This window comes from Parus major, chromosome 1 (genome assembly GCF_001522545.3).
Source record: "Parus major isolate Abel chromosome 1, Parus_major1.1, whole genome shotgun sequence".
Classification (NCBI taxonomy): domain Eukaryota; kingdom Metazoa; phylum Chordata; class Aves; order Passeriformes; family Paridae; genus Parus; species Parus major.
This window is the reverse complement of record NC_031768.1, coordinates 85,620,808-85,755,232: the sequence shown is the minus strand read 5'-3', so window position 1 is coordinate 85,755,232 and position 134,425 is coordinate 85,620,808. Positions and strand designations below refer to the sequence as shown.

General features: G+C 45.2%; 7 protein-coding genes and 1 long non-coding RNA gene across 11 annotated transcripts; 4 read left to right on the top strand and 4 right to left on the bottom strand.

Annotated features, from left to right (window-relative positions):
* Positions 1-7,223: 7,223 nt before the first annotated feature.
* Positions 7,224-18,246, top strand: LOC107211943 (solute carrier family 2, facilitated glucose transporter member 3). Its single transcript, XM_015644559.3, has 10 exons — positions 7,224-7,359; positions 10,236-10,331; positions 11,662-11,822; positions 12,102-12,342; positions 12,516-12,678; positions 13,317-13,504; positions 13,894-13,998; positions 14,415-14,516; positions 14,755-14,958; positions 15,463-18,246. Exons 1-10 carry the CDS (start codon positions 7,345-7,347, stop codon positions 15,649-15,651), a joined length of 1,464 nt encoding a protein of 487 aa, XP_015500045.1. The 5' UTR covers positions 7,224-7,344; the 3' UTR covers positions 15,652-18,246.
* An 18,618-nt stretch (positions 18,247-36,864) lies between these two features.
* LOC107203854 (homeobox protein NANOG-like) lies at positions 36,865-44,383 on the top strand. Its single transcript, XM_015626394.3, has 4 exons — positions 36,865-37,704; positions 40,817-41,091; positions 42,394-42,483; positions 42,908-44,383. Exons 1-4 carry the CDS (start codon positions 37,527-37,529, stop codon positions 43,268-43,270), a joined length of 906 nt encoding a protein of 301 aa, XP_015481880.1. The 5' UTR covers positions 36,865-37,526; the 3' UTR covers positions 43,271-44,383.
* Positions 44,384-48,492: 4,109 nt separating this feature from the next.
* On the bottom strand, positions 48,493-51,552 carry LOC107211083 (homeobox protein NANOG-like). Its single transcript, XM_033513209.1, has 4 exons — positions 51,320-51,552; positions 50,697-50,971; positions 49,878-49,967; positions 48,493-49,506 (listed from the first exon to the last, which is right to left on the bottom strand). The coding sequence occupies exons 1-4, from the start codon at positions 51,513-51,515 to the stop codon at positions 49,090-49,092; spliced, it is 978 nt and encodes a 325-aa protein (XP_033369100.1). The 5' UTR covers positions 51,516-51,552; the 3' UTR covers positions 48,493-49,089.
* A 22,655-nt stretch (positions 51,553-74,207) lies between these two features.
* Positions 74,208-76,941, bottom strand: LOC117244856. Its single transcript, XR_004498692.1, has 2 exons — positions 76,273-76,941; positions 74,208-75,778 (listed from the first exon to the last, which is right to left on the bottom strand). It is a non-coding gene; the product is annotated as an uncharacterized LOC117244856 (long non-coding RNA).
* Positions 76,024-84,627, top strand: LOC107213017 (C->U-editing enzyme APOBEC-1-like). 2 transcript variants are annotated; one of them, XM_015647017.3, is made up of 4 exons: positions 76,028-76,226; positions 79,837-80,231; positions 80,781-80,896; positions 82,436-84,627. In XM_015647017.3, exons 1-4 carry the CDS (start codon positions 76,204-76,206, stop codon positions 82,448-82,450), a joined length of 549 nt encoding a protein of 182 aa, XP_015502503.1. In that variant the 5' UTR covers positions 76,028-76,203; the 3' UTR covers positions 82,451-84,627. The 2 variants fall into 2 exon arrangements, with proteins under 2 accessions (XP_015502510.1, XP_015502503.1); XM_015647024.3 differs by lacking the exon at positions 80,781-80,896 and having other exon boundaries at positions 76,024-76,226.
* Positions 84,628-91,337: 6,710 nt separating this feature from the next.
* LOC107201522 (C->U-editing enzyme APOBEC-1-like) lies at positions 91,338-98,023 on the top strand. Of its 3 annotated transcripts, none has more exons than XR_001520256.2 (5): positions 91,338-91,588; positions 92,977-93,004; positions 93,389-93,777; positions 94,925-95,298; positions 97,420-97,509. XR_001520256.2 is itself a non-coding variant. In XM_015621135.3 (5 exons), the coding sequence occupies exons 1-5, from the start codon at positions 91,516-91,518 to the stop codon at positions 97,444-97,446; spliced, it is 645 nt and encodes a 214-aa protein (XP_015476621.1). In that variant the 5' UTR covers positions 91,344-91,515; the 3' UTR covers positions 97,447-97,564. The 3 variants fall into 3 exon arrangements, 2 of the variants coding, with proteins under 2 accessions (XP_015476621.1, XP_015476542.1); XM_015621135.3 differs by having other exon boundaries at positions 91,344-91,588; positions 94,925-95,052; positions 97,420-97,564; XM_015621056.3 differs by lacking the exon at positions 94,925-95,298 and having other exon boundaries at positions 91,346-91,588; positions 97,420-98,023.
* Positions 98,024-101,344: 3,321 nt separating this feature from the next.
* On the bottom strand, positions 101,345-107,973 carry AICDA (activation induced cytidine deaminase). Its single transcript, XM_015645767.2, has 5 exons — positions 107,659-107,973; positions 104,237-104,384; positions 103,514-103,784; positions 103,218-103,333; positions 101,345-102,935 (listed from the first exon to the last, which is right to left on the bottom strand). The coding sequence occupies exons 1-5, from the start codon at positions 107,664-107,666 to the stop codon at positions 102,882-102,884; spliced, it is 597 nt and encodes a 198-aa protein (XP_015501253.1). The 5' UTR covers positions 107,667-107,973; the 3' UTR covers positions 101,345-102,881.
* A 6,744-nt stretch (positions 107,974-114,717) lies between these two features.
* On the bottom strand, positions 114,718-129,241 carry MFAP5 (microfibril associated protein 5). Its single transcript, XM_015645800.3, has 9 exons — positions 128,706-129,241; positions 128,257-128,319; positions 125,484-125,531; positions 124,308-124,334; positions 122,760-122,795; positions 121,950-121,985; positions 121,149-121,236; positions 120,206-120,279; positions 114,718-119,628 (listed from the first exon to the last, which is right to left on the bottom strand). The coding sequence occupies exons 2-9, from the start codon at positions 128,315-128,317 to the stop codon at positions 119,510-119,512; spliced, it is 489 nt and encodes a 162-aa protein (XP_015501286.1). The 5' UTR covers positions 128,318-128,319; positions 128,706-129,241; the 3' UTR covers positions 114,718-119,509.
* Between the last annotated feature and the right edge of the window lie 5,184 nt (positions 129,242-134,425).

Sequence of the window (134,425 nt, the reverse complement as noted above, 5' to 3'; positions counted from 1 at the left end):
ATGGGATGGGATGGGATGGGATGGGATGGGATGGGATGGGATGGGATGGGATGGGATGGGATGGGATGATGAAGCTGCATGCTGGAATCCCTTTCAGGTGGTTGACCCTGATGGCAACAGAGAGCAGGACTGGCTGCATAAAGCAGCTCTCCCTGAAGACGGGTTTAATCTCATTTTAGCTCATCTGGTCTGCCTGGATCTCAGCACAGGAGCGGTGTGCAGGGTTTTGGAACACATTTCCCATAGCTCCGTTTTTTGACCTGCATGGGCTGCTCCCTGTGCTTGTGGTGACTGAGCAGCAAGCAAGGGGTGCTGTGCTTGTGGGGAGAGAGAAGCACTGCCCCGGGGCAGCTCAGAGCATCTCCTGCTGGGAGAGGAATGATAAACCCCGGCGCTAGTCTGGTTTAGCCATTGTTAGCCCGCATAGGGATAGGGGGAGGCTCAGGTCCCGCTGAGTGTTTACAGCTAATTTCAGATTACAGTAGTGAGGGGAGTAGAGAAGGGTTAGCCAGGGGCTTTGTTCTTTTCCTGGGAATCCTGCTGCTGTAATTACTTGTGATTTTAGCCATTTTCACAGTCTCTGTTCCCCTCCGCCCGAGGCTACAATCCTTCCCTCTGTTGCTGGAAAATGTAGTGTGATTCGGGTCAGGTACCTGGGAGCAGAACATGGTGAGAAATGCCTCCAGAAGTGGTGTTTGTGAATCCGCAGCTCTGCTCATGCCCGGTGTGTCTGTGTTCTTATGTCGGAGCTGCTGTGTCAAGATCCGTGTGCTAGTGTGTGTGTTTGCTGGGGCGTGTGTAGGTCTAGTGGGTGGGTTCAGCTCTGCACACTGTGTCTGTGTGCTGGCCCTGTGTGCAGTTTTCTCTCACTAATGCTGGGGTGTGAGAAATATGCCTAAATGGGGACGTGAGATAAGGCAGCTCACCCTGATGAAACACCTGCACTCCGTGCCATGGGTGCAGGCCCAGACTGGCTCCGCGGGCCAGCAGGCAGCATTCCCCAGCACCCATTCCACTGGTGCTGGATTGACCAGGCTGGGCATAAAATGTGAGGAAGCCTATGCTTTGTGATCGGTATCTGTGTGACCGAAACACTGCAGCTGGTTAAGCAGCTAGAGCACATTGTTGAGCTGCATTCATCAAACTTCTCATCATCCTTCCCTCAGGCTGGCACTGTGCCCTGCACGTACCAAAAGAGAGTTTCTTAGGTCTTCCAGAAAAAAAAAAAAAAAAAAGTTTCCCACCCTCCTTAACAAATAACATTTTACCAGCTGAATATAGTAATTTCTTGACCAATATGAAGTAAAGATTGGTTTTGTGAAGACTTAGCACAAACAACCCAGTCCTTATGCATGTACTGCTCAGCCCTTGGGGAAAGAAAGGAAGGGGGCTCTGATGAGTGGCAACCCTAATTCCCTCTATCCCATACCTTCTGTTCCTCTCCAGACCTCCTCATGAACTGACCTCAAGTCCAACCACTCTCCTGAACTGGGTTTATCTTCCTATAGTACTTTGCTAGGGAATTCCCTTTGTAATTTCACATCTTGGTACATTTTTTTTTTTTTCTCTGCTTATGCTAATGGACTTTAAGTGAGCTTCTTTAGCCAGGTTGGTTTCTTACATTACCCTTCAAATTTAGCTTCTTGATCAGGGTGGAGAAAAACAGTTTAATGCAGTAGCTGATACAGAAAAAACCCATACCACGTACATTTTGGCCAAAGCCTCTTGCTCTTGCAGCCCTGCAGCCTCCTGATAGCTCATCCTGGAGCTCACATCACAGCTCTGCTGCTGTCTCCACCATCCCAGATGCTGCAGCATCCCAGGTCTTGGCTGGGACATGGGCTTTGGGACAGTTTCAGTTGTAGTTCACCTGTATGTTCCAGAGGAAAGGAGTCAAAAACAGAGAGATCATAAGACAATTGCTTGTGGTAAAAAAAAAAAACCAACAACTATATTTATAATATTCTTTGTGAGTCACATGCATATACTTAATTATTGCTATTCTGAGATACAAAGCAGTGTTAGAATAAAATCAGATAAGTAAATAGTGCAAGAAAAGGCAAATGTACAGATATATAGCTCCTCTCTTTGCTGGAAAGCCTGGTTTCACGAGGCAACATCAAACAGGAAAAAAAGCAGGCTTGTAGCTTAGATGCTGGCCAGGAGTCTTTTTCCAGTCACAACAAAAGAAAAGGACTAGGCTAGGCTTGAAGTGTTAGAGGAAATGGGACTAGGAAACCTTAGAGGACGCTCAGAGAGTTGTCACGTTTTTCACATAGCACCAGGATAGAATTTGCAAGGGGATGCTGGCTTCCTCTCCAGCACTGGGTTTCTGCAGAACTATTCATTCTTTTAATAAGGTTAGTTCCTCTTTGGGAATCATTGTTAATGCATTAAATATTGGTTTCCGCTGACCTTTTTTTTTTTTTTTTTTTTTTTTTTACAATGGATACTTCTCCTTTTGAAAGCAATAGTGAAAGTATTAAAACTTCAGTTTACTTCAGATTAACCAGCCAGCTTAATGACTGAAGTTTTCAGACAGTAGCTTCACCCTACACTGCACCGTGGCTGAGGGCAGAATTTAAAGGTGGCTTTGATTTACTGCCGTGGTCTCTCCAGTGCTACATCTGTGCTTCTTCAGATGGGTGATTTTGCAGCTTCCTCCTCTACCTCTCTGTCTGTTCATCTTTTCTGACTATTTACAAGTTATCCTTTTTCCTCTGATATTTTGCTGCTGCCTTTTCCTTCCTTATCTCTTCTATCCCTCTGCCTTGCCCTTCTAAGCTGCTTTAGTATTTTCTTTCTTCACCTCATTATGTCTTTTTGGTTTTGCCTTCTGTCTCTCCATTGGTTCTTTTCTCACTCGCTTAACCTCCTGTTGTTTACAGGCCAACCTACATCCCACCCATCATCTTGTTTCTCTCTTTTATCTTTCCTCCTTTTCTTCCTCCCCCTCCTCCTAACCTCCTCTCAACAATAAAAGTTACTCATGGCTTGAGGGGGAAGCATCTGGCCCATGCTGGCTCTCATTCTCTCTCCTTTGTTCTGAATGCCCTTTTGTTATAAACACAACAAACAGAAAAGCACAAAATCAGCTCTCAAGGCAAACACTGCATAATAATCCTCCTTGTCCCTGCTCCTCTTATCTCTGAAGAATTTGTTCTCCAGGCAAAATAAGAAGAAACAAGAGATAGGATTCCCCAGATTTGGAGGCGAAAGAGGGACTGGAAAGAGCTTCATCACGTGGGGCAGCACCACTGAACTGCAGCTTGGGGCAGATTCAATAAAGTTGGTGAAATACAGTTTGCCAGGAGTTTGGACAGCAATGTGATGATCCTGTGCTTGATCAATCCCTGTTGATCAGTCTGTGCTCCCATTAGGTTGTAGAGGCATCTACAAAACCAAAAACGTTAGGTTGTTTTTTTTTTAGTACCTACTTTTTGGCACCTTCTCCTCATTTGTGCTTTGAGCCAAGGCCTTGTTTATATGGAATGTGTTTGCCAGAGAACTGTACCTGCTGGACCTCCACTAATGCTCTCAAAAAGCCACAGCAAGGTGCTTCTGTGGGGACACATGCCAGCTCCAGTCCCTGAGAAAAATTAAAATAAGAACAGGCTTGCCCATTGTTGGAGCTCTTGCTTAATGTTAGATAGGGATTCTCTGATTAAACCAGCTTTCCTCAGAAAATGTAAGCTCCCTGGAAGTGAAATGCTAGTTGGCATGCACTAGTTTAGACATGCAAGTGTTGTCAAAGCTAAAAAGGAAAAAGCTTGTTAAGCAAAAGAAGAGCCTTTCCCAATCCCCATAGCTCATAGTGGTTAGGATACCGGTGTTTAATGTGGGGCAGCCAGCACCATATTCTACCTGGGACCGGTTCTGCCTGGCCCTTCCCCAAGCAACCTCAGGTCTGGCTCCTCCATCCTAGCACAGCTACTGCACTTTGCATAGTATACAAATATTATATTCACAAAAAGACCAGATGAATAGTTTTGGTGCAGTATCAGATAGCTCTGTTAAAGAGGTGTTAAGGTACTTCCCCCACCAGCAGATCTTCAGAAGAATTAGCCGTGATGTGGGAGGTAGGTGTGTGTCCTGGGACAGAAACAAAACTGGTATTTAGGAGGAGCAGGCTGTGAAGCAAACGTCAAATCTAAATATTTGAGCATCGGCACACAGGGGTGAAACTCACTGAAATGGGTATTTTCCCGCACATTCTCTAGGGAAATTCGGGCTTCAGTGATGCATTTTGAGCTTGAGAAAGAAACAGTCATTCTTATTGTTTACTTCTCCAGCTCTGTTAAATGAAGACGTGCTACCCATGATGTTCTGCATTATGTGTTAGAGATTTAATTTTCAGCTAAACTTTTATTGCTTCTAAATTGGACCAGTAGCTATGTATGTATTTAATCTAATCTTGAAGTTTGGATTGCTCAGCATTTGCAACAGACTTATGTGGGCTAAGAATAAACAACGAATGAGGACATTTCAGAAGACTGCAGTCCAAAGATTGTCTCTGAAATGTGAATATGCTTAAAGCCTCCACAAATATGGCAACTTCTCACACTAACAAGTAAATTAATATTTCCAGAGCTAATGCCAGAGTTTGGGACAGCAGGATGATCAGACTCAACATGGAGTTGCTGTGCTTGCAAACAAATGGAAAATAAGCTAGGAAAAAGAAAAATGTGAGCCAGAATTATTCGAAGTGTTTGGGAACTAGGCTGGACAGAGGTGAGGCTGACCCAGCTGCTTGCTCCCAGCAGCAGGAATGACCCTGTATCCCCTGTAGGCACGTGCATAAACCCACACACAAACCCTGCACAGGCACAGGGGTGCAGGGCTGTCTCAGAGAGCTCCACAGACCCACGGTGCAGTTACACAAACAGCACCACTGACCTCACAGGAGGAGCAGGACGGAGCTCCAGCAGCGGGGAATAAACGTGAAAATAGGATAAGATATATATGTATAAATATGATATGATCCTTCCAAGGAGCTGGGCTCAGACAGTCTGACCACAGAGACAGGTCTCTCTGGTGCTGGCACAAGGCTGCAGCCCAGCTCCTGTTGCTAGTACACACACACATGGAGGTGTGTGGTGGATGGCCAGGACAATCCTGCTCCCCCCAGGAGCCAGCCTGGCATGGCCTCACCCTTAGAGACAAACAGACACCAGTGGTACTCACCCCTACAGAGAGCACCTCAGAGCTAAAAATAGGATTTCATAACGAGATAGGGCAAACTGTGCTAATCAAGTGCAGGATAAGGCTGGATGCTTTTGCTGGTCAGCCAAGATTTTTCATGCAGTTGTCCCTTCTTTCCCCATATCTCTCCCTTTCCCCTCTTTGTTTCCTACCCTAAACATCCCATAGTAAGTCTCGTGCAATCCCAAAATGCTTTTCCCGTGCATCCTGTAAGGTGTCGGTGGCCCTGTACACAGCACCTCGCTCTTTCACAGTTTGAAAGGTGCTCCAGCTTTGCCTTTGTGATGAATTTCACATCTGGGCTGATGGCTCTCCTGAGCTGCTGGCCCAGGCAGGGTGTCCTTAATCCGGGTTGTCACCTGGCTTTGTGTCCCTGTTTTCCTCCGGGTGTATGAAAATGGACCCTTTGATGTGCTGATGGATCTCATGAGGGGCCGGAGGGTAGCTGAGGCAGAGTGTTAGCTGGGGCCATCCTTCTGTCATTGTCTCTCTGTGCTTCTCTGCGGGTGAAGAGGCCCTTTTGTCACACAGCCGAAGAAGGAGGACTGTGCAGGCATCCCGTGCCCTTCCACCCTTTCTGCTGGCAATAATATTTTAACAACACATAGAATAGCCATAAGATATTTATCAAATAAATAAAACACATGAACACCCCATGAGGGTATTTATCACTCGCCCTCATAAATGCCATAAAATAAACAAGTATTTCTGGGAGTGAGTGAAGGAAAGCTTTGACCTGTTAATTTCCAGTTATGTGTGGCCAGGTGACAACACAGATAAACAGCAGAATCTAATTTAAAATGTGATTCTTCCAGTTCCCCACAATTTGACAGCAAAGTGGTGTCTGGTCTCAAGGTATTTTTCCTGAAAATAAAAAACAGGGTAAGTCAGCTTATTTTCCCACTGTCCTTGCCCCCAGCCCTCAGCTGCTGCTGTTTTCTGAAGTCAAAGTCCTTGACAGATTCTTAATTCAGTGAAGACTTTTACTGTTTGACAGCATTGTTGCTTGATTCAAAGCACAGCTCTTCATTATTCTCCTGGAAGAGTTTGGCAATTGTTTGGCCTCAAGGATGGACAGTAAATGTGAAGCACAGCAGCATTTGATTAAATTATAGACTCATCAAATGGTTTGAGTTGGAGAGGACCTTAAAAATAATTTTGCTTCAATCTCCCCGCCTCGGGCTGTGACAGTTTTGACTTTTTTCTCAAAGCCATATCCAACCTGGCCTTATGCAATTCCAGGAATGGGGGATCCCAAATTTCTCTGGACAATCTCTGCCAGTGCCCTATCACCCTCACAGTAAAGAGTTTCCTCCTATTATCTAATCTAACCTGCCCTCTTGTCATTTTGAAGCCATTCCACCATGTCCTGTCATTACATGCCCTTGCAAGGAAGAAGTCTGGGACTAGATCCAGCTTCAGCTTTGCCCCTTAGAGTCTAGCATCGTATGAAAAATACATTTTTGGCAACCAGACAAACAAAAAAATCCCCGAAACGCAGCTACCCAGAACCGTACTTCATCCACAGATGTGCAAGCACCCGCAGAGCAGAGCACTCGACTTCAGGCCACTGCCCGTGTTGTGTGGCTGCCTTTGCACCGTCACTGCTCGCCTTGCTTACAGGCCGAATAATAATGACATTTATTTTTATATACAACAAATAATAAATGAAGACGTCGCTTTACGCCACGCAGCCGCTGCCGGCGCAACCCGCCCCAAGCACCGAGTGTGCCATTAGCCAGCGCTTCGCGCCTGGCACCCGAGCTGTGGCGGCTCCTTGTGCGGTCCCCGCGGAGCGGAGAGCGGAGCCGCCTCTCCGCCCGCGCCGCTCCATCACCGCCCGGCGGCCCCGCACGCAGATCCCCGTCACGGAAGGGCGTGAGCTCCGGGGGAAGCCGGCTGATTGCTGTGTTTTGGCGCTCGGCAGCATCCCAGCCCCGCCCCTCCGCAGCCTCTGCCCTCCGTCTCCCCTCCCATGGCTGAGCCCATAAATGGGCGGGCGGGCGCGGGCGGAGGCGTGCGCGGGGCGGGCTCGCGGCACTCTCGGGCGTGGGCGGGCGCGGAGCCGCCGCCTCTCGCGGGTTCCGTTAGGTGCGGACGGGCGGCCGTTCGCTGCCAGTCGTGCTCCGGGCGCCTCCAACGATGGACACCAAGAAGGTAGGGAGGCGATCGCCGGCTCCTCGTCGCCTTCCTCCCCAGCCCCGCCGCGGCCGCCGCTCGGGTGCCCCCGGGCGCTTCGGGGGAGGGATGCGGTCGCGACCGGCGTTCGCCCGCGGGTCGCGGTGGGGATGGGTGCGGTGGTGGCGGCAGGGCCGCTGCTCGCCTCTCGCCGGTGCGTGGGTGGGGGGGACCGCGCAGTTCGGGAGAGGTTGTGGCAGGTCGCGAGATTGATTTTGGGTTGGTGCGCGTGGCCTGATGATGCACATGATGCTGCCCGCGTTGTAGGATATTGATCACGAGGTTTGTTTCGCTAGCGGCGCCGCACTTGGTTTGTCCCAGGGTTTAGGATGCTAAGCGGGGGATTGACGTGAAAGGCGTTTTTTTGGGTGGCGGTAGTGTGACTTACAGAATCACTTTTACATTTCAAGAAGGCGGCAGAGCATGCAGAGCATGTCCTTCCTTTCCTTCTCATATGCAGAGCAGGGGACATTTGTGGGTATCTGCCCGTCTGCAGCTGCGAGTGAGGTGTGCGGCAGCGGAGTGAGCTCATGACTGCGTGTGGTTGAACGTACTTAGGGAGACAGCAAATACCCACCCGAACCTGGTGTGGGATGCCGGGGAATTGCACGGGAACAGCCAGAACGGGAGAAGGCCGGGGCTCTCATCGCCATATTGATGGGAGATAAGGGCAGCGTGAGAGGATGAGGCAGGGGAAAGGAGAGCGTCTGGTCAAGGTCGTTCAGAGAAGCGCGGAGACGCCGCTCCTGCCGGGCACAACAAGTTGTAGAGTTCTGGGGTTCGAGGCAGTGAAGGAGGGGAGCCGGTGAGGAGCATCTCCTGGGAAATGAATGCTGCCGACTCCTGTGGTCGGAGGGAGGGGTGGTGGTTTGAATTCCATGCTGGTGTACAGACCTCAGCCTTGAGCCTTTAGATAGAGAGTGGGTGTAGCTGTGCTATTTCTGAGCTCCCTGTTTGCCTTTTGGGAAGCGAGGCACTTGCAGCATTAACAAATGATCCATACATTAGATCACAGTCTGGCTCACTGGAGGGGATGGGTCACGCCATGTGATGTTTAGGTGGTGGGAGGCTGGGTAAGAGATGAATAGCAGGAAACAGCCAGAAGAAGGAAGCATGAAGGAGCATAGAACAACTGCAGATTACTTATGTACCATATAAGTGAGGGGTGCCCACAAAGCAGGGACTTTGTGGTCCCCATAGCACCCAAAAGGAAAAGGCCAGCTGTGGGTCCCTACAAGCCATGACAAAGCAAAGTCCGGGGGGAAAGGTGCTCTTGTGTGAACCATGTGGAGAGCTGGGGTTTGTCTGCACCTTTGCAATACCTGCTGGCTAGAGATGACCTAGCCTGGAGTCCTAAAACTGCTTAGATATTGTAATGCATTTCTGCAGGCATCCACATGCTTTGAAAGACCTGTGTCCTTGTGGTTCTGTGCCAAATTTCCTTGAGATAAAAATGAGGAGAACGGTCACAAGGTGCCAGGGAAAATGCCTGGACTGCCTAGGGGTATGTTCAGGTGTGAACGCTACCTCCGTGCTCATCTTCCCTCTGTCCACTTTGTTTCCACCACTGACCTGGGCAGGAGGACATTTGCATGATGTAGGTGGAGGAAACTGTGCCTGAGAGTTCTTTCCTCAATTTCTGTTTATTGAGGCCAAACTGGTTGTGTCTGAGGGTTGTGCAGGCCAGAAGCACATATGTGTTTGGCTTGAAAGCACTGACAGAAGGTTATTGTCAAAAACTTTGGGCAGTTTTGAGAGCCACTACTCCTAGAGCTGGGCTAGAAAGTGAGAGACTGGAAGAGCTGTGACAGTAGGCCCTACCAAGTAGTTTACTCTGCCAGGCTTAAGTACAATAATTAGAAAGTCTTGGAAAAGGAACTGTTAATATTTTTGGAAAAGCTTCCAAACCTCCTGAGACGAGGAGGAACACAATCTTTCCAAATTGTGCCAACTCAGGCAGTGGCTGCCTAAGTGCCAAGTCCTGAGTCACCTGCTCCCCCACACCTCCCTCACTCGGAGCTGGCTTAAATGCCACAAGCTTTAAAAATGAATAAAATGTCAGATGCTTTTCGCTGACACTTAAATTTCTCAATCTGTGGGACTTCTGAGGTTGGACCTTCAAGCTTTCCCTATGGCTCTGAGGGCTCAGTAGTTTTTATTTTAGTTTAATGGAGATTCAGGTATACTGAAACTTCAGGGAGTGTGCTTCATTTAAAATACCAACTATTGCCACAACTTAAAGAAAAATAGACGGGAAGCTTGGTAGCAACTGCTGCCACCTCTTGAGGCAGGCTGCTGTGCCAGTGCCCTGGGGCAGGGTTGGGAAGCTCTAGCCTGGGAAAAACAAGCCTGTTGCTGAAGAGAGTGTGTGTTGTAACTGTTATGCGTGAGTGCCAGTGTAGCTCGTGGGCAGATTTGAGACTCGATTTATGGGAACTTGTCAGCTGGCTCAGGGAAGAGTTAGACCCTTCTTTCATGACATGCCAGAGATCAGCAGAAGCCTCTGTAAAGCAGATCAACTCAAAATAACAGCCACTAATGCAGCCAGTGTATTCATTACTAATGAGCTGAGAATGGTTGCTGAAGGTCAGGAGATAATAAAGGGGAGGCCCTGACAAGCCCTCCTACTTGTAGCCACAGAACTTTTCCTGCTGTACAGTTGCATCTCCCTTTCCAGGGAGGGAGATCCAAGGGATGCTACTGGTTCTCACACTTGCTGGATAAAAGCCCATTCCCTGCCCTCAGAGCACTTGCACATGGCACCTTTGAGCTGCAGCTGCTGCTTATGCTGAAGAGAAACTCGGGTTGTGTAGAAAGCCAAATTAACTAAATATTTGTTCCCTCTCTTCCCACAGAAAATCACAGCACCTCTTATCTATGCTGTTTGCATTGCTGCTATCGGATCTCTCCAGTTTGGGTACAACACTGGTGTAATTAATGCACCTGAGAAGGTGAGAGGAAGAATGAGCAGGGGAGGTGGGATGAGTGAGGGGATGACTGGGAAAACAATGGAGTAGAAATGAGAGGGACTGCCTGCTAAGCAGCCAATCATTTGGTTTTGGTTTGTGAAACATTAGAGGCATTTAAAACCCCCTTTCAAATACAACATTGAACAGGAAGGACAAACTTTTGTGGAGGAAACTGTGCCTGAGAGTTCTTTCCTCAATTTCTGTTTATTGAGGCCAACAGAGGTTAATTCTCTTAATTAGGAGTACAGGAAGGGCAGGACTGCTCCATCTGCCATATGTGGTGTGTGGAGGAATGTGAGCTGCTTCAGTTTTGAGTCAGAATAAACCAACCATGGCAGAAGGAATGTAGAGGGCAGTGTGCAGAAAACAGTTAAGGGTTGGTAGGAATTACAGCTGCCCTAATTTAGTTTATTTCAAGTTTATTTTACTTGTTTATTCATTCCTTGTGTTAAGTATAGATTCAGTGCTTGTAAAAGGGTTGTGACTTGGATATTTGACCAAATCATTCCATGACTGTAGCCTAAGAAACAAGAGGTGAAGAAAATGAGAGATGTGGTTTTCATGTAACTTTAAGATGGTTCCTCTGTCAAGAACTGAGTCACGAATACCAACCACATCCACCCTGTCTCCGGGAAGAGATGTTCTCAACGGGATGGGGGATGGGGTCAGTCCTCCCTAGCTAATGTCCTGCTGCCATCTGCTGGGGGCAGACACTCTGTCCCCCCCCAGCCCATGCCAGAATATCCCTCACTAGCTAAGAGGATGCCTGGGAAATCAGCACTGAGGCCCTGTCACATCCCCCTGGGACAGCATCATATAAAAAAAAAGCATTTTTTTCAGGCTTATTTCAGTGAAGCTTTGTGTGTCTCCAGCTATTTCTATACCAGAAATCCTATCCCTGCTGTCAGTGTTTTGATATTGCCAGAAATGTTCCCATCCACTCACTGGTCATGTTTTCTTGTTCCCTTTCATTCCCAACTGTCTCCCGCCTCCTCCCAACAACCACCAGTGACTCACATCATCTGAAATATTCAGAAGATAAGCCTGTTTTCCTTAATAAATACTGCTGTCCTCTGGGTACCCTGCCTGCCCCTGCACTCAGTGGGGTACCCTCCTTCATCATACTGCCACTTTTCAGTGAAAGATCCTCCTTCTGTGCCCTCATCTTCCCCTTGTGGAACTTGTGGCTTTTTTGTGTCTCTCTCTGTTTTCATGGCAGCAGGAAGCAGAAGGAAGACAGTAGTCTCACCTCTCCCCAGTGTAAAATGCCTTCCTCTGGATTGTAACTCTCGCTCCCCGATTCCTCTTGCAGATCATTCGGAAGTTTTTCAACAAAACCCTGTCAGAAAGGAGTGGGAGTGCTGTCTCCCAAGAACTGCTCACCTCTCTATGGTCACTTTCTGTGGCCATCTTCTCAGTAGGAGGCATGATTGGCTCCTTCTCAGTCAGTCTGTTTGTAAACAGATTTGGCAGGTACGTTGGGAAGAGGGATGCCAGCTGTTGGAGAACTTTTCCCTTTACAAAGGAGTGATGGGATGAAGAGGGAAGAGGTGGGAAGAGATGTCTGGGGGGGAAGCAAGAATGTGTGGGCTGCAAAAAGCAGGCCAAGGCAGAAGCTGAATGGGAATTATTCCATTCTCTTCCCACCCCTGAGATGAGAAATCATGGGCAGGTTTACCTTTACCCCTCTCCTGATGATTTTTGGGCTGTATTGCCAGTTTAAGCTCAGTCTTGACATTTTTACCCTGGCAGGAGGAACTCTATGCTGTTGGTGAATGTCTTGGCCTTTACTGGTGGCCTTCTCATGGCCTTCTCTAAGGCAGCAAAGGCAGTGGAGATGTTGATTATCGGCCGCTTCGTCATTGGTACCTTCTGTGGCCTCTGCACCGGCTTTGTGCCCATGTACATCAGTGAGGTCTCACCCACCAGCGTCCGTGGAGCCTTCGGCACCCTCAACCAGCTGGGCATTGTTGTGGGCATCCTGGTGGCTCAGGTAGGCCTGGTACAACCTGATCCTGCCCTGGGGTGGGGGAAGGAGGGCTGGGGAAGGGCGAGGGGGGTTTTACTTGCCATCAGGTGCAGTGTGTGGATCCTGTCATACTGGGGTGGGGGTGAGGAACTGAAGTGTTTGAAGTTGCTCTTATTTCTCTTCTATTCTCGGTGTAGATCTTTGGACTGGAGGCAATCATGGGCACTGAAGGACTTTGGCCCATGCTTTTGGGGTTCACGGTCCTCCCAGCAATCGTGCAGTGCATAGGTCTGTTGTTCTGCCCTGAGAGCCCCCGTTTCCTATTGATCAACAAGATGGAGGAGGAGAAAGCCCAAGCAGGTAAGAACTCATCTCAAAGGGGCAGGGCAGTGTCCTGGCTCCCAGCCTGCACTGAACTGGAGTGGGAGGCCAGGACTGATTCTGGAGTCTGTGGTGGATTAGGGTGTGACTCCCGGAGGGCATCAGGCCTGGCCTACCTTCCCATCCCTTAGGTTGCCCCAGTGCCAGGAAGCATGAGAAACCTGGCATCCCAACAGAGGCGCCAGGTGGGGTGAAGATGTGAGGAGTGGCACCTAGCCTGGTGGGATTTAGCAGGACCAGCTGCTACTACTGTCATCTCCTCCTGAAAAGCAGGAAATAGGCTGGCATTTAACAGGGAGCTTGGAGGGCTGGGGTTGGCTCTGGCACGAGTGTGAACAGAATTTCAGGATCAAACATAAGCCTGGCGGTCAGTCAACGTGAGCAGGTTTCTGTGGCCTGGTTTCTGTGCTGATCACAGCACCCTGACCTCTGGGTTGAAAAGAATAACAAGGCTGCCAGCAGAGGCTTGGTCTTTCCCATGCAGCAGGCCTCAACACCAGCTGGAGGTGTTCAGTCCTCCTCCCGTGCCCTCCCCGCAATAGCAGGATGGGACACACACACCTCCTGTCCCCCCAGTGTGTGTCTCATACCTGACATCTTTGGATTCCTCCCTCCAGTTCTCCAGAAGCTCCGTGGAGATCGAGATGTGTCTCAAGACATCCAGGAGATGAAAGAAGAAAGTGCTAAAATGTCCCAAGAAAAGAAGGCAACTGTGCCAGAGCTCTTCCGCTCTCCAAACTACCGTCAAGCCATTATCATTGCCATCATGCTGCAACTCTCCCAGCAGCTCTCAGGAATCAATGCTGTGAGTTATTTTCCTGCCCTATCTTCTGGGCCTCTCTTACCTCTGGCTAGAGTTGCACTTGCTGCTGGTGTGGAAAGAGCTCTGAGTCCCAAATCCAAAGATTCACACATCTTTGTGCCTTGGCTGGAAGTCACTGTTTTGTCACCTGGTGAAGATGCTGTGATGGAAAGTGGATATTATGGTTTTCACTTTCCCCACATGCTTTCCCTGGCAAGACACTGCAGCTGTACACCAAGGGAATGAACATTGACTGGAAGCATGCTGTTCTATGGTGTGGAGTGCTGCTTGGGAACTCCCTGATAGCTGAGCAGGCTGTTAGGCAGAGGGTGAGGGACCTGTTCTCCAACATGGAATTGTGACTTGTGACCAACTTTCTTTTCTCTTCCCAGGTATTCTATTATTCTACAGGGATTTTTGAAAGAGCTGGTATCACACAGCCTATCTATGCCACCATTGGAGCCGGTGTGGTAAACACAGTCTTCACTGTGGTGTCGGTGAGTGGAACGGGGCTGTGTGTCTGCCTGGGCCCATCCCTGGCAGATGGAACTACAGACAAGTAGCCAGGCAGTGGCAAAGCACTGGGCTGTGCACTGACTGTAGGAGAGTGCATCAAAGGCATGGTGGGAGGAGAGATGGGCAGAAAGAGGTGGTGGTGTTACCCCAGATGAAAGAGAAGGTGGAGAAGGAGTGTATGTGAGGAAAAGAGTGATGAGAGAAAGCAGTAGCAAGAAACAGAGTGGAAGAACTTGTGCTGATAATGGAGCAGCCTGGTGACCTGTCCTGTGATCACCATGGTCTCTGAGGTGTACAAGCAGATAAGAGGTGCAGGAGATACTGAGCAAGGAAGTCTGTCCTGCTTTTGCTGCCAGAGTAATGGACTTTTTTTTTCCTTCTGCCTTCTCCTTTCCAGCTGTTCCTGGTGGAGCGTGCAGGGCGCCGGACTCTCCATTTAATTGGTTTGGCTGGCATGGCTGTGTGTGCTGCTATTATGACTGTAGCTTTAGCTCTAAAGGTGAGTGATCAGTGTTCTTGCCCAGGCTGACCCCAGCAGGAACCTATAAGAAAAGAAAATACATCTGCTTTGCTCTGCAGTGCTGCCCTATAGATGGGTAGGGCTGGGGCTACAGCCCAGTGTGCAGTGGAGAGAGCAATTTTATAACTCTGGGAACTTCTACAGCAGTCACAGTGCAGCTGAGAAAGTTGTGACACTGGAGATGGCATTGTGCTGATCCCATTTTGTTCCTCTGCAGGACATTGTGGACTGGATCAGATACATCAGCATTGTTGCCACTTTTGGCTTTGTGGCTCTCTTTGAGATTGGCCCTGGCCCTATCCCTTGGTTCATTGTGGCAGAGCTCTTCAGCCAGGGCCCACGACCTGCAGCCATGGCAGTGGCTGGTTGTTCCAATTGGACCTCTAATTTCTTGGTGGGAATGCTCTTCCCCTATGCAGAGGTAAGTCCTGGTCTATTAAGCACTGTGAGGGCACTGCAGCAGTGGAACAATGTCCAGAAAGGTGGTAGAACCTGCATCTTTGAAGACTTTGACATGTGACTATGTGATCTTTAATAACCCAACCCCTCCTGGAAATTGTCCTTGCTTTGAGAAGAGGGCTGGTGAGTCTTCCAGAGGTCTCTGAGTCAGTGTTATGATTGTTACTGGAGGCTGTTGCTCCCCTTATATTCTGCTGTCTTAACTGGTTGCAGCTTACAGCTATTTGGAAGGGCCATCTTAGCACATCAGGGCTTTTGCTTTAAAAGCATCAATTTTGGTCACCCTCAGGAAGATTAAAGACCTTTAGGAGACCATAGGAACATGATTGCAATTTTAAAAATGGTGTGATGAGAAAATGTACCTAAGGGCACTTTTGGAGAAAGGTGTTGGAATTTTCATCTGTGAACACAAATGACCATATATGCAATTTGAAAATAAAACCTTTTGTGTTTGTCCTCCCTGCAGAAACTATGTGGCTCCTATGTCTTCCTCATATTCCTTGTTTTCCTGGTCATCTTTTTTGTCTTCACCTTCTTCAAAGTGCCAGAGACCAAGGGCAGGACTTTTGAAGACATCTCCAGGGGCTTTGAAGGAAGAGGAAACGCTGCCTCATCACCCCAGAAGACCCCCATGGTGGAGCTGAACAGCAAATAAGCTGGCAAAGCAGCTGCCTAAGATCCGTGACACACCCATTCTTTAACTCGTTCATGCTTAAAGAGTCATTAAAGGAATGAGCAAAGAAAACCATGAGAACTGGGACGTTTTTCCCCTCCTCAATTGCTGCTATTTTCTTCTTTTCACCCACATGCTCACCCATTCTGCCAGGCTTGCCAGCATTAAGCAAATCTGATATGGGTGATCTGCCATTCTGGAAAGCACCTGGCACTTGCAAAAATAATCTCATCTTCCCTGCCACAAACATCAGGAGAACAGAGAAGAGCTGGCAATATTTTTACTTTTCTCACGTAAAATTGCGGTTTGGGGTTAACATACTTATGCACACAGTGACCATTATGTATTTGAACCTAATTACTATTTTTGTAGTGAGTTGAAGTGACCTGCTAAACAAGTCCCCAGCCCTTTGAGTCTACTCTGTGTGCGTGTGTATGGTGTAACACTGGAATTTAGCAAGCTTACCAAAAAGCAATCTTGCTTTTTCCTATCCAGTGTGCACTTTTTTTAGCCTCAGGAAAAAGGGGACCAAGTCACATGCATATTTTTTCCTGCTTTTATTTTTTTGTATAGACAGACTGAAAGCATACTTTTACTTCAGTTTATTTATTTGTATGTCACTTTGTAAATATTTATTTTTTTAATGGTGTACAAAAATGTACAGATAAAGAAATTGGAGAAGTTTAAGAGAAATAGCTATTCTAACAAGATGCTGTAGACTTGAGGTGCAATAAGACTGTAAAGGAGAAATGTGGTACTAAAAAGGAGATTGAGCATTTTAAGTGGTATGTACAGCAGAGCCAATTATGCACATCACCTTGAAGTTATTTGTGCCCTCTGGAAAGAAATTCAATGAGTTGTGAACTTGTGGGAAGAGGTTTGTTTCTGCACTAAAATCTCCGTTATTAGGGATTTTTGGTGGCTGTTTTAAATAATTGTTCTTAAGTGTTGATGAGAGTGCGATATTGCATCTTACAATGGCTGTTGTTGGATTATATTTTCAGACATGGCTGTAAGCATTCTGTGCATGATTGAGGGTGGTGATTGCAAACCAGAAGGTAATTTTTCCTGCTTTCTCTTAATTTTATTTCTTTTTGGCTTCTCTGTTCTAGTCTAGTACGTCATAAATTCTGAAATTTGCAGATTGTCACTTAAAGGAGTGCGAGGATAAAAATTATTTTTCAAAGCTGTATTTTCGTAGCAGTTGTTCCTATAAAAATTACAGAGGCATGTAGCATGACCCTTCTGGACACAGGCATGGTCAGTTGTGGTACATGTAAGTTCATCTAGGTACAGATGCAGGACTAGACACCAGAGCTACTGGAATTTGCTAGTTTAGCAGTGCAAAAGGTCTGTAGTGCTCAGTCCCCTGCTTGGTTGAAGGCCAGATGTTTTTTTTTTGCCCCATATATCCTCTCTCTGGAAGGTCTGCATGATGTTGTGGTGCTCACCAGTGTGCTTTGTAGATGTGTACAGCTCTGTAACAGTGCCTCTGTTCAAAGGGATGTGGCAGGCAGTAATTGTTCATCAGTAAATGTCAGTCTTCTTGCTCGTCATTCCTCTGGGCCACTGAGTTTGTTTGTCCCCCACTCCTGCTGCCGAGCTAGCACAGCTCAGGTCAGGCAGGAAAAAAGTAGCACGTAGGGTACACTTGCAGCCAAGGAGAGGCAGCTTTACTTCACTGCAGCATTCTGTGACAGGCTCCAGACCTGTGCCTGTCCAGACCTGCACAAAATATCTAAAGGTTGCACAGAGGTAGGTCCAGTTTAACCTCCTGCTCTTCTGAGATTGAGCTGCAGTTTTTGGACATGGTCAAAGTCAGGTCGACCTGCTGGAATTCATTACTGGATATCCTAGAAGAGAGGTAGGCCCACAGCTTCCAAGGTGGCACAAGGAAGAAAGGCTTAGAAAGGTTGGAATGACAGCAAGACTTTGGTAGCATGGATAGCCCAAGCTTTCTTGCCAACATAATGCTTCAGAGCAGGTTAGAGAAATTCCCGTTGATGTATATTCTGGGGGGTCTGTCTGACATCTTCAGTGACTAGTGATGACATTTTTACCTTCCCCAATGAGAAACAGTTGCAAAGATCAGTTAAATTTGCTACTGTTAAATGCTTCCTGTGAATTAATTTAAAATGCCCCAGCTTAGCACAATGTAATCATATTACATCCAGTTTTCCCTAGCTTTTTATCAGGCTTACATGCCAGATATTTATTCTTGGAAGCATTATATATGACTTCTCTCCCAATTTTGATATTTTGGCTCAGTTACATAGATTTCTGTGCCCTTCCTTTGACCCTCCAGCACATCCAAACATGATATTTCTATGTGGGTATCTGTGTTAGGAAATTCCCACCACAGCTGTGCATAAGAGCTTCCATATGTTGCATCAGATGTGTGTTGGCTTGGACCGAGATGTGTAGACCTTTCTCACATGGTATCTTTGTTATTTTTCTTTTTCTGTAATGGCATTGTGAATATTTCAGATGGATTTTATATGCTTATTAATGTGGTTGTTTCCTGGTTTTGAAATAAAAAAAATATGAAATAAATATCTGATTTGGATTTTACCTTTATCCTGTAGGTTTTCTTATTCTTTTATAAGGGACTGCACCCTGAAATGTCACCACCTTCTAACCTGCAACCTTTTTGGGTAGCTAATCACTCTGGATTTGCTGTTTTATCTTACTGGAAGTGGTCATTTCTCACAGCCTATATGCAAACCACCTATAATTCCCTTACTATTATTATGTAGCAATTTTTAAATGAAAAGATGTGCTTTGCTGGTTCTTGTTTGCCCAAATCCTCTTTGAGTGCAAATACTTTCCCAGTGTAACAGGAAGGGAGAGAAGTGGCTGGAGGTTATGAATCCTGCCCAGTGCTAAAGAACCTGAGACTTTTACCCCTGCTGTGTTCCCAGTGCATTCTTCACCTTCTCTGCCAGGAAGGAGAAGGACCCATTTCCCCTCTAGCTGATGCTTTATACCCTCTGTTTGGGATGTGACCTTCATGTCCTCCTGTGAGATCCTGCCCATGCACACTCATAGTGGATATTGGACAGGAGCAGGGGGATGGAGAAAGAACCCCACTGGCCCAGCAGCTGATCCCATAGCTCAGGGACTGCAGCATTCCTTGGACCACTCTCAGATCTCTGGGCTGCTCCTAAAAATATGTGAACAAAATATCCTTCAGTGGCAGAGGATGGAATGAAGTGAAAGGGGAAGGAAAAGGCAGACCCCAGAGTACCTTAGCCTTATTCCTGCTCTAATACAGCTCCAGAGTCCACAGGCTGCTGGAAGCCTAAACCAAGGAAAGAGTAGGGAACAATGTAAAGTCTGAAAAAGCTCAGCAGATCAGCAATCCCATGAAGACTTTCTGAAAACTGCTGTTGCTGGCTGCTGCGAGTTCCTAGCTCAATCCTGTGTTTTGCTAAGCTTGGTATGCAACTAGCCTTGGAGCTGGGAAGTGCCCTGGGCTAATCTGTCTTGGATTGTTTTTCAATTCTAGCTCAACTATAAAAATAAAGCCCAGCCATCCAAACTCATAAGCATATCCAGCTCAAACTTAACTCTTAACATTTCAGTTTTCTTTGTCAAAAGTGGAAGCAGAGAATAAAATCATTTGAGGCCAAAGCATGTGATTCACTGTCCCCTAAATTAACCTTTTGTGCAGCTTTCATGATAAACTTCAGATTAGGGAACAAGGCTTTGGTTTAGATGTGGTTACTTCTGAAGATCATAAGGAAGCTTTAAGAAGGGAATCTGTTTGCAATTATCTAGTTTGAATGCAATTAAATGGTTTGAGGATGGGCTGTTTTCAGCTGAAAGTGTTCATCACATCCAAGGGAGCATGTAGGCAGTTCTTGTGGCCACCACAGTACCTGACAGAAAGGAATCACTGGAGAGTTCTAGAATGAAACTACTGCGTCGACAGGAGAAAAACTCCAAGGGTCCCAAGTGCCACCTGGCACACCAAAGGTTTTTGCCTTTTTTACAGGCTGGAGCATGATAGAGTGTCACAGCGCCACTGCCAACATTTGTTGCTTTCTGCTCATGTTATTTCTGATGAATGTCTTTGCATGCCAGCCAAGAACAGCAGTTTATTTCTGTGAGAAGAACTGTGGGAAAAAAAAACTCCAGCAAACAACATTTTATTAGAGGTAGATTTCCTTGCTGCATGTCCAGTGCAAAAATCTTTTTATTTGATTTTATGTTCTGAAAAGAGGACACATTCTAGACACCTCAGTAGCTGTGGAGATACGGGGTAGCTTCTCCTTTGGAAAGGTATGTGGGTGAGAGCACAGGCAGGAGACTGCACTTAACTCCTAACAAAGTTACTAACCCCTACATTGAGGGCTACTCCAAGGAGTACTTGCTAGTTTGGTGGGATACTGTGCCATCACTGCTTCCATTGGAGAGGAAAGCAGGTGTGGACACACTGCCAATGTTGTTGTGATGGGCCACGATGGAGCAGCACCAGGAGGTGACTCACCACAACCTTTTCTTCCACTATACACATAATGAGAAAGGCCCTGCCAGCAGGACTTAAATCTAATGAACATTTTGTTGTGCAGAAAATTTATGTCTCTCCAGTTTTTTTTCAGACTTCCTGCAGATCAGACAAAGGACACAATTCTAACATTTTCTTCACTTTCAGAAGGACTCTGAAGACATGTGAGATGCTTGCTGGAAAACCTGAGGTCTGGTCTGTCACTTAGCCTGGCTCTGTTTTTACAATGTGAGTTACCAGACAAGAGACTGCTGGGAAAAGGCAGTACTTAGTCTGTCTTAGACAAGGAAAGAAATGGTTTTGTCTCCTAAAATATATATCGCAATGACAACTTAATTGGTGTTACTTGAAAGTATTCCATTTCTGGTGGAGGTAGGCTGTAACTTTTAAAACAATTCACATGCTGTGATAAATCTTGTTTCTACGCTATACCTCACTAAATTACACAGTGTTTACAAGAAGTGTCTCTTCCTTTTCTATAAGCTTCAGCAGGCCTGATAGACACATGACTGACCTGCTAAGTCTGTTTTCTGCTTGTGCAACCATTTTTTATTTAGCAAGAGGTCATATGGCTTTGTGTAAGGCAGTCATACTGGTGCACCAGTCACTGTGACATGCATTGTGGGACCACTGCAGATCCTGTTCTGAACCAGCAACTGGTTCACCCATGTAGTGATCAACCTGATCAAACAGTACCCTGTTCTTCCATCTCTGCTCTTTGTTTCTTCCTGCTTTTTAGTCTTCTCCATCATGCCTTCCATTAACAAATTTGATTCTCCACTACAAACAAACTCAGATGTTTACTGCTTCCTTTATATTCCCGTCACCAAGTGCCATTGTCACTCAGACTGCACATTATCTTGTTACATTAAATTCTTTGGCATCTGGACTAGTTTTATCTCCCCTTTGCTCTACTTATTTCTTGCAAAGTGCTCTCTCTGGTATGGATCAAGACCCACAGTGACAGTCTTAAATCTAATAACTCTGAGACCAGCATATGACTTAAAGAATCCTCAAGGTTTAGAGGAAAGCCACCAGAATAATTTTCCACTGAGGAAGGCATAAGGATGCAGAACCAGGAGAGGATGAAAGCTAGGAGCAGTGCTGAAGGTGTGGAGGGACATGGATGCAGCAGTGCAGCAGGAGAACGAGGGAAGAGAAAAAAAACAAAAAAAAATTCCCAAGATCTGGAAGGAAGATAAGATGTTTATAAGTATGAAAAGGTGGAACAGGGTATAAAAGAGAGGAATATGAACTTCAAAAGAAGCAGGTGAGAGATTGAGGAAGTGAAAGACCAAAGACAACCAAAGTATGGGCCCTTGACCTGCATGCAAAATAAAATGATGACAAATAGGACTTTAGCTGCTTATGAATTACAGGCAAGAGGTCATCGGTTCTTCAGGAAAAGAGAAATAGAGGTGTCACCTCCACCACATGTCCACAAGTATCTTTTTAGCTGAAACAAATAGCTATGTCAGAGTCACAGTGTTCCTTGCAGTGTGACCTCATCTCTTGGTCCACAAAGACTGGGTTCTGCTTGCTTGAAAAATGGCACTAAAAATGCTTCTTGAGAGCCACAGGCAGGTAAAACTGATGGGCATGCAAGATACACCTGGCTCAGCTGGACTGAAGGTCTCACAGTCACAAATCAGAAGCAGCCTGGCCATAAGCACAAAGCAGAGGTACCTTCCTACCTGTGTTAGGTAGTGCAAGACAAGATCCAAACAGAACCGGCCAAGGCCAATGTCAGCAAAGCCCAAAACCACTGCTGAAACCTGCAGGGGCTTATCCATCTCAGAAAACCTTATCTGCACAGAAATGTTGAGAGGAATACTTTTCAGCTTCCTTATTTCATGCCAGAGACAAAATTTTTGCGGAGTAATGGAGCAGCATCACACCACCTCCACGCTCTGACTTTTTCTGGTGCAAGACTGACATTCACGTTTGTCATTTGTAGTTCATAGGTAATGGTGTTGTAATGCTTTGGGCACACACATATACACAAAAAAGTTGAGAGCATTGTATAAGTGTAAGGTTTTGGTGTTTCCAAATACACACAAAAAAATTAAACCTAGCAAAACCAAAAAAAGAGGAAAAAAGTAGAAGTGAAGGGAGAGAAACATTTTTCCTTGTGACTGGAAAGTCCACTTCCTGACTGGCTGTGTATGTGAGAACAGAGCAGCCAAAGAAACAAACACCGGGGCTGACTAGAAATTAAGGTTTAGCAAAGATTTAGTGCACAATGTTGGCTCTTAAAAAGATAGTTTCAGGTTTTTTCTTTGACTGGAACTTAACCTTTTTATTTACAGGTATTGTTCTGCTGAAGGCACGGCAAAACAAACTAGTGGCACTTTAAAAATAGAGACTGAGGAAATCTAAAACTTATGGGAAGCCTTAAAGGAGTGAATTATGCAGAGAGGGTTGACAGGGAGGGAAGGATGGGACTCATGCCTGGAAATGCTGAGAGTTTTTAGGAGCCAGAACCAGCCACTGCAATTTGAACTGGGCAGGCTGGACACACCTCAGTTCCCTGGCAACCCTCTCTGGACTGGAGGCCAAAAGGGACACGGGAATGGTCCTAAATGCACTCATTTGGCACCAGATATGCAGTCACCAGGTGCCTTTGCTTGTGCTGGGCCCTGACAGGAGGGACACTGAGGAGGCCTAGCATGGCTCATCATCTCCTTATCCTGCCTGACTTGGAAGGGCAAGCTGAGGAAGGAGGGGCACAAAGGAAAGGGTTGATCTCTCCCTGATACTAATGCAAAGGACTGCAGGACTGGAAGATCTAGTGCCAGGTGACTGGAAGATCTGGATGGATCCAAAGGGGTTATACTGCTGCTGCTCCTGGACTCTCTGAACTGAGTGCTCCCAGAAAGTTTTTTGGAGCACAGCCATTAAAAACGTGTTTGAAGTGGCTTCCCACCAGCACTGCAAACCCCAGCTGAGTTTCATATTAGAGTCCAGGTCTTTCTTATGAGATAAAAACTTATCTGATGTGTGGTTTGTGGGTGCGAACACTTTGGTTGCACAGATAGTGTTGCTTGCTCAAGGTAGTACGGTGTTAAAAGTGCAGTTGGGATAGAAGGTATTTCTGTGATTAAGCCAGACTTCCTATCACTCCCAGTTTATAAAACATCATCTGAAATTATATCCCCCATGTCTGCCCCCTTGATTTACACTGAAACCTTCACAGATGTGAAACCCTCAGAACAGTTTTTATTGCCTTTCTTACAGAACTCTGGAGTCTGAGTGGCGATGAGGGACTGAACATGAGTGCTTAGCAGCTAGGCCTGTGCTTATTGTGAAGTGCTGTCTCTGTAAGGGAAGCTTATGAGGTGCAGGTGGTGGGTTTTTATGAGTGAATTGTGAGGCGGTGTTGACACTAGAGAAGAGTTTGTCATGACCCTACCCCATTTCCTTCTTTCTATTTGCCTATTAAAAGGCAAATATTCCTCCAAAATAATTCTGCCACCTGGTGTTTCCCATTCTAGCTTGATCACCCTAAAAATGGAAGACATAAGCTTCCTCTTTTCCATTTTTCTTGTCTGTGCCTGTAATGCCAGCTCCTCATTCCCAGGGGACTGGGAATGTGGCATTTCTCTGCAGTAAGGAGACAACAATGCCTTGTTCTCTGAAGCACCGTATCACACAAGGCAGGAAATGGACCAGTGTCTCCTGTGGGGTCTCATCTCCAGCCACTCCAGATTCATATTAACCTGCAGATACTGGCATGCTGCACTTCGCCATTCTACCTCACAGTGTCTGACCCAGCTCTCCCAGTATTGCTCTTGCCAGTTCCACACCCCAGTGCACAGAAAAATGCTAGGCAACCTGTATGGCCTGCTCTCTTAGCTCTTTCCCTCAGCACTGAAGCATCCTGTTGGCTGTCCCAGCATGGCCAGAGCAGTGACCATGTAGGCCCAGCAGCGTCTGCCTAGATAGGTGCACTGTTGGATAGCTTGTAAGGAATAACTCATAACCACTATGCATAAGCTGAAACTAGTGTGAAGAATTTCTTTCTCACTCTGTCTCTCTGGTTATGAATTTTCCATTGACATCTCCTCCACCTCTTGAAGGTGCCAAATATTTCATGGGCAAATGCATCTCTACAAATTACATGCTCAAGTAAAGCATTATTCAGTAGATGCAGAACATCAGCAGAACATCAGAAGTGTGTGGTAGTAATAGATGGGGGATGCTTCTTTTGTTTCCAGATATTGCTCATGAAAAGGGTGGAGGAAATTTGCTAAAATTTGATCAATTAATTATGACTTCGTATAGTCTGTCAAGCTTTTTCTCTGTCTCCAGAGCAACATTCAGTGCTACAGAATATTTTGTTGGAGGGCCAGTCTGTGTAGGTGCAACACTTACTCTTTCTGATGTGTTCTACCTTGTGTCAGGGTGTGAAGAACATGAGGGTTGCTCAGGCAGTCTTTGGGCAATGTCACAGGACACCAGCCTGGAGTTTAGAGGAGCTGCTGATGGTGTCATTCACAATCACTGGGATATTGTGCATCTTCCCAGTTCCCAGTGTGCTGAGTAGTGGTTTGCTGCCATCCCTCCCCTCCTTCCAGAGGAATATGCTGTGCCTACAGTGTAACTCCCATCAAAGCTCATCACATCAACCACTCTCCCCTAATCCATATCGCCAGTCCTTTCATTTCAAAAGGCAGTCAGCTTGTCCTTGGTAAGCCAGCATCACCCTTTCCAGACCACATTCTTGTCTTTGGCGTAGGGTGCCAAGAGGACACAGCACTGAGGTAAGGATGGCTAGTCTGGGGTTCACTGACTCATCCTGGCTGGTCTGTGCAGCTGAGTGCAACATTAGCATTTTTCCAGCTGCCAGGGATGACAGATGAAAGACTCCGGTCCCATAATCACATCAGGCAATTCTTTCAGCAGCTTCAGAAATGTCCTAGCACCCTTGAAGCATATTCTGTTCAATCTCATGCACTGTAATATATTCAACCTCCCTAAGTAGTATCAAGCCTGCTGCTGCCCTACTCCTTGCTATTCCTCGGTTCTAAAAACCATTATGATATGTTTGGAAATATGGGAGCAGGCTTTACTTCTACAGACTATAGCAAGGAAGGCTTTGAGTACTTCAGCCTCATCTAAAGCTGAGACATTCATCACTACTTTGTCTCCCCATTCCTCAGCAGACCTGTATTTTCCCTGGACTGGTTACTAGGATAGTTGCACAACTCATTTGTCACCCTATTTCATGCAAGTTTCTCCCCTTGAAAGGCTCTAAGGCCTTTCTGATTTTGTCCTTCTGTACCCAAGCAATGCTTCCATCCTCCTTCTCCATGGCCTTTTTTTCCAGCTCTTGCACACCTGCTTTTTGCACTTGAATTCATTGTAAAGCTCCTTCCTTAGTTAGGATGGTTTCATTCAAAATTACCAGACTTGCTCCACAAAACAAACAAACAAACAAACAAACAAACAAACAAACAACCCCCCCCAAAAAACTACAAAAATTGTTTGAAGATGCTGTCTTGCACAGTGTTGGCCAGGGCAAACAGTTGTGTTGTGCCACTGTCTTTTTACAATGCTCCAGTGGTGCAAAGCAGTGGAAGAGTGACTCATGGCACAACTGGAACTCTGGATTTCTGGCATGCAAATAGTTGCCTACCTTCCTTCTCTGGTGTTACATGAATTACATGTAACATGTGTTACAAGGAAGGCTGTCCATGCAGAAGGCCACTGCATTCCCAAAGCCCAGAGAGAACTTTCTCCCATCTCAGAGCAGTCAGCATGGCACTGGTGGATCAGGGCAAGATTGATCTGAAGGTGATGTTTAGGGAACTGAACAAGAGGAACCCAAGGAAGGATGGAATGGGTGAAGCACTGAGAGATGAATACAGCAGAAGATGTGGCAGAGACAGTGAGTGACTCTGGAATGGAGTCCTAGAGCTGTGAGGAAATGGTCCCTGTGGAGAGGCAGCCAGAAGGATTATCATATACCCAGAGCATTGGGTCTGGGCTGGCAGCATGTCTAGCAGTTAGAGCAGGAGACAGGAGGCAGCTGTGTGTGATGAGAAGTATGCAGTGAAGGGCAGTCAGATCTCTGAAGGCAAAGGTGGCGGAAAAGACATTTTATAGGAGAATCCTTGAAAGTGATGTGGCTAAGAGTGGAGCTGTTTGAAGTGAGGTGGAGTGGCCATCAGGTAGTTTTAGCTAACTATTTAGGTGTCTTGGTATGACCACTTTTTAGTCCTGGCATCATGACTGCAATGTGGGCTGGGAACAGGCAGCCATGAGGCAGAGGAGGTAAATAAACTCTAGCCTATATCCACCAAGAATGTGCAGCTCAGCACTTGCTGTCACCCAGCAGCCTTTGTCTTTTTGTCACTGTGCTCCCTCCAAAACAGCTCTTTCATGTCCATCCAAGAGTGTTCTGTGGGTACAGAGATGGCTGCCAAGCACACCGAGGTGGTGGGATTGAACAAAAAATGCTGGCAGCTTTGGAATAAGTGGCATGCTGAGGGCTATTCTTGTTTCAGCAGCTAGAAACGGGACTTGGTGTGCTCTGGGCCTCTGTCCTGCAGATGAAGCAGAGCTCAATAGCCACTGATGAGAAGGCTGGGAGAACACCAGTGCACTTGCAAAAATTTTGGATATGCAAGTTAAAAGCAGACAGGAATACTGCAAGACACAGGACATGTTTGGAGCATCTACTCACTTCTGACAGATCAGAGCTGAGAGGTAGGGAAAGACAGGAAAGGGAGGGGGATGGCAAGATAAGGAGAGGAAGGATGGCTGTACATTTTGGGTGCAGCAAGTTGTGCCAGTGTGCAATGTCTTCTCTGGGCTTTTGACCTGAGCAATCTTGTTGGAAGAAGGGACAATCAGGGTGAAAGTTGAGCAAACAGAACAGGGTAGATGACTTAGGTTTTATCACGGGGTGGTGCTTGGCAGGCGGGGTTCGAGCAGGAACTGCTGGCCGGGCTGTGTTTGCGCAAGAAGCGCCGGCTGCAGGCGGCAAGGCTGGCAGTGCCACCTCCTGGGCACAGCAGGGGCTTGGAGCAGCTCGCATCTCACTCTCCTGCTGACCGGCCGGGGGATCTTGGGCAAAACACTGCCCTGCCTTGCACCCGGATGTTTTCATTAGCAAAGGGATGCCCCCAGGGAAGGCGGCGAGCAGAGCTCATGCCCATCTGAGATGCTCACACTGCCAAAATAAAGTGCAGAGCTACCTACACTCGGGTTGACAGTCACCGCTGGAGGAGAGCAGGAAGGACAAATGTTGCCTCAATATTTCTTACCGAGTTTCTACACCCACGTGTGACATATTTATTAATTGTGGGTTTTTTTCTTTTTTAGTAGGGACCTGTCCTGGCGCTATCTCCAGCTGCATCACATCAGTTTCTTCAGCCATGGAGTTGCATCATAATGGCACAGAGATTGCACTTGATTTGGTAAATTCAGCACTGTCAAGTTCTAACAACCACAACGGGGGAGCTGGGTGTGGCGAAAGATGACGGGTGGCCTTTGAAAATTTCAATTAAGCACACCACAGGTATATCTTCTCTGGGTTATGAGAGCAACACATTTAAAATTGTATCTTAGATCCATGTAGACCAGATTGCAACTGCCCCACAGGATGTGAGCAATCAGCACCTTCCGAAAGTTACTCATATCCTGCAAAACAGAAAATAGAATGCAGAATTGTCTGCAAAATGATATTTTTCACATGAACCCAAAGAGAAACATGACCAAAACATGCATTTCACATAGACTATCAGCTGTTGGAATTTATTATCAGCTGCCATTCAGAACAACCTGCATAAAGGGCTCAGTGGAAACTGATAAAATGCACAGAACCTTTTAAGTGCCACAGGCAGGTAAAACTGATGGGCATGCAAGATACACCTGGCTCAGCTGGACTGAAGGTCTCACAGTCACAAATCAGAAGCAGCCTGGCCATAAGCACAAAGCAGAGGTACCTTCCTACCTGTGTTAGGTAGTGCAAGACAAGATCCAAACAGAACTGGCCAAGGCCAATGTCAGCAAAGCCCAAAACCACTGCTGAAGCCTGCAGGGGCTTGTCCATCTCAGAAAACTTATCCATGCAGAAACGTTGGGAGGAATACCTGCCAGTATATTTGCTTACCACGTGAAAGAGACAAAACTGTGGAGCAGCATCACACCACCTTTTGTGCTCCTCCTTTTTCTTATTCTGATGCAATGGTGATACTCACACTGATCATATGTAGTTCATAGGTAATGGTGGGTGTTGTAATGCTCTGGGCACACACACAAAAAAAAAAGTTAGAAGTCTCATATTAGTGCAAAGTTTTGGTGTTTCCAAGCACATTGTTTAGAGCCATCTTTTTCTGTGAGCATGGCTGATTTCTTTTTCCAAATGTAATTGGGAAAAAAAAAAAAAGAAAAGAAAAGAAAAAGAAAAATGAGGAAGAAAAAGAGTAGAAGGGATGAGAAACATTTTATTTTGTGAATGGAAAATCCACTTCCTGACTCACTGTGTGTGTGAGGACAGAGTAGCCAAAGCACAAACACAAGGGTTGATTAGAAATTAGGCTTTAGCAAAGATTTAGTGCACAGTGTTGGTTCTTAAAAAAATAGTTTCATTTTTTTTAAGTACCCTTGACTGGAACTTAACCTTTTTGTTAAGTAAACTGAGCAGAGAGAGCATGCTTTGTCCTGCTGAAGGCAGGATCAGGACACATTAGTGACACTTTAAAAATAGAGACCATGGAAATGTGAAGCTCCTGGGAAGCTGTGATGCACACTGGATGTGCAGAACGCTGGGTGCCTTGGCTTGTGCAGTGCCCTGACATGAGAGACACTGCAGAGACATCACACAGACTGCGGTTCCTCATCTCCTTATCATGCCTGACATGAAAGGGAAAGAAAGTGAAAGAGGGACCCAAGGGGAAGGGCTTGTAGTCTCCCTGGCACAGTGCAAAGGACTGCAGGACTGAAGTGCTGGGAAGCCAAAGCAATTGTACTGCTCCCAGTCTCTCTGAATCGAGTGCTTCCAGGAAGGTTTTGGAGCACGGCCATGCTGAGCACATGTGTGATGTGTGAGCTGTGGATGTGAGCACTCTGGTGGCACACACACTGCTTGATTCTTGCCAGTAGCGTAATGAAAAGGTACAGAGTGTCCACATGCCCAGCCTCATCTAGGGAGGCCTTCTGACAGCCTTGAACACAGCTTACAGATCTGCAAATTCCTTTCCTCTGCAGGGAAAGTAAAGGCAGAAGCTCTCAAAAGCTCTGATCATATGGCTATGCAACAAGCCCAGCTTCACAACAGACAGAGTCAAGGTTTTCACCCAGATCCCCTGAATGACCTAGTCCCTCCACAAAACTCTCAGTGGTCTGTGGACACAAAATTCCTGTGGAGCCTGTGGTTTGCCTCTGATGTACTTGGTGCCTTGCAGGAAGAGTGCGATGCAGCACTAAGGTCTCTTCCAGCAGTAGCCAGAGACCTGAGACTGCATGTTTGCATAAGGAAGCCTCTATTACTAAAGCTGAAAAGACTGAATGCTCCTTGCTCGCTGTCTTTGGGTGATTTGTCTACATCAGTGGCCCAGCTATCACAAAAAAGGGGCCAAAATGCCACAGAAATGGGTTAGCTGAAAGTATAGATGAAGACGGGCTTGCATTACCCAGCCATCTCTGGGTTCTCTCTTATACCTCAACAATTTTCTTGTGCCCCTGAGCACACTTGGTCCTTACTTCTACTATGTGGTACTTTCCCAAAAGAATATCATAATTTTATAAAAAAAATCTTTCCTGCTTTTTTTTTCATGCTGAGGTTTTCACAGGCCACCAACCCCAACCTCCCCCGTGCCTCCCCCCTCGTGTTGTCTTCCCAATGAGTTTAACATTACAGCTCCACAAGCTGATTACCTTTGGGCCATGAATTTCTTCCTAGCTCCTGCGGTGCCTCATTCCTGCTACAGCACAGTGCCCTGGGGGAAACAAAAGCTATGGAGTGCAGTCTCACTGGAGTGTGCTGACGCTGTGTTACGCTGTTTCCAGGCATGGAAATGTGCCTGGTTATGTGGCAATATGCTGGGAGCATGTGTTTCCCAGGTACCTCATAGTTACAAAGAGGCTCTGAATGTGTGTGTATTTATATATATGGCTGATGTTCACTCCCACACTCACAATTCTTGCAAAGCTTAGATTCATCTGCAATGTAGTTATCAGTAAACATCTTTTAGGGCAGCTGATAACTCATGGGGTAAATCGTGACATGCCGAAGCACAGGGCACTCTGAAGTACGAGTGCCATGCCACCACTCCACAAAACATGCATCTCCTTCCTTCCCACCCAAACCCCCAAACACCAAACCCCAGCCCAAGCCAGACTACAGCTCAGCAGCAATTGTGTGGCTCCTGGCGTGCACCTGAGCTACAGGCTTCAGAGATAAATGATCTTTCTGCAGAGTCAATGGTCTTGCTCCTCTTTTCCCTGCAGAGCTAATTCAGCTTTGTGAGGGAAGTAGACCCATTGACAACAGTTTATTAAGATCCAGTAATGATGTGACTAATGTCCCAGGAAAGCCTGCTGCAGGATCAGCTGACATAACCAACACTGATGAGGCAGAGGACCAGACCTAGCTTGGCCCTCCAGCTCATCTCTGTACAGGTGAGATGACTGAATAACTGGTGGAGCTGAAGTGACACACAACCTCATCTACTTTCATCAGAGTTCCCAGAATTTTGCCTTCCAGTTCAGCTCTTTCCACCTGTCCTCACCTGCTTAGTAGGAGGTAGGGCAACTTGAGTGGAACAGGCAGTGGGAATGCCTTCAGACAAGGCAGATCTCCCCCTGTGTGTAAACAGAGATTAGATTCACAGATTGCTGAGGAGCAGAGCGGCTGAGATGCTGCAGTTCTGGTTTGATACTTGCTTGGCAGAGAGAAGCTGGTTTATAACACTCCCGTGCCTGCTGCTCTTCCCTGCGGCTTATTTCCTCCTCCTCCCCACATTTTGCAGGGCATACAAAACAGAATGTGACCTTCTTTGTGTAATCTCACCATAGCTGTGGGCAGTACTAGTAGTGCCCTTTAGCTTTAAGCACAGGTTTTCTGCACTGACAAGCTGTTTCTGCTTAGCCAAGGAGTACCCAGTGCTGTACAATTACAGGCCCTTTCCTCAGACCAATGCAACCTCAGTCTGCCCATTCAAGAAAATAAGATTATTAGGATTTTTGTCAAGTGATTGAATGTCTGCAAAATAATATTCCTGTTGTTTGAATTTGGTATACCTCAGCTGGCAAACGTATATTTATTTTGCCTACCTTTTTTTTGTTGTTGTTTTTATTTCCTCCCATGCTGTGCTTTCTAGACATCTCCCTTTCAATACTTAACCTTTGGGATCCTTTCTCCTCAGGTGCATGACCGGCCCCCATTTTTTCTTCTTCCTCCCTGCCCAAGCAAGATAGGTTCCTTTTGCATCACTTCTTTGTTCTCTGTGGTATTTGCAACACCCTCCCAGCCTTGTATCACCTGTGAATTCCATTCCTCCTGGTTGTGTTTTCCCTGCCTTTTCAGCACCTAGAATGATGAAGCCTTTTGTGCTGCCGTTGCTGCAATTGAACCTGATACTTGAAAGGAGGAGAAAAGGTTGGAATAAACTGCTCTGATGATTCATCCCCGGGGCTGAAAGATTTGCTCCTTTGATATCTGTCCCTTGATCAGAGCTCTGCTATGTTATCTCTGTCTGGGGAGACTTAATTCCTGGCACATTTGGGCTGCTGGAATCCCAGATACCAGAGCCGGTGACTGGAAAAGGACTACATTCTTCTTCCAGCCTTAGATATGTCAAGGAATCTTCCAAGGTTTGATATTCCAAGGCCTATAACCCCCTTAAGGCAGCCTTTGTCTGCATTTAAGGCAATTGAGAAACCTCTAACTTTCTTCCCCCTTGCCAAAATCCATCCCCTGCTCTCTCTGTAACTTACACCCTTGCAGAGGTGTCCCAACAGTTTCTTTATGCCTTGTTCTGTGGGCAGCTTTCCCTACCAGATCACCCTCTACTTCTCTGCCACATCCTCACAAGATACTGAAGACCCTTTCACCATCCCTTTATGAGACTGTGCACTGAGCCACTGGTCGTAGAGCAAAATGAGTGAAAACCATGGAATGAGCATGGAAAACACATCTTGAGCCTAATCCAATTCAAATATCATGGTCAAAACTTAATATCAAAGTGCTCCCAGGTATTGACAACTGAACTGGCAGAGGAGCCATGGGGACCTGCAGTTTTCTAAATTAGACTTAAGTGGGAATTCTTTGGAAAATTTGCCTAGGAGCAAGTTTGGGGAATGTCACACAGGGACGACATCTCTGTAGGACCAGATGAGTTTTCCAGTGGTGAGGGAGTGTTTTCTCCATATGCACATTTAGATTAAAACGCTATGCATGACGCAAAATGGTTAAACATTATTTGAGATTTCAAGACTTCAGACAGCTTGGTGCTGTGGCACCAACCACCATAAAAAATCCTTGTAGCTTTTGTTAAAGAGAAGGGGTAACAGTTCAAGTACTAAAATAGAAGTAAGCATTAGAAAAAGCCTCCCCTCCTTTCTGGGAGAAAATATACCACAGATGACATTAACAGCAGTTAAGGATCTGTTATTGCAGGGGACTTAGACATGGTCGATCTAGGGTGTAGCCTTGCTGTAATTTTATATGCAAACTTATTTCTTCAAAGTGAAAACTAAAATAGATCAAAAAAGAAAACTCCACCTTCCATTTCTGATGCTGGACTCTCACATCTCTTTCAGTTGGCGGAACGTGCATGGCATGGACAGACACTGGGAAGTGGGAAATGCACAGCAGCATCAGGCTGGACAAGAATTAGCTGTATTTGCCATAACTTGTAGCCATACAGCCAGAGAACTTGCTTTGGCTAGTAACCACAGGTGCCTTTTAAACCTGAAGACAAGAGACAGAAGCTAGACTGGGCTTTGTGAAGGATATGTGAAAGCAGAAGAGTCTACTACATTCCAAGAGGTGTTGCAATGAGACTAAAAGTCTAGATGTGGTAACATTGTCCAGGCCTTCTATTCTGCCTACACTGATCACACCTTTTTTTGGAAGAATTGGAAGTAAAATCCTACAAGGGAGACCCAGGAGACTGTGGGACTTCTGGCAACACTGACAGATCATTTTTTCCAGTTCCATCTTCCTCTTGGCTTAAGTGTCAAACTATAATTCTCTTTGAGGGCCTGACTGTGTGAAGAACTCCAGGAAGGGTGTATGAGCAGAAAAATCCATCTCACAATAATGATCAACAGCTTGTCCTAAACTGCTTTGTTGGAAGCTAAGCCCATTGCCCATTCTTTTCTTGACTCTTAGATTTTTTTTTTCACTACACAGATAAAAAGAAAAAAATAAAGAGGAGGGGAGAGAGGAGGAGGATTTAAATGTATATGTATGTATATATATGTATATGTATGGGTGTGACACCAATTTTAATTTTTACCTTTCACTGATTTTGCTGAAAAATTTTGCACAGTAAAATAAGTTGGGCTTTTATTACTCTGAGTAATTTAAGAGAAGGGGCCCTCTGTTCCCTTCCTGCATGAACCAAAACCACTTAACATGTGAAGTTGTGTCCTAAATTACATTTACAGAAGGAAAAATTGAAGGCAGCTAGGAAATACTTATGAATGTTATTTAAGGTTTGCAGGCTTTCTAGACCCTCCCCCGGTATTTTTAGGTGTTACCATAGATCCCCTTACAACGTTCTGCCCTGAGGGGTCTTAACTTACTTTTTTTGTGGCTCTGGATGGCTGCTATGTACAACAAAGTACCAGTTCTGACCGGCCTTAGGCTGAGAACGGTGGAAAAAGAGCAGAGGAATCTTTTCTTTGTTTTTTCTTTTTATGATCACCCAAACGAAGTTTGGCTATATTCCCTCAATGAGAAGTTATTTTGCCCCTTTCAGAATTTTTCAGGCCAGTATGACACACCTAAAACACCCCAAAAGTAGCAGCACAGTTATGGTTTTTCAGAATAAATTCTCCTTTCCCCTGCTTCCTGTCAGTTCAGCAAAGCCATGTGTGTTAGCAGGGAAAAAAACCCTTTTCTTGTGCAGACTCGTTAAACATATTTACAAGGAGTTTGAGGTCATTGTGACACCAGGCAAGCACATGGATGTAAGGAGATTACAGAACAGTCCCACAGAAAGCAAAGAAAAAAATGTCGAAAATCAGAAGTCACCAAAATAAAAGTCTTCTGAGAAAAGCATGGTGCTTTAAGAGAGCACCATACTTTTGAACAAATTCAAGTTACAATTTAAGAATTTACATGCTGAACATAGTTAAAAGGGGAACAGAGTGGTAATGTTGCAATGGTTTAGCTACTTTGCTTCTTTAATCCTTCAAACTGCATTAGTTTTCCAGTTTTTTTTTCTCTTAAAATGTCTTTTGATTAAGCCATTTGTATCAACAGTGATCACAACAACCTTACAATTGTTTAAACAAAGCAGGTCATTAGTTTGAGGCTTCAAAAAAAAGGAGAAATATTATAAAACAGTACTATCAAAGACTTTTTCTTAAAACAACTGCATTAACAATCTCTGAATAATTAACCAAAACCATATTCAGCATTGTCAGATAACAGGGAGTATTTGGGGCCGGTCTGGAACAAAACAGCACCAAACCCTTGGTTTGATGCCAAGCCACATCTGTGCCGTGTGTTTTGTGGGAGACATAAGCTGCTGCCTCAGAGGTGCTGCTCTGAAACCACAGGGAGCGAGTCCCGAGGTTCCCTCTGCCCCTCTGTCCCCCTCCTGCCCCCAGGGAGGTGACTCCCTCCCTGCTGCCCACTCACTGGTCCAGCCAGGGGTGACACCACCCTCCTCCCCAGCTGCTGCCCAGAGGGACTTTGTAGTGCAAGTGACTACCCTGGTTTATTATGGCCTCTGGGCACTTTGTAGGAAAGATCCCAGACACCTTCAGAAAGCAGCTGAAATCAATGAGATCATGTGTGAGGTGCTCAGCCAGTGAAATTCCCGGCACAGACACCCACTGCCACCCACACCAGCACCCACACTCTGTTTTCTCCTAGGTCTTCAGGTTCAACAATATCCTAAAAGAGATGCTGATACCTCCCAGGTCTGCTACCTTGGTTTCACATCCTAACTGCACCTGAGGCCATGAAAATTTGAACACCAGTATATGGTAAGAGGCCAGGCATGAGTAAGAAGGAGAGCACAACATTCTCCTTGACTGGTGGCACTGGGGCTGCCCAGTGGGGTGCCAAGTTCTGTACAACTCATGTAACTGGTGCTTAATTAGCTAAGGCTTGAGGGCAGATGTGAGGGACAGTGATCTCAGCTCCTGTGGCACTGCAGCTCTGAAATGTAGAATGATTCAGAAGGGAGACATGAACCAAAGCAAATTGTAGAGGCTGTTGCAGCATAATTGACATATTCAGGATGTTCTTGGGTTTCTATTGAGTTAGATGTGCTCAAAAGCTCTTTTTTTGCTTTAAGGATTTGCAGTATATTTAACATAAAAACATGCTGTTCTTGTGAGAAATGTATTGATCCCTGCAGTTTGTAAAGTAAAAAAGTGTTTCATGCAAACAGAAAACATAAAACTCAGTGTCAAGTTAAAGAGACTCTAGCCAGATCCCTAGCTCCCTCCAGTTTGCACCTCATGGGAAAGTGTCTCTACAGACAGGGAAGCCAGGACTAGTGACCTGCCGCGGGGCACAGAGCAGCAGCACAAGTCCTGGTAGAAGTGGTGTTCTATATCCTTTTAAACAGATCTAAATGCCACTTCCAATTTCTGTATTTTTCCCCCACCTGTCTGTATCTTCTCCCTGCTGATACTTTTCACTCACAGCAAGCAGGTGAGTGACTCTGTCCTCCTGCCAGGTACTGGGATGCTTGGGATAAGCACAGGCTTGGGATGAAAGCAGCAACAATCATTAGTGAAGTAATGAGGTACAGAGGGGTGAAAGGTTGAAATAATTTTACACTTCTGTGGATCAGCACCTTCAGCTCTGAGCTTCTGACAGAAGGCATGCATGTGTCCTGGTGCCAAAGCAAGGCTGGTTCTAAGAAGAAATATTTTAATTAACTCTGAGTCTTCTATCTCTCTATTGAGAAATGGACATTAGTGAGAGACTCTCAATGTCTTTTGAAATTAAACTAATAAAATTTCCCTAAATTCTGTAGCTCACTCACCTTTAGTTATTTAATGAACAGCTCTGCAGGTGCCTGTCCCCCTTGGGTAGGCCATATGTCAGGAAATATCAGCTAACCCTGCCTTAAAGGAAACTCTTCATCTCCTTTATTCCAATCAACCTGCAGCAGCCTGGCAAAGGCCACAGCCAAAGCTACATAAATAAAAGGATGTGCTTCTGAAAGGCAGTGGGCAAGCAAATCTGTTAGCCCTTACATTCACTAGATCATTTTCTAGCTCCACAGTGAAAATGTCTCTGCTGGTTGTCCCCCTGGAGACCAGCCAGCCGAGATTTCTGCGCCTGCTCTGCAAAGTGAGATGTGGTATTGGATGCGACTTGCCCCGTGTTTCTGAGTTTGCTCTGGCACAGTCTTGTTGAAGATGGGCCAAACACATTTTCAGCTGGCTCCCTCAAAGGCCTGGATGGAAGAAATTCCTCTTCAGTTAAAAAAAAAAAAAAAAAAAAAAAAAAAAGTATGTTAAGTATGTTCTGGTCCCCAGCTCAAATTCTTCCTCATTTCTCCATTTCCTCCCTTTCCCATGTCTGACATTGGCACCAAGAGTATGGGAAGCGCTGCCAGGTCAGTAGGGGGTGTCTGTGGGTCTTGGGGGACTGTCAGTGTGACACAAGCCACAAAGTCAAGGTCTCAGAACCCTCCCCGACACTGCAGGGCAGGGTGTGGGTTTGGCCGGCACGGTGGGGAGCAGCTCAGCACCAGATTTCCCTCCTGTCCACCGCCTGTGGTGGAGACTGGCCGGAATGCGTTCTCCCAGTGAACAGATGTCTTGCTCAGGGGGTTTTGAGCCGGGACAAACTCAGCAGAGCCCAAAGAAGCAAGCAGGAGAAGCTGTCCTGAGGCTCAGCCCCTGCTCAGGTGTGAGTGAGGAACCTGCAGAATGGGAAGAATTCAGAGGGGACATATTTCAGCCCTGATGCCATGTGCTGCTTTCCCTCCCCCCTGCTCCGTCCCCACCCCACCGATCGGCCTCTTTAACATGACAAAGAGCCCGGAGGAGCGGGCCACGGTGAATATTGCGGTGCCGGGCAGGGGATGGCCGGCTATAAAGGCCCGTCTGCGCCCCGGGGCTGCCTCAGCTCGGCGGTGAGGAGCTGTCCCCCGGGTGAAGGTGACATCTGCCGTGGGGCGGGCGGTCCGCAGCCATGTGCGCGCAGCTGGCGCTGCCGCCGTGCCCCGCGTACCCCGGCGGTGCCATGGGCTACCTGGAGCTCTGCTGGAACGCGGCGGGACAGGCGGGACAGGCCCCCACAGCGGCGGGGCCCGCGGGGAGCGCCGCGGCCCGCCACTCTCCGGAGGCGGCGGGCAGGAGGCACACCGCAGGTAAGGCCTGGCAGCTAAACCCCGGAGCCGCTCCTCGAGATACCTCTGCTCCCAGGGCAGGCTGAGTGACTTGGAGCGGATTTGTCCCTTTCCCTGCCTTGGTTTCCTAGTGTGTGACCTATCGGCAAACTGCGGTGTGGTAGGCAAGGAGGAGGGGTGACCTCGCCCGGGCACGCCGCTTTTCCCTGCTGCTTTACTTGGGTGACTGCCAAGCGGTTTCCTAAGCCTCAGAAGAGCCTGGAAGAGTGGAGGCACTGCCACGTCTGTGCTCCAGGCTGAAGGGCACTGTGACAGCTTGGTCCTATGGAAGTTCATGGTTCTTGCTACAGGAATGTCTGGGCCTCCTTTTAGTTAAGTGCTATCACATGTGCTGTCGAGATCCTGGAGATACTTCTTGTGGCATCCCTCATCCCCTTACAAACCCCTTGCACTTTTTATGTGCTTATTCAACATGAGCCAAGGCCTGTTCTGAATACCACTGGGTGCTGGGAGATCTGCGTCTTTAGCACTGTTACTCACTGCTTCTTTCATTTTGCCATTCTCCTCTACTTCCCTCTTCCTTCTGTACTCTTGTTGCTTTGCCTTTCCCTTGTAAACCTAGAAGTCCCAGTGCTCACCACAGTGACATTTTCTGTTCCTGCCATTCCTCTCCCACTCCAGTGAGTGGCAATAGAAGAGCTGGTAAGTGCAGGTTTTCAGCCATTCCCACATTATGGTCAGCAGGGCAACACTCTGATGAGGTAAATGGGTGGGAGGAGAGGCAGGTTTTGGGGTGCCACTTTCAATCTGCCAGTTGCTGTGGAAAGCTACAGGCTCCAGCAGAGCCTATGGCTACTCGGCCTGGGTCTGCCTGCCACGTAGTTTGGAGAAAGGCTCAGGTTCTCTGCATGCTGCCTGCCCAACAGCGGGCATCAGATGGACTCCTTTGTGCCCACGTGGGGTTTGGTTTACAGACTTTAACCCCATCTTCAAACACTCTCCCCTCATACCTCTCTCAGAGAGAGCCCAGTTGTGGAAGTCAAGGCCTACAGATGTCAAGGGGTTGTGAGAGTGGGTCTGTCGCAGGCTTTCATGTTCATGTCTGTTGCGCTGTGGTTTGTGTTTCTTGCTTCCTCTCTCTTCTCATGAGAGAGTGAGCACTTTTGTCCTGAGCTTGAGCTGCACATGATACATTTAATAGGGCTTTGGGCCAGTCAGGCAGCAACCTGGCAGTAGTTCTACACTGTCTCGCTGTGGTTCCTGTCTAACAGGGGACTTTCCTGTTTTCCAGGCCCATGTTCCCAGCATACTCATTTCCTCCCTATAAGGATTTTACTGCACAGCCTGCAGGAGCTAAGCTTCCTGAGATACCATACGAAATTTTAGTTTCCCATGCAGCCAGGTCACTGATGTTCAGCTTCCTCAAGGCTCTGCAATCTAGCTCCATGCACATAACACCGCAGGCCCTTGCACTTCTGCTGACAGCTTCTTCCTGCTTGTAGACAGAATCCCTTTGCAATCCTCATTGACCTGTTCCCCAGCGCTAGAAACCTGCCCCACTACACCCCTGGCTGTTCACCCAGCCCCTGCTTGGCTGGTGTCATCTCCTAGGGATAGCAAATGGTCCAGAGCAGGCAAGCCTCGAGTGGCAGGCACCACAGAGACAGGCATGCCTCAGTAAGAAGTGTAACAAGGGGAACACTACCACAGATGTGGCCACCTTTCTGAGATCCAACAGTGCTCCAAGGCTTTTGAGTGATTGCTTAGTAGACTCTCAACTTAGGACAGAAGAACGACAGGTTTTGTAGGATGGGTGGGAAGCTGAATCCTCCAGGGAGCATCAGTTTGCTCTGGACATATGTTCTGAATGTTGAGGAGGGTGTCTCAGTGTCACAGCTCTCAGGGTGACTGGTAAGGACGTAGGGACATTGGTTGGGCGCAGTAGTCAGAAGGTGTGCACTGAAATGGCACTGCCCCATTCACTGCACTTCCAGTAGGAGGAGATGGGGGAGGAGGAGAGGGGATGGACCAGACAGGACAGTGTGCAGAGGAGTAGCTGGAAGAGGGAGGGATGGGCAGATTCATCATTGTAGTTAGAGGAAAGAGGAGTGACTGGTATCACAGCCCTTTCAGTCAGACTGGCCTGAGGAGCCTCAGCCTCTCTCAGACCCCAGTAATCTGGCATGTGACACATTTTCTTATTCCTGCAGCCTGAATGACTTTGCATCTTGGCAGGTTTTGTCTTCACTAGGAACCCAGATTGTTCAGGAAGCTTTTCCTTTAGGTCTTTATTTCAGCTTCAGAACAGGTCATCAACACAGACCCCTTGAGACATGTACCAGGACAAATGAGAAGGGGCTTGAATGCCTTCCTGTGCACTCTTGAATTTTGTCCCATATGTCCCTGGTACAGGATTGCTGCCTCCTTTCATCTGTTTCACACATCCACCTTTCCTCTCCCTCTCCTCTTCCATGTGAAATTTCTCTCCTTCATTCTTCTCTCACCAAAAGCCCCTCTCAAATAGGTCCTTCCATCTACAGTGCCTCCAGCAGTAGCATGGTCTGTGGTGGGAGACAAAGGCAAACAGGACTGAGCCATTATCCAATATCTGATGCTCTCCACCTGCTGCCCTCACTGTGAGCACTGGCTGCTCTACCCCACCATACACCCTGGTCAGAGGTTGTTTTGTCACTACTCAGTGCCTTGGTATTGCTGGGCAGGCAGCTTCGTGGAGCCCAGCCAGCAAGCCAGAGCTATACTTGTGGTCATGACAAGGCCTTTTTACACCACAATCAGACTGAAATATTACTGAGGCCTTCTGGAGGAGGAGAGCTCACTGTGAGCTGATGTGCACCACACTTTTGCTTGCACCACTCCCTGCCCTAACTTTTCTGCCTGGCAAAAGGAAGCCACGGGCATCCCAGAGGGGATTGAGCTGGGAAGCTGCTCGCTCTCAGTGTGCTTGTCTGTGCTCACAGATCCATGAAGAAAGGAAGGTCACACAAGCCTTTGCTTCAAGGAAGCTCCGGTCTGGTAGGCAAGGAGCTCTTCAGCAGACAGGGAGCATGCTCATATCCTTACAGCTTAACATTTTGTCTCTTACACCTTTTTCTCATTGTGTTTTTATTTATAGAAGTATCCCCAGCTTCATCCAGTTCTGGGAATTTCAACCAATTCACACCAGATTCAGCCACCAGTCCGCATTCGTCATCCTCATCCCCACAGCCTACAGCTAAGTCTCAGAAGGGCAGAGAATATGGCATGGAGGGGATGAGGAAGACCAAGAGCCGTACAGCTTTCTCCAAGGAGCAGCTGCAAACCCTGCACCAGCGCTTCCAGAGCCAGAAGTACCTCAGCCCCCAGCAGATCCGGGAGCTGGCTGTTGCCCTGGGGCTCACATACAAGCAGGTGAACACAGAGACTTTGACCCACAGTGTATCGGTCTCACAGCAGCTGAGTGGTCACTTAAGGAAGTGCCTGGATGGAAAGATGAGTCCCCAGCAGGGACTAAAGGGAAAGGTGCCAGCTAACAGTTGCTTCCCTGCTTATTCACGCCCAGAGATCAGAAACACTTTTGCAGCTAGAGGGATCAGTGGCACCTCATTTGGGCCTCTACAAGTCAGGGTCAGTTAAGGGTTCTGTTGCCAGCAGTTGTAGTAGAATTGCAAACCCAGTGATGAATATGTTGTTCACCACAGTCTTTACCCTGGGCTTGACAGCACTTCACAGATTTGTACATGTGCTGTGAACTTCACAGAAACCCTGGCATGCGGCTGTTCTCTGAGTCAAGGGGCTTTGACATGCTGACAGCTCTTTCTAGTGTCCTCCAGGTCTTGTTCAATATCTAATAGTGCTCCACACTCAGCACTGCCTGGCTGCTTGACATGTGCTCCCTCCTCCCCGTGGGTGCTGCTAGGTTCACACATCACTGCCCTTTAGGGTCTCTGGTGATCTCTAGGTAGGTTGTGTGCAGTGAAATGATGCGGCACACAAAAGAAGGGAGCTGGGGCACAAGAGCTTGCAGTTACAAGTCCAAAATCTGCCTGAAATATGGATCTCAGAGCTGGGCATGATGGGCAGGATGTCCTGGGACTACAAAAAGTTACAGGTGCATTGGAAGTGCATACATACGGCACACACTGAACTGGTTCTGTCAGGAGCAAGACAGGTGCGACAGTCTGCTCTTTCCTTCAATCCACATCCTTGCAAAGGCTGCTTTCACAGCACAGACACAGCCCGGGGGGAAATGGCCCTGGAATTCGCCTCAGCAAGGAGCTTTGAATTTGGGAACTGCTGGGTACAAGGAGCAAGTCTGTCCCTTCTCTGTTTGCAAATATGCAGAAACTGCGTCATAGAAGTTTGCCTGAAGTGCAGGGGGCTTGTAGAGGTGTCGGTGGATCTGATTTACACCAGTCATTCACCTCCATGATTGGAATGAGTCGATTTGTCACAACTATCACTGTTCTCTTGACACCGAGCCACCCCCTCCCCCATCACACGGTTGCACTAGCCACCTGCTGAGGCTGCCAGACAGACCTCTCCCCTTGGCAACATCCCCCCAGGAATTCTTAAAGGCTTTTATCTGGTGCTGCCCGTGTATCTCTGCCATCTGGTCACTCTCCCTCCGGTTCTTCCTGCTTGTGAATTTAGTAACATTTGTTCTTCCCTCTCTTTTGCTGACATTTTTTCCGTTTTCCCTTCCCCACCCAGGTGAAGACTTGGTTCCAGAACCGGAGAATGAAGCTGAAAAGGTGCCAGAAGCACAGCCTGTGGAGCGAACGGGCTCAGTGCCTCACACAGGTAAGAACACAGCACAGGGCTCATCATGGCTCTTCTGTCTGGGCACATCAGTCCCGTATTTCCTCTGTGGGGGGCAACTTAAGACTACAAGTGTGAGCGAACCTGGCCTCCTGGTCTGCTTAGCACAGAGGCACAGACTTGGCACCACCCTGTGTACTGCAGGTAGCCCAGCTGGCTATGCCACAAAAATGTTTTCAGGGAAAAGCTGTTTCCCTCCTATGTGTGTGTGTATATATATATATATATATATATATGATTGTGTATCCACCCCTGAACTATGGGAATGGACATGGTTTTTCTTGCCCTCCTTGCCATTGCTGCTGGTCAGTAGACAATATGAAATGTGAAGGGACAGAGCCTGTGCCAGTCCTGTGGACACCAGTGGAGAAGCTATGTGTTCTGACTCTTTGCCTTCCCCTTTCAGAGTGGCTACCAGACCAGTACTTACCTGGATGTGCACCCCAAATTCCACCAGGGCTACCCCATCACTGCAGCTGGCAACATCCAAACCATGCCTACCCCCTGTCAGCACTATGGAGCAGGGCAGAACGCTTACACAATCGTGACCAGCGAGGATGGAGGAGTCTTTGGCAAAGGCGGGGGCACCTGCAGTGTCCAGCAGACGGTGGGCTTCATTGCCCAGCACAAAGTAGACTTTTACCACAGCTATCCTGGCAGTGTGGAATATCCAGGCTCAAAGACTGGTGATGGCTGTAATTTTCACCACTCAGCCACTATGGGGGCTCCTTTCCCAACCACTGCCAGCCATCATCTTTATCATTCCTAAGCACTGTGGATGTGGGGTACTTGGGCAGCCAGGAATCAAATCTTATTCTCATCTCTCCCTCTGTTATTTGTGTGCTGTCCACCTCAGGGACACCTTGTAGCTAGAACCAGTTTTGGCATCCAGATGTGTGCCTGCAGACATGCAGCCATGCAGATACCCGCTTGCCCAGGTACACGTGCACAGAGCCCTTCATTTCTGTGCCTGTACACGTGTGCACACACACATTCCTTCCTTGGTTGTCACAGACCAACCAAGCTCCCTTACAGCAAAGCCTGGGATCTGGCTACCCAGCTTATGCCCTGGATCTTCTTAATTATGGATCTTGAAACTTGGCTAAGGGGAAGCACAGATTCCTTTGGGGATCTCATTTCTACGTATCACTGTACACTTGTGTGTACACAACAGGTGAAGCCAGGGGCTGTATGGAAAGGTTCTGGCCTTGTACCTTTCACTGAAGTTGGAGAAGTTACTGCCACCTGCCAGTAACCCATCTGAAGTGTAAATCATCAATGTATCAGCCATGAGGTGAAGTGATGAAGTGCCTAATGAAGGGAAATGTGACAAGTAGCTTGCAGAAAGGCTGGTAAGATGATCTTATAAGCCCTTCCTTCTAGTCTGTATCTTGCTGTGCCTCCCCTTGAGAAAATCTAACTGCATTCAATTTGGCAAATAAAAAAGAGTATTTTTTAAGATGCGTTATGTATTTTTATATATATCTTTTTTTCCCTTGCAATAGAGCACTGCAATATAAAAAACAGGTGGAACATAAATAGTCGCAGCAACTGTATGCCATTGTTACTTGATGCTGAAACCATAAACAGTAATTTTTCTGTGTTATTAGATCACCTTCATGGTTCTTGGCAATGTCAGGTATCTCGAGTCAAAGAAACAGGTAACTATCACCCACCTTAAGAATTTTCCCTATCCAGCAATATTGAATATGGGGACTGCCATGGGGGTACTATAATTTCTAAACTTGATTATGTAAGTGTCTAAGTACCTAAACCAGATGTGTGTAGTAAAGCATATGTAATAACAGGCCTCCAGTTCCCAGAGTCACAGGTTTTCTATCACTTTTTCTATCACTCTTTGATGATGACAATGAATTTCTCTTAATGCAATGAAGTAGCTGCTGTGGTTAAAAAAAAAAAAAAAAAAAAAAAAAAAAAAAAAAAAGCATAAAATGAAGACAGTGATTTCTGTAAGTGGAGTAATAAGAGGCATGGTCTTCTTGGCAAAGCTGATTTATGTCCCTGTACCTTACAGCTGTTTGTTCCCTCTCCCACTCCCTCATGCAGACACTCTTTGACTCTACTGTAAACTCTATGGTGTGCTGACTTTGGCTGTGTTAATTTTCTTCACAGTATCTGGGATAGGGCTGTGTTTTGGCTTTGTGCTGAGAATAGAGTTGATAATACAGAGATATTTTCATTACTGCTGAGCAGGGCTTGCACAATCTCAAGTCCCTTTCTGCTTCTCATTATCTCCCCAACAGCAAGAAGGCTGGGGGTGCACAAGGAGTTTGGAGGAGACACAGCTGGGACCGCTGACCCCAACTGACCAAAAGGATATTCCATACCATATGGCATTGGGGTCAGAAAGAAAGTTGGGATGAGGGGGAAGAGGGGGATATCCAGAGTCATGGAGTTTGTCTTTCTATACAGGATGAGGCTCTGCTATCCCGGAGGTGACCTGCCTATGGGAAGGGGTGAATTAATTCCTTGTTTTGCTTTGTTTGTGTGTACGGCTTTTGCTTTACCTATTAAGATGTTTTTATGACGATCCACGAGTTTTCTCACTCTTCTGATTCTCTCCTCCATCCCATTGGTGGGGAGTGATCAAGTTGAGTGGCTGCATGGTGCTTATTTGCTGCCTGGCATTGAACCACAACACCTGGCCAGCATGATTCGGGGAAAGATAAGGCCTTTTGGATGGTGAGTCATAATCTTGGCACAACCCCCACCCTTCTCCTCTTACAACCAGCGCCTAGCTAAGAAAGGGCAAGACTGTTCTTGAGACCATTAGAGGGGTGGGGAACAATAAGTCAACTGAAAAGGTGCTGGCTAACATCGGAAGGTGGACAATAGGGGCGATTATCAGGGCTCTCACACCAGAATTAAGATATTTTTCAGTTCCTCTCAAGTCAACAGTTCTGTTAACTTACCTGAATACAAGCTAAAACCTTTCCCTGCCAACCCATCAAAAGCTGCTGTAGGTGAAAAAAACTGAGCTTGCAGCTGGTCCTCACTAATAACTCCTGGGAAAAAGAGGCACATGACATGCCCTGCTCCTTCAGAGATGCTTTTGGACAGGCAGGATTTTGCTGTGGAGGCTCTGGGACTGGCTTGCAGAAAGCTGCTGTCTGCAAGAGCAACAGCTGTGATCTCCCTGCTATTTGACCTTCAGCAAAGCAGTGCTAACAAACACTAGGCAACTACTTTTTTGTGTCTGAAGGTTTCCTCAGACACAATTTTTCAAAAGTCATCATTCAAAGACAGACCTTATTGCCACAGGCGATTATGGAGTTAAAAAGCCTGCAGCAATTCCAACAGGCAAGTAAGCAGCTTCCGGGAAGGGAGATCACTGATGTCTGCTGTATCAGGAGCTGCATTCCCAACGTCCTGTGTAAAAACAGCAGGAATGCAGCTTCTGTTGGAGGCCCTCAGCCCCACCTAGCCAGAGGGACATTGGGGACTTGGTTTGTTCTCTGGTCTTTCTCTAGTATCTAAGCAGTGACTTAGCTGGATCTTGGGACTCACCCAAAGCAGAAGTCCCAGTGCTATAATTTGTAAAAAAGACAGCAGATGGACTTTTGTCAAATGTGAGAAATTAATTTTATCAATATAATATTAATATATCAAATTATTTATTTGAAAGAGAGTCCCAGATAGGAGCTGAGGGCATTCTTCAAATCTTTGGACAGCATGAAGATAACGTGGTAGGAAAAGACTTGGGTTTTTTGTTTTGGATTTTTGTTGTTGGGTTGGTTTTTTTTAAGTTTCTTTTTCCTTTTATTTCAATGATAAAATGTAACGATTTAGAGTCATTCATGCCACATGACTATTCAGTATCGGCAAATATGCTGCTGCCCTCTGATGACGGGCCAGGCAAGAGACATGTGGCAGTGCTTGACTGAAAATTTCCAAAACCCTGTGAGCTCAGCCTTCAAGTCACGTGGTGTAGTTAGATAATCAAATATGTTTACCTCTGCCTGTAGGGAAGAGCCTATTAAAGTAAAGATCATTACTTTTATCTGCACTGGAGAGACAACTGGGGCTGTAAGCCCTTGCTCATGGATCACTCAGAAGAAACATGTAGCTTGTAAAATCCCTGCAGGTCACATTGGTGTGGAGAGCAAGGAATGAGGTTTCTTGCACCGCTCTACCTGATTGGTATTTTCCCTGTGGGACAGCTGGAACCCAGTGAGTTACACAATAAAATTCTGGTCTACATAATCTGTACTGGACCAATGTCTTCTGTTTAGGTGGGATTCTCAGCATCACTGGAACAACATCTGCAGCTTTTTCATCGCTGCAGATATTGTAAAGGAAGAGTATATTCCCACAAGCTGTACCACATATGAAGAGCTCCAAATCATCTTACAGCTTGATCCTGAAAAGATATGCTGGCAAGGCAAATCATGTTTGCTGTGGGCAGAAGTTACTGTTACACAGCCCAGTCACAAAAAGCAGCAGTCCTAATAGAGGTGTATTTAATCTCAGTGTAGCAGAAAGAACTTTACCTGTGCAGTTGTTTCACGTGGTGATGTGATTCAGGCATGTGAAGGTAACAGAAGAGATCACCAGCTCTGTGGAAAGGCAGAGTCCTTTTCCACACAGTCCTGGTTTTTAATTCCAAAGGCTCCAGAAACACTTCCTGAGCAACTAGGAGTCCTTCCAGACTACCTTCCATAACTTGAGCAACTCCACATGTTCCCTCCAGCTACATGTGCTTGCCAAACCTGTGCACAGGTTTGTGCACAACCCAGGCTGAGCAACCAGGGGAATAACGCAGCCATGAGGGAACACTCAAATTTTCACAGAACACTCCCCTAGTACATGGAGTAACACTAACCACAACATGAGAGCAATCATTCTCAGCTCCAGGGCTGTTTTAGCAACAATATCTGTTTCTGCAGAAGGACATCTGCCAGCACGAGTTCTGGCCATCTCCTTACTCTTACAGCAGAGACATGGAAACAAAATATAGCAAGTAGCACAGGCAAACTGCAGCAGGCTTCCTCTGCAATTGTTCTGCAGACCTGTATACCTTACTTCTTAAAGACTGCATCTTAAAAGAATCCCAACAACACAGGCTGCTAATTTTAAAGCTGAAAGGCATAGTGTGTATGGCTTCTATACGTGATTTCTGTAGTTCAGCTTTGTTTTTTCAATTGTTGAAATTAATACTATTGCTAGAGAAATACTCAGAATTCATACACACTCTTATTGGGATATGAATCTCCCATCCAGGTGAGAAAGGATCTCTTGTTCTGTAATACAGAAAAGCACATGAATTTGGCATTTCCCACTCTTTCAGGCCCTTTTTCTGCTGTTTTAAGGTTGGCAGCCCACCTTATTATGTGACTCATTTTGTCCTCTCTCCTTCCTGTACCTATTGTACATTGCCTCAAGAGCAGAAGATTGCAGAGGTGGAAATGGAAAGAGGGGAAGAAGCTTTGCATCCACAGGAGCAGGTTCTGGTCAGCAAAGGACCTGTAGCAGTTTGAGCCTGAGCAGTCAGCTGCCAGTTTAGCTAATTGTGCTCAGTGGGAGTACCCTTGAATTAGTCCTTTTGGAGAGATGAAGGGCTTGGGTGGTGTAGTGTACTTACTTGGTTCTGGTTTTGTTTCAGTGCTGGAGGCAGGAGATGCAGTTACCGATTCGCAGACCTCTATTGCCATTTGGAGCCAGCACAAGAATCCCAACAGAGCTGCATATTTAATTATGTGGAATTCCTGACATCCAGTTGTGACCTGCTGGAGCACCAGGAGGCCACACAATCTCTAGGACACTTTCTTTTGCTCCATCCTTCTTCAATACTTCTTTTTGAAGCACTGCTATTTAAGGGCTAATATAAGCACGTTACAGGGCTGTACCTCACTTCAAGCCAGCAGCTTGTCCAGTTGTCCAGCCCTGGATCTTCCCTCACCCTCCTTGCAGTAAGGCTACAGACCTGCATAATAAAACCAGGCTGATAAAATAACCACTCATAGCCGGTTGTTCAAATGCAAGCTGGTGACATCGTCACAACATTTAAATAAGAGTAATTTATTTTCAATGCAAACAACTTGTAAGAACATTTAACATTAAGAGCATTAAACATTAACCAGAAAAAGCAATAAAACGCAACATGGACATAACATGAAACATGCTTGTTAACACTGCAAAAAACAAACTTTATGAAACATTATTCTGCAATAATAAGCGTTCACCTCCTTTGCAGTGGAAGCTGTGCTGCAAGACACACCGGGCAAGGATCAGAGACCACCTGCTAGAGAAGCAGCAAAGAAGAAGGTGAAACTTGTACAACAAACAGACCTTAACAACCTCTGCTGCTCACAGCTGCAACATTGCACACTGGCCTCAATGAATGAGGTTCAATCTCTTTTAATACCCTAAGCATCTTTGCCAAGGGTTAGCTATGAACAGACAGGGACATTTAAACAGTTAACAAACCCCAGGCAGCAGGGCGCTGAGCCCTTCTACTAGTTAAAACAGCAATAGTAGAGGAGGGACAAGAAAAACGAACAAAACGTATCCAAGTCAAACCCCTGGAAATCCCATGAGTGGACACAAGAGATGGGAGAAAAAAAATACTCAGACCTGAGACTCATACCCACTCTGAGTCCCCATGGGATGCCAAGGTAACTGGCATTGATTCTGTGTAAAGCTTGAAAATGGTGTGACAGTGTCAGAGGTGCTCTGGAAGTTGAAGGTGTCTTCTGCATCCACGCTGACATCTGTGTTGTCAAAGTAGCTGTGATACAAGTTCATTTGCTGGCTTAATAAACCCATGGTTTGCTGGCTATTGCAGCTTGACCCACCTTTTCCACAGAGCCCCTCATCCTCCACAGACACAAATGAGTACAGGTTCTGCCCATTCCCGTAAGTCTGTCCGCTGCTGTAAGCGTGGTGCACGTTGGGCACAGCCTGAAAATTCCCGCCGGCGCCGACAGGGAAGACCTGGTGAAACGCAGGTGCTACATCCAGGTATGCAGCCTGATGAACCCCATTCTAGGAGACAAAGAAAGTCGTTCAGCAGTGCGGAACCACACCAACGGCCCATTTTTTTGGATGGGTCCTCCTTTTACCCCCAGCCCCTCCTCCAAGCCGAGCAATAGCGCCTTTTTCGTGCCCATTGTCCTCCCAATAGAACAGTAATAGCAGAGGTGAGCTGCTCTTCGGTTAGTGATCTCCAACTCAGAGAGTCCAGGAAAACCAACTTAAAGAGATACCACTGAAAGCCCAATTTCTCTGTATTACAAGAAATACATTGGCTTGGTAATACCAAGTCCTGTGCATTGCTTGAATTAGCAGGTTGGACATGATACACTTCTCCCCACAGACTGGGGGAGCCGTGACTGGTGATGTGGAATTTTACGCACCTGTGGTAGATACATCCCGTTATCCACCCACTGGCTCTCCTTCTGGCAGCGCTTAAATTTCATCCGTTGATTCTGGAACCACGTTTTCACCTAAAAGTGATGCGGAAAAGACATAAGACATGAGAAATTAATTTTTAAGAGCTTACTACACATCCTTATTTCTGATACAATCCGGTTTCTGATTGACTTCTAGTAGTGTAAACTATTTCAGCAGCTAAGAATGTACAGCAGATGCAGGTGGCTGTGAAATCACAGAGCTGAGACACGAAAACGAGCATTCCTACTCCTCAGATCGCCACCCGATCTTTCCTGACTTCAGAATCCCTACCTAAAACACCGGCTAAGGCAACTGCAGAAATCAGGTTGTGTGGTACCGTCTCTCTGCTGTGCCAAGGTCACGGCTCAGGACCCCAGGAATGGGTCATTCCTTTAGTCAAACACAAGCAGCTGGTAGAGCAAGGACCCTCTAGCGAGAGACACCACGGTGCCACTGCATACCAGGAAAGGCCACCTGCATAGCAGTGCGAGTATCTTTCTACGTTGAGAGACAACATATGTCCATACAGAACAGTAACCTGACTCTGCATAGCCCTACTTTGCTGCTCTTGCAGGCCCTGTCAAACACCTGCACGGAGTGGGTGGATAGTGCTGGAACTAAGCATAAGAAGATTGAGTCATAAATTTTCACACCCTCTGGTCTCTCACGTAAGCAGCAGCACTTCCAAGATAATGAAATAAACTTATCTCTGGGGTCCAAGAAAAAATGAAAACCACAAAAAAAGACCCCAACTCAGCTGCTACTCAGAGCAAGATGCTCACCTGCTTGTAGGTGAGCTCAAGGGCAGCAGCCAGCTCCCGGATCTGCTGGGGGCTGAGGTACTTCTGGCTCTGGAAGCGCTGGTGCAGGGCTTTCAGCTGCTCCTGCGAGAAGGCTGTGCGGCTCTTGCCCGTCTTCACCACACCCTTGCCGTGCGCCTTGACCTTCTGCAGAGAGGAGTGGGGAGACGTGGTCCCTGCTGCAGTGGGGCTAGTGGCAGAGTCGGGGGTGTAGTACTGGGTGAGCGTCCCAGAGGTGGAAGAAGCTGGGGAGTCCACTGAGGAAAAGAGAAGTGCGGTGAGCAAAATAAGGCAGGGAAGGCTCAAAAACCTGTAAAATCCGGCCTCTCGGGAGAATTTAAGATTGCGGGTGCCCTGAGGACTCGCAGGGGCTCTAGAGCCGTGGGCAGCGCAGCGCGGGGAGGTGGGCCGAGGCCGCTTTGTGGCCGCGGAACCGAGGCGCCTCTGTTCGCCCCTTTGGGCCGTCCCGTCTGGGCAGAGCGGCCAGGCCGGCTCCCGCAGCCCCTGCCCGCCCACGGAGCCGCGGCCACCGCAGCCCCGCCGGGGCCGCCAGCAGCATCGGGCACTTCCTCCCAGCCCCCGGGGCTGCTCGATCGCTCGCATACCTGAGGGACTGGGCGTCTTAGCCGCGGGCAGGGGCAGCGCGTCCGGCGCCGGAGCCTCCTCGGTGGGCACGCTGTCCGTGCTGCCTGCGGAGAACCAGTAGTAGTCCCCATACCTGGCCGAGCCGGGGTACGGCACGTAGGGCAGTGTGGCCAGGTGGGCGCTCACAGCCGGGCCGGGTCCCCCAGCTCCCAGCATGATGCGATGTTGCCGTCGAATCTCCTGGCGGCCTGCGGGCAGGCACCCAATATAAGTCCTCCCCAGCTTGGCCTTGGCTGGAGCGTATTGTCATGGCCATTGTCATGTTAAAAGTTGGTTGATTGGGGCGGGGGAATGGACTTCTAGGGTATGCAGGGACTGGGGGAGGGCTGGGCCACCGGGCTGCGCTAGCCAGCTTGGCTCGTAGCCGCCACGGTGAGGATGAGTACATCCCTCCATGCTGGGGCGTGCGAAGGGAGGTCCTTGCTCACCCCTCGGGGCATCAGGCCTGAGCAGAAAATCCCCCGGTGAATTGGACTGAGCTTGGCAGACACCCCCCACCCCCACATTTCACACACTCCTTTCTTTCCTCCTCGCAGGTCCCCACCCAAACAGAAAGAATGGCCGCGGAGCCCACCGCGGGGCATGCGGAGACTTCGTGCGTCTGCATTGCAGATCGCAGCCATCACTGCAAACAGATAAACCCCCACCTCCCTGCCAGTGAATCCGGACTGGGGACAGGGGGGATGGCCCTACACGGCAGTGTCTGTGTGGTGGGGAAGAGGGCTAAAGCCAGGCTTCTTCTCCCAGAGGTTGGCCCAAGGCTGAGTCAGGCAGTCCTGTCCTGCATATTTTCCAAGCTTTTTCCCCCCACCGTTTAAGACTTTTAAAAAAATGGTCTCTTAAAACAAAAATTAAACAAAAAAATGTTTTGTTACACAACAGGGAGGGATAGGAATCACCAGGTCAGATTCAAAATGAGACAAGAGCACTGCAGCTGTAAAAGAGCTTTACAGATCTTAAGAATTTGAAGTTAGGGCCTACAGGCTTCTTGGGGAGAATAAACTGTTTCCCTTACCACCCTCCTCCCCCAGCTATTATTAAATTAAAAACCTGTCGGGAGGATCTCACAGCCCGGGAGTTACAAAATCTGGAAAACCGCCTTGAAAAAAGTACAAATGAGGGCATGTGATGCATCAAGCAAATCCCCACCTCCTCCTGTGCAAGGAAACAGGACCCAGGCAGGAGTGTGGCTACTAACCTGCTGTACTGTTAAACGTCTTTAGGACCTGACAGAGAAAAGCCTCCCTTGATTTCAATTTATCTCCACCTCCCATCTTGAATCATAATGAGAAATGAGCCCCAGCTGGTCCCCTGAGCCAGCAAGGAAGGGTCCTTGCCGGGCTTACTTTTGATCACCTCCTAATTAATGATTTCGTTTCTCAGAATCCTGACAAGATCTAGTCAGGACTATTAGGACTGTGGGAGGAAGAGATTATAATCGGGTGTGAGGGACGAGAAAACCGAGCTAGAGCCAGAGCCTGGTTCTGGCCCCAAAGCGAGCAGAGGCAGCCGGGCTGTGCGTTTTGGGCAGGTCACTCGCTCGGTGCTCGCAGAGCAGATGCGCGAAAGGAAAAGGATTTTCCCTGGGACGCGAAGCTGTCCTGCTGCCCTTTGCCGGGCAGAGGGCCGCCTGTCCCCGTGTCCCTGCTGGCAGGGTTGCCCCGGGACACGCGTGGTCCCCGTGGGGGTTCTCCGAGCTGGCCAAAACCAGCGCCTCGCAGAGAGGGAAAAGCCCGCAGGGTTGTTCCAAAGCACTGCCCTGGTGCTGCGGGAACCCCCGAGTCGTCCGAGGACACGCGGCTGGGGAGGATCAACCACGGCAGAGGGATTAGAGCTTTACAGACGGAGTAACACCGCCTCTGCCAGCAGCGAAGTCCTCCCTCGGAGAGCTCTGTGTGTGTGTGTGCTTGGAAAGGCAGCAGGACTGCTCACAGTTGGCAATTTTCATACATAGATCAGTTCTTGCGTGTGTATCAGCTTCTCTCCCAGCTAATGTCCAAGAGATGTTCAGAGTCAGACCTGCTTTGGAAGTGATCACGCAGCTGATTTAATTTCCCCCCACCACTTTTTTTTATTCCTCTTAGTTCATATTTTTGTTTTCTCATCCCATTTGTCCTCCATTCCCTTTGTTTTTTATGCTTCAACCACCAAATTTATTTTCCACATATCCCCTTCCAGTGAGGATAATTTTCTCCCTCACCCAAATAATACCTCTAATCAGGTCACCAAACCATATCTTTTTTAATGTGAGAGAAATAAGACTTGTGTAAATGTATAAAACCATAGCATCTAAACTCAGAATTTATTTAGGAAAAGAAATCCAGTTACTTTGCCCCAGATAAATGATACACATAGAAACATATTGCAAAGCTAAATCCAGAAGTCATACAGAGACAGGGAATGCTGTGGGAAACATGATGTGGACATTTGGAATGCTCACAGGGTGATCAGGTCTGGAACATCTGCCTGTGGCACCATCAGCCTTCAGACTGGATATACTGCCTATGGCTCTCTAGAGCTGATGTGCTTTTTAAAAATACCTGCTGGGAATGACTCACAGAGCAGATGCAAGTATCCACTCGTGTTTCCTTTGGAACTGTTTTCAGCTGAAACAGCAACACAGGTCAGATCTAGTCTAATCCTGGTTTTCCCAACAGGGCTAATAGCAGGAACAATTTGATTTTTGACCCTGGGTTGTGTCTCTCCCTCCCTTCATTCTGCGGCTACCCCCTTCTTTTTCAGTTCTTGGCTCATTATGTGTTCATTATGTACTGTGGAGCATTAGTCAGGTGAGTAATAAACTGGCTTATTCTTGACACCCATACCCTCACCCACGAAGTTGTAAAGATGTTAGCTCACATCTTTCTTATCAAGTATATGGGACTCAATGCAGCCACTCACTGGGCTTGCAGCATGCTCTAACAAATCCTTTCTGTAGTGCTTCAGCAGAAGAGACAAAAACTCAGGTCCAAAAGCAGTCTTGGCTTCTTTGTCTATGCACAGTGAGATAGGACTGTGGCTGGAAGGTATTTCATCCAGGAAGTTCCCCCTACAAGGATCTCCCATTGTTCTCAGTAGGGTCCTACCTTCAGAGGGCTGGAGCTCAAGCTTTCTCTGAAGTGATGCAAAAACACCAGTTTACACAGATGGAGGCTGGGGAAGCACCAGCTGGCTAGCAGTGTAAAGCCAGCTCTGGAGCTCACACCACTGGGTGGGAAATGCTGGGGTTTTCCTACCTCAGAGCCCTGATAAACTCATTTTGATCAACGGGATAATGTTACAGTGGTAGAGATGTCTTAGATTTTACATAGATTAGGTGCTCTCCTGCCTTAGCTGGCTGAAATGGGGGTCACCTGTGTTTTGGTAAAGGATGTGAAATGCCACTGCGTGTCGCTGTGCCATTCTGCTCATGTTGGTGGTGCTCGGCGAGGCAGCAGGGTGCTGGCTCGGTATTAGTGAGCAGGAAACCATGCCTAGAGCCTCACTGCCCCTCGGAGGTTTTCCTGGGAACCACCATCCTCTGACAGCGATGCGTGTTGCTTGGGGAAGGCAAAAAAATAAATCTTTACCTTGTGTTCTGTCGAGCTTGTCTGAGCTTTTGTCCAAAACAGGCACCTTTAATTTTATTATTTTGTTTTTGTTGTAAGTGAACACTCCCCCCAAGTTAGGCGTATGAAAACACTCCTGCCCTGCAGACCTCAGTACTTGCCCAGCTCTTGGCTCTGGACAGCCTGTCCCCTGTAGCACGATCTAGCCTGCAGTCTGGACCCAAGATGACAGACTGCAGAAGGAAGGGAATCAAGGAAGAATAACAAAAATTAGGCCCTCATTCATATTGAAATACAGTTTTCCTTTCTCTTGACTCTTTAGGGGAGCAGGTAGAGAAAAGGACAAATCTTCTCCCTCCCCCTGACAGTCCAGTCTGTCAATGCCCTGAGAATTACTGGCTGATGTGGTCCTTTGTTAGCAGTGCAGGGGCAGACTGGCACAAGCCATCCATGGCACAAAGCCAAGTGCCTCCCTGAAAAGGCAAGAAATCTGCCTGTCAAAAAGCAGGGAAGCAGGCTAGTGAGAACGGGAATTTCTAGGGTTTGATAGGTCTGTTCTTTCTTCACCAGCCCTTCACCCATGCCTGCCATGCACATGATGCCAGAGTGCTGTAGCTGTAAGCTCTGATCTCAAGAAGCGTCCCCTTCCAGTGCCCGTCAGCTGGAATATGGAGCAGTCTTGCAAGCAGCTTGGAGCCAGGGTTATGTGAAGTCCTGGAGAATATGGAGAGATGTGCATATCGGGCAAAAACCTTCCAAGCATCCTCTCTGCTCAAATCCTCCCCTCTCCCTGCTATCCCTGGTGTGGTTGTTCCCACAGGCTCACTTAGTAGGCCTCTTACTAAAAGCAAACAGCACAGACAGAGCTGTCTTCACATACTTTCTGCTGTTTCCACCTTAAGGGGGGAATGACAAAATCCTGTGTTTTGCACTGTGCCAAGGCCCTGTGCATGGAATGAACCACCTCACCCAGTCTCCTCTAAAGGCTGCTCTACATCAAGCACTTTTCTGTGATTTGTTCTCCACATGAACTTTGAAATTACACAGAAGGGTCTTCCCCCCTCCCCTGAGACTTCTTTGTCTTCCTTGTTCTCATAGGGATGTCTTCCTACGAAATCCAGTGCTGCCAGAGCCTTCAGTTCAAGTGGGACACTTTAGGTGTGGCTAAATCTCCTGCTCTCTCGAGTTCACTGCATACTGTGGCACCTGCTTTCCCCCATATCTCTCATCTGAGGATGATCCCATGAAAGTCCCCACTGTAAATTAATATCAGGACAGAACTAATGAGGATTATGCGCCAAGTGGGTGGCTGTAATCACACTCTTGCAGGCCATAAGTGGGCACACAGTCTGGAAGTGCTTCTAACACACCCTACAACTAAGTTCTTTCCAGTTAACACATACTTTTCAGGCAGCTCACTGTGCCAAATCTGTGCCATCTGGGCTTTTTTATAAGTTCCAGGAAGTCCCCAAAGGAGCAGATCACCTGTGATGTAAGTGTCTAACTACAGCGATGGCTAGGAATAGGAAAAACGGGTGCTCAGTTTTCAAATCTGTCAGGGGTTGAGACAGGGCTCCCCCCATTACCTGGCCCTTGCTCCCACCTATACACCCTCCGCTTTTCTCCCGGACGGGCTCTTGCACATGCATGCATGAGCGATTAGCAAGTGTTAGAGCCTGAGGCTCCCTGGCTGGCACCCGCTCTACATCTGAATGGCAGAGCCGGGTAAGCCCAGGGCTGTGGAATGGGATCTGCAAGTGGATGTTGTCTGCGCCGCCTGACGGAAGAAAAAGATTTACCTGCTTTTGTCTGACAATATTTAGATGGCCGACTTGGCTGAGGTGGAAAGAGAAAGAGACAAAGAAGAGACGAACAGTGAGAGGCTGGAGCTTTTTTAACTGAGTGTAATTTGTCTAGGCATTAAATGCAGTGAAGGCTGGAAAGTGCGTAAGGGAACATAGCGCTGCCATCAGTTATCGGTGGAAAGGTTAAAATTACCTGTACTTCATCTTCTTTAAATTCCATGGAGCTCAAATTAGTCTGTGAAAGCACATCTTGTGGGGGCAGCAACAAAATGCCAAAGAGACCGTAGTATGGACTGAGTCTCGCCCCACGTGAAAGGTCAAAAGACACAGAATCATCCAGTGAAAGAACTCCAGACCCCCAGACTACTGTGAGAAAATAAAAATGCTTCTCCAGCAGAGCTTAGTCATGACAGAGCCATGACTATCTGTATCGAGAAAAACATTCTGCTAAAATTTCCTTGTTTAACCTCAGTTGTGTCTTTCATGCAAACTCTGGGGTTAAGACAGGCCTGAGAACACCTTGTCTTAACCCCACTCACGACTATATTGCTTTACTGTAGCTATAAACAGCCTAATAATACTGTCAAAAGTGCTTGCAGATGCAAAGTAACCTTGCAGAATATTGCAGAGATGCAGGTGTTGAGCCGTGATCTAACAGGGCCCTCTGATGTGGTAGTACCTCAGATGTCTCTCTTCACTCCCTGCACCCATCAAACCCAGTTCTCCAGCAGAAATGATCGAGTTGGGTGCAATTCATCTCTCCTCAGCCACTGCAGTTCACAGCATGTTGATGCAAACCACTGAAGATTTTAGTTTCTGTCAGTATCCACCTGCTCTGTGAACCAATGTGCTGGCACTCTTTTTCTGTGATTTGATCCCCAGAGAATACATGTACACTGCTCACGGGATCCAGCATTGTCTTCTTCATGTCCTGACCTTCTTGTATCTTGAGAGAGCTGCTTGGAGCACCTGGACCTGTCCTCGAGGCGTTGAATGATGCGGTCGTGGAAATGCCACGGGCTGCTGGCAGCCTGCTTAACAGCAATCTGCTGTGGCACCAGAGAGCAGGAGCAAAAGCAAATTCTCAAAATCAGGCTGTTCTGTGTAAGATCCTCTTTGTAGCTTTAAAACTTCCCTTATGGTGAAGCACATGAACATCTTGTTTCAGTCTCCCGAAGCCAAGGCCAAAGGGGAGGGAGTTAGTCCAGTGGGACAGGTGCTGATTTCTGTTCCCTCTGTGTAACCAGGAGCAGGGAGGGACTCTTGTCCCATGACAATCAAAGACACTCATCGACTTGGGTAGCATGGAAGCTTGGGATTTTTTCTGTGTTTGTAACAGTGCACCTGAGCACACACTCTGAGCCTTTATTACATGTGGAAATACATGCATTCCAGGACAAAGAAATAAAGCTAGACACAGTAAGAAAAAGCTGAGCCACAATAAGTAGAGGGGAGGTAAGAGAAAAAGAGAACAGAAAACCATTTTATTAGGTCCAGGTTCCTAGATTGCCTTCATCGTTACGGTGTCTGAGCATTTTCCGGTGGAGTATTCAGTGGCCTGACTCAGATCTGCCACATGTGGTTTTTTGTCTCTTTCTCATCCTCTCCACAGGGAGACAGCTGCACATGTTGTGGAAGATTTAACTTTGGCTAAGCAGGCTTGGGTTTGGGGCTTGTTCATAACATGCTCGCAGCTGTCTGTATTTGAGGCGTGTGTTGGAAACGTGCACCTTTTACTCGAAAGCGAAGCGGTGAGACCAGGGCATGCTGTAGCACGGGCTTGTTATGACCCCTGAGACACCTCTGCTTCCTGCTCAGACTAGATTTTCACTGGGTTAGAGAGCACCCTGCTATCAGTACAGTGGAACTGCTGAGACCAGTAGATGTCAGCTGTCAACTTCAGAGCTGTAAAGGCACCTCTACATACTGGCCTAAGGCCACTGGGTGCACCAAGATGCCAAACTTGGTAAGTAGGGGCCAGCCTCAGTTAGAAATAGGATAGAACAGCTCAGATAAAGGAAAAAGCAGGTCAACAGGAATGCGTGAAACACTCCCCAGTCCCATCCTTGTGCTCTCCAAAGTCTGCTGATTTAGGAGTTTGCCTACACTGTTTGCCAGCTGGTGTTGGGAGGGAAGGAGAGTTTCCCTTTATATGAGTTGCCAGCAGGAGTGGCCAGCTGGTCTGATCCAGGGTTTTGGGATGTGGGGTACTTAGCATGCGGTCGATGTCCAAGCTAAGTGAGGGATGTCTGCTGTTGCACTCTGCTGGCTCCATCACAAACCCATGTTCACCAGCAGACAGCTCCAGGCAACTTTCCAGACAAAGACCGTGCTTTACCACAGGGACCACTGTTCTAGGGTACATCTCCAAGCCAGCTCTTAACTCTGTGGTTTGGTTATGGATAATGATGAAGTTTGGACAGTTTGAAGCTAAAAAATACCAGCTGAGATGCTGGTTAAACACTCTGGCAGTGATCTGAAAGAGTCAAAACTGCAGGAAAATGCCATTTGATGACATTGGGTAGTTCTGTGGCAAAATGATCTACCCATGGCGTGGTCTGGTGTGAACTAAATTGTCAAATTATCAGGTATGGGGAAGGACTGAAAATAACATATCAACTCTTCAGTATCACTGACAAAACAAAAATACAGCCTTAATTAATTACTTCCCAGAAACAGTCCATCTACTGCCTACCTCCCCACCCTCAGCAGTGCACATAGCAGTGTGTAATTGCAATTACTTTTGTTTGTCTTCTCCCCCACCCACATGCCAGGAAACTGAGGCACAAGGCTGTGTGGTGGCCCAGCACTCCTTCCAGGCCAGGAGCAAGCATCAGGCGATTCACAAGTCTCTGACAGCTTGCACTCTTAGGCTGAGCAGAAGTGAAGATCCATGTTCTGTTGAAGTGAGGATTTGCCATGGCATCTCTCCCTGCCCAGAGTGCGGTTTGTATTTAGGGAAGGAGTGTCCAGGCTTGTGACAGCGCTGCTTTCTGTGCCCCAGCCCTGGGCGATGCACAGAGGAAGCTGGTTGGGTTTGTCACAGAGCTGCTACGACAGTGTGAAAAACGAGGTTCCCTCTCCTGGTAAAATTTAATAGTTTAATAAAGGACAATAGGAGACAAAGACAATAAAGCAAAGTTTAGTGGCTGAGTGCTTGGCATTCAGCCAAGAGCACACCTGCTACTTTGGAGACACCCTTTACATACCTTTTCCATTGCATCAGCCTATTGCATATTCATAAACAATTATGCATATTTAAACTTTCCCCCAAACTATTTTAAACGTTCCAAAAAATTCTTAGCATGGCCGCTCCTCGAGTCTGCCTTTTTAGAGCATGTGCATTTCTTGGCTGTGGTTTTAGTCCGATTTTATTATCACCTCCAGCTTGGGTTTTAGTCCATACTTTCTACAGACGGTAGTGCTGATAGTTGGCATACCATAACTAGCAGGGGTCTTCATTACACGTTCATTGGATGTTATCCAATCATGTCATCAACCAATCAGGCAATTCAATTACCACAAGCTGTATCAGCCATTTCACTACTATGTCTAAGTTTAGTTAATAGAAATAAAAACTGTATCTTTATAGCGAAGTTACTTTAACATTGTACGTATAGCATCCATTTTAATACTTGCGAAAAGCCAATAATATAATATGTATTTATAACAACAGCACCTCCCACAGAGCCTTGCTGGGACAGATACGCCCTGCCAGGAGGGCAGAGTGGCAGCTGGCTACTTCGTGTCCCAAAACACAGCGGCAGGGAGTTGTGGAGCTTCCACTGTGTGCTCCTGCCTTGGGCTGCTGCCCAGGGAGGGGGGCCATCCTGGTGCTTACCCTCCAATCCCTCCAAGCCTCGGAGGGAACGCCATTTCAGGCAGAGAATGAGTCATTTCACATCAGTCCCAGCAAGGGCGGTGACCCGAGTAGGCAGCTCCTCAGGGGGTTCTGCGTTATGCAATCAGCTCCATCCCACACCCGAAAACGAGAAAAAAGGGTACCCCTGTCCGCATCCCAGCCCGGCGGCGGGGACCCCATCCAGGCTGGGCGGGAGTGACCCTGGCGTGAGGGAGAGCCGGTCCTGGGACACAGCAACAGGTGGAGAAGGATCCCTGAAGGAGCTCAGCCTTTCACAGACGGGTGGTTTCTGGGACACCTGAGCCTCTCCCGGCACGGCACGGCCGCTTTCTGGGACAGGTGGGGAGAAGGCTGAACAGGAGGACCGGAGGTGTCTCCCCGCCGCGGCCCTGCCGTGCTTCACCGTGCGGCGGCCACCGAGCGGCAGCAGACAGCCGCGCCGGGAGGCTCCTGCGTCCGGCGTCCTGCATCCCGGCTCCCGCACCCTGCATCCCGGCTCCCGAATCCCGCATCCCGGCTCCCGCCCCTCCGGCTCCGCGGGCCAGCGGAGCACAAGCGGTGCCCGCCCGCCGCGCGGCCCCCGAGGATGTGTCACTCGACATGCAGGGTCCGTGGTGAGCCCCACCACGATGTGATATCAGCCACAACAGCACCCGAATCCAGGAATTTGCGTTTACACAAAACACGGCTTCTCCCCCATCACAGCCTTTCTTGTGCCTGCCTGCCCATGTCCTTGACTTCCCTTCTTTAGGCTCAGAGCTCGCCCCTGGGCTTTGGACATGATTTCCTGTTGCTGGCAGCAAAGCCCAGACGCAGCCCCTGTAAATCGACGTTTGAACCGGCACCTATAACTGGCTGCAAGCTGGCCCAGCTTAATTGCAGCAAAATGCACATCTTCGCCTGTTTACACAGAGGGAGGGACCAGCATCCTTTCGAGCATGACATGCCAGACTCCAACTGCCTTCTCGCACAGGAAAGACTGAATATGACACTGGGAATCTTGTAGAGGTGTTGTCTTGGCAGTTCTGTTCTCGCTGGCAGCAGAGACTCACTCCTCTTGTGTTTCTTTCAGTATGATGCCATTAGCATGCCTTTGCCTCAGGCCCTTCAAATTCTCAGTGGGTGCTTTTTTTTTTTTTTTTTTTTTTTGCTACTTGTGCTGCAGGCAAGTGACTCATGAGCTAAAGTTTCCATTGGACAGATACCCATACAATAAAGGCCCCAATTGTGAGAAATTTCCTGCGCAAATAAGCACTTAATCTAGAATAGTTTCAGAAGATGTTAATCTGTAGGGTGTAAACCCTGGAGGGTATGTGGTCTGAGGTCCTGGAGGGCTCATTAGCTCGAGAATCAAGCAGCCTAAATGAAAGCTGGCTGAACTTCCCTTCCTTTAGGATGATGTTGCTAACATTTCCCAGCAGGACTGCAGCATATGCCAGAATTCAGTCTGGCAAAGATTAAGGGCTTCAGTCACACTAGGAGAAGGATTTCTTTTCCTTCCACCAGCTGTCACCATCTTCTGGCCTGTCTCCCCTGTGCATGGACTGAGTAGTGTGGACTATCCAGCATTTTCTTCCCCTTGCACAGTCAGGATGGAAGTGTGGCTGTCTCTGGCCCATCACTGATAACCCTTCAGGAATTTTCACTTATTTTTGTTCTCTCTCTTACTTGCTTTCACTTCTCTCCTGCATTTTTTCCAGTTCATTTTCTCCAGGTGGCCTGTCATTTAAAGTCTGCATCTGCCTGTATTTTTTTCCTTCATGACTGTATCTCCTTGTTGTATTTCCTTGATTCTGTATGATGCCACAAACCAAAGCAAGCTTCATTTGAAGACAATCTCTGAAAGAGCCAATTTAGAAGCACCAGTTGCTTGCAGCTGCAACTGTAGTTGCCATCACCTGTAAGGATGCAGGCACCATTTTTATTTTTATTTTTTTTTCATGGGGAGGGACAATTGTCATCATTTTATTGTCCTCCTTCACTGTTGTCCACTTATATTGTGGGGATAGTTAGATGCTCTCAGCATGCATGGTGCTGGCACCAATAAGGACATCAATGCTGAGAACTTTCCACCACCCATGCTGCTGTGACAGCTTCTCTGGCATGGTGACAATCCGTCCAGTCAAACCAGGGAATGGTATCGACCTGGCAGCTTCATCTGCTTTCCAACTCTGCCTCCTAGATCACTGTCAGACTGCATCAGGCTTCTTTGTGTGCTCACAGGGGCCAAATTAACAACAGGTTTTTTTCATCTTCAACGTTCAGCTGTTTCTGTGCTCTCCTGTGTGTGGATCCTTTTTTTTTTTTTGGCGTCAGAATATGTTGTGTCTTAGAAGAAAGCCTCGTAGGTAGTCCTTTCCTGCCTAACAGTAAGGATGACAGGATCCCTGGAAGGTTCTGTGGCTGTAGCACAGTGAAATTAAAGAGTTCATAGTCAGGGGGTAGGAGGACTTTCCCACCCTATAATGTTTAATATCAGTACTATTTTCAATTTCTTGTGGACACTAACCAGCTCAGCAGTCCCTTTGGCTATGACAGTGCTCACTTCTTATTTAAAACTCAGAGACATCCCTTGGGGAACTGTCCTGCCCCAGTGGCAGTAACAGACAGGTGTGGGGACAGCAGAAGAAAAGTTGTGAGCTGTACTTGCTGCAGCATCAGTGTCTGTATGTTTATGATAAGCCTCAGCTTTCTGATGGAGCTGTCAAAATGCAAATTCCATCCAGGTGTGCTTAGTCCCAGCTTTTGTTCTTCTCAGATAAAGACAAACTGTTTCTGCAGGCCTTTGAGTTGGTTTCTATCCTGGAGACATAGCACACTGTGTAGGAATGATAGCTGAGCTGGCCAGGATCATTTGGCTTTCACAGGGAAAAGTTGCTTGGACAGAACCAAAAGGCTTCTGTGGAAAAGAAGAGATTAGCTGGATAGTCCATCCTGTGTGAGACTTGTGTTCATATCTCCTTTTAAACCTGGCTCTGTGGCATCCCTGCTGCATGCCACAGGCTATCAGATGTTTTATAGGACAACATAGGAGGTGGGGCAGAAGCCAGTGAGAGTGGGAGGGAAGGAGGGATCCTGTTTGTGCTGTGAGTCAGAATAAAATCATCTCATTAGAGTGAGAATTTTCAGGAAACAGAGCTGCTGATTTATGTCCAGCTGTCCTTGAGCTTGGCTGAAGTGAGCCAGGGAAGGTATTTCTAGGAAAATGGAACTTCCCAGGTGTGTGATACCTTGTTTCATATCACATTTTGGTTTGCTTGCATTGGCCGGTTGTTTTTTGCCAAAACCCATCTGTTACTTTGCAGGGCTGCTCTCCAGCCTATTTTATCACCTTCTGTAGAACTGACTGGATTAGAATTAAATGTTATAAAAACCTATGGAGGAGACCATTTACCTCCTGGTAACAAAACTGCAAGGGTGGCAACTGGCACCAGAGCAGCAGCAGCAACAAATAGCCAGGGATAGTCCTCCTGCAGTCCTGTGAATAATTTGTGTGATAGTATGTGGAACTATCCTGCTTCAAAACATCTGCAAAGATATGATGCAAGCCTCATAACTTGGACTGTTGTTTTGGGATTTGGACTTGAGCCCGTTTCACAGCTCACCCTGTTCCTTCTTCTTTAGGTATTGCTACAGAATCCCTGTATAGACAGATTGTTGCTTGAAGTCAAGAAAGAGCGGTCCTGGCTCATCTATCTTTCTAAGGCTAAAGACCAGGGTGAACTGGGGCCAGAGAGAAGAAAATGAAGTTTCCTTATTCCTTGTCTTACAGAAGTCTTCATTTGAATTGGGTTTTTTTTTTCCTTGCCTCGTGCTTTTGCCCAAACCCTTTGCCCTACCATCCCCTGCACAGCCACTATGCCCTTAGAGAAACTCTTTATCCCTGTGTCTCCTTTCACTCACCACTGCCCACTGCTGCAGCTCGGGTTTTCCCTTTGGAGATGCAGAGATTCAAGAGATGAGATGACACAGGGTGACTTGGGGACAGAGATCAGAGACGAATTCCACTGCCTAGATACATTGCCTCTGCGATGCTCGTGCTCATGCAATTGTACTTGCAGAGAAGCCTGCACTCATTAGGCTCTGACCACAGGGCAGGCAGGGGTTTCCCCAGAGCTGTTGGTGCTGCTGCTGGAAGGAGATGGGGCATTTTCAGGCTGGCAAGAGGAGCAGCGGTGCCTGCATCCCCCGCAGACAAGCGTCCCACTGCCTGTGCCTGCTGTGGGCTGTGCCCAAGGCAACAACGGGGGCCAGCCCTGCCCAAGTCTCCCCAGCTCTGCCGGCTCATTCCTCCCACTGCTGAGGATGTGTGGGCAGCTGTCTGCTGCCTCTGGGGCAGCATGGGATCTAGGTAGTGCTGAGAGGTGGCCTGACTTCTGCTACCTCTAAAAGAAATTCCTCTGGTTGTGGAAGGGCCCTGCAAATGGACAAGTAGAGCTGCATGGAGGTGTGTTGTATCCCAGCCTGGCTTTGTTTGCCTGTCTCACTCATGCTCCCTCCTTAGGGGAAGAGTTTCCTTGATGAGCTGGAGCAACCAAGGGGAAGTATCACCTCTTAGGACAATCTCTTGGCAGTGAGAAGTGTCTGGGTAGCACAGGAATGATGCAGAAAAGAGAGACCTCCTTTAAAGAGTGAGGGGAAATACTTTACACTATTGTACTGCTCAGGCAGACTTTCCCAATGTTTCTTTTTTTTGAAACACCAGCTTTCAAAACAGAAGCTATTTCACTGTCTTTCCCCATCATCAAAACCCTTTGAAAGTCATTAGGGAAGCATATGCTTCATAAAAAGATAAAACAAGCTTAAAAACAGGGATCAGTAATTTTTTTCTGGGATATTTATTTGCCTTTTGTTTTTTGAGCTCTGAACTGTCCTTCCTGTTCTTTGTCCCACAGGCCTGAACAAATATTTAATGTCAGATGAGTGGCTGTGACGCAGGCCTAAAGCTAGAGGGGTTGAGATGTAGGAAAAGCCTTCAGAATCTGACAGCAAAGGTCAACAACATCCAAGAGGCTACAGAGACATGTTCTGGGGAGTGCTGTAGTTTTTTGATACACTGATTTTGGTGACAATTGTCTTCTATAAACCTCCTGGCTTGTACAGATTCTCCTGTACTATCCAACTCTGTGAAGTGATAAAGCCTCCTTAACAGGATTTATAATAGATGTGGGGTCAGAAAAGTTTAGCTGTTGGGGGACCAACATCTAATATGTGCATAGGAAATATTTCCTGATATTCTGCAAATTTTTAAAAGAGGAAAATAAATGACAAAAATGCAGTTATGTTTTGATTTCTATTTCATTGAGTAATAAAGAGCAGCATATTGAATGTTATAAATGGAACTAAAACATTATGACTCATATGTCCCATCACTGAACTGTCAGAACAAGATGTTTTGTATTTCTGGTTGAGTTATCTACATGCTGATGATCTCACATAATTTTTTTCACTGCCATATTCAAGCTTTCAGTGAAATAACAAATATGACCAGAGCACCTAAGAGGAAAATGGCTGAGGGCACACTGATCACTCATCAGTTTTCATCATTTCTCTGTTGGCTGTCAACAAATCTACTTACCTAACCTCCTTTATTTATAGCCTTATCAGATCCCTGTAACTAATAATGCTTTTTCTTTACCCAGCAGACTCCTGAGCTGGACCTCCTTAACGCCAGACCCCTGCAGTGCTGTTGGTCCCTGATGCATGCTGGGGATTCCTTCTAGTTCAGGTGTGGCCCACAGCCACATTCTGACAGGGTTCTGCTGACTCCCTACCCAGCTGAGATTTTGTGCTAGCACATTTTTGTGCCATGCCTTGCATGTGAGGAGCTGGTGTTCCGGGTGGTACTGAGCGTGGCTCATGATGTGCATTGCAATGATCCGCTCCTGCTGCACACAGCAGGTGTCTGGGCAGCTTCCCTGGGAGGGACTGGCTCTTTCTGAGGGCAGCCACCATCCCATGACAGAACCTTAAGTAAAGACATCCCCTTCCATGGTGGGAGGGTTAAATGTTATCTCAACAGCCCAGCCTGTGATTTTCATCCAGTCTTAGGACACTGCAGCAGCAGGAGGAGGCAGTTCCAGCCCCAGGTGTTTGGAAACTGAAAGCCCTCAGCATCCAGCCTTTTGCTGCCAGCTCACTCCGAGAATCTTGGCCTGTGGCTTGACAATATGACATGAAGCTGTCACAGAACAGCAAAAGCATCCCCTTCCCTAAGATGTGGGAAATCCAGATCTGCATTTCATGCTGCTGTTGCAGGACACAGGAGATGATGCAGTCTGAAAGACTGAAAGAGAATCTGACCTAGGACATGATAAGTTCTTGCATCTCAAACTGTGTTAATTTTACACCCTTGTGTCATTTGCTAATGTTGTTTGCATGATGGAGAGCATGTGAGTGAGAATCAATCAGGTAATACTAATCTAAGAAATTACAGCTGTTGTACATTGTACTGTCACCAAATGGGACGAAAGAAACTTATCCAACACCAGTTTGATGTGAATAAGCAGACACTTCTTTATTCAGGCACCAGGAATATGGGGAATAGCTCCTCTGTAAACATGTTCCACTTAACTAACTAAACCCATCCATTTAATATACTTTTTCTGCTGAATCATCAATACATGGGTTATTTCACATACTATGCATACTATGCATGTTCTTAAAGACAACATTTGCATTGGTTGGTTTTAGTTGTTAATAATTTCATCAATATTCTTAGGCTAAAACAATCACTGGTCGTCTCTCCTGAGGGCTACTGGTTGGAATCCTTAATGTTAAAATCAAGGTGGGAAGTTGGAGTGGGTTTCCAAGCAGCATAACTGGTGAGCATGATGGTCTCCATAGCTTCTTGACTGAAAGATAAGGGTCCAGTAACTTCTTGGTGAGGTTTTTAAGGTTGCATATTCCAAACATAAGACTCGTGATATTTCTGTACTTTACACTTTGCAATTTTCTACTTATAATCATAGCTAACCCTATAGTATCATTTAATAGATTATTTGATCAAAATAATTTGAAAATTTTGAAAATTATTTCAATGTTTTCATCCAAATCTTATTCACTACACAATGGTGGGAGATTTGGAAGTGATTCCTTTGCATCTGGTTGTCTAGCTACTGCTAGGATAATCATCCAATTCCCTACAGTCTTCTTGCTAATTTGCTTCTTTAAAAAATAGTAGATCAACATAATTGCTGGGAAGACTATTAACAAAATTATGTTAATCGGTGACTTTACCAGTGAACTTTTATTCCACCCTAATCCACTAAAAATTTTATCTATCCAATTGTCTTATGTAGAAGCTCATGAATATTTTCTTCTACATTTTCTAGTAAGTCCAGGTCATGCTCTACATCTTGTGTCACATTCAGAATGTGTATGCAGCAGGGATCCATTCTGTCTTTAAAGTATCCACAAACCCCATGTTCTTTGAGCAGAAGCATATCTAAAGCCATTCCATTTTATAAAGCCATCCTGGAGGTTGCTTGTAACAGCATGCTTAAATCCGTAAATCCTTTCCTGGTTGCATTTGCCAGCCTTTCTACGTGTCCTGTGAGTTGATATCCATTCTTTATTCCTGGATATTACTAAAGGAGTCAATAAGCACTCTGAGGCCCAACTAACTTTCACTCCAGATGAAGGTTCATTCCATCTTTCATCCATTTTTGATTTTCGCACCTGTTCCGACTGCAGGTTTTCTACCGTTCCCCTAAAAGGAACTTTCTTCCCAATGGGACATAAAGTTGGCATACCTAATGAAACTTGCTATACTTTACCATCTCAAGGTAAAGGAGTTGTCCAAGTCCCATCACTCATTGCCCATACTAAATGCCCAAGGTTCCTAACTTTAGCTCTACTGCAGCTAAATTAGATTCCCCTCCTATCAGTCAATTAGAGATTATTTCTGAGGCCTCAGAATATCCATACTTAAAGCAGCAGTTAAAGAAGGAATAGCCTATATTAATTACCTTATCAACAGGACTACAATTATATATCCTCTCACATTTCCACCATGACACTGGCTTTTGCTTTACATGATATCAGGATCCCCTTTCTTGCAGAAATGGCCAGTTTGCAAAAACTGAGCCATCCCAAGTAAAACACCAAGGGGCCTTTGTCATATACTGAAATTGCAAAAATAATAGACCAAATGGAGTCCCAGTATGCCTCCTTTTCTTTTGTTTGATTAGTTTTGCCACATGTCCATTCCATAAACATTTGGCTCACATTTTTCTTTATTTGTTCATCATAAGAACATATCCTATTGTCTGAAATCTACCTATTTTGGTGAAAATGTAATTTGGAAATTTCTCAAATCATCTCTGTTCCCAGGAGACTTCCATTGTTTCCTAATTTTCTCTACCTGCTCCTTCCATGCAATTACAGGTTTCTGTTTACAATGTGTGGTTTCATTTTTATGTTCTTCAATAGTCAAATTCATGGTTAAAATTCCCCATGAAATGGGCTCACCTATTGCTCTTGGTACTGGTAAACAAGTGGTAAGCTGTGATACTTTCTGCAAATTGGCAAACTCCTTGATTAATCCGAACATCAAATTCTCCTCTGCAGTTTTTCTCAGAAAGAGGATTAATTGCTCTATTTTTGTTTGACTTTTAATTCTCATTTTGCCTTTCTTCATGATCTGGGTGAGTGCACTTCTTTCCAGATTACTGAGTTGGCAAATCAAATTTCCTTGGTCTCTTTCCAAGTCAACAATATTCCCTGCTTTAAAGTTTGGTATTCCCTGCAAATCACTTCTTGTTTTGGACTTTGTAACGCTATGTGAAATCTTGAGCCTCTTTGTTCCTTGTTTTCAATGGGCTGGCAACGAAAATCACCTTCACTCAACAAGTTACTGACTGCCATCCTTCAGGATGATAAGGTGTGCCAATGTGCCATTTACCTATGCATTCAATTTTAATAACAATTCTTTAATATCTCTTTTTCTCAGCTCACTTTCAATTTACCAGGATTAAAGTTTGGAATCTGAGTAAAATCACACTTCAATTTCAATGGATCTCCATCTCTTATTGATACTTCCTGTTGTTCAGTTTTTACCTTGCCCCAGACTCCCACTAACGTTAGTTTCCAAATTTTTGTTAAACTGATGAATAAAGCCCCACAAAACTGGATTTTCTGCCGATATTTGCATTGGCAAAATATTATTGAAGTTACATTCTATAACCTGCCAAATTTTTGCACTATCTTTAAAACCACATCCCCCTTCCCAAAAGTCAAAAACATAGTTTCTATTATTATTATTATTATAAATATGCAATTATTTATCATCTTCATCTAAATCAAGTAAATAGTATCCCCCTAGAAAATAATATTACATACCTAAAACAATAGGATTTTTATATATATATATATAAGCTCCATGTCTTGTCAAGAGTCAGTCTTGTCTCTGCTGAATTTAATGTGTGGCTGCTGGTTTTACCAGTGTGTGATGAACCCAATGTTCATTCCACCTTGAGTGCAGTGTGGGTTACCAGGAGAACTTGATCTGGTCCCTTCCACTTCTCCTGGACTGGTCCAAAATTCCAGGTTCTGATGCACACCAAATCTCCTGCTCAGAAAAGATGTACAGGCAAGTCTAGTCCTACTAATCCTACTGATCCTACTACATCTGTGATGTATCTTTTAAAACTTGAAAAAATTAGTTTCAGTGCTATTAAATATTAATTTCAGCAAAATCTTTGAGACTTCTCCTGTCTTGTTGGTATGACATGGAGAAGCTTCTAGCCATCTAAAAAAAGTATCAACCAATACCAAAAATATACCAGTCCCCATTTTGCCTGGGCAATTCTGCAAAATGAATTTGCCAATAATCTGCGTGTAAATTCCTGTGTTTTACTAGCCCTGGAGGTGGCCTTCCTCCCTCCTTGGGATTATTTTACAAAACAAATCACTTGTTTTTCAACAACTGATCTATTAATTTCTGCCATCTTTGTGCTTACTATATTCCTTTATAAAGTAGTTACCATATTCTCTCTTTCCTAATGTGTTTTCCATTTTAGTTCTGTTATCTATCTTATACATTAATTGTGGAGGTACAGCTACCTGCCCACATAAGTTTACCAATCATTTGCTGAAATTTTTTTGTAGCTTCTTATGATAGGGCTAATTGGCTATCCTGATTGCTATAATTTGGTTTTTGTTCCCAGACATTCAACTTTTTGCTAGGTATAAGTGCAAAGATACCCTTTTCAGCAACCTCTAGCTATTTTGTCAGTGAATTGATACCCTGTATTAACTGGGGAGCCTCCAAACTGATGAGCTTTACAAGGGCATCACGGCCACTTCTTTCAGCTTTTGCACACTCTGCAGCAGTGGACTAATTTATCCTCTGTATTTAATAGGAACCCCCCTATGCCAATAACAGTTCCCTTTTTTCCGTGTGGTTTCACAGTGTATTACTCCAAACCCATATTTTAAATCAGTCCATATGTTTACCCTTTTTCCTTCGGTGATTTCTAGCACTCAGTGTAAGGTCACTAATTCTGCTTTTTGTGCTGATGGGTTAAAAGGTACAGCCTGGGCTTCTATTACCTGAGTCAAGGTTCCTACTGCATAAGCAGCTGCCTGTTTTCTGTTTTGTACCACGCTGCTCACACTGGAGTGCAGGTCCAGTTCTGGGTCCGGGATGGGATCACTCTTGAGATCAGGTCTGCCAAAACACACTTGTTCAGTGGTTACCAGTGTTAGGAAAATTAATTCAAGATGCCAGAGGTTTACGTCCAAAAAGGAGACAGAGGAGTCCTGTAACGTTATTCAAATAATACTAAGGACCGTGGAACATTTCCCGTGGGGTCTCTCAAATTGCTAGAGGGTACAGCCTCCTTGTTATCCTAACTTCCCAGTCTCATTTCCCTCTTTCCCTCTCTATTTCCTCTTTGGCTGAGGTACTTGAGAGGTACAGACCCACTTCTAATGCGCACCCCCCCTCCTCCCCCTCCCCCCCCCTCCTCCCCCGCCCCCTTCCTCTGTATCTCCGTTCCTTTTCTCTCAGTTCAGGAATTTAGCACGACCTTGAGTCAGCAACAGTCTCTGTCAATTAGTGGAATTCCTCTGGAATTTATGCTTCCTCCCATTGCTTCTTTTACCTATCAGTATCTAGCTTTATCTACAAGCAGGCCCACAGTTCTTTTGTAAAAACACCTCCCTCTCATTCCTTTCAGTAGGCAGTCATGATCCAAAGCTCTCTGGGCTTTTTTTAAAAAAGCCTGGAGAAACACGGCTGGGTTTAAAACAGTGTTTACCTTAAGCTCAACATTGTCCAGCTCCAATAGAGCAACCTGGTATTGCAACATCCTGCTGGCAACATCCAGTGTCCTCCTTTTGTTCCAAGACAGCTGTGCCCATGTGGGGCACACAGGAGCTTTTGTGCTTCTCTGCAGCTGCCACCTCTCTCAGGTATCCATCTTCACTTCCATTGTCCAATTGTTTGGACAGGATACTTTCATGACCCAAATGCTGCACCAGCATCCCTGGTGCCAGGTGCATCCTTTCCTGCACAAATAACTCAAATGGTTTGGTTTCAGTGTGCGAGGCCCAATGCAGGGCTTGGCATTAAGGTCCCTTTAGGGCTTCAAAGACCCCTTCAAAGACTCTCAGGAGTTTATACCAAGTATTTTTGGTGGAGGATGGTGCAAGGGTTTTGCCAGTACCTCATAACTGGCAATCCATAACCGATAGCATCTGGCTGTACCTAAGAAGGCTTGTATTCCTTGGCTCTGGAGTCTGGCAAGTGGCTTCTTTTCAGCTGCTTCCCAAGCTTCTTTTTCCCTGCGAGATCTCAAAACTAAAATATATTACTTCTTTTTGTCTATTTGTGCCATTTTCTTTTACACTCTGTATCCAAATACCCCCAAGAAATTTAACAGACTTACACTAGCACTGAGGCACTTACTTTCAGTCTTGATTGCTGGTAAAATATCATCCACACATTGTAGTAAAGTTCTGTTCAGAATTTGTTTTTCCAGCTTTCCAATTTTTTTTTTTTTTTTTTTAAACTGTGAGCACAGTCCACATCACCTGCACCTTCCACCTGGTGTTTGGACTTCCCCACTCAGAAGCAAACAATTTATAACTGTCTGTGTCAAGAGGTATTGCAGAGAAAACCTCCTGAAGATCGAGCATCATAAACCATTTATATTCCCCTTCCAGTGCTGTCAAGAGTGTGTACAGACTAGCTACTGCTAGATAAATATCAGGTACTTTTTATTAATAGCCCTTAAACCTTGCAATAATCTATAACTAGTAATCCCAGAATGTTATATTCTAATTTACACTCTTTCAATAACCCATATTCTAGCATTTTTTCAAAATGTTTTTCCACCTCTTTACTTGCCTCCCACATAAAATGATATTTTTGCTTTACCAGTTTGGCTTCAGGTGTGAAAGTAATCCTTTCTGGTTTGGCCACCTTTGATCATTCAGGCATCTCAGTTGTATGTAACAATGGCCTTAATTTTCTACCTCCTCTGGGATTTCTTCCAGCTCTTTTTTTATTCCTGTAACATAAAAACCTTTGCCTCAACAACTTTTAATTCTGATATTTGAATTTATATTTCTTCATCACAGGAAGTTATTTAAGCATCCAGTTTTCCCAGTAGATCTCTTTCCAACAAGGGCATTATTAATTCCGGAACATACACATTGGTGTGCCTCCCACTGTTTTCATAACTTAAATAGTAATGCTTGTAAAAAACAAAAAAAAAAAAGAAAAAAAAGCCTGTTCTCTTCCCTCCCTTTTGCACCCACAATGTTTACAGGTTCCAAACTAAGTTTTTCTCTACACATACTCAATACCAAATAAGTTGCTCCTATACTGATTAAAATTAACTTTTTCATTAGCATAACTGGTGAGCATGATGCCCTCCATAGCTTCTTGACCAAAACATAAGGGCCCAGGTATCTTCTTGGTGAGGTTTGTAAGATTACACATTCCAAACATAGACTAGTGATATTTCTATACCTTATACTACGCAATTTTCCACTTGTAATCATAGCTAACCCTTTATTTTGATATAATCAATTATTTGATCAAAATATTCATAACAATATGAGAGTGTGTGTGTGTCTGAACTTGCAGGGGTCACAGATAAAAGCCATATGGTTTGTGGAGCTAGAGGGGATGAATGGGAAATGGCTTCTGGAGAAGAGATACAGGCATTAGTGTCAGCCCATCACATACTGCATAGATCATTGGAGAAAGCTGTTGACAGGCACATTGCAGGGAGCAGAGCTTTTGCAGTTTAGGAAAGTACTTATCCCATGTTTTGACTTCATCCCATGTCATAAACTTCAAGTCTATTGCTGTCAGAGCAGAGTCACTGGAATGGATCATGCAAATGTCCTGGTTTTTTACAAATCTCAAAATAGATGGATTTCTCCCCTTTTCATTCTTGTTCATATATTCATCAGCAGAATAGAGTATTCTGAGTTGATGGGGACACACAAGGATCAAATCAAAATCTAATTCCAAGATGTGTGCATCTTAGAGGCCTGGCCAGACAAGACAGGAGTTAAAGAACAGCTGTTTTAATAAAATACAATAGGAAGAGGAGTATAGACAACAAGTAAATCTAAGACCCCTGTTATAAATGAAATTTGACAGCTAGGTGTATTGAATTAACAGCAGTTTAATTGAAAATCAATACAATTTAGTGAATTGAATAGCAATTTGGTATAGATGAACACAATTTAGGAAAATAATACAATTTATTGAATTGAATAGCAATTTGGTGTAAAAGAATACAATTTAGTAAAAGAATGCAATTTATGTATGTAATTTGCCAGTAATTAAGTATGATTAAAACATAAGCAAAACTGACTGGGGTATGGAGAGGGCTTGTCACCCTAGCTCACATACAAAACAAAGCAATTCAAACTAAATTTATATACTATATGCTTATACATATTAATTTATGTTTCCTGTAAGTTTCCTCCCACTTTCAATTCTGAAATTCTACATCCCTATACTTCACGGCACATGCTTCACTTGTTGCTAGGGGGTCTTCAGTCTTGTTTTGGTGGTCTTGGGGTGAAGGCTTATGCTCATCCTTGTTGTCCTCTGGATACCCTTACAGGTTGCATGTGTGTATTAAGCATTGTGTTATGCAAGTAAGCATTATATTCCACTAATTAGTCTTACATTTTATAATTTCAGGCCCTATGCTTGAATTCATTCCAGCTTTGTCCATTTCAAGGTCGATTTTCTCTTGAGACATTACTTATCTTAAAACTAATTCCTGTATCCTCTTTTTAACATGTAACACCTGTAAAGGGGTTCATCTGCCTTATAACACTAATTCCCTTTCTTGCTTTATAATAACAACTTTCCAAACAGTTACAATTTAGTTAGCACGAATCATTTCCATTTATCACAACCCCCTCGGATGCTGGGCGCTCTGTGTTCAGGCAGCGTTGTTCCAAGACCAGAGGGGAAACCCTGCTGGGTTTGGTAGGGAAGGTGATGAAGCTTTGCTGACACTTTGTGAGTGAAGTCTCTCATGTTGTGTTTTGTATCTGTGAGCACTTCATCTTTGACAAAGTCGTGACAAGCGTGGAAAGACAAGGCAGAGCCACCACGCTTTGCGCGGAGCTGAGCTTCAGGTGCTTCAGGGAAGGTCTGTACACCACAGGCAACAGCTGAGACCCTGGGAAGAATCATCATGTTTTTCTGCCAAGGGAGCATTACCATCCCTTTTGTTATAAACGCAATAGCAAAATAAGGTTAATATAAAAAGCAATTTATTATAAAACAATTCCAATCATAAGCAACGAGAGAAAAAACCACAATAAATAAATCAGCGCAGCGCCGGGTGGACAGGGGTCTGCACCCAGGGGTACAGATTTTCCCAAATCCACAAAGGAGGGACTGCGGTCCGGGGTTTTTATAAGGATTTTTGTATCCTGAGGCAAAACCCGGGATGGGCACAGTCCAACAAAGAGCCTAGATGTGTGGGTGAATAGATTTTCCGGATCCGTCCAGCTGAGTCAATGGTCGACGGGGCAGGGTCCTTTCACATGTGAATGGCTCTGAGTGTCTTCTGATCGCATCTCCCAGGGTGGAGTGTCCAGTTTGGGTGCGGAGCAGATGGATATCTCCACCGGGCTACTCTCATTGTCTGGCTTGATTGCCTGTGTCCTGCTCTTTATTTCGGGCTGATAAGCGTTGCCGTAGATCGTTACTGCCTGACTCGGGAAGGAATCTTTAGATCATACCACATTTTGTATCTTTACATTATTATAAATATAACATATATTTCTTTATTCTCCTTCACGAATTTTTATCTAATGCCACATTTATCACACTTTGAAACTTAGCAGCTTCGGAGAGCTGGTTCAATGAATAACTTTTTAACTGGAAAGGTGTGTCAGCCCCCCGCACTGAGATAAGGCGAGAGGAAAGAGGAGAGAGCACAGCTGGGGGCAGGCAAGTTTGGACACGTCATTAAGAGGCACCGACTGTGGTCAGGCCAAGTTTTCCTGTTCCGTCTTTCATCACCGTGTGCCAGCGGAGCCCGGGGGTTTGCTGCGGTCTGGGCGAGCGTGGAGCCCCGGCTGCAGGGACAGGGAGCAGGACAGCGCCAGGAGCGTCCCCCGGGAAAGGAGAAGCCATGCCCAGGAGAGGTTTTAGAGGGTAAAAGAAATTGCTGACCCAAAAGAAAAAAAGAAAAGCAACCCACCTTCAGCTCTGTGTTGTTGCTGCTGCTTCAACGCCAGGGCATCCCTCGCTTTGCAGCCCGGGGGTGGCGGGGGGCTCTTTGTGGGTGCAGGGTCTCGGCCTTGCTCGGGGAAGGGCGATGCTGGTGGCAGCGAGCCCGAGCGGGACCTTTGTCCCCAGTGTCACTGCACTGCAGCCTGAGCCTCTTGGGGAAGTTCCCACTGGTTTGGAAGCTCTCCCGGGAGCCATAAACCATCGAGGGACATGGTTAAAAGCACAGGAAAGATGCTGGGTGTTGGGAAGGATGAAGGCGGGAACTGGCTGCCAAGAGGAGCTGAAAATGCCTCTTCCTTGCTCGGCAGTTTCGAGGTCTTGAGACAGCTGTTAGCACCCAAAATAAAGTGTCTGAGACCATAGTTCTCGTCAGTGGAGAATAAAGTGTCTCAGACCATTGTTCCTTTCCGTGGGGTGGGGAGGGAGGAGGAAGTTTTAATGCAAAGTTCAGTGAAGAAGTGCCTTGGTTGTGTGAAGCATTAGCAAGGGACAAAAAATGCGGATTGAAGAAGTTTTGGCAAATCTACGCTCATGTATTTTTAGACATTATCATTATTACTGTTATTATCTTGCAATGAGAAGAGTTTTAAATAGTTTCTAATAAAAAGTGTTAGAGGAAGGAAAATTATTAAATGCCTGTGATGATTATTACAGTAAGTTTATTACACAGTTTTAGTGAGAGAGATATTCGTATTAGGAGGTGTTCTTGTAAAATTGGTACATTTTAAAATCATCTCATTGCATTCCTGTTCAGGTTGTGGATGATGGGACCATACAGTAAGAAATACATAAATAACACATTTTAAAATGTGTTTTGTAATCACTTAATACATCTTCAAGGTTTAATGCAGGTTTATGTAGCAGCTGCGTATTAATAAAAAATGAAATAAAGCCTAGGAGACAGGCTAGGTTACGTTGGCTGTCATCCCTCTGCCTTTTCTGACCTAATTCCTCTAAAGATTTTGGGGTACAATCCACCTTTCAAATTATTTGTCACACTTCACAGAATTTCTCTGCAGCTCTCAAATTCTGAAAGGATTACAAGTTCACCACTATGAGATTGATGAACCAAATTTAGATAGAAAAATAATAATGTTTTTTTTCATTATATCTTTAATTATTTGCTAACTACGAATATTTGTATCAACAGCTGTTATATGATTAATTTTTTTTTTAGTTAGGCTCTGTGTGCATACATGTACCATGCGTAACAATGCCGAACAGGAAGGATGGTGATAACTATAAAAATTTTAAAAAATAGTTGAATCAATTTCATGGATTTGGGTAATGTGTCTGTAAACTCACATTTTACTTGAAGTATTCTCTTACCTGACTTGGGGAGAAAAATGAACGCTGCCTTTCTGTATATATTCTATAGTGTGTGAATGTTTTATCACAGTTTTAAAATTTCTCATTTCTCCTTCTGGTAGTGTTTAAATTTTCATTAATCTGCTATTTAAAAATAGCAAGTTACAGCTGTAGCAAATATTAAGAAGAATACAGACTTTTGGTCATATTGCATTAAGTTGATTACACTGTAAATTTCACTCGGCTTAGCACATCCCTAAGGTGTCTATATCTTGAAGATCAATGTATTTCAAGATTGTTCTAAAGAAATAGATTTATGTCCCTGAAAATATGCACAGGACACCCATTGCAATGGCTTGTCCAGAGTGCAATATTTTATGGTCAAAACACAGGCAAGAGGGTGCTTAAGACCTGTTCAAGTAAGACTTGGAAGTTTTAATTTGTGTGTTATAATCAGATGGGAATATCTACAGATACCTTTGAACCAATCCTATCTCTGTAATCTGTTGTGACATTGCTTTCCAAAACCTTAAAGGTACCTTCTGTAAAAATTAGGTGAACTGACTTGGCTTGAATATTGGGAGTTTAATGAATTTTCTTTGGTGAACTTCAACCAGTCACATATTTTATATATATATTTATATATATAAATATGTATTTTATGAATTATATACAAATATGTAAATATGAATTTATTGTGAACATATTATTTTAATGCATTATTATATGAGTTTTAAAAATTGAAGTTTTACAGAAATTTAATCTAATACTCAATTTCCAAATAGCATAGTATAAATGGAAAATGTGCACCTCTTTTAACACCTCAAATGAGAAAGCATAAAAATTGATTCTGTGCTTCAATTTTGTCTCTCTTAGTGGTTTTTTTTAACAACCTACTACAGGAATTGTGTATAATAAAATAGTTATTAAACTGTACCAGAATTAAACTAGAATTAAATTAGGTGACATTAACATTTTTTATTACATTTACATAAATTCAATAGAAAGTCTGATAAATCTGCATGGTTTATATAAATGGAGTTTATACGGAGAAGATAAAGAGAGACACACCCTGTGGTTTAGAAACTGGTTTGTGTGCATATGTATTTTAATGTTTAGGAGGCTGGGATGAGGAAGGAGACAGGGTAAGAAGACAAAGCCTTCTGACTGACTCAGATAAATTAGATGCTTTTTTACATAGGTGATAAGTCCTGCAGATAGAGAATATGTGACAGTTACTTTTTCTGCAAGATTTCATTTGCCCCTGATCCAGACTGGGAGGGTTTTGTGACTTTTTTTGTTTGTTTATTTGTGGCTTTTGTTGTGCTTTGTGTTTGTTGGTTTGGTTTGGGTTTTTGTTTGTTTGTTTTTTATTACTAATGAGTACTAATCTATAAAACAATTCAGAGGCTTATTGCTTCTCTCTTCAGAATCTGATCAATTGTCTACTAGATTTACTCTGAATTATTCTAATGGGGAAAAACATATATCTGAATTGTATTCTCATATAAATCACTATATAATGCAATTGTACTAAGGCCACAAAGTGCCTCTGGAGACTTCATTATTTATGCATTATGGATAATTATTGAGTATAAAAGATATATTCAAGACTACCAGCAGTCTTTGAGTAGATTCTTAACTGACAATATTTAGAGGTCTTTTCTGAAGTCAGAAAATATCTGTCCTGCTCATGTAGGATGGTGCTGACTGTGCTAATCCTTACGAAAGTACAAACATCGAGAGAATCCAATAAGGAAAAACACTCATCTTCATTGTGTATCAGTGCATTTATTTTCATTCTTTTACTTCTTTTTTTTTTTTTGGTATTAGTTTTTACAAAATTTATAACAGCTCCCTACATTGAAAAGGGCTATATAGGAAAACTACATTGTAAAAATGTCTGACACATGAAAAATTATAGAGAGCTTTTAGAAATTCTCCCACTGATGGGGAAGAGGTCAAGCATAGGGAGTGGGGAGGTAGTGAAAGTTCTACATGCAGCTGTAGATGAGGGGAGGATTAGCAGTTCAGGGTTTGGTTCCTTTAGTTGCTTTACCCTGCCTGGTGCCTGTCTCTCCATTTTCCTTGTGCTGCTGTCTCGTGCTTTGCCCTTCTCAGTTCTCCTCTGATTTCCTCTGCCCTCCCCCTTTTTAATGTGCTGGAGTACTAGAGAAAACACAGTTGGAACCAGTGATTCCTTGAAGTTTCTCTTCTGTTTCAGCATGTATATATCTAAGTGGGCATTAAGAGAACACTTTGATCCCCGCAAGTATCCACGGGAGACGTACCTACTGTGCGAGCTGGAGTGGGGTAGGAGCAGCAACTTTTGGCAGCATTGGGTCAGAAATGACAATGATTACCATGCGGAAGAGTACTTCCTGGAGAATATCTTCGAGCCAAGAAACAACAATTTCTGTAACATCACCTGGTACCTGTCCTATAGCCCCTGCCCAGGGTGCTGCCAGGTAATACAGGATTTCCTGGAGACGCATCACAATGTGAACATAGACATCCGAGTAGCGCGGCTCTACTACGCAGACACTGCAAGCAACCGCCAAGGCCTGAGGGAACTTCACAGCTCGCAGGGAGTAACCATTGATGTCATGGAAGAACAAGGCAAGGTTTCCCATGCTTTGTGGGACTGGGGAGGGGTGAGCTGGTGAACTTTGTGCCTGGGTGAATTGGGCATGGGCTTGCTTCTGTGGTGCCCTGTGTCCCACTCAGCTTCTTTGGGGGCACAGCCATCACCATGCAGTGAATGCGAGTCACATCCAAAAAAATGATGTTTAGATAGCACAGGAGAAGAGGAGCAGGACCCTTAGCAACCAGATTGGTATGAAAATTCTCCCTTGTTTAGATACACCATCCTTATGGCACTCCTGAGGGAATGGAAGATATTGTCCTCCTCCCTTGTCCTAAGGGAATAAATGCAGTTGCTGGGATAAGGCTGGCTGAAGAGCTCCTCTGCAGTTGAGGGAGGGAAAAAAATTGCTCAGAGTGAATGGCATTGGTTGCAAATATGGAGCGGACAGCATCCATCAGCTGATCTGTCCATGGCCAAGCTGTCTCTGTGATATGGACACAAGGAAGAGCTTAAAAAGTCTTGTTCCTTGAGCTTCTTTAGTATCTGAATAAACTCAGGTTAATTATCTTCTCTTTGTCCAGACTACAAATACTGCTGGGAGACCTTTATAGCAGGCGATGTCAGTTATGATTTCACACCCGTGGACTATCAACTGGAGATATGGAGGAATCATTTAAGGCTCAGAACTATCCTTACGGTCAGTGCAGTCTGAGAGACAGAGGGAATCTCGTGAAAGTATTTGCAGTCTAGGGTAACCTAGCTGTAAAGAGTGGGAAAGAAGCTCTTGTTCACATGTAGCTCTAGTTGGACTTTAAAGAGTGCTGCAGCAGGCTTTTGGAAAAAATAACGTGCTAAAATCACAGGAACTATCCTGTCCCACTGGAAGAGAAGAACTGTGGGTATTTTTCTATCACATTGATGCTGTCTTGTTTTTTGCCTTTTCTTCTTCTATATGTTCTCTCTATTCTTTGCACATATTTTTGGGGCTCTGTAGCCTATTATTGTATTCTAGATATTTTTCTCAGTACTTTTCCATGCCCTTTCCCTAGGCAGGAAGACAAAACAAATTCCAGAGCTCCAAGCCTCAGGGTTACAAGGCCCCTGTCCTATCTTGGTTCTTCCTGGGAACCATGGTTGAGAACAAGGTCTTTGAGACACATTTTCATAAAGAAATACAAATACAGCTAATACCAAGGGGGGGCTCCAGAGGAGCTTGACTTGGGGGGTGGGGTGGGGGTGTTGCATTACCACTTGTCATCCTAATTGGTGCTTTTTATCAATTATGCTAATTTCCTAAATCAAATCAAAACTGTATTCACCCCCTGTGGGGGGGCTTTTGTGGACATTCACCATAACTGCCCCTGGAGGCCTCCAAATAAAAATCCCCTTTTATATTACCTCCTATACTAAAATAATCTCAGGTTTCATTTCTAGGTTGAAAAAGGCAACAATATTATGAAGGAAAAGCTATGAGTGCAGTTTTTCTCCTTTGGGTTCCAGGGTGGGAAATTCCTTGATTTTCACCTGCAAATCCAGTCTCATCTCAGAAACCGTTCACCAGATTCCTTTTTAACCTGGATTTGAGCATGGGTTTCACTTTGCCAAATGATGCTACTCAGCCCCTTTCTCTCAACATCTCCAGTGGTCTTAAACCCCCCAGTCACTGGGCCCCTGCATATATTATTGAAGTCCCTTCTAGATTCCATTCAGTAACTTCTGTGACTGGTTGGAAGGGTGCAGTTTCTGTGAGATGAGAAAAGCTGTTCAAAACAGAATGTCTGTACCCTGGGAAAATTCAGCCTTTGCTTTTGTTTTTGTTTTGTGCCAGACCTCCTGAAAGGCAGGAGATAGAAGAGTGTGTTTAACAACAGTGCTGAAAGCTTTTGTCCCTAGAGCCAAGAGACTTTGCTTGCATGGATAGGTCCACATCCTTGGCTGGGAAGGACTGTATTAAAAAAAAAATCTATCAAAACTAATATAAGTGCTTCAGCATTTGATTTCTATGTATTAGAATTTTCTGACAAATGCTATTTCTAGTAAATGAGAGTGTGAAAGAAATCTATGTCTATGTGGGTCATTGGTTATTTGGGAAATCCATTTCATATGGCATATGTAGAAAAGTAACATCTTGGGCTACTAGAGCTAATAGACTGCTTCTGCTATGTCTGTTTCAAATCACAGCAGGATCAAAGTGCAATTGGAGGATCTAAAAGTCATACTTCTATTTCCATTTCAGGGTCGTCATTACTAGAACCAAAGAATCACAGAATATCTCAAGTTGAAAGAGATCCAAAATGATCATCAAGTCTAACTCCCTTCTACTCACTCTACCTAAAACTGAACAACATGGCTAAAAGCATCATCTGTGTTATAAACAGTTGTAGTAGTTGGCTTTTGCTATAATTTGTTTGTTTTAATTATAAAATTGTAACTGTTTGTAGATAATTAGAGTAACTCTTATACTGCTTTTAAGTATGGTAAATTTTTAAATTACTTTTAGACAACGTAAAAGGGGAATAATGGCTTTCACAAGATGTAAATCGGCTTGCAAAAGGTGTGTTTTAAGATATGCTTGCTATTACAAAATGTATATCCAGGGTAGCATAAGTGAAGAGCAGAAGACCATAAAGGAAGAAACCAAGCTTAAAATGGCATCAGAAGGCCATCAGAAGACCACCCTAGACTGCTGACATCTCCAAATATTCCGTTGTGCAAACGCTGCAAAAATCTGAAGCAAGACTGTAGTCAATGAGCCCAAAATTTTTCTAATGTCCAAGCTGAGCATCCACAAATGCAGTTTCATTCCATTTACACTAGTCCCATCACTGGTCAGTGGTTCCAGGACTACATAAATTTCAGGATTGCCCAAATTTCAGGATTACCCCATCCCAACTGGAGAATCCAGCACTTGCTCTTGTAATATTTCATGCAGTTGGTGACTGCTCAGCTCTTCAGTATCCATATCTCTCTGCTGGGCCTCTATACCCTCAAGGGAATCCACACATCCTCCTAGTTTAGTCTTGCTGGGGAAGATGAAACAGGGAAACCTTATGAATATGATTGCTTAGCAAAATATTCTGAAAATGTGAAACCTAGAATTGAAAGAGAAATTAAAACTAGCTTTGAGCTATAGGATACTGACTGTTAGTTAATATATAACCAAAGAACTGTAGACTAGCCAGCTGAAGGAGAATCCCTGTTGATTGAACAATACCCTAATTAGTGAATCCAAAGGTCAAAGCAGCAAGAGAAGAATTTGAAGACTAGCTTCTAAAATGTAACACTATGGTAATGTAGTAGTTCCTATAGGCTGGATGTAAATTCTATAGAACATGTGCCATGTACTGGTTGGTTACTGTGAATTAGAATATTCACTATAGAAAAATATATAATGCATTGTAACAAGAACTTCCCTCTCTTAAGTACTTTTACTTCTTACTCTCTTACTTTCTTCTCTTTACCTCTTTACCTCCTTAACCTCTTACTCTCTTAAGCTCCCTCTTAACCTGTCTTAACTTGTGACTTTTTTACCTCTTAGGCTCTTACCCTCTCTTACCCTCTCGTACCCTCTCTCTCTGCCCCCTTCATTACTTTCTGCCCTCATGCTCTCAACCTCCTCTTTCCTCTCTCTTTCTCCCTCTTTGAGCACGTTTACGCTGTGGCTAGCAGTGTAAAAGGATCTCTTCCACCCTCTACCTAAATAATAAACTGCTTATCCCAAGAGCAGCCTGGCTTAGAGAAGTCTCCCACTGCGAGCCCGTTTTACTCCTACAAGTCTCATTGGCTGGATTCCTTAATTTTGGTTCCTACATCTGATTCCTCCATACAGGTGATTTATAAGAAGGTTGAAGATCGCTGGCTGTAAAAATGAGCCCCGAGGAACCCCAATGGTGACTGGTCACCAGCCTGATGTAAACCCATTGACTGTAACTTCTTGAGGCATCAGACTCACCCAGAGCCCTGTGGATTTCTCTAGCTGTGTGCTGGACATTTTACCCTGAAGGTGAAGTACTGAGGCCTGAACAACAGGCCCTGAGGCCATGAACCAAAGTTGACCTCTGGATGAACCTTCCAACCAAAGTTTATATTTCCATCTGCTCATAACAAAGTGCTGTTAGCAATATGATACATGTATCTTTTCCTTGGCAAGAGATGTATTTACCTTTTTGTATTTAGAAACTGGACAAGGCCAAGTCTTTTTTGCTCTACCTCCATTTTTCTATCTTTCCTTCTTCCTTTCTCCCTCTTCTTAAAAGTTTAACTTACTGTTCCAGCAGGCTGCTCAAAGATCACTGTTGCCACATGTTGTTCAGAAAGGTTTAATCTGCAAGCTGTTCAGAAATATATAAACTGTCTCTGCTACAGGCTGCTGAACCTATCATATGGCTTAAATTGCTGTGGTCTATATAAATAAAACTTTCTAATTGATCTCTTGGTGTTGTTTTGCCTTAATTTAGCCCAAGGCTATCCCAGATGTTGTCTACCTCAGAGAAGGTGGTCCAGGATATCCCTCTCAGGACCTGATAATTGTCTCTGAGAATAACCTTCTCCGTACCTTTACCAGGCACTGAAGTGAGACCGGCAGGCCTTTAATTACCAGGGTTTTCCTTCTTACCATTTTTGAAACATTGGAACAACATTGTCACCTTCCACTTGACCTGGAACCTTTCAAGACTCTCAAGACCACTGAAAAATATTGCAAGGTCCTGTGATGATACTGGTCAGCTCCTTCAGTACCTCGGGATGAATCCCATCAGGCCCCATAGATTTTTGCGCATCCATCTGGAGCAGTCACTCCTGAACCAGTTGTCTCTGGGTTTATCATCCCCTCAGTTTTGGTCTTCCAACACAGGGCTCCTGGGGTCCCAGGGCACATCATCTGGAGAGAGATGGTCAGGATGCCAAAAGGAACATCTCTGGAGACTTGCTGTCCTCTCAGATAGCCTTGTTTCCTACCTCACGATTCAAGAGGAACAGAAGTGAACTTAAAACCACAGAAAATGCTCCATCAGGGCAGAAAGCATAGTCCAGACACTGTATCTAGCAGGGACAGAGGGGTTGTTTTTTACAGAGAGCAGACAATCCTGGCCACTAGTTTTGGTTTGTCATGATCCTGTCCTACTACCTCAATACCTACAATGACTTCATTTGGGAGCCCTGCATCTCACTTCTACTGTCTGTTGTCTTGGTTTGAAAAGACAGGTGTCTGCTAAGGAAGGCAGAAACCTCCCTTGAAATGGAAAAATGTAAACCACCCCCTCCCCCCAAATTATTATAATCTTGAAATCAAGGGGCTCTCAGGCAAGGATACGGGAATATACAGTTCTTTACTAGGAAAATGAAAATAAAAATGCAGTAGTACCAAAGAAACAAAAAAAAAACCCACAACCCAGTGACAGAATCAGAATATAATTTGACACTCTGTTCCTGTTGGTCAGAGTGTTGGTACCAGTCTAATTAAATGGTGGCTGCAGTCCTGGACTGACAGATGTGGTTCTGTTGAAGTAATGATCCCATAGAAGGGTGTAGGTTTCCTCTGAAGGTCTGCTGGTGTAGATGGGTCTGGTCTCTCTCCTCTGGGAATTCAGTGGAGAAAGGCTGCTGGGGTGTTCCAAGCTGCTAAAGATATACAGGTTTAGATGCTTGGCTCCTCCCCCTGGGTGGAGCATCTCACAGTGGGATGATGTAATTTTAACAGCCATGCAGTGGCACTCAATGGCCCATTAACAGAAGATATCCTCCAGTTATGAGGGATGGGTCATGCAAGAGATAAAGAAAACTGCCCCACCTGGTTTCAACAGATAGAATATGTACTTTTGGTTTCATCATGCATTGCAACCCAAGACATCTGTATATCGACCTAGTTTCACCTTGTCCTGCTATCTGCGTCCACAGTTTACTGGAGCAGAAAATTCCAGAAGCTTATAGTTAGTCATGTAAATAAGCACTTGTCTCTGTTTCAAACTGATCAATTAATCAGCACTTGTCTCTGTTTCAAACTGATCAATTAATCACAGTAGATGTCAGTTCTTGCTATAATCATGTCTCATCATTAATCAATTAGAAAGACTGTGCTAACCTAGAGGATTTTCCACTGTTTCCGTGGGAGCTCTAACATGTAACTGACAGCAGCACTTGATTTTAAAACACAGCTTCAAAAATCCACACATGCTCTGTTCAACAGAAGCAAATCATCTATCAGGAGGTGTGACTGTGGAATGATAATTATGGTACCCATGGTCATTGCATTTCAGCACCTCCACTCAGATAAAAGAAATAAGTAATTATTTTCATTTGCAAGTCCATCCTGGAACTGAACCACTCCATGCATCCACTGGAAACCCCTTGTGCTTTTAAAGAGGCAGAGAAAACTGATCACACAAGTTATTATGGGGGGGTGAGAAAGAGAAACAATGTGGAACTGCAGGGCAAAATTCATAAGGTGGAGCAAGTGTTCCCATGTAAATAGCTGTTGGCACAGGCTGCCAAACAAAGGGTATCACAGTATAATCTTCCCAGCAACTTTGGGGGTGGTTGTTGATGCCCTGTCTGTGCCAAGGCTCATTTTCCTTAGTTCTAGCTCTCGTAGCCCGTTCACATTTTATCCAGCTTTTGGCCAAAGCAAGTTTGTGACATTCCTGAGCAAGAAAGACTGTTCTCCCAAACTGTTCTCACAAGAAAAAATTAAGACAATTATTATGGTCCATGCCTCTTAGGGCCCTGAGGGCTTAAAAAAAAAATAAGAATTGGTTATCTTGACCACCCTTACTTGTGGCTTCCACTGACACACTGCCTGCAGATGGCCCAGGAGCTAATATTTTTAGTATGGACTGCAATGAAGAAAATTAACTCCATCCTTTAAGGTGCCCAAAGGTTCTCATGTCTGGTCCTGGTAGATGTTTTCTGCTTTTGATGGAGGTTTTGCCTCCCATGACAGCTTCCAGGTGAATTCTGGGGAGAGTTTAACCATATATTTAATCATTGAGCAATCCCTGAGTGCTTGTGGAAGAAAATCTCAGAGCTGAAAGCTCCTAGAGCTGCTCTGAACTCTCTCTTTGGTACAACCTATAGCTTCTCTCAAGCAAAGTCCACCTGGTTATGTGATCCCCTTCATATTTAAAGCTCTGCTGGTTGTGTGATGACTGACTCAGGCTCTCAAGCAGAGCATGGACACTAATCCCCACAGGGTTTGGGGTACTTACTTTTCTGCTTTGTGCTTTGACAAAATCTGTGCATTGAAACAAGGACATAGAAATGAAGCCAAATCAGAAAGATAAATATATAGAACTTCTGTGACTCAAAGTATAGTGAGAATAACATAGATGGACTGCTTAGAGTAGAAAAGCATATTCCAAAATACAGATATGTTCACTTGCCGCTTTTTCTTTTCACACAAACTCCTCATGAAGTATTGTTAGTGAGCTGGGAAATTCTTTGATTTCTACAACCTCACCAGTTAATATGAAAGAATTATATCACAAGGATATCAGGATGTTTTGTTACCAAAGTAAGCACACAGATAAGTTCTTCCCACTAGCCAATTATTTTTCACTTTGTGGATCAGAGCTCTGCCTGCACGTCCTTGTGGCTGGCTGCCATTCCACTTCACTGTTCAGAGTCAGCCTCATAAAGCTCACCCAGCAGTGGCAGGGTGCCACCAGTTATCTTAGTCTCTTATGCTTCAGTTTCCACATATGGAGGCTGAATAAGAGTCTCGGTAAAGTATGGTACTGCTGTGCAGCCTGCAGAGAAAATAAAAGCAAAGGTACTGGGAGAGATAAAAGAGCCATGGGTCGGTGTGCTTATCAGAGTTGCAAAGTAATATGCTGCCAAGGAGATGTAATCGTGTATCTACAAGCTTGTTTTTGTATGTATTATTGCATTACTGTGCATACACATATATGTAAATATCTGTAAATATCTTCACAAGTATGAATTCATACATAGAGGTTCATACATAAGCATGTTTTAGCCTTTTTTAAATGTGGAGGTCACAGAATAAACCTCAGAAGGCTCTGAGTGGTTTTTCTTTCCATACAAATATAGATACCTACTGAGAAAACTCCATTAAATCTAAGTACACATTCAGTGGATTTTCCATTTACTGTCAAATGTGTCAGCAGCAGAACACTTGAACTAACACCGGATTTACCATTTCAAATTAAGTCCAGGAGGCAGCCTGTAAGTGGAGGTTGAGACTTAAGCATCTGTGGCATAAGCCCCAGGCTTTTGTCACATTTAAATTTAACCTTTCTCTTTGCTTCCAGACTTCCACTTGGTGATTCTCACCTCTTTCCAATAGATCATTCAGCCAGAGAATAAAAAGCTCAGTATCTGTAAAATCCTCAGAGATTTGCAAATTGGGATCTTATCTGATTCAAACCTTGTCCCTTTTTGTCTTCTTTGATGTCTGATTTAACTTTCCTTCTTTGCTACTCTTTCTTCTCTAACCTGTCCATCTTTCCTAATTTCTTCCATATATTTCAATTTCTAGGACTCTGTCCAGATTTGTTACTAGATGCACATCTTGTGTTTCCAGTGTCAGATAAGCGAAAAGATGCTTGAGAAAAGGAAGTGGTACCTCAGCAGACAACACTTCTGTAATAGTGATGCTGCAGACCTGTTTTGCTGCAAGCTCTTTCCTGGGAGACTCTGAAGGGACCTAGCTCCCTGATGCTCTGTCCACCTCTCTATCACTTAGTGTGCATCCTGGAGGCTCTTTGTAAAATGATCTGAAGAAACTGTGAAGCTTCTAGATTATTTTTCCTGGTGAACCTGGTCGTGTGTATACAGCATGGCTCTACTACCACCAAAGGGAATATTCTCATGAAGGTCTAAGGAGCCATAAGTAAGTGTCTGTCCACCATTCTATGTACCCTTTGCTGTGTATGTTCCTCCAAAACACATGCAGGTTCATGAGGGAATGCATGTGAGGGTGGTGGTTATTAAAAAAAATCCTTTTGTTGGAGTGGCTGAGATATATTCAGACGTTACCAATAGCTCAGCATCATGAACCACCTCCACATTTATCTCTTACATTACCTTAAGCAGCTTCTGTAAGGGGACATAACTGACTGCATGAGAAGTGCAATAAAAATTTTTGCCACAGTTGTTTGAATAATACAAGACTCCACCTATATAGATAATCCTTGCTACAGACACACAGCAATTTAAAGGGATCCTGGACTACTGCTGGTTGCTCATAAAAAACAAGGAACAGGTTTCCCACCTAGCTGTGTGATCCTTCTGGAGGTCCTCATCCTCCTCCTGACTGAAGAGCATGGTTCCCATAAACAGAATGTGCAAATTCTTCTAGAAGTATGAAAATTCACTTGTGTGACAACCTTTTCTTCCTGATTAGGGTTAAAGCAACTACCGAATTTGGAAGGGATTAGTCTTTTCACATTAGGTTAGCGGAGCAATATTTCTAATTTTAAATTTTTTTATTTTTATTTTTTTTCATTTTGGCTTTCCACCATCTCATACAGCCATTTAGCTTCCTGAAGACACCTGAAAAGGTTGCGTTGCTGATTCCTTGCTTGGACATTTTTCTTTCTCCGCTTTCTGTGGCACATTGCTGGTTTTCTGTCAGGAACTACTGCTGCTAATCAAGCCATTCCTTGCAGATCAGGCTAATCATCTCTAAGTCTAATTCACACCTGCTTATTTGCAAATACGTACTGTAAGGACAGGGCAGTGAAAGGAGTACTACAGCACCAAAGCATTCCTGGTCTCACCGAGAATCACGCCCAGGAACTCAAAACCACATTACTCAATCACGTTTTTCTTTCAACAACCCCTGAGTGTTTGAGTTGCTCCCTTTAACCCTTCTGTGGCAGGAAACAATGCAGCCACCAGGGAACCATTCTGTGCTGAGAAGTGGGGCCTCTCCTTGCAGCAGAGGAGGCCCCGAGGGCAGACTCTGTGTTGGCACTGCCTGATGACCTGCCACAAGCAGTCTTCTCCTTGGCAGAGCCATGACAGTGCCTGAATCCCTACTCCCTCTGAACTACACCATTCATGTACACTTCTGGGGTTTTTCCTGCCCTGGCAGAAGAGTGAATACTTTTTGACAATATAATACTGAGAGCTTGCTGCAGAGAATACAAATTAATCAATCCCTTAGCTTTAAAATCCCACATCCGGCTTGGCACCAAGGAAGGCAATCTCTACATCGTGCATGAGGCCAAAAATAATTGTGTCACAAAACCAGAAAAAACTGTGAGTGACAGACTGATTTTACCTAAGCCTTGTGAAAAATTCTTTTGTAACCCCTATTCTCTGCGAGCCAGTTTTGGGTGTGTCAGACAGAGGAGAGCTTCTCACTAGAAACTGGTATTGTTTCAGTAATTTTTCAGGTTAAATGGGAAATATTCTTTTGCTGCATCTCACTTGTGAGAGTGACAGAGCTGATCAGAGTAAGGTGATGCCCAGTCCATAATGCTGAGCAGATTTATCAGGGCACTGGAAAATGTCTATTTACATCAGTGAACTGATACCATGACCAATAGCTTCTTCCGACACTCGGCAGGTGGCTCAGGTCTTGCTCTCAGTGTCCACATGAGTACAGAGTTCTTCTCAGTTGTGGTATTTCAAAAATACCTGGATGTTCCCTCACAATAAGGTGTCCACTTCCAGAGCTCTCCTGGATGCTGGGAAGCTTACTTAGAGTTAGTCTGAGAGCAGCTGCCCAGTCACTGACCATAGCTCAATGCTCACACACATAGAGTGTCTTCCCTGATTATGTGAGAACTCAGGCTCAAGGGGCTGTGAGTTGTCCTTGGAACTCCCCAGAAGTCCATGAAGAGAAATGGCAGTAACCACCACCACCTGCTGGAGTTCCACAGACTCACAGGTTTTGCATGTGATGTCTTCTGTTTCCCTCTTTCCATTGGGCACTGTTCAACTTCCTTGTGGCATGTGGGCGTCACAAAAGTGACATGCTATGCCACAGCTATGTGGCTTGATGCCATTTTTGTAGATGATTTTCCCTCTTGTTGCATTCGGGTGACTAGAGAAGATTTGCTTTTCTGTTTTGAAGCCGGAGTTTAAAAAGAAATGTTATTTTTGTCTGCACTGCAAAAAGTGGCTCACCTGTTAAGTCCAGCTTCTGGAAGGCAACCTTGTACTCAGTTTCTGTGTGGGATCACCCCCATTTGCTGTTCTTTGCTGCCAGGGGCTTGCTTTCAGCTTCAGCCAGTTGGATAGTGCAAGTAAGCATGCAGAAAGTCAGCATAAGGAAATGCTGAGCAACATGAATAAGTCCGGAAGATCTGATAGTATTCTGATTCAGGAATAGAAACTGAAACTAATATAATGTTTATAAAGGCACATTCATCTCCCAGGAAGCAACACACGAATCCAGAAATACCCATGGCTGCTGGCAGACGTAAGTACATTTATGTGAAAGGCAGGTCTATTTCTTCATATTCAAGTATAGATATTTACTGTAGTTGTATCTAAAGGACTGGAGTGTAGACACAAATGTGTTTTGCTGGCAAGTGGATGCACAGGTGGCAGACGTGGGTATGTGTGTTATGTCTTTGAATATATCACCATATCTTGAGTCTTAGGTCCAGCTTCAAAATATTAATATAATTATGTTAACCTTGGTATGGCAGGAAGAATTCAAAATCCAAAAGAACTTATACTGTGAAGAGAGATCTCAAAGGCATTTAAGAATGGAGCAATTTAGTTAGCTTATTCATCTATTTTATTTTCATTGTGGAATATAACTAGAATATTCTTCTGAAAGAATCAGGGTAATAAGGCTGTGCAAAGAGTTGATCATGTCTCTGTTGATGCGGAAAACTATTTTTTTCCTGTTAAAAGGTAATTTTACTCTGTATAATTAATAATTTCTCATCTTCAAGAGATAAGGTGCAATAAAATGCTTTTAGTATCTTAATTCTAAGTAAATTTTAAAAGAAATCTTTATTATATGATGTAGAATACATAAAAACTAAAAATAAAATTAATTATTTTTATTTTATATACACTTAAAATTTTTAAAAATTAAATTGATTATTTTTTGAAGTAAAATGACGGTTCCTAGAGTTTTCTGTTGGGTTTTTACAAAATAAATAAGTAGCCTTGATCAGCTGCAATTATTTTTCTCTAGACCCTCAGCTGGGAAGGGTTTAGAGACAGGAATAAGTCACAGGGTCAAAGTTGCTTGCCACTGTGGAAGATAATGATGTATAATCAGGCAGGTCTGCATTGCCACCCTGTATGTATTTGTTGCCCTCCTTTCTGTACCGGTATTTTTTTCCTTGGCACTGATTTTTTTTTTAGGTTTTTTTAGAAAGTTACCAATGTGAAGTCACTTGTGGAAATGCTTTTGTCTAGATTATGAGTACCAACGAGAAAATGGCTCAAGCTTTGCCTATCTTGTAGAAGTGGTTTGGAAGTTTTAAAGGGATAAGCCATTTGATTCTGCTCTTTGATTAGTCAGAGAAAGACAGATGCAGTACTGCTGAAATCAGGGAATTTAAACTTGAGTGTTTACACAATCAATCATAATGTGCTAAATTGAGCAAGGGTTCATGTGCGATATAGTTTAAATAACCATTAAGTTCAACTCCCAGGTAGGAGTCCACATCTCCTGCATTCCAGAGAGCCTATCCTGCTGTGCAGTAATTACTTTTTGAATCATTTTGGAGAAAAGAGATTTGGTAGGGGGTGTATAGACTGAAAGGGGTCTGGACAGAAAGTATACAAGAAATTTTGTTTTCTCACCTGCTGTCCTCAGTGATTCACAAATCTTTGTCTACACAGGTCCCTTACCCAGAGGAAACAACCAAGGGTAAGAGATGTAGCTCTGTTGCTCACTGCTGCCTGAACTACGTGGCAATTTCCAGAGACAGCCTTGTGCCTTGTTTTATTCTTACTATCCCTTTCCTCAATCTTCCTTTCCAGTTGCCTTACTGCTTTGACAGCTGCTGATCTCTGAGTGGTGATGGGGTTGTTTACCCACCCAACAGTTCTCAAGGAGGTGCTGGGGGTGTTCCGAAGTTTTCATCAAATTCCAGATTTAGATTGCTAAATTGCAACATTCTTCAAGCTGCTGGTTTCTGATGGGCAAAGCTGGGAGTGGGAGTCCTGGCTGATATTGAGAGTAGGCAGTGCACAATGGGACCAAACATCATTGAAATGCTGGGATCACAGTGCTGCTGGTACTCTTCTGCAGGTGGACGATGCAGCCAACAGACTTCCAAAGAAATTATTCTCCTACCCGGAATGGAGGACCGGTGTACCTGCTGTATGAAATCAGGTGGAGAAATGGTTCCATCTGGAGGAACTGGTGCTCGAACAATCATGAACGACACGCTGAAGTCAACTTCTTGGAAAATCCTTTCAATGGCAGGCCACAAGCTCCTTGCTCCATCACCTGGTTCCTTTCAACTAGTCCCTGTGGAAACTGCTCCGAAAGGATTCTGGAGTTCCTGAGGTCACACCCTAATGTGACCTTGGAAATATATGCAGCCAAGCTGTTCAGGCACCTCGATGTCCGGAACCGCCAAGGTCTCCGCAACCTGATGATGAATGGAGTTTCTATACGTATCATGGATCTTGGAGGTAACCCAGCTACTCCTTGTCTAAGTGTGGATTGAAAGTTCTGGGATTATGTGCACTCTTAGTGTGTAACATAGGTGATGATAGGCTTTGGGGAGGACTAGTGAGTACAAAAATGTCACTCTCTTCTGCCTTATTTCTCCCCCAGCAGCAAGACCAGCATGGTCATTTCCTCTTGCCAAATCCAAACATGGAGAGTTGGAGGTTTCTCTAGATATCCACGCCTTGTTTATATGCATTGTAAATTCCTGAGCAAGACAGAACCTGTCCCTCCTAGAATACACAGACAGATCAGCTTGTCAGCTGCATCAAGTAATTGGTTTCCCTTGGTAGCAGGAACAGAGAAGGAAACTTGTCTAAAGGAGATTTTCAGATGATTTATCACAGAAGACGTGTCTTGCACGTGTACCTTTTTGTGTGTGTATCTTGCTTGCCTGGTAATGTTTGGCTGTAAAAGCGTCCAGATAAGCAGCTCACAAAAAGGAATGTATATTTGAAGAGACGAACCTCACACAGCTGTGTGGATGCTTACCACTGGAGTGTGGAGCTACAAAACCCACCAGGCCAAATGTAATCTTAAAGGACATTGCTTATATTGGGGGTACTGTCTCTGGGGTTATAGCACCAGAGCATTGACAGAAGCTCTGATCATCCTATCAACACTCAGATCAATATGAAACTGCTAAATGTTAGAGTGTTCACTCCATGTTTTCCCTGATCATTGGGATAGGTCAGACAGATTCATGACTGAAGCAACTTGTCATACCAAACTGTGCTCTCAAGCACAAGGCTACCAAAAGGAGAGACTGGCCAGCTCTGACTGCATGTCCCACTTCCCTTTTCACTCCTGCCACTTGCTGATTCCATCTCTCTTGGCTTTATGCCACAGTGTGCTATTTGTGATAAGGGCTGCCCAAACCACTAGAATGATCAATTTCTCTCTCTGGCAATTCATTTTTAGACGTATTGCTACTCTGTAGAGTTTTGGTTCCCCTTTCCACTAACTTATTTGTGTAGTTATTTGTGTACCCCTTGTATGAATATCTTTGTCCTTTATTGTATTCTTACTGAGAAACAAATGACTCACTGACATGTTAATGAAGAACTGGGCATCCTTTCATCAAGGGTGACTGGGTATCTCTCTTCTTAGCTTACAGTTACTGCTGGAGAAATTTTGTTGCATACCAACCTGGAGAAGAATATTATCAGCCCCAGAACATCGCTGAACATCATATCTACTTCTTTCTGAATAACACAGAGCTCTTTCATATCTTTTTGGTTAGTAGACACCTGAAGAAAACACCAAGACTCAAAGTAAATGCAAAAAATCCAAGGAAAAGGAGGTTTGGATGATCCCAGCAATGGTGTTAGCAGAAATGATAGTAGGAAAAATAAGCATGAGCTCAAAGCTGCATAAGCAGAGAGCCAAGCAGGCAAGAGATTGCCAAGGACCACGCTGCTACATTGTGCCTTTGTGGCCAGGGGCGGAGAAGAGAAGAGATTCAGCATATTCTCAGATTTTAAGTAAGGAAAGGGAACATTATTTTCACCCTTCGTATGAATCAGCTACCAGTTCATTAGCTTGCAGCTTACCAGATCTGTTTGACCCAAAAAGCTCCTTCAGCTCTGTAATCATGATTTTGTAATCATGAAAAATCATGTAATCATGAAAAAATGTTTTTTTGCCTCTCAGGACTGGGCCATGGATTTTAGTTAAGTGTCTTAAGTGAGCAAGTTCAAAAGCCCAGATGGGTGGATTTACCTTACAGGATCAGATTTTACAGATAAGAGTATCAATATATGATAATATAAGATAAAATAAGAAAGCAGACCAAGATCTGCTTTCCCTTTTTCTTGCAATCCATACAACTGTAGAAGTTATTTGTACTGATATCCTAATCAGAAAGAGGAAGTGGTCTACTAAACAGGAGAGAAGACTAAAACTGGAGTTAGCTGCGGGGCTCAGCCACCCTTTGTGGGGCAAGCCAGTTCTTGCTTGAGCAGTCCTTCTGTGCAGAATGGATGGCAGGAGGTGGAGGAAGGGATGCACAAAACTGCTGGCAGGAATCTTTTTTGAGTCACAGACAAAACTAATGTCTTTGTAGGATACTATGAATGCCTTGTTTTATTTCTGGCTGAGGAAAGGGTACACATTGCACTTAATTTCAGTTCCATCCACCCCAAACCTTACATAGGACTTTCAGTACCTCAAGACCTGACCTTTCCATTTCTTGTCTGAGTAAGATATTCAGGTGACAGGATACACAGTCAGTGGCAATATCCAGTCAATCAGCTGATCTAACAAAGTACTTTATGCACTGTAATGGTTTAGGAGACATCTTCCCCTTGGCTTTCAGCCTTTCTGAGTCTCCTAATGCCTGAGATGATTAAATAATTTAGCAGCTTGCGCACAATCAAGTGCAGGGTGCGATGCCTGCCGGGAGCTGAGCAGAGCTGTCTGCTGAATGCCTGTGAGTGCTGACAGACTGCTGCTGACTCAGCACGGCTCCCTGTACAGCAGTACAAGGGGAATCTGCCCTTCAGGTCTTGGTTTTAAAGAGCCAGCTAACAGATTGCCTGTCCCAACCAGGGATTGATGATTTCTGCAGGGTCGTGCTGGCTGGAAAGCCTGCTAGAAATCAGAGCTCAACTGCTCTGCTGTCTCAGCTAAACACAAGACACCCCTCAAATGAAGGTGAATAGGGCCCATCATCAACAGTTCTAACTACCTACCAACCCCAAAGAATGGGAATGTCTTTGTGCTCAACCCTTTTGAACATCCTACCCTGTTTTACTAATTACTCAGAGGTGTAATGAGGTGAGTGGGTTCCAGGCAAGTGCTCCAGAGAAATACACACTGTTGGTTGCATCAAGCCCTGGCCTCTCTGGCAGAAGAAAGACACAGAGGAACCAGAAGGGGTTTGCTGGATTACCACTGCAAAGGGCTGGGGCACTTGCCCTACGAGGAGAGGCTGAGCAAACAGGCTTTCCTAGACCTATAGAGAAGGTGGCTGAGTGGGATCCAGCTGCAGTTTTCCACTACATAAAGGCCAAATGCAGTTTTCCACCACATACTGAGTCAAACTCTCCTCAGTGATGCACAGAGAGAAAACAAGGTAACACACACAAGCTGCAATGAAGGAAATTCCAACAGGATAGAAGGAAAAAGTCTCTCCTGGCAATGGTGCTGTACTGGAGCACAGAGAAGCTGTCACTTCCATCCCTGAAGACACTAAGAACTTTCCTCTGAGCTGCCAGATCCAGCCTTGGAGTTAGCCATGCTGCAAACATGGTGTGGTACTAGAAACCTCTGTGGGGGCCTTTCTAACCCCTCCAGAAATCTGCCTTTCCACAGGATCCAACTCCACTTCCCCTGCATCCAGCTATGCAAATTGCCACCTTTTAAATGCTGTTTCTAAATGGTCTGTATTTCTAGGAATGGCATACATGGCATAGTAAATTATGAGGTGCTATGCTGTTGTCTGGAAAAATGTATGCTGAGGGAGATTATCTAGCATGCTGAAGGAGGATCAGAGTAATCTCCTAGAGCAGATGCTTTATTTTCAAATTATCATGCTGAAGAAACAGCTTAAGCTTTTGGTATCTAATTTTTAACATTTTTGGGGTTTTTTTCCTTCCTTATAGGGGCTTCCTCCACTTCTGTCAAACTGAGTGCTAATGAGCATCACCACCATGCTTTCAAACTCAGTTTGTGCATCAATACAAGACCAGAAAAGCCAGTCCCTGGCTGTCTTTTCTTCTGCAGCCTTGATAAGTTTCTTGCTGCCACCAGAGAAGACTCTGATCACTGGCTGGGCATTGCTAACAGAACAGAAGATTGAACAGAACAGAAGCAGCGCATGAGAAGGAAGTTTGGATGATGCAGCCAGGCATCCAGGACACTCTGGTCTTTACAGAGCTTCCTGAGAGTCCAGTGGGGATGGAGACCATGCCCCATAATCAGGCCTTCCACGTCTGCAGATTCTGCAGTCAGATTCTGCGAGTGCCCTCTTGAGAGGCCAGCATGTAACATTTTTCATGCTCCGATCTGTTCCAAAGAACTAACCAGCCATGCATTCTTGCTTTCAGAATTTCTTATGAGGATACACGTGTATATGTTTCAGAAAATATTTCATGCTATTACAGTATTTATGCAATACTGTAATAATACTTCATCTTAAGGTTTTATTTATGAGTGTAAACTTTATTAATGACTGTAAAACCAGTGTAATAAAAAGGAATATGTCAACACTGTGGAAACTTTGCTTTTCTTGTTCAGCTCCTTGGTACACAACCTTCCCTTGTAATTCCACACTCAGGAGGCATAGCTGCTCATTGCAAGCTGTGGAAACAAAGTAAAAAGTCTCTGCTTTTCCAGCTGGAAACATGGAGTGGAATGGTGAAGTAGGAGATAACTGAAAACTCTGAGTTCTCTCTACTGATAGAAGGCAAAAAGAAGGTTCAGGTGTTTTGGGTCTCGCAGCAGTTTTGAATTTGAACAGCAAATAATGTAGATCATCTGAATGAATCTTGTGGGAAGCTCCATGTGTCATGATTCCCAACCTCTTCAAGCAGGAGGCCCACTGTGTGATCCCACTGGGATATGTGCTGATGCTGGGATCCACAACATGCACAAATGATAACTCGAAAAACAAAGCAGGGGCTGGTGGGAACTGTGCCTATCTATTCCAATTTATTAATGGAATGCTTATAGCGTCCTTTGGCCATGCCAAAATCTCCAGATGTTTAGCAGACCACTGAGACAGCCAGAAAAGCTGCAGGCTGAGGAAGCAGCTCCAGTTCCCTCAGTATGAGAGTTTATCTAAGTCTGAGCACAGCTGGCTGGGGCATGTCTCCTACGTTAGTCAAATAAAACAACTCCAAGCAATGTACAGCACAGCTAAAATTTTCTTCCGTCTGTCCAGGGCCTCATATTGGATTCCACATGCTCTCTTTCTGGACATTATATTGTTTACTCTTCGTTTTCTCAGGGAGCAATCAAATCACTTGATCAACATGCAGTTTAGTATAGTTTAGCAGGGTCCATGACCATCCATGCCCAGGGCTCAGCCCGTTCCCGCTGAAGGCAGGAGGACAAACTTTCTCTGGTCTTTTTGGAAGCTTGGCAGTTCCAAGTAAGCCCAGTGAAGTTTTTCACACCAGTTTTATCTGCCAGAGTGAATTTACATTCTGCTGTATCTCTGCTGTGTCCCTACTGACATGTGAGAGCCTAGAGGTGGGTCTAACACCCTGGTAGCCTTTAAAGGTAACCACAGAAGGCAACTGGTCTGCTCTCATCTTCTTCTGGCCCTCTGGACTGGTAAAAACATTGTGCCAGCTTGTAGAGTGGGATAGTTCTGAAGTGTGAATTAATGACAAGGTTATAGTGAGGAGCCATCAACACCCTCCCTGTGCTGGAACTTGGGTGCAACAGCAGCAACAGTGACGGAGTTTTAGCCATATCTGATGTGGGTTTTGAAGCCTGAGGGGAAACCTGCCTAAGACAGAAGTGTATGAGAGGTTTAAAAGCCAAAGGCAGCCTCCAGAATACTTGCCACCCCTTGGTGCCTTCTCATCCGCTATGACCTCTGCTCTTGCAGCAACCCACTTTCTCCTTCCCCAGCAAAGGCTCTGCTCATCATCTCTCACGTTGTCTGAACAAGGGGTCTCTTCTCTACCAAATCCCTTCATGTTTCTTCTGTGAACCAAATCTGACTTCCATCACTGTGAATATTTAATATATATATGATGAAATAATGACATTTCTGCTCATAGGAATGCTAAAGGGTCAGCATCAGGGAGAGTAGAAAAATGTACCCAAAGACAATGTTGGACACAAATACATCTAGGCTGAAAACCCCCTGAAGGGACAAGTAGCAAGGGACCAGATTCCATGACCCTGAAACCTCTTTCTATCCTGATTTCCAAGTACAAGCATGCAGGCAAGGAAGAGAAAGCAAGGAGGGAGAAGACATGCTTGTGTTTGTAAGGGTCAGGAGTGTGTCTTTGCATTGTTTAATGGTGATCTGTTTCTTATTATTGCAAAGTCCAAGGACACCGTGTTCAGACCTGGAGTGTTGCTGTGTGCAGCTGTGGGAATGATGTCAGTGTCCTGCTCTTCTGTGGACATGTTCTGGGGGTTGTTGAGAGGCACACTTTGGGAGCTGTTTGCAGTATGGATCAACATCCCTCCAAGGCAACACCCTCAGCAGGATGCCAGACACCCCTGTACACCAGGAGATGGCAGCCATGCAGAGCTGTCCACACCAGTCACCATTCCATCCCATTTGTCCTGTTTCCTCTGTTCTCAAGGACCGATCCTCTACAGCTACCTGCATGTGCCTGTGCCTTGTTCATTGCTGCAAACCATGGAGTGTTGATCAAGTGAGACTGGGGATTCAGCCAGCACCAAGCCCCTGCTCTGGCTGCTCCCCACAGTCTGGGGAGGAAATGCCCTCCCAGAAATCACAAGCCCCCATTTCCCACAGCTCAGACAGCCTGGGCCGGAGGTGTATTTGCCACACTCCCCTTGAGAGCTTAGATTTTGTCCAGGTGCATATAAAGGAGAGAGACACCTAGAACAGCACACCCACAATCTCCATTAGGCTGTAAAGATAAGTGGTCCTCAAAAATAAATAATCAGCAGTGAAATGTTCACTATATGCACATTCTACAAAGCAAGAAAAACATCTTAGGCTAAAAAAGTAACGTTACTCCATAACAGCCACCCTCCAGGGAGTTATTCTTGGCAGAGACACCTAAAGTGTTTGAGGTTGAATTAATTTAGAAAGCCAAAATAAAGAATATCTTGTAACAAACAATATGAATTGGTATTTGTGAACAGAAAAAGTACAGTTAAAACAATCTCCATAGCAAAATAGCTAAATTCCTATAGCTGAATCACATGGATTAACTCTAGAGTCCATTCTGTACTTAGTCAAATTTATGTTAAGAAGAATATAAACATAGGATGTATTCTTAATGTAGTTCATGATCCTTTGCATTTACTCATTGCATTTTTTCCTCCTGTACAGTGTCACCTGTTGTCATGTTTCAACAAGTATCTTCAACTCAGTGTTAGTCAAAATTTAAACAAAAGCCAGTATCTCAACTCCTTTTTGAGAAAATGCTAATTTTTTCCTAACAATTTCACTGAGAAGCACAATGCTGTTCTACAGGCCAATACCAGAATTTGAAAGACAAAGATTCTTTACACATCTTTGCTTCTCCTCTTCTTTTGTGAAGCATATTGGGTCACCCCTTCTGTGTCCATTGTGGCCAATTATGAATCATGAATGGGCAGAATAGGCTGGCCATCAAGGAAAGAAGCATCTCAAATAACTTCAGAGATTTTTGGTAGTATTTCCAAAGTACTTGAACAATTTATCTGCCTTGATCTGGTGGCTGACATTGTCAATAACTCCAAAGCTACAAGTAAAAGTATGATAACAGTTTAATATTTCCAAGTTGTTCCTCCAGAAATCAGAAAGAAGAGATGATACATCAATCTTCTGTATCCAATTTTCCTCCTTCACCCACATGATACCAAAAAAATGACAAAACCAGGTGCTTGTTTGTAAGAATTTTATTTATATAAATAATATGCACCATATGAAACAAATATACAACACCATGCTTGCAAATTAATACTTTGCAAAGGACTCTTATTGCTATTCCTGGTCGAAATTCCTCAAGCTGAGAGTGCCCTGGAAGCCTGAAGTTGTAGGAAGGTTGTGACACACCTGGCTGGTTGTGACCTCTCCTAGCAGAGAGCAGGGCTCTCTGCTGTCCTCCTGAATCTGGCCTAGCACCAGAGGTGTCCAGAGGAGCCTCCAGCCTTACCCAGAATGAGGAGCAGGACTGAGCAGAGAACTTGCAGCCATCATGAAGGAAATGACAGAGCACACTCAGAGTGTAGGATGCACTTAGCCTTGTCAAAGCCTCAAGAGGTTAGACTGGAGAGGGCAATCCAGCTACAATTTAGGTGATGGTAAGGTGGTGGTGAGCAGGCATGTACTATGAACCCTTATCTCCAGCTTGTAAAGACTGTAAAGACAGTCTTGTAAAGACTTGTAAAGACCACATCAGGAGCTAGTGGGGTCCCCTAGTGGAAACAGAGTGATTGCCAGGCAGGAGGATGGTTTGATTTTCACCCCTACAGAAGATACCTATTTACAGGCTAAAGAGCTTTGCGTATGCCAGGACTTTTTTCTGGCCAGCTCTCAGTACAGTCACCAACCAGACATTGCTGGCCATATTATGGTCAGTAGAAGACTTGGAAAACAGAACTGTGTGACTGTAAAGGTGCCTCCAGCAGAGGCAGTTGGCTGGGGAGGGAGTATTTTGCATGTCTGGTCTAGGGGGAAGTGCTCAGTGGATGAAGAGCACTCCACACAGTGAGAGCTGTGGTGCTCTGCACACAATCCACTTAGGCACACCTGCTGGCTTCAAGTGAGGTTTGCAAGCTGAGCTACCTGGGCTGTCAAGGACCCACTTCAACACTCTCAGCTGAGCTTTCCAGTATCTGGCCAGCTTTGCTGTTAATACACAGGCTGTACCACTTCAGTCGAGATGGTTTTCGACTTCCTACCAACATCCAGAAGGATAAATAAACCATTTTACAGGGCAGGACACAGAGCAGCTGAGTGTAGTGCAGCTCTAGGAGTCAAAAAAATATGCTCCCTGAAGCCCTCAGGAAATGTGCAGGTCAATGCAATACCAGTGGGAACACAGTCACACAAACAGCTTTGCAGGCTGTCTGCTCCCACCTGGGCAAGGCTAAACCCAGAGCTCCATGCAGTGGATCACCTGGATTAGCTCTGCAGAGACTGAGGGGAGGCAAATCTCTCTTTGGCAGTGTCACTGCAGTCCTGGCTATTCTCAGTTAGCAATGGATTAGGTGTGAGCCTGGGGAAGGTGTCTTCACAAGATCAGCCTAATTCTCCTTGGAAATAAAAAGTAAGGATAGTCTTATCTCTCTTATCTCTAGACACAGGGCTGGAAGGAAGAGGGATGTAAGGAGGGAAGAGGAGAAATATGTAAGGAAGAGAGTTGGAAATCAAAGAACAAGTGTTTGTGAAGTCTTCTGATTGCTGATGACTTTCACTTCAAAGTCCCAGAATTTTAAAGGCATCTCGTAAATCATCTACTTCATACAGTGGCTGCAGGACAAAATATAAATGGTAGGTCAGTTGTCAAGTGAGCAGGAACCCATGAATATGAGGCAGGAGATGGGACGAGAGGTGGAAGAAGGGGAAGTGAACGAGGAGAGACGAAGAAACTTGGGAGTGGAGGTATAAGGGATGTGGAAGATGAAGACACATGAGCGAATGAAATGGCAGATAGCAGGGATGAGCAGCAAGAGCAGAGAGGAATTGTAGTGAGGAAGTGAGGAGTAAGTTGAGGGAAGAGGCACTGGAAAAAGAAGGAGAATTGGCCCTTACCAGGAGGATTCGTCGAAGTTTCCTTGCAAGATGGACAGAGTTTTCATGTAGCCCTTCCCAGCCTTTGAATGTCTGTTCCCTGTTCTCCACAAATGTGTTCCAGCAGTAGAAATAATCTGTGCAAGGTATAGAGGAGTTACAGGGTGCTCAATAGGACACTGACTTCTCCTAGAATCACTAAATCATCACACTCTGCATCACCTTCTCCAGCTCCTTGCTCCACCTCCTCCCCCTCTCCTGGGTCTCCCTAACGCCCCTTCATTCTCCTCCATCTCTTTCTTGCCTGCACAACTCACCTTTGAAGGTCATGATGGCAATTTGTGCCCCGGCCTTGTGCAGCCGCCTCAGCCCCTCGGGCTCTGCCTTGCGGTCCTCGCAGAAGTAGAGGCGGGCCATGAAGATGCGGAGGGTCAGGTTGGGGTAGGAGCGCAGGAAGTTGGCGATGTGCTGGGCGCAGTCGTAGCAGGGGCTCCAGGAGGTGAACCAGGTGATTCGGTAGCAGCGGCCCGGGTCCAGGTCCCAGGCTGCGATGTAGCGCAGGAAGAGCACTTCCACGTGGCAGCCCATCTTCGGGACACGGGGGACACGGGGACAAGGCGTGAGGTGGCGGGAGGGAGCCGGGTGTGAGAGGGACAAGGAGGGGGCGTGAGGGAGGAGAAACGAGGTGCGGGACGCGTTCTTAGGTCAGCACACAGCGGGGAGAAGGCACGGTGGTACTTAGGGGCTAGATAAGGCAGGAGGGCGCTGATGCGGAGGGATGGACAAGCGGGATGGGCGGGAGCTAAGCGGGAAGGTCGGTAGGCTCCTGGAGCAGCAGGGAGTGCGGATGTCTTGCTGGGAACACACTCGGGGATAGCGCAAAGCACAGCTTCACCCGGAGGTGGCATCCCTGAAACGGAGTGTGCCAGCACAGCGCCCAGCTGTGCCCGAGTTCCTGTCACAGCCCTCTGCTCCCTGCTGCCCCGGGCAAACTGGGGCTGCAGGCACCTCCCGAGGGGATGGCAAGGCGTCCCCCGTACCTGGTTGCGCAGGTATCCGAAGTCCAGGGAGCACGAGGTAGCGCTATCCCGGCGCTTCACAACATAGCAGAGGTAGGTTTCACGCCGGCCCTTGGCCTTGCGCAGGTTCCTGAAGTTGTAGAGGAAGAGCCTCCTTTGCATGAGGATGCTGAAGGAGAAGACAACAGAGAATTTACATTAGCCCCACCCTGCGGCCAGCAGCTCACCACGTCTCTCTTGAGGGCTCAGCACCAAAAATATCCTCTTCACATCCAAGCCTCTCGGTATGAGAAGAGTGTCAGTCATTTGCATGAAATGTTCTAGGGAAAGGATGCAGGCGTGACTCTGGGGATGAAGCAGGTGACCTTGTGAGTGGAAATGGTTTGTGAATTAATAGTGATTAGTCAAACAGCAACTGTGGCTGGGCAGAGTGTGAAAACATCTGAAAATATGCAGAACATGGACACCAATGAGGGAGAAGGATGAAGGCATCTGAGAAGACCTCTGAAGAGAGGGTGTAGAGTTCAGTCATCAAGAGATGCTATTTTTGCTACATGAAACCCTGAAAATCCACTGGGGCAAGGCACAGAGGAAATTGGAATCTCTCCAGAGAAGACTGGACTGAACATCTTCCAAGCACTGCCTAAAAGAAGAGCAGAGCTGAGAATGTGCAGGACTAGGGAAAGATGCCATCCAGCAGCTGATGGAATATATAACGAGTAGGCATGCTGTCACCTCTCCAGACACAAGTATCATTTCCACAGCAGACAGACATCAAGACTGGCATAGGCCTGCTCCCGTGCCCAGGGACCCTGCTGGGGAGAGGCAGCAGGAGCACAGGGAGGGTGTAAGGCAGTCATGAGCCATATCTAACAGTCTTGCTGCAAAGTGGAGGGACACAGACAGCTGGGTTCATTGAGGTGAGATACTCACCTCCCCCGCAGCAATGCAAAACAGAAGTGAATAGGTTAAAAATAAGCATGTCCTTTGTCATCTTTTCCCACTGTTAGGCTGATGTTCAGCACAAAGGTGGGGTGAGTTTAAGAGATCTTGAGCTGGGTTTTCTGGAGCATCTCCACTGAAGTGTAGAAAAGGGGGTTTGGGGTATGTTAAGAATTTAAATCAGGGAGTCTAGGTACCCTTCATCTGTTTGCCAATGCCACCATACAGTTTGAGCACTGCAGAGCACTTAATGACCACCTAAGAGGCATCCTCTCTGCTCCTCCAGGAGCTTCTCTCCCTTGTACATTCTGACACATCACAGACTGCATCACAGGTACTCATTCACACAGTCATGCATATCCTCTTGCTTTTCTTATCTAGTGACATGCTTCGAGGCTGTGTGACACTCCCTACTGCCCCTCACCTGCATCAGACATATTCTCCTTCAGACACTCTTGCTCCCCTGATTGTCCCACAGACAGGAAAACAGCTCTTTCCTGCCCTGTCTCCCTCAGCCTGCATCGCAAAAGTACCTGTCCTGCTCACACAGAAAGAGGAAGCCCACACATACTCTGTTTTGCCATGCTTTATACAGACAGGATTTGCAGAAGCACATCGCATGTGAGCACGTCTTCTGTTAGAAGAAAGTCCATAGAGAAGACTGCACGCACTCAGGAAGGTAAAGCATTGCCATTAAGTATTTCATTAAGCCAAACAACAGCCTGAGGCCATTCCTGGAGGTCTCTCCCATAAGCATTGTTGCAGCCTGCTCTGCTGAGCTTGCAGGTTGTGTCAGGAGTAGAGCACGAGATGATCCCACTGCATTTTGTCACCTCTTGTTGTGTGCGTGTTTCCCATACCCACTGTATGTTCTTCATCATCTTTCTCACACTTACAGCTGACTCACCTCCTACCACCTTAGATTCACCCTATTTCCCTGCCTTTGTACACTTACAAATGAACACCTGTGTGTTCCTAACACACAAACACACAGACATGCACACACATATTGGTCTCCTCATAAAATTATCTACCAGTGGTTCACCACAGGTTTCTGGGTCTTAGCTGTGCTCTTGCAGGGATATGGAAAAGACTGTGCCCCATAACAGAGATGCTGGAGAGGGGATCTGTTCTGTGGTGGCAGATCCTCAGATTGTCCAGAAAAGATAAACCCAGAGAATTGCACAGGTGCAATAGGACAGAAGTCTGCAAAGCATTTACCTGAGGTGTGCCACAACTGCAGAAAACAGAGCAGAGGCACTGGGCACAGGGCAATTGCTTGCTGAATAAATATATAAGCCAGGTGAAAAACAATTACAATTTTGGTGATGTTTCATTAAAACCCATATGCAAAAATGCTTTTTATCACATCAAAAACATAAGGAAAAGTCTGCTTTTCCTTTTATATATATATATATATATATATATATGTGTGTGTGTGTGTGTGTGTGTGTGTGTGTGTGTATATATGTGTGTATGTGTGTATATGTATATATATGTGTGTGTATATATATAAAAGTTTTGGGAAAAGCCATTTGCTTTCAAAAAGTTTCTGATTCTTCTTCTAATTGTCCCTTTTCTCATCTCATTCCCTTTTTCTCTGTTCAATGTTTTTGCCCTTGCAGAGTAGCATGTGGATGCAAATAAGAGTGAAGAACAAGAAATGACCCCAAACCACAGAAAAAGAAAAATATGATCACTTAGATTATTTTTCAGTTTCAGAACAAATTGAAGACAATTTGAATCACAGGAGACATTTGTTCAACTAGAAATGTTCATTAGCATCAGTTCTTTCTCTCTCTTTCCTCTGGAGTTCACCATCCCAGGGTTTTCTTTTCCCAGAGAGGATTTCAGAATATGGCTGGTGCAAACAGAATAATGAATGAGCAGATGTTGTGTGGAGCAACTGAGCAGATGTTTGGTTAGGTATAAGCTGCTGGATACCCATGCAACTCCTATGGCTATAGAACAGCTCAAGGGAAAGCAGCAAGGACACAGGAGCTGTGATTATACCTGGGCACTGAAGAAGCAGCCTGAATGGAGGTCTTCTCCTCAAATAAAGATTCATGAAATCAGAGTGAAGCCCCCTGAGTGTGTGCATAGTGTGCAATTGTGGAGAGTGATTAGTCATAATAAGCTCACAGAATAATTGCTGTGCAAGTAGAGGAGTGAGGTCCTTAAGCGGCAGATAGCATCTGACTGTTCATCCTTTTGTTATCATCCTTTGTTTCTAGAAAAGAAAAACAATGAAAAGAACAGAGAATAGCCACAAGAAATAAATGACAGAAGGGGAAAAGAGTGCAGGTGGCAGACAGTCAAAAAGAAAGAACAACAGAGACACAGAGATGCAAGTTGCAAGAGCAGGACAGGCAGGGAGTTCAATCAGTGCGTCAGATGGGGACAGGGAAAGGGATGGTCAACACCAGAAGGAAAGCAAGTTAATTCTGACAGAAAGATTCTAATTTCTCATATGAGCAAGAAAGTAGAGGCATTAATTTTACCTGTCCATGACTCCCAGGTTCTCTCTCAGGTGCTGGGATTACAGGGAGGTTATGTCGCAGACTCTGTCTCTGCAACCCTCTGACCTGATGTACAGAAATGTGGACTGGCCTGTGTGTTCCCTCCCCATTCACCCCTATCTATTCCCTGCTGGCTTTCATCGGGGTGTGGTTGAGGGAGGAGTTAGAAGGGTCTCTGGAGCTGCAGGAGCTGAAGAAGAAAGTGTTGAGATGCAAAGGGGCATCAGTTCTGAAAGATGCTCAGCGCCCATTGGTCACCATCCCCCCTGCACTGCCTACTGGCCCTCCCCACCTGCAGAATTATTCTGAAATAATATCAATAGCATAACAAGGCAGGAAACATTGTCTAGTGGTTAGAGGGGGGCCTGAGAGCTTGTGTACCACTAGTGTGAATGTGGGCAAAACCACACCATCCCTCCGGGCTTCGCATCATGCAGCTGTGCAGGGACGGTGGTGACCCTGCCCTGCTCTGCCACAGGCAGCTCTGTGAGGCAACCTGGAGCCACCCTGCTGGAAGGAGCTCAGGGAACACCAAATAGTTGGCAGACTTCCCCTTCTCCTCTGTGACCCCCTGAAAGGCCCAGGAGTTGCATGGAGCAACACGGAAGCTGAAGACGAGAGTGAGAGGGACTCAGCTCAGCTCCCATGGGTCAGTGGGCACCTGAGCATTGCCACGGGTGTCTGAGCCCTGTCAACATGCCAGGAGTGGTGGCAGACCTGCATTGCAAAGCTGTGCACAAAGCACCAGTGGGATCCTGCTGTTCCAGGTGGTCCTGGCACCAGCACCGAGCTCTGCTGGTGGCAGGGTGACAATTGGGACCCCCTGACTGAGGTCTGCGCTGTCACAGCCAGGCTGGCAGCCAGGATGCACACACTTTGCTCTGCCAGCAGTGCTCTGGGCTGCCCAGGCTCTGCTCCTGCCCTGGCAGCCATCCCCTCTGCAGGGCTGAAGGACAGCCAAGGGATGGGGCAGGGTGCCGAGGAGGCAGCCAGGGGACACTGCTCTGTTCCTGCTTCAAGTGGGGCATGGCTGAGAAGCAGCGCTTTTGTTTATCTCACGCTAGGGTAGTTCTTCGTTTTTTCTCTGCTTGATTTACTTTCCTTATTAATTTTACTGGTTTTCAGAATGCTAAGGCTTTGTGAAACCAGTATATGCAAAAACATGTAAAGGAGAGATGAGTTGCCAGAACAGAGCAGACTCTCTAGCCCAGCACTTGGAGAGGACTTGTTTTTGAGAGCAGAGAGCATGGCATACTTCAGGAAAAGGAGAAGCACTCCTGCAAGGCCCAGGAATGGGCTGTACTACTCCTGAAGGAAATGCCTGGGTAGGACACATGCTCAATGAGCACACATTTTGTCAGCTGCATTGGTCTCAAGAGCTGTGGCAATTATCCTCCTCAAGGATCTGTCTCCTAGTGTTTGACAAAAGCTAGAAGAGACTGAAATCCTTGAGAATCCCTGTCCTACTTAACAGAGTCTAAGAGAACAGTCTGGCTAATGAAACAGCTGTCCCTTTTCAGCCTTTGCTCTAGTAGCATCTTGTGACAAATCTCCTAGGCAGACCGACACATCAAACTTTAATACTTGATTCTCTTTTAATAATTCAAAGAGGACAATTCTTAAACAGGACATCAAAAAAAGAGAAAAGCAAAAACAAAAAGCTAAACATTCTGGAAATCAGAGATCACAGCTGTGTTTAATTCAATAAATCAAAGTAAATTCACCTTTATTCTTGTGCTGGTTCTCAATTTTCATAGCCAAAAGATTGCAGAAAATCTTATATAAAATTTTCTGTTTTGAAAGGAGTCAGGAAATATTTCCATGGCCAGCCTGGTCTTCCCTATGAATTTCATTGGTGCAAAGTTATTTTCTCAAAGGTTTTACATGTCAAGTCTTATAACTAGATCCTTTCTCTGGTCCTGCCTGTAAGTGGCATCCTTCCATGTTTAAAACATCTTTACCTTAAATGCTGAGAGTTTCTTGGCTCTCCACAGAGATAAGAATGGATGAACAAACAGATGAACTATAATTAATGGCAAGGCTCTCAAGACTAAAAACTGCTGTAGGCTTTCTAATGCCCTTCATTTAGGCTGGTAACTTCCCTCACATGTGAAGTGCAAGTGCACAGTCAGTGGCAGAGATTCTCTACCTCTGTCTCTAATTCCCAGAGCAGAAATATGCTGGTGTGGATGTGTTTTAGTGTCTTGTAGTAAAGCCAGGGGACATTTCAAGAGGGACCTTCAGTTCCTATGCAGTTCTGACTAAAACAGACACTGCACTCTCTTGCCACAGCAAGATTTTGCTCATTAGCAGATGTCACCCCTGCTCTGGTTAAAGAAAAAATTAGTTTGGAAAAACTTGGAAATGTCACTGATCCCTGATCTGGTTGCTTGTCCAGCTTTCTCCCTGGTTGAAATTGCCAAATCTGTTACATATGCCAAGCATATGCTGGAAGCTAATACAAAAGGATATATGTTGACCACTCCAGTTTTCTGTCCTTTCTGCTCCATGAAAACCAGTTTGGAGAGGGACTTGAAGATGGAAGAGGAAAATACTGAACATGACTTTATCGCTATTTCTGATCAAAGCTCAGGTGAGTTAAAGGCTGGTGGGGAAGGCTGGAGAGGGTCCCTGTGCTGCTGTGTTTGGAGTTTTGTCTAGCAAGAGGCACTGCTCCAGCATTTCGGGATCATGGAAGGATGTTCTAGCATCCCTTCAGGTTTCTTGTGCTCAGAGCTTTATTTTCTATCTTGGGGTGAGAACAGAGAAATTACTGCTGGCTGAAGAGCAGTGGTCAGGTGTAAGGGGGGGGGTGAGAGGAGGAATGCTACCATTACTTTTAAGAAAGATTCAGAAAGCAAATTACCAAGAAATTAGACAGCAAAAGTAAAGTGAATAATTTAAATTATCTAGCCCAAAAGCAGAGGAGAGGTTGCTTGTTCAGTCAACAGGAAGTCATGTGTTGGTGCATACCATTATAAATATAAATTTGTTTTTTCCATTCACCCTTTGCTCAGAAATGGCCTTTTGAAAGTAGCGCCTCTACCACCAGTTGGTTGGTTTTACACTGAACACAAGAAACACAGACACCTGCTTCCCCTGGCCTCAAGAGAAAACCTCAAACAGAAGAACTTTCTCTGCTCCACGAGTGCTGAAGCACCACAGCCGCTGACTTGCACAGAGATGCTGAGCAGGAGAGTGGTGGAGCTCCCTGCAGTCAGGCACTGGCAGATAAATAAGCTGCTATGCTTGGCTTTATAAGCACATAGAACATGCTCGCTTTATATGAGCATATACTTAGTGTGAGACTATATCTCAAAATGCTCATTTATTGCACACACATTGCACTGCCTTCGCTCCACAAAGTTTTGTCACCCTATTTAGCACGACAGACCCAACACAAAGGTAGTGCACTTGCTCAGGCACCTCTGCCAGGCACACCACTCCCATTACTCCAGTCCTGGGTGCAAAAAACCCCTCCACACTAGATGTAGAGCAGCTTGCTTTTAGGACATGGGGCAGAGAGCCTTATTCCTAGAGCTGCCAATTCATCCTGTGATGCATTTGTGGATGCCATGCCCAGGGAGAAGGTTTCAGCCATTGCATTACAAAGCAGTGATTTTTGCGGCATATTCAGCACCACAGAGATATATAAAAGCAGTGAGGATGTGAGTGAGGTCTGCCTGAGGTGGACTTCACCAGAGAGGGATGATGTGGTGGTGGGGTTTGCAAATGCAAAGCTAAATCACTGTACAGAACTTGCACTGCTGCAGGATTGTTAATGATGCCACTGATGCAGAATTGAGGGCATCTGGTTGCTGGGTGTGTGCTAAGGTTATACGTTACTGTGTGTTTTACTAGTAATTCAGCTTTCCAGGCTTGCACTGCAAAATCTTTTTCTGGAGACTTGACCTGCAGTTTATTTTTGTTTCACTTGTTTTGGTGCTGGGGGATGAGGCAAATAAGGGTGAAACTATCGAATTGAGTATACATTTTTTAACCGCAGCCCTGTGAGTGCCTCTCATTCCTGCCCTGCAGCTCTCTGCCAGCCCAGTCCAGGGTTTCTTACAGGAACAAATAGTCTGTAATTCTGGCCCTGTGACCCCACAGTTATTTTCTCTCCCTGCCTGTATTAGTACCCTCCATCATGTCTCTCTCACAGCACTTCCAGCCCTTGCTGCCAGAGACTGACACCTGCTGGAACCAGCAGCAGGAAGGCAGGAAAGAGGCTAGATTGTGTTGAGGAGTTTGAGACCTAGTGAATAGCTTCCCCTTCATGAATGCAGATAAGAAATGTGACCAAAATCCACATAATTATGCTGAATGTCCTCCAGTGTGTTCTCTGGCTTGAGGACATGACATGGTTGGGAGATTATTTCATTACCAGTGAAGAGAAACAGACTCTGATGAAAACAGAACCTGTCCTCCCCATGTTGAGAGCTGGGGGGTAAAGCACCTACCAGAGCTGCTTGCACCCTGCTCTTCCTTCCCACTGAAGTGCCTGCAGCTTCAGCTTCCAGCATACCCTGCCCATCTCACCTGGCTCCTGACCCTGCACTGACCTGGAGAACACCCTCTGTGTGCTCAGGGAGCTGCAGGCTCCATTCCATTTTCCTACAGCTCAGACCCCTGGTCTGGGCACCCCACACCCTGCTTCAGATCACACCTTCCCCCTCCTCAGTGGAAGTCACTGGCTCCATATCTCTGCACTCATCTGCTAGCCACAGGGAGAAACTCGGTTTTGCACTGCTGTTTTTCACAACGAGGTTCACCTTCTAGCTGTGGTTATGGTTTTGCAAACCAGTGTTGCCTGTGATTAGCTCGTGTTTGTGCAGTGCTGCAGCTCATGCTACTCGGTGCAAAAAGAGCTTGCACCTGGGGCGTGGGTGGCAAATCCTGATTTTAACTTCCCTGTTGTCTTTGTAGAAGTATTTTGTTGGAGAGCCTGAGACAGAAATCTTGGGAGTTCAGTAAAAAATCGCGTGTTGGATGTTCCTTGGCCATCAGTCATGTGCTGAGTACCTTGCAGTTGTACAAGGCTTCCTTGGCTGGAAGTCCTCATGAGCATCTCTTGATCTTGCATTCACCTGCACAGCCAGATAATTTCTTTTTGCCCAGTCTGTGCTCACCATGGGTACACCAGGTCCACTCCTCTCTTCTATCATTTTTGTGCAGGTACAGGTAAGATGCAGACAAATTATCCTAAGGGTGGCTAGCTTGGTCCACTTCAAATTTGGAAAACTGGGAACAAGGCCAGAAAAGCTTTTAGATTGGAGAGGCAAAAATCTACCATGAAAAATCTACAGTGTCCCTGGGGACTCTCAGGGAACAGAAATGGTAAAGAGGTTTGCAGAGACTACAAGGAGTTCAGATGCCTTTCCTAAGCCAAACCAATGAGCGACTACAAAGAGAGCAGCAGATGGACAGTGGAGCTAAAAGAGACGGTGTGTGATGACACTGCAGGGTTCAAGCAGAGCTGATGAGAAAATCACTGCTCACCACAGCACAGAGAGTCTCAGGAGCAACTACACTCACACTGCACCGGGCAGAAAAGAAATGCTTTTGAGTCACAAATTTAAGAAGAATTAAGAATTTCAGAAAAGCTAAAGCTTTTAGCTAGAGATAGACTTTGCTGGAACTAATTAGAGTTAATGATTAGGTTAGAAGCAGGATTTGAGATAATGAATCCTGGATTTAGATAACGAATTACTTGTCATTGTATGTTTGTTTAGCTGTGCTTATAATGAGAGGAGAAACTGATAAATAGGTTCAGGAAGAACACAGGCCTTACATCTGGAAACCTATTTAAAAGTCATGGAAGGAGGAAACTGGAGTTCCCCCAAGTGTCATTTGTAATGTCAGCCATTATAAAGGTAGAAAAGTCAGAGTGAGGAAGACTGGTTGTCCTTCATCATTTTACGACCCCTCCTCACTAGAAACGACCCCCCCACTCAATTCAGGGTACTGACCACAAAGGTGTAATGACCTTTTAAATTCATTACCATGAATTTTAATACAAAGTAGAGGATGGGAGGTGTTAGCATTATGAATATGTATTAGTATTTTGGGCATTCAAGACTTTTGTAAATAAATAGGCACTGGAATATTTTGTGGATTCGCAGTGTGTATTAGGGGACTACCCTACACACTTACCCAATGCTGATTAAACATAGACTTTCTAACTTTAAACTGTTAGAGAGCCTTTTGTCCGTCAACAGATTGATATTGATACTAGATTAATATCAGTATTTAGCAAATCACTTTTGAAGGTGCCAAGAAGGCAGCAAAGGCCAAGACCCACCTGGCCCTCGACTGGCACTGCCACGGAGCCCTGATTAGCTCTGGCTGCGAAGGAAGTCTCAAGGAAAGCCAAGGTGCTGGCAGCCAGCATGGCCAATAAATAGCTACAGAATATGAAAACTGACAGACCAAAAGAGGCAAAGATGCAGCTAAGGGCAAAACAGTGAAACCAGGGCTAGCAAACCCAAGGCAGAGAAATTGAAAGTGACCTCAGGGTGAGAAGGTAGCACACAAGAAGTAGATCATGTGTGAGCATAGAGAAAGTGGCCCTGCTGCTGCAGGGACACAGACTGCAAATCCTTTAATTGAACCACTGATTTTTTTGGTCATATTTTGCATTTTTTATCACAATTTCCCCAAAGGAAGAGAATTTATTTCAATAATTTTAATGCTTTATTTCACAATTAAACTTGTGCTTTGTATTAATTAGAAGTTTCTTGTTATTTTCTTCAGTTGTCTGCAGCAATATTGTAGGGGAGACAGAGTTTGCTCAGAGATGCACAGCAAATAGAAAAGAGGCAGCAGACAAAAGATGCAATAAAAGAATTTCTGATCTGACCTCAGGAAACTATTCTCCATCTTAAGTGTGGTGCAATATTAGAACAAGTTGTGGATTCTCCATCCCCTGCTGAATTTATCAAGCTTGGACAAGGCTCTGAGCAATCTGAGCAGCTTTGAAGTTAGCTCTGCATGCTAACTTTCAATGTAAGTTTATCTTTGGTCTTAACTGGGAACATATATTATCTCAATATCCACATTTATTTTAAAAAATGCACAGCTTAACCTACATTTATTCTTATATTTAAGCAGGTGAGATCTGACATGACTTATTAGTTAGACACATTGAATTACATATGCTTCTCTTTACACCTTTTTGCTAATTTATGACCAGCTGTATTTGTATGGAAATTGCAATTTTAGTAAAATGCCCCAAACTGCATTCTGACAGATAATTTATTCATTAAATGAATTGAATGTATTTCACAATTCACTTTTTAAATATGTTTCAACGTACTAGCAACAAGCACATGCTGTTTGCATTTTAACTGATATAATTCATATTATTGAGCATGTTTTTATTTGAATAAATAATTTACACTAATAGCAAAAGTAGACAAATACATTTTTAAAGAACTTTTTTTTAATGGATGAAAATGCAGCTCTCTATTTTGTGGGAGTATGTTTCAACTTGCTGTATTACAGGGGCTAAGGATGGCAGGGAACAAAGAGAAAAAACAATATGCTTAAAGATCAGAGAGCAGTGGGTGAAGAGATTCAGAACTGGAATTCAGATTTCTTGTGCTCCAGTCAAGAAGCTGTTCACAACTGGACAAATGTACACTGTCAAATAATGTCACCATGTGATGTCAGGGGTTAATACTACAGGATCACTTACTTTAATACTGCCTGGATTAAAAAAAACCACCCAAACAATTTAAATAAACCAAACAAAAACAACAAAAAAACCCCAACTAGATTCCCTTTTGGTTTCAACCTAGGTATTCTTTGTCTAGTAGAGAAGCTCTTTTTGTGTGGGTGGCAAGGACCAGTTCCCTCTGTGAAGGACAAGCCCACAGGACAGCCACAGTACATCCTTGAGGGATCCTTCCAAGCTGAGATACCCAATGTCAACGCCCTTTGTTCACACAAGATTGTGTGGACAAGATTCAGGCAACAAGTTTCAGGAGCTTCCAGGTGACAGATCAGCTTCTTCCAACAGCCTTCCCATGCTTGTTAGCTCCACAAGCCCAGCAGTGAGGCACTGCTTCAAGCTGGGGAACAGACATTGCAGCACTGGCTTTAAACAGCAGCCTTCAAACTGGTCACACAGATTGGTACTGGGGAGCTGTGACAGCCAAAGGAGGAGCCATTGTATGGGAAGTGACCTCAGGGCATCTAACTCCCACTCCAGGTCAGGAGAGGTTATGAAAATCGGCCAGAAATGCAGAGTCATGCTGCTAAACACAGGGCTCTGTCAGCTTTCTTTGTGGCTAGCCCAACTGCAAGAGCAGCACACCTACCTGGAGGCGTATTCAAAACCACTTCCCTGGCTTGCAAGAGAAAGTGAGTTCCAGATATCATGGCAGGTTGGAGTGGCAGGGGAGATAAATCTGTGCATGGGACAAGTGCTAATGAAGAGCGGGCAGACTCTAGTGTAAGGGAAAAGGAAGAGTAAGCTGAATTACAAACAGTTGATGGCATAGATTGTGCTTGGCTCACAGAGGCAGGGGAAAGTGCCAACACGGGTGTGCTGCAAAGGCTGAGTTTATGAGACAGAGCAGGGTCTGGCCTGTGTAGGTGGGAGCAGCATCTCCAGTCACAGGGGCTGAGGCTGTGTCCATTGCAGCAGTCTGAGATCAGGACACCACAGCTTCAGCCAGGAAGGGGCATGGAGGAGAGCCTTGTGCAATAACCTGCATTGTCTGGTTTAGTCCTGACTATCTATGGGGCACTCTCAGGCAGCTTAATGGGTAATTTGGCCCACAGCCACTTTTGTTCTAGAAATACCATCTAAATGGAGACTTGACTGCTTGCACATGAAGACACTGCTCAGAGTCCCCCACTTCTTAGTGCTTCATCTTTTCAACCAAAATATGATGTAGAGTCAGTGCCTGATGAAATTATGAAAAAGTCAAAAAATCAATGAAAAAGAAATTTTCCTAATCCTTTTGACCTGGAAGTGTAATTTTTAATGTAATATCTCCGTTATTCCCATTATTGAGTTAAATGGTTGTAGCAAACAAATTCTTCTCTGCTTATGTGGTATTTATTACAGCTTTTCTCTTATTTCAGTTGTCTTGCCAATTTATTTGGAGGTGTTAATTCTCCACCAGAAAGTCATGGCATGTTCACAGTGAAAAGATGTGTCCTCAGCACAAATTCCTTGTGCTGGGAGGAGTTATCCCTGTGTTCAGCAGCTACCAATTGTCAGGAAAATCTAGCACAACTTTCCATGATAAAAAAAAAAAAAAATTGGAGAAAATGTTATGTTTCTCTAGAAAAAAAAGAGTTCCCAGGAAGACCAGTGATTTATGAGTGAAAAGAGGGTTACAGCAGAGGACTAGACTAGCAGGGCGTAAAAAGTTCCAAATAATACATTCGATCTGGAATCAAGTCTCCTCACAAATCTGGAGGAAATACAGCAAGAGACAAATAAACTCAAACACATGAGAGTTGCCAAGAATAACAGGAAATAAATTTTCTTTTAATATGGATTATATAGACTCTAGCATTAAAACAGTGTTCTCCTGGACAGGAGCACCTCTTCCTGTCACTGCAGAAAGCAAGCAACAGAAAGGCTTCTAACCACTCCCCAACCTGTATGAAAGTTAAATTTCTATATGCTGTACAGTAGCTATGTTACCCAGTTATGTATCTATAGCAATGTATATTCACCTCTAAATACAGAGTGCATATTTGACCTAGTCCAGTTTCCAAGATATCACATCCCATCTCCATCCTACCTTCCTCCACACAGGCAATTTTCACAGGTATCCCAGCATGGAAGCCAGTGGCTGCTAGTGGCTTGAATGTCTTTGAGATGAAGCTCTCAGTACCCTCATCTCTACAGAAATGTGCACCCTCTCAGTACAAAGAAATTCCTCCTTCATTCCTAGTCTCGTGAGCCTGGAGTACTCGAGAGGAGCATCATCCTCTGAGTAGCAGTGCAGTGCTCCTATATGTAGGACAAAATTCTAGTCACTGTGTGATTTGGAATTCTTTCTCCCGTATACTGGATTAATATAGAGAGATTTAGCCCATCTAGGGCTGATTTTGATCTCATATGGAATCTGTCTGCAGAGGGTGTCATCCCCTACACAGAGGATGTAGCCAGCTTCTTGCTACATACAGCAGAAATGCAGGTCCAGGCTAGGTGGTCCTGCACTAATGGTTTTGTTCTTTTTTTGAGATGTCTGCCTCTGTGCAGCAAACTGTCCCCAATACTGTGTGACCCTGGCTCTGTGCAACAGGGCAGTGCTCCTACAAGACTGAATGGTCTCTGTTCAGCAGAAGAGTTTATCATGTGAGGGGAGTAAATGCCAAATCTAGCAAACTGGCTTACAGTTACTTGGGAACAACCCAGAGATGCTAGAGACAGGGTCTTGCTGATCCTCTGGTGCTTCACAGAATCATGCCACTAAGAGTAACATGGAGTGATTAATACCATTCTGACTGCTCTTCCCCACTTACCCTGCCTGGTTTCATCATTAAAACTGCCATGTAGCTGGATATGTTCTCCATATATCTAGAAAACAAAGTCCTTGGGCAGACCAGACATTCAGTGCTGCCACAGTGAATTCTTCTGCCCAGGCTGGCCTGTATAAGTGCTTATACCTGCAGATATGTTTACCTTCCCCATCAGCACCTGGCTTTATGCAGGCCAGCACAGTGAGAGACTCCGCAGGAAAATCCCAGGTCCCAGATAAACAGCAGTCCCAGATAATGATTCTGCTCCCACATCCAATTCCAATTTGCTACTCCTTTCTGCTTTGTGCAGGAGCTTCCACGTCAGGAGGTAGGAACTCAGCTGAAGATTGAAAGCAGGCACAGTAACGGGGGAGTGTGGAGGTAGCCAGACCAAGATAAGGCACTATGACAAGATAATTCATTGCAAGGTCACAGGTAATGTCAGGTCACACAGGTTCTTCTTGGGCTTAGGAGTAGAGTCAGCTGTAATTTCTGCTCCCTGGAACTTTCCTGGAATGGGTGTCAAGAGATGTCTTCAGAGGGAAGAGAGGGACAAGAACAGGGGAAAGGAGAGGAGGAGTAGAAGAGGCAGAACTCTGATCCAACATAGTCTTCTTGAGAAAAATATAATGCCATACTAAATCCAGAATTTTTCCTTTTGGTAGCAGATGTGTGTGAGGGAGGCAATGGGCTTGAGACAAAAACTTCCCAGAGGTAGTTATAAATGATCTGTTGCCACTCAGGGACAATGAGGTCTGCCTTGGGTTCAGGACAGCTCATCTCCAAGCTCTGACACTTCCCTGAGGCCAGCAGACACAAGGAGGAGAATGTGCTATCACACAACAAACTCAGTGGCTTGGGAGAATTGGAGAGGCTGGCCAACCACATCCGAGCTCATGCTGATGCCAAGCAAGAAATCTAGGGCAGGAGTCCTAGGGCACAAAGGTGAGATGAGCTGCAGCTTAGGGCATCTGAACCACTGCGGAGGACTACATCTTGTCCCCATTTCTGTCTCTCTCCAGGGGCAAAGCAAGAGAAGGTGCACCACATTTATAAGGACCTCTGGGAAATGAGCAGCTCACAGCCTGCCAGGCAGTGTGAGAGAAAAGAGGAGAGAATCTCACATTCTCAGCAATAGATTATAAATATGACAACAGGTACCATGACAGACTAGCAGAGAGGGTACTCTGTGCACTGCAGCACCTGAAGAAGAGGGTGTAGAAGAAGGCATAGAAGCAAGGAAATGATGGGGGAATCACAAACAAGAAGCACTTGTCTTGGACTGTAGGTAGTGGATAATGACTTCCCTTGCATCTCTTCCTTTTCCTCTCCTGCTGTTGGTAGCTCACAGAGCACCAGGCCTGCGCTGCTGCTCCAGGAGCTGTCTGCAAGGGAGAGGCAGGGGCTGCCCGGATCGGCGGAGACGTCGAGGAGGAAGACCAGCCAGCTGGCGACAGATCTCATCTGAGGACAAACAGACACACACAGGTTGACAGATAATCAAAGCTTCCTTCAAATTCTCCACCAGCAGAATTGTTAGAGGTACATCCTTCACTGCATCTACAGAAACTGTTGAAATGGCTGAAGCCTCATATACATGAGGCAAGCAAATCAAGTCCTTAGGCTTTTATAATTTCCTTCTGGCTTTATGCATGTACATTACATATTAAAACCACTTGTATTTTGCTGAAACAAAAATTGCATAAAAAATCTAGACTGGATCCTGCTTCTATTCATGGACAGAAATGCTGAGATTTACTTCTTAGCCTGTTTAATGTCAAAGGAACTAGTAGTGGCACTGCTAGACCACGATCAAGATTAAGGAATAGAGAGCTAACATATTTCTCAGTAGTACAATATCTACCTCCCAGTTTTTTTTATCATGGCGTGTGTATTAGATCCAAGACCGCATTGCATTAGAACTCTTTCAAAGTCCAGGGAAGCTACTACCTGTGGATTAGGGTCTAAGCCAACCGTAAGCTTGGAGACTCTATCAGATGGCTGCAGCTATCCTGCTAGGCCGGCATGTAATACCACTCACCTTGCATGACCTCATTCTCCTTGCAGACAATGCGAGTGCACACCTCCTTGTTTATTATGTACATGCGACGCACGCTGCGGGATCACCAGGATCAGCAGCGGAAGGCACAGGGACACAAAGAAACAAAAAAGGGGTACAGGGAATAAACACGTATATTCACTAATGAGCAAGCAAATCCCACACTTTTATGATTTCTTAGCCTAGAATAATACAGCTCAATAGCAAAGTAATCTTTGTAAAGACTTCATGAAATCTTGGAATCATAGAAAGGCTTGGGTTGGAAGGGCCCTTGAAGATCACCTAGCTCCAAACTCACTTCCATGGGCAGGAAAGTCACCCACTGGATCAGGTTGCTCAAGGCCCCACACCAAACCCTGCTTTGAACCCTCCCAAAGACAGGGCACTGACAATTTTCCTGGGCAACCTGTGCCAGTGCTTCACCACCCTCTGAGTAAAGAATTTCTTCCTGACATCAAATCTAAATATCTCTCAGTTTAAAACCATTCCTCCTTGTCTTATCACTACTTGCCCATGTAAAATGTTCTCCCCCTCTGTTTTATAAGTCCCCTTTAGGTTCTGGAGGCTGCAATGAGTTCTCCCTGGAGCATTCTCTTCTCCAAGCTGAATGATCCCAGCTCTCTCACCCTGTCTTTGTAAGAGAGGTGCTCCATACCTCTGATCATTTTCATGGCCCTATAAATGACCCAATACCTTAAATATGGATTACAGTCTAGGGCACATTACAGCTCCTTTGTGCTGCACAGACTGCAATCATTGTGCTGTTTTAAATAATTACCCTACAAGGACACTCTGAGGATAGGATTCATCTCACCAATAGGTTCCCAGAGAAAAGCTCTAGTCTTCAAAGGGAACAATTGCTGAACTGGACATACCGTTTCTGGGCAGTTTTTAGTGATTTTCTTAGGGGCTGCTGGTTTCTTACCTTGTGACACAGAGGTAGCTGATACACTGCTTTACTGGCTTGTGAACGGAGTACAGGCGTGTGCAAGGGAACTTTTCCTCACGACAGTCTGAGAACACACACAAACACGGAGGTTCAATACAGCATCATGGCCAGGTGCACTCATTCCGGCACAGATACAACTTAATCACTAGGAACAGTCCTCCAGGCTTCTAGCAAAGGACCCCAGCATCTATTGTCTTTCTCATGTGAGAGGTGGGGTTGGTTTAGAGAAGCAGAAAATAGTGCAGACATTTCTGATCCCCTTCCTTCACAAGACAAAAGGAAGGGAAAGTTGAGTGAAAAGCAAACCAAGCCCACTGGACACCCAGAATACAGGAGGCACATGTTGTAAAGGGGACAGATAGATATAACCAAAATGTAAATATTAATTGCATGTTTAAGATGTGTTTCTAATAGATGTGCAATTATCACATTTCAGGACACAAATCTAGCTCCTTTCTTTTCTGCACAATCAACCCTGTAACTAACTACAATGGATTTTCTTGCACATGGTTCTGAAATGCCACTGACACTGACACAATATTGACCCACTGTATCTGGTCTGCTGATCTGCCAGCTCCTCCCTTCCCAGGCATGCCCTCCAGGAGAAGGCTTCAACTCCCACTACCATCATTCTGCAGAACTTCTAACTCAAGGAATGATTTAAAGCAGTTTTCCAGGAGACAAAGTGCTGTGCCCAGACAGAACCCCTCTGGAGAGCTAACAGAGTGTCTGAAAAACGGTCTGGGAGGAAGTGCAAGCAGCAAACTTAAAACACACCTGATGAAGCTGTTGATGTTTCGCTGTCAGACTGAACTGGAAGACAAAGGGTAGCAAAGTTAGTTAGTTACCATGATTCCTTCCTAGAAATCAGCTTAATCAAAGTAAATATCTGGAAAGCTCTTCAAGAACCTTCTACTGTAACTTCTAATGTGGAGAAAGATTTCATTGTTACTAACATTGTTACTAACATAAGGTATAAATCCAATGTGAGTCTTGCGCCAGCTATGCAGTCAACAATGCTAAAAAATTTGCCTAAGCTTTCCCATAAAGCATTACTACTACTGTTCAAAATTACACTGTAAGGACATTCTGACTGAAAAGGTCAGGTAAATTTCTTTAGCTTCTGTAATTACTCTTTATTGAGTCAAGAGGCAAAGGAGTTTGTGACTGCCCTTCACAAAGAACAGCGATGCACACCTTTAAGAAACACAATCCCAACACCATTGGTTCTTTAATGTCCATGACAAGGGGTTAAAAAGAAGTAGGTTTGTTATTCCCTCTGATAAAGTAACCCATCTGTACCACAGCAAACCAGTACATTTTATAATTTACCCAGTAACAAACTGGAAAGGAATTCAGAGAACTGACTGCCAGGTACAACTCCTTATGAGCAATTCCACAGGACTTCTGCTCAGGTGCCACAGTGTTAACCAGAAGCAGAGACAAAACATATGTGTTAAAGAGAATTAATCTTTTGAGTGTGGGGCTCAGGGGCAGAGAAGGTGGGATTCCAGATGTGCAAGGAATTGTGTGAGGAGAGGGAAGGAGAGTCTACAACATGTGGCTGAAAACTGAGAATAAACTCACCAGGAGGAAGAAGCGCAGGTGGTGTGACAGCTGCACCTGGAAAAAGAGATGTACTGAAAGATCTTAATTTGAGCTTCCAGTCTTTTTTCTCCTGCCACTGTTCTGCTGATGGCTTACCAGCCCTGACTAGTAGGCATCTCACATCTGGTTCACAGACAATGCTGATTGTGGTGTTGTTATTATCTGATTTGTCAGAGTAACTGCAGGCTTTCCCTGCAAATATGCTGGGTGTGCTAGAGCTGACAGGATGCTGCAGAGAAAAGATGGGTCCCAATGGCACATCCTTTGTGAAGATTTTTGCTTGATCTGTCAATAGGAAACATTTTGAAGCCCAAGTTTGTTTTAAAGGCTTCACTTTTAGTCTTTTAACCTTTAGATGTAGGTCAGTAGCCACCAGTTTGGTCTAGACACTAAGTCCTATCTACTCTCCTACAGACTGTCAGTCCTCATACACTGAACACAGTTGCTTTCACCTCCCATCCCAACCATGAAGATCATACATCCTGTAGATACAATATTGTGCTTCCATTTTCCTCTTCCAGTGCTGTCTGACCCACAACAAATACTGCAGCCAGTGGATGAGCAGAGTCAGGGCAGAGGACAAACCATGGAGCTGATGTTCTAGAGAACAAGACACCACTCTCAGAGGAGTTCCCATACAGAACAGCCATGCACAGCTGCCTCTCTGAACCATAGCATCAGCCACATGTGTTCACCCTCTCTCTGCCCTGCCTGGTCTTCACCACCTCAGAGAGATGTGTTTGAGAGACTGGTCCAGCAGAGAGAGAAACAATCCCAAGGCCAGAACTCAGAGTAAGGTTTGAAAAGGTGGGGAGGCTGCTTCTTGAGCCTCTCTTTTCCTCCATTGCCCCTTGTTGCAACTGCCTTCACTCCCATCAGCTCTATGTCCTTCTCCTGAGGCCATTTCCACTCTCTAAGGACACACACTGTGTGCTCTAAGTGCTTATCTTCCAAGTCCTCCACTACCCTTCCCTTTGCAGACATTTTGCTGCCCCCCTGTGACACAGCCTCAGGTATGGGGGGGCGAACAGTACCGAAAGAACAGCATTTCCACTTCCCCACTCCAACAATGCTCAGGGTTTGCTTCACTACTTTCAGGGTTTTATTTGGCACCTCTGTCTCCTGAGCAGTGAAGCACATCTGCAACCTGTGTCCCAGTTTGAACCTGTCCAAACTCTCACCCTCATCATTTGGTCTCTTTGTTTCTGTCACCTTCTCTGGACGCCAAGGATGTGTGAGCTTGGAATTTCATGGCTTCCTGCAGTGGAAACATCTTCAGGGAGCCCTGGTACATTAAGTGATAGTGTCATTTCCTTGGAGAACAGACCATTAAGTCGCCCTAAATTCATCTCCCTGATGGAGCACAGAAAGGATTCCCAGACAGCTGTAAGTGGTAGCAGAATGCTGCTGCACACCAAAAGCAGGACAAGAAGTTTCTGGGCATAATGGATAATTTCTGTATCTGTGTAGGCAGAAGTGGTGAAAAGAGAAAAAGAAGCATGAAGATTCCAAGAGATTGGATCTTACCAGAGCTGCTGTCAGGGGTAACTCCACCTGGAAAAGAGATTGTCCTTGAAAAAGATTGTCTTTACTTTATGGTTCTTACACAGCCAGCCAGAGCCAGCTTGAATTACCTCTCCTGCCATCATAGGCTCCTGAGACAGTGGGATCCAACCCAGCAAATATGTAATCCAACAGTACCCCCAACACCCCCATATCCACTCCCTTTTGTGGTAACTGGCCTGGAACTGGATTTCTTAGTGCACATGTTGTATCAACCCTGAGTGAATTTTGGATGCATATTTTGACTTCCCAGATCTGGTCACGGTTGGAATCTTGGTGGGAGAGAAAGCCTTCTGAAATGAAGGTGCTGAGGCCTCTTGCAGCACTAGGACAGACAGCTGAAGCACTCATGGCAGAGAAGGAGGGAGGTAACTCCAAAACCTAGCCTTAACTGCAGAAATTCATCAGTGGATGAGTTTCTTTAAAAAGCAGCTTCTGGCAAAGCTGGGGGAGTGGTGGAGAGGTGAAGCATGAAGGAAAGGATGCTTGGAGGGCATGTTTTGGGCTGGCTTCTTAACAGTTTTCTGGGAAACCCCAGATATTACACATCACAGGATCATAGCTGGGAGATGTCTGCAGGCTTAGCCAGGAGTTTCAGGTTTGAAGAAAAGGCAAACCCTTGTGGTCCTTTTTGGGTGCTGAAGCATGATGTAAACGTACATTCCTTTTATCTTACCATGTATGAAGGTCCAGAGGGATAAAGCAATTCACCCCCAACAACACAGCCAGTAAGAAGATCAGTCAATATTCTTTCCCAATGGCCTCACTACTAAAGCACCATGCTGCTTGTGCACCATTTTCCCTAGGATTTTTCTGAGCAGCAGTGGAGCTCCCCAAGCATCTCATGGTTGAAGACTTACCAGCTTTTGTGGATCTCCCACAACCCTTGACTGTGAACATAACTTCATACCCTTCAGCTAAGTGTTCAGGGCCCCTGCACTTGAGAATTATTTGTAAAGAGCATGTAACACATAGCAGGTTGTCTTAGAGAGCTTGTTTAATCTTCACTGAAAGGTAAGCTCACAATGTCAGAGGCAAGGAAATAAATAACAGTATTTTCTAATAAACAGACTGTAACTCCACAGGACAACTGGGTCACATGAGTGATCTTCAGCACATTAACATGCCTGTAATACTTACCAGTTACACTTTCCAGTTCTTGCCCATTGACCATCCATGGAAACCGGTCTGCAAGAGAAGAGAGGGGAGTGAAGAAAGACAGATTTTTACAGTCTGCAGGCTTTGTGAAATTTTAATGTTTATCTATCCAGGAGACACCACTGCCCTCTGCTGAAGGGAGAAATGCTCTCCACTCAGCCTCAGCCTCCACTGCTGGCTGCATTTGCTGTTTAAAGGCTCATGGATACAGCAGGTCCTGATCCTATCCCTGCTGCTTCCACAAGGTCAATGGCTAGGCACAGGGACAAGTTAGTAAATACCTCCAGATCTGCTACCAGACTTTTCCCTTCTGAAACCTCTTTTGATGCATTTTGAAAAAAAAAAAAAAAAAAAAAAGTTCCTGTGGCCTCCCTGCTCTGCAGGCTGAGCAAAATCCCTGTCTCTATTTTATAAGAGGAAACTGAGTCATGGAAATTATTCACTTGGGGGCATGGATGGAGTCATTGTACAGTAAAAGCAGACTGCAGGTTTAATAGCTCCTTAGGCAAAGCATCCAGCCTGGGTAGGGATTACAGAGCAGATAATCTTTCCCCTCTCAGCCTCTGGGTGAACTGGAGAAGGGCAATGATGAAGGCTTGGCTGTACATGCTACATGAAAGAAATTGAAGCTGGGCTAGACTGTTTGTTTGTTCAAATATAAAGGGTGACAGAGCAATTTCCTTACAGCAGCCAGGAATAGGAAAATATTTCCTGCTAACCACAGATGAGGGAAATGTCTGCATAACTGGGGTGGGATGAAGGAAGGAGCTGGCAGGAAAAAAGCCAGTGATCTGGGGCACTGCAGGGATGTGTGCAGGACCAGCCCAAAAATCACTACATCCCGCTACATCCCATGACCTCAGCCTGCAGCTTTCTGCTCTTAATGGGATCACTGTGTGGGTAAAAACTGTCAGGTCTGGGGTTTTTGTCATAGTTCTTCCACATTCCAAGGGCAGTTACTTGCAGGCCACAGGGGGTCTCTTGGGAGCCCTACATAATCCTGCTCTACAGCATTACAGGAGTTGCTGGACCCTGATTTTCTGTTCCCCACCCAGCTGCTAGCAAGGGCTCAGCTGCTGGCGATTAACCCAGGGAGAGCCAGACATGTATAATAACTTAAGTACATAATTTAATACAGCCCAAAACTTCCCCTGTTCTGGCTAATCTCTTAATTGCAACAAGTAGAGGAGAAAATGGTGTTGAGCACTTTCTCATTTGTTCCTGATGCAAAAGGAAGGATGCAAATCCTGAAAGCCTTGCAGAAGCCAGCAGTGCTGGATTTGAAGAGACATGTAGAAAAGACAGGGAGGCTCCTCCTTCTTTTCTAACATTGAAAAGTCAGCTATTACGAATTTTGTTTTCCCCTAGGGGTTGAATAGAAAACCAGTCCAATTCTAAAACAAAAGGATGTAAGTGAAGTGAAATTTCTGCATACAAGGCAAGGACACAAAAAGGGTGATTTTCTTATCCCACCTTCAACCACTTCAATCTATATTTACTATGGTACCAAACAAATAAGCCTTATAAGCAATTAAACTTTCTTATCCAAGCTGCAGTAAATTCATTCTTGATGTCTAGAACTGCAACCCTAACTCACCAAATCTGTAGCTTACCCAAAATCAAAGAAACAATGAGAGACCAGCTGGTGATTCCTGTTACTTTCCAAGTTAAAACAAACAAACCCAAAGAGAAGTGCTAAAACAGAATACTCAAAAGTAAGAAATATTCCTTTCAGTCTTCCTTCATGCATAATAAAAAACACAGCCTTTTTTTTTTTTTTTTTTTTCCCTCTTTCAAATTGTAGTCCACCGATAAGCTCATCTCTTGGATGCCTCACCTACCTGCTTCACAGTCATAAACATGACATTGTTTAGAGGGCACCTTTAAAGGAAAAAGTGTGATTTGGAGCAGAATCAGGTTTCAGCATGAGGGGAGGATCAAAGAGGGTATTGGAATAACCTGGTTTGAATGTCATAGGTAGTCATCTCTCTCCTACTTGCAGTCTTCCCTGGATGTCCATTCACTGAAATTAATCTTTCACTATCTGTCCTGAGACTTCTGAGTATAATGTCTGATGCTGCCCTCTTGTTTTGTTCTTTTTCGTTGTTGTTGTGCTTTTTAAAAAAACCAGCAAAACAATTTTGATCTGCATTTTTGCCAAAGTATCTCCAAGCAAACAAAGTAATGGAGACACAAAACAGAATAAAAACAACCATTACCACCAAAAGCAAACTACAGAGGTGAGGTTTCTCAAAACAGCTGTACAAATACTACAAAACCTCCCAGCAGCTGAGTGGCTTGGAATGAGGTCATTCCAGCAGGAATTGCTAGTGACAGCAAATGTGTCACAACTATGACAGAACAAATTTTGCAGAGCACTGGGAAATGCCCTGCAGATTATGTATACACAGGTGGTACAGCAGTAAGCACAAAGCACACCTCACCCTCTTTCTCAGCTTCATCTGGATTTTTGGTTACTATAACATACCTGCAGTAGAAGCTGTGGACCTCTGACTCTTGTGACTCCCAGTAAATAGTGGAGAGTGCCACAGGTGGGAAACTGTTTCCAGTTCCTAATTTCTTCTTTAAAATCCTATATCTACCTTGTCTTTCCTGTTCAGTCCTTCCCCCTTCACTACCCCTCTACATAGCTCTGTCTTTGTCTGTAGACAGAGACATTGCACGTTATTCTGTGTAGGAAACTCTGCGGGGCCCAGAAGAGGAATAAATCCTTCCCCTGGGCATAAGGACTCACCAGCTGGGGACAAGAAGAGTGTTAAGACACAAAACAGTATACAGGTTCCAGAGGTCTTCATCCCTGTGGAGTGGAGAACAGAGGAAAGGTAAGGCAGGAACTGGTATACCCTTCCCTATACTTCAGAAACTTTGCTTATTGTACCCATTTTTGTCTCATGATCATTTGGTCTTCCCAGCCTCCCTCCTGTCTCCCTTCTCATGTGGCCAGTTTTCCAGATAGTTCTGACACATTCTGGACTGAACTTGTAACACCACCTGCTTTGTTCCTCTTCCCATCTCCTTTCTCCAGTCCCCATCTCTTTTCCCACTTAGATGGCTAAGCCCTGCTCCACACACACCCTCAGCATGCAACAAAAAGTTTCCCCCACACTCTTTCCCTCCATTCTCTTCTACTATTCAGTTATTTCGAGGAGCACTGAAAGCAAAGACAGGGTCCCCATCACTTACTGCAGCCCTCAGCTTCCACTCCCTTCAGCAGCAGACGCTCTGTTTTTCCCCTTCGGCGCCCCCCCCACTTTGGCTATTGGGTAAATCACATGCAGCCACACCCAGAACACGTTCTCCTTTTGGTTGTCTTCAAAATACAATTTCTGGGAAAAGAGAAAAAAAAAAAGAAAAAAAAAGAAAAAAAAAAGAGAAAAAACCCCAAGAAGAGCCAGCGAGATGGAGGGATATGGTATCATCATGCATGTGGAATGAGGGGGGGAGCGAGGAGCAGCAGCCCACACCCTCATTCCAGAGTTTATTGTCCTCCGAAGGGGCTCCTCCCATTCCCCCAGGATGGCCCAGCACCAGGGATGGATTCTTGGGTCTGCTTGCACACTGGTGTCCCGTTTCGTCCTGCCCTTCTATGCAGCCCGGCTTCTCCTCAGGCCGCTACCTCTAGCCACGTTTCCCGGCTCAGCTGCTGCCTGTCCCCACCCCAGTGCTCCGGTCCCGCTCCCTGTTTCCCTGGCTGCCGGCGGCACAGGGACAGTGCGGAGCCCGCATCCCGTTCTCCCGCAGGACGCGCGGGATGCTGCCGCCGGCTCTGCGCCCTGCGGCACGGACGGAGCGGGGCCGGGGCCGGGGCCGGGGCCGGGGCCGGGGCCAGGCGGGCTGGCAGGAGGCCATCGGCGGGCAGCGACAGGGGTGACATCACCCCGCTGCCCCGCTGGCGCTTCCCGGCGCTATGGAGGGGCTGGGCTTCCCAGCGCACCGGGCTCGTGGCGGGCAGGGAACACAAGGATCGGGAACAGGTCCCGGCCACGGGGCCCGTCCTGCAGCGCCGCTGCCGTTCTGGCCTGAGAGAGGCAGGGAATACCAAAAAAAAAAAAAAAAAAAAAAAAAAAAAATTAATTAAAAAGCGGGAAAATGTGAGAGACACAAGCTGAGAAGGAAGACGAGTAATAGACCGGACCTTCACTGCCATCCTCCAGACTCCCCTGTGCTTCCAAGCACGGCGCATTTTATGATGGTCCCACTAGAACAGCCGCTCTCCCTTAACCCTTCCTCCAACAGCCCCTGGATCCGACCCCGTGCTGTTGCTTTCACTGACTTCTTTTCCCTTTACTGCTTCTGTAACCATTCCGCTGGGTTTGAGGAGGCACTGGATGAGCTTCAAGACACAATCTCAGTCCTGGCATCAGGGAGAAAGCTAGGAAATTACCCCAGCTCCCTACCTCATACAGCAATGAAAGACAGAAACCTTGTAAGGGAAAAAATCTGTGTCCCCTAAGGCTGATCCTGGCAGCTTGGTAGCCCTCATTTGTTCTTAACTAATTGTAAACTGAAAATAAAATCCTATAATGCCTTATACACAGGTACTAAAGGAAATGTTCTGCTGTGTTCTCCCTGCCACATGAGACCACGCATGACATAACTGAAGCCACCACTTCTTACCTGAGAGTGGCTGAACATCACTTGTTGCAGTGCTCAAGAGGAAAACGACTTTTCCTTCCTATTTGTGGTCCTCCCAAGACTCCTGGAGGATGCACCAGAAGAGGTGCAGAGAGGGTGGGGAAAGCTAAACATTTCTCTGCTCACCAGGGCAACCCTCTGTACCCAAACACCATTCCTGTTTCACTGGAGCAAGACACTACCCATTCCCACTTTCAGGGACCGGCTAAAACTGGGTCCATTGGAAATGCTCAAGAGGTCATTAAACAACCAAAAGGATGTGATGAGTTATAACCACACAGCAATTTGAGGAATCCTCTCAGATCCTTGGCTTTTTCTGGAAATCCATATAGCAGTATGTTTGGACAATTTTCAACACAGCTTGGTTTGGCTTTTGTTTTTCTCTATGCCTCTGTGTTGTCATTGAGCTGTTACTGCTTAACAGGCTAACTAAAACATCTGGAAGACCTTTTGAGTTTTGAATACATTTATTTGGAAATTTTCATTGATGCCAAATGCATTTGTCTACCAATGTGTTGAAGTACCACCATTGCCCACAGAGCACAGGATCCACAGCCAGTACTGGATGAGGATTCTGCTGATTGCTTTTGAGCTTTAATTTTTTCTTTCAAACTGGAAGACATTCTCCTTCAGCTGCTTGGTGCGGGTAGATAGATCCCTTGTACTAGCAGAGCCCCTCCATTTGGAGAGCTTGGTGCAGATGGGGGCGATGCTGCTGGTGATAGAACTGCTGGCTCAGAAGCTGTTCAGTATTTTACAACCCAGACAAGCTGCAGAGAAGTAGCTGGAGGTGTCCTGCTGCTCTTGCTTGCGGTGGACACCGGAGGGAGCCGCAGCACACCGGCATGAGAACGCCCTTTTTTCTCTTGCAGTCCAAGCACATTCTCAAAGAGATATGGCTCTGCATCGGCAGGCCTGCATCTGGTATGAAGCATCTCCTCTTGGCTCTCCTGATTTTTCTGCCTACTGGATTAGCAACTGTTTAGCCTGTTTTTTGTGATAGAAAATAATCTCGATTTCCTCCCCCCACCCCCGTCCTTGATTCATGACATTGACAAAGATTGCTGGATGCCCTTCATGACTGGGACATATGAATACTTCCTATACTTCTGCACATTCCCTTCTCACTCATGTTGCTGTTTTCTGCTTTGCATAATGCTGCTGTCCTCCATCACAGGGTATCTTGAGGGAGATCTACTGCTGGTGACTCAAGGTAAAACCCTCTTTCATCTAATAGTTCAGTTATCAGTGCCACAGTGTGGTGTGAAGAACTGTGCCACAGTAAATGGCATGGGTGACTCATAAAGGAAACACTTCCATACACATATTCCCTCAAGTGCTGACCCCAGTGCCTGTAGGTGTTTACATAAGATCAGATGCAGCAACAGTGATTCAGCAAAAACTTATCTTCCTTTCCAGTTGGTACTGATCCCATTATGTTATCTGGGATGCTGTAATGATGGTAGCATATTTTGGATGAGATACAAAATCAGCCTTCCTGGAAATTAAAATCTCCTGGTGCATTTCACCCTGAAGACTACTACATCTAAACACACTGAAGTGATCCTGGGGCATGCTATTTGCAAAGGTCTTGGAGACTTTTACCTCTCCTCTTTCTTTCCCTCGCCTTCACATATCCTCATGGTAACAGGGCATTAAGTTACATCTGATTGATAAGAAATTAATGAACTGCTGTGAGATCTGTGAATGCATCATGTCAATAATGCAGCTCTAGTAGTCATGCGAATTGGGGCTGAAAGGAATTTTCTTGGGACCCCACTGCTGATGGGCTCTTTTAATACCTGAGGTCTGACACTATCCTGCAGTTGCTCCACTGGTGTTGCTGAGGTCATCGGTGGAAAGGAACATGAGTTAAAGGCCAGATCCCTCTAGCCCAAATTTTGGGAGCTTCCCATCTTCATCACAATAAAGTAGAAGAACAAACACTGCCAAGTACAGAAGCCTAGACACACAATTTGTCTCTCTTTTACTCATAGTCATGTTTTCTGTTGTCCCATCTGCAAAAATAAGGAATTCTTCACCCCTTTATTTCCAAAAAAAAAGGCAGTGCTTAGAGGGCAGGCAGTCTTGCACAATACACTAAGGTAGTTTATAAAACTCTAATTAATACTGGCTCAGCTCCTTCAAATCAGTTCAACATTGTGAAGAACTGAGCACAAGAAGAGGAAATCAGTGAGCTCTTTGCTCTTTGGTTGGTGATTTGGCCAAGTACTTCAGGCTTCTCATGGCCAAGGTGGTTATGGTTAGTTGTCAGGGCCTTCCTTCTTCACTGGCAGTGCTTTGGGGTTTCCTTCTCTGCTCTTTCTGTAGTTCTTACTATCACAAACATCCTTCCTTTCTGATCCTTTGTACTGTCTCAGGGTTGATTCTTCCTGGCTGTTTCACCTGTTCTTCCACACTCTCCTTCCTCCAAGGAGCTGAGCTCAAATATGGATTTTCTCAGGGAACTTTTTCCAAAACTGTTATCTCAGGGGATGCATAATACATTAAGCTTAACAAACATATAAATCCCCCCTGCAGGCTCAGTTATGTGTATCCATACAGACTCTGGAGCACATAGAAACACCATATTAAATTCGTCTGGTGCAATTTTATATAGATGAGGCTGCAGACACAAGTAAACAGCAGGAAGGACATAATGGGTTCCCCCTCCCCTTACCACATTTCTTCTGGACATCAAAAACCCTGGAGCAAAGCCAGCCAGGATTAATCCTCCTGTTGCAGCACAGCAATTGTGCCCTGGAGCAGTAACCAGAGCTGGCTGAAGAAGTCATTGCTGGGAAGCAGAGCTGTGCCTTACGGCCGGCCGACACAGAGAGTTCACAGAGCTGCTCCAGCACAGATCAAGTCACAGCTGAGCTTTCCAAACAATACAGTATCTGTCTTACTTAAAGTCCATTCTCTTATACCATTCTATTGTCTTTTAGTAGTTCTCCATGGTGGAACAGATTTTAGTGGTTTTGTCTACCCTAACAGTCCAAAGACAGCAAGACGATATTAATTATATTTATTTATTTATATTTAAAAATATATCACATCGTTGGTGAAAGGGGCAAACGTGACAATTTTAAAAGCCATTTGCTTTAAATTCTGTAACTTTTATGAAAGATCTGTTGTCAAAGACTTTTTTTAAACTGGCCACATCCAAAATATTCAAACTGTTGAAGTCCTTCTCTGTGTCAGCATTGACAGCACTCACCCTGCTTCTGACAAGATTTAAGAAAGAAGTTGTACTGAGTAGAAGAACTGCAAATGACATTTATGTTAGCAGACAGATTGATGAGGGTTTATGTTATGGGGAAGTTAGGAAACACCACTTTCAGGTTTGCATCCCTCCATTTCCTGTATCTTCACAGGGACCGTAAAGTTTGACTTAAATATTCATTTATGTTTTATTCTACAGTTCACACTACTACATTGGGCACTACTACAACTGCATTGATATAAATCACTGTGTCTACTGTAGGTACTGCTGACTTCAACCAGGTCACCCAAATCTTCTTGTGACCTTCCCCTGGTGTATTCACTATTCTAGTTCAATGGCAGAGTGAAACCAAGGCAAGCAATGTTACTGAAAATCTGTCCTAGTGTGAAATGTGTACATGTAAAGGGCCTGCACTGCTTTAGCTCACCTCAGCTTTAAAGAGATGAAAACAGCAACAAATGTAGACCATCCTGTATTGACATCAACAGCATGGTGCCTGTTAAAGGGAAACGCTGGTAGCTGAAAAATCTAATTTGCTACTATTCTAATAATTTCTTGCCTCTGTCAATCAATGCAGCTGCTCTGATATATATCTTTTTTATGAAAAACCTTCAACTATTTACCCATTGTGTTATTTTTCTTAGAATAAAAAAAAACCACACTGGAATTTAATTTGCATGCAGCTGTATAGAACTGAAAATCAAAGGCCAATGTGTTTGTTTGTTAAAATATAAATGTTATTTCATCATATCATTCTAACCTCTTTAGCAAGGCTCTTCTGGCTATTTATTGTATACTCTTTGACTTTTCTTGCCATGCCTGCCATCTCAGGTTTCTCTAGCATTTAATTCTTGGGTTTTGGTTGTTTTTTGGGTTTTTTTTGGGTTTTTTTTTGTTGCTATGTTTTCTTTTTCCTGCATCTGATATTCTCCCCACCTCCAATTCCTCAGATTCTTTCTTTCTTTCTTTCTTTCTTTCTTTCTTTCTTTCTTTCTTTCTTTCTTTCTTTCTTTCTTTCTTTCTTTCTTTCTTTCTTTCTTTC

Excerpts from the sequence above, each read along its gene's own strand:
- LOC107211943 (XM_015644559.3), top strand. Across the intron at positions 11,823-12,101 it reads TTTGTAAACAGATTTGGCAG|GAGGAACTCTATGCTGTTGG; the intron begins GTACGTTGGGAA and ends TTACCCTGGCAG. Across the intron at positions 12,679-13,316 it reads GGAGGAGAAAGCCCAAGCAG|TTCTCCAGAAGCTCCGTGGA; the intron begins GTAAGAACTCAT and ends TCCTCCCTCCAG.
- LOC107203854 (XM_015626394.3), top strand. The coding sequence starts at position 37,527 with ATGTGCGCGCAGCTGGCGCTGCCGCCGTGCCCCGCGTACCCCGGCGGT. Across the intron at positions 37,705-40,816 it reads GGGCAGGAGGCACACCGCAG|AAGTATCCCCAGCTTCATCC; the intron begins GTAAGGCCTGGC and ends TTTTATTTATAG. Across the intron at positions 41,092-42,393 it reads TGGGGCTCACATACAAGCAG|GTGAAGACTTGGTTCCAGAA; the intron begins GTGAACACAGAG and ends TTCCCCACCCAG.
- LOC107211083 (XM_033513209.1), bottom strand. The coding sequence starts at position 51,515 with ATGCTGGGAGCTGGGGGACCCGGCCCGGCTGTGAGCGCCCACCTGGCC. Across the intron at positions 50,972-51,319 it reads TAAGACGCCCAGTCCCTCAG|TGGACTCCCCAGCTTCTTCC; the intron begins GTATGCGAGCGA and ends TCTTTTCCTCAG. Across the intron at positions 49,968-50,696 it reads TTGAGCTCACCTACAAGCAG|GTGAAAACGTGGTTCCAGAA; the intron begins GTGAGCATCTTG and ends CATCACTTTTAG.
- LOC107213017 (XM_015647017.3), top strand. The coding sequence starts at position 76,204 with ATGCCCAGGAGAGGTTTTAGAGG. Across the intron at positions 76,227-79,836 it reads CCCAGGAGAGGTTTTAGAGG|CATGTATATATCTAAGTGGG; the intron begins GTAAAAGAAATT and ends CTTCTGTTTCAG. Across the intron at positions 80,232-80,780 it reads TGATGTCATGGAAGAACAAG|ACTACAAATACTGCTGGGAG; the intron begins GCAAGGTTTCCC and ends CTCTTTGTCCAG.
- LOC107201522 (XM_015621056.3), top strand. The coding sequence starts at position 91,516 with ATGTTTATAAAGGCACATTCATCTCCCAGGAAGCAACACACGAATCCA. Across the intron at positions 91,589-92,976 it reads ACCCATGGCTGCTGGCAGAC|GTCCCTTACCCAGAGGAAAC; the intron begins GTAAGTACATTT and ends TTGTCTACACAG. Across the intron at positions 93,778-97,419 it reads ACGTATCATGGATCTTGGAG|GGGCTTCCTCCACTTCTGTC; the intron begins GTAACCCAGCTA and ends CCTTCCTTATAG.
- AICDA (XM_015645767.2), bottom strand. Across the intron at positions 103,785-104,236 it reads TCGGATACCTGCGCAACCAG|ATGGGCTGCCACGTGGAAGT; the intron begins GTACGGGGGACG and ends CGTGTCCCGAAG. Across the intron at positions 103,334-103,513 it reads TGCCATCATGACCTTCAAAG|ATTATTTCTACTGCTGGAAC; the intron begins GTGAGTTGTGCA and ends TACCTTGCACAG.
- MFAP5 (XM_015645800.3), bottom strand. The coding sequence starts at position 128,317 with ATGAAGACCTCTGGAACCTGTATACTGTTTTGTGTCTTAACACTCTTC. Across the intron at positions 125,532-128,256 it reads ACTCTTCTTGTCCCCAGCTG|ACCGGTTTCCATGGATGGTC; the intron begins GTGAGTCCTTAT and ends CTTCTCTTGCAG. Across the intron at positions 119,629-120,205 it reads GGAGAATGAGGTCATGCAAG|ATGAGATCTGTCGCCAGCTG; the intron begins GTGAGTGGTATT and ends GTTTGTCCTCAG.